This window comes from Rutidosis leptorrhynchoides, chromosome 1, assembly GCF_046630445.1.
Source record: "Rutidosis leptorrhynchoides isolate AG116_Rl617_1_P2 chromosome 1, CSIRO_AGI_Rlap_v1, whole genome shotgun sequence".
Classification (NCBI taxonomy): Eukaryota; Viridiplantae; Streptophyta; class Magnoliopsida; order Asterales; family Asteraceae; genus Rutidosis; species Rutidosis leptorrhynchoides.
The window spans coordinates 70,195,643-70,339,821 of NC_092333.1; the positions used below are offsets into that span (position 1 = coordinate 70,195,643).

The 144,179-nt window shown below is 34.0% G+C and overlaps 2 protein-coding genes and 1 pseudogene across 2 annotated transcripts; all 3 read right to left on the reverse strand.

Annotated features, from left to right (window-relative positions):
- Positions 1–24,201: 24,201 nt before the first annotated feature.
- On the reverse strand, positions 24,202–27,781 carry LOC139882041 (wall-associated receptor kinase 5-like). Its single transcript, XM_071866445.1, has 3 exons — positions 26,962–27,781; positions 26,278–26,454; positions 24,202–25,596 (listed from the first exon to the last, which is right to left on the reverse strand). Exons 1-3 carry the CDS (start codon positions 27,779–27,781, stop codon positions 24,386–24,388), a joined length of 2,208 nt encoding a protein of 735 aa, XP_071722546.1. The 3' UTR covers positions 24,202–24,385.
- Positions 27,782–33,309: 5,528 nt separating this feature from the next.
- LOC139882134 (putative wall-associated receptor kinase-like 16) lies at positions 33,310–95,858 on the reverse strand (annotated as a pseudogene).
- A 73-nt stretch (positions 95,859–95,931) lies between these two features.
- Positions 95,932–98,898, reverse strand: LOC139882229 (wall-associated receptor kinase 5-like). Its single transcript, XM_071866623.1, is given in 7 exon segments — positions 95,932–95,994; positions 96,432–96,818; positions 97,038–97,357; positions 97,360–97,741; positions 97,744–97,844; positions 98,274–98,450; positions 98,880–98,898. Coding segments are annotated over 7 exon segments (1,449 nt in total).
- Positions 98,899–144,179: the final 45,281 nt, after the last annotated feature.

The following is a 144,179-nucleotide window of genomic DNA, read 5'->3' on the forward strand; positions in this document are numbered from 1 at the left end:
TGTCTCGTATATTCATTGTCATCCACAGTTAATGCTCTCTCTTATTTGCTGCGATTTATACCCCCTTTCTTTTTCGAAGCTTCTTGCTTTTGTTTTCTTTTCGCAAGTAATTGTCCAGAATTCGTAGGTATGGAGTTTCGAATTAACATAATATACAAGATAGAAAGGAAAGGTAGTAACACGATTTGATTTGTCAAATTACCTGAATCCCTGAGAATAGAACTATCAAGAGTATATTTTCTTGATATGTTCAGAAGTTAAGCAGAATGAAAGAGTTATGTAACATGGCACATGATGACATTATGATCTGTGAATCATCACATCCCATTAGAAACTCAGCATAACCTACTGTAATATAATCACATTGATCAAGTGTCATTAGATTATACTAACTCATGCTTCAGCTCCCAACACTACTTCAAAAACATTCATAATTTAAGTTCAGATTTTCAGAATTTAGAAACTATAATAGTTTCTTTTTATGATATAACACAGATAGCGCGGAGAGATAATTAATATCGGACGAGAATATTTATGAGGATATCTTCAGAAATATTGAGGATATTAATAAAGAAAGATACGATGATATCTTAGAATTTTTAATATCGATGGATGATGAAGAAAATTTGTCCGCAAGAGTTTAACATGACTTCGGAGCAAGATATTCTCTAAAGATTTTAACGGATCCAGAATTATCTGGATTCTTTGAATATAGGGTATGGTCCTTGTATTTGTTCTTGGTCTCCTTCGTGGTTAGTTCAATCCGTTTTCCAGTTCCAACTTTTCTGAGCTTTTCCAACATACTATTCTTTATCATTAAACTTCTGACGATTAAGGTCGTTTACGGTTGTCTACAGTTTCTGCTGCTTCATTCAACTTTTTCAACATTCAGAGTATTGATTTGTAGACTGAGCGCTGTTCAGAATTTCAGAATGAAAGACCATAATTCTAAGAGATAAATGTTATACATATAACTATTGATGTAGATATGCTGTGAGTTTTCAAAGTACTGATTGCTGATTCCCGGTAATTGGTATGGCAGTTCTCATTACAAGATGCGGATGAGTATATGATAGGGTTTCAATAAATAAATATAATGATTTATCAGAGAAATTTAAACCAAGAAGCAACGAGGTTGCTGGTACGTCTGCTGGTAATATGGTAAAATATGAAAGATTCCCCGGTAACAATAAAAGAGCACACATATATATCAAGATTATAATAAGGTTGTTTCGAACGAAAAGTCGAAGTTGACTTGTTGGAGCTGTGACAAAACTGACTACTTGGAAAGGGATTGCAAAGTTATTTTCGGTAATAACAACGCCTAAGGAGTTACCACATATATGTGTTAAACGTTTACTCAATTTTCGAGAGTTTTCAGATGCATAACTATATGCATCAATCTTTTCTTCCGTAGATGAAGTGCGGTTGGTTCATCCTCTCAATTGAGGTGTTTTCAAGAATCGTGAAAGGTTTTGAACGCAGATTGTAATCGTCAAGATACAAATGAGGTTTAAGATGAAATCAAGTGGCAAACTTGAAGAATTTTTTAGTTTCATATGTTATAATCAATATTTTAATTCATTTTAATTGTCCAATGTTATTAGTCCACAGTCGATAGTCCACAATTAACAGTCCAATAATTTATATATAGTTTAATATATAATATTCGAATTAATTAATACGTATCGTGACCCGTGTACATGTCTCAGACTCGATCACAACTCAAACTATATATATTATTGTAGAATCAACCTCAACCCTGTATAGCTAACTCCAGCATTACTGCATATAGAGTGTCTATGGTTATTCCAAATAATATATATAGATGCGTCGATATGATATGTCAAAACCTTGTATACATGTCCCGATATTTAAATGCGTAAATAACAGTATTTGAATGACAATAAATAAAGTGCGTAAAATAAATAACAGAATTTAAATGACGATAAATAAAATTGCGAGAATTAAAATTGTGATAAAATAAATTGCGATAGTTAAATTGCGATAAATAAATTGCGATAAGGAATTAACAGTTAGCTAGGAACAGTTAGCTAGGATTTCGTTAGCGTGAATTCTTAACAAAATTTCTCATAGTTAATTTATTTGTTTCTAACAAATTTTATTTGTCCAATGTTTTCTTCATTATGCTACTTGTTGGATTCTGATAAATCAAAATCCAAATATGAAATTGGATGAATATGGTTATTCTGTGGTGAACGGATACGTATATCAGTGGTTGTAAATAGGATAGTAAATGATTGTTGAATTAGATTTGAAAGAATGTACAGTGTACTTTATTAATGTGAAATCTAAATATTTCTCGGGTATTACCTACCCGTTAAAATATTTTCACCATTATCAGTTTGTACAAAAGAATTTTTAATTACAATCTTTATGAAAACATATATACATATATATTTTCTTCAGATGTAATCATGAATTTAATGAGTCAACATGATATTAAACTCATTTGATTTACCGTTAGAATGAGAATATATAATCTCTAAAATATTAAGGATTATATAATCGCCATGTTGAACGAAGATAAATAATGTAGAATGATACGTAGAACGATGATTATACTCAAGGTACATAATGAGATGTTGAGGCATGAATTGTTGATGGTACTGGTGTTGTTATTGATGGTACTGTAGATACTGGTGATGTTGCTGAAGCTGGTACATTTTGCACCATACTCTCCAAATTGATTACTCGAGCACGAAGTTCGTTGACTTCTTCCATTATTCCGGAGTGATTGTCGGTCGGAACGAGCAGATGAATAAGATCTAGAATTGTGGATAGAATATAATCGTTGTGGGATATCCTGGCAATGAGGGTGAATATGGTGTTTCGAATAGATTCGCCGGTAAGTACTTCCGGTTCTTCACTAAGAGGTGAATTCGATTGATGAAAAGGATCACCTTCTTCTTGTCTCCAATGATTAAGTAGACTACGAACCCATCAGATGAATTGATGATGGCCGATTGGTTGATCCATTCCGGTTATACTGCTTTCGGAGCTCAAATGTGTTTCCATATCGGAATAACTATCGGAATAGTTATCGGAATCTGAAGGACTTGAACTGGTTGAGGGATTCATCTCGTACAATCAGATGAATGATTTTTGATAAGAAATAGATTATAGGATGTAGATTAGTGTAGTGACCCGAACTTTTCCATGTTTATATATATTAATTGAGATTGATATTTACATGATTAAATGTTTCCAACATGTTAAGCAATCAAACTTGTTAAGACTTGATTAATTGAAATATGTTTCATATAGACAATTGACCACCCAAGTTGACCGGTGATTCACGAACGTTAAAACTTGTAAAAACTATATGATGAAATATATATGGATATATATATAGTTAACATGATACTATGATAAGTAAACATATCATTAAGTATATTAACAATGAACTACATATGTAAAAACAAGACTACTAACTTAATGATTTTTAAACGAGACATATATGTAACGATTATCGTTGTAAAGACATTTAATGTATATATATCATATTAAGAGATATTCATACATGATAATATCATGATAATATAATAATTTAAAATCTCATTTGATATTATAAACATTGGGTTAACAACATTTAACAAGACCGTTAACCTAACGGTTTAAAAACAACACTTACATGTAACGACTAACGATGACTTAACGACTCAGTTAAAATGTATATACATGTAGTGTTTTAATATGTATTTATACACTTTTGAAAGACTTCAATACACTTATCAAAATACTTCTACTTAACAAAAATGCTTACAATTACATCCTCGTTCAGTTTCATCAACAATTCTACTCGTATGCACCCGTATTCGTACTCGTACAATACACAGCTTTTAGATGTATGTACTATTGGTATATACACTCCAATGATCAGCTCTTAGTAGCCCATGTGAGTCACCTAACACATGTGGGAACCATCATTTGGCAACTAGCATGAAATATCTCATAAAATTACAAAAATATGAGTAATCATTCATGACTTATTTACATGAAAATAAAATTACATATCCTTTATATCTAATCCATACACCAACGACCAAAAACACCTACAAACACTTTCATTCTTCAATTTTATTCATCTAATTGATCTCTCTCAAGTTCTATCTTCAAGTTCTAAGTGTTCTTCATAAATTCCAAAAGTTCTAGTTTCATAAAATCAAGAATACTTTCAAGTTTGCTAGCTCACTTCCAATCTTGTAAGGTGATCATCCAACCTCAAGAAATCTTTGTTTCTTACAGTAGGTTATCATTCTAATACAAGGTAATAATCATATTCAAACTTTGGTTCAATTTCTATAACTATAACAATCTTATTTCAAGTGATGATCTTACTTGAACTTGTTTTCGTGTCATGATTCTGCTTCAAGAACTTCGAGCCATCCAAGGATCCATTGAAGCTAGATCCATTTTTCTCTTTTCTCGTAGGTTCATCCAAGGAACTTAAGGTAGTAATGATGTTCATAACATCATTCGATTCATACATATAAAGCTATCTTATTCGAAGGTTTAAACTTGTAATCACTAGAACATAGTTTAGTTACTTCTAAACTTGTTCGCAAACAAAAGTTAATCCTTCTAACTTGACTTTTAAAATCAACTAAACACATGTTCTATATCTATATGATATGCTAACTTAATGATTTAAAACCTGGAAACACGAAAAACACCGTAAAACCGGATTTACGCCGTCGTAGTAACACCGCGGGCTGTTTTGGGTTAGTTAATTAAAAACTATGATAAACTTTGATTTAAAAGTTGTTATTCTGAGAAAATGATTTTTATTATGAACATGAAACTATATCCAAAAATTATGGTTAAACTCAAAGTGGAAGTATGTTTTCTAAAATGGTCATCTAGACGTCGTTCTTTCGACTGAAATGACTACCTTTACAAAAACGACTTGTAACTTATTTTCCGACTAGAAACCTATACTTTTTTTGTTTAGATTCATAAAATAGAGTTCAATTTGAAACCATAGCAATTTGATTCACTCAAAACGGATTTAAAATGAAGAAGTTATGGGTAAAACAAGATTGGATAATTTTTCTCATTTTAGCTACGTGAAAATTGGTAACAAATCTATTCCAACCATAACTTAATCAACTTGTATTATATATTATGTAATCTTGAGATACCATAGACACGTATACAATGTTTCGACCTATCATGTCGACACTTCTATATATATTTCGGAACAACCATAGACACTCTATATGTGAATGTTGGAGTTAGCTATACAGGGTTGAGGTTGATTCCAAAATATATATAGTTTGAGTTGTGATCAATACTGAGATACGTATACACTGGGTCGTGGATTGATTCAAGATAATATTTATCGATTTATTTCTGTACATCTAACTGTGGACAACTAGTTGTAGGTTACTAACGAGGACAGCTGACTTAATAAACTTAAAACATCAAAATATATTAAAAGTGTTGTAAATATATTTTGAACATACTTTGATATATATGTATATATTGTTATAGGTTCGTGAATCAACCAGTGGCCAAGTCTTACTTCCCGAAGAAGTAAAAATCTGTGAAAGTGAGTTATAGTCCCACTTTTAAAATCTAATATTTTTGGGATGAGAATACATGCAGGTTTTATAAATGATTTACAAAATAGACACAAGTACGTGAAACTACATTCTATGGTTGAATTATCGAAATCGAATATGCCCCTTTTTATTAAGTCTGGTAATCTAAGAATTAGGGAACAGACACCCTAATTGACGCGAATCCTAAAGATAGATCTATTGGGCCTAACAAACCCCATCCAAAGTACCGGATGCTTTAGTACTTCGAAATTTATATCATATCCGAAGGGTGTCCCGGAATGATGGGGATATTCTTATATATATGCATCTTGTTATTGTCGGTTACCAGGTGTTCACCATATGAATGATTTTTATCTCTATGTATGGGATGTGTATTGAAATATGAAATCTTGTGGTCTATTGTTACGATTTGATATATATAGGTTAAACCTATAACTCACCAACATTTTTGTTGACGTTTAAAGCATGTTTATTCTCAGGTGAATATTAAGAGCTTCCGCTGTTGCATACTAAAATAAGGACAAGATTTGGAGTCCATGTTTGTATGATATTGTGTAAAAACTGCATTCAAGAAACTGATTTCGATGTAACATATTCGTATTGTAAACCATTATGTAATGGTCGTGTGTAAACAGGATATTTTAGATTATCATTATTTGATAATCTACGTAAAGCTTTTTAAACCTTTATTTATGAAATAAAGGTTATGGTTTGTTTTAAAAATGAATGCAGTCTTTGAAAAACGTCTCATATAGAGGTCAAAACCTCGCAACGAAATCAATTAATATGGAACGTTTTTAATCAATAAGAACGGGACATTTCAGTTGGTATCCGAGCGTTGGTCTTAGAGAACCAGAATTTTGCATTAGTGTGTCTTATCTAGTTTGTTAGGATGCATTAGTGAGTCTGGACTTCGACCGTGTTTACTTGAAAAATGATTGCTTAACAAATTTTTGTTGGAAACTATATATTTTTAACATATGAATATTATGTGATATATTAATCTCTTAACGTGTTTGATATTATGTGATAGATGTCTACCTCTGGAACAAGTCCCATTGACTCACCTAATAATAATGAAGAGTCAAATGTAAATTGGAATGATTTGTGGACTGATTCACAAGTTCCCGAAGAAGAACCGGAAGAAGAGTCGGAACCGGAAGAAGAATCGGAACCGGAAGAAGAATCGGAACCGGATGAAGAAATAGAACCGGTGGGGGAAATAATAAAACGGTTAAGTAAAAGAAAATCCTCAACCAACCGACCAAAGTTAATTATGGTCAATGGTGTTTCCGCCAAGGAAGCAAAATATTGGGAGGATTACCAATTCTCCGATGAATCGGATTCCGACTAGAATTCCGATGATGTTATAGAAATTACCCCAACTGAATTTAAAAAGGCAAAAGAAAATAATAAGGGAAAGGGCATAAAATAGAGAAATCTAATTCCAACCCCGATGAACTTTATATGTATCATCAACCCCCGAAGTCCTTAAGTTGTAACAATGACCCGGGAACCTCTAAACCACCAGGTTTTTCTAAACCAATGTGGACAACGACGGCTCGTATTAGGGGAACATCATATATCCCTAGAAACTTGGCAAAACGAACCAAAACCGAAGAAGAAGAAACGAGCGAGTCGGAATAAGATAGTTGTATTCGTGTGGTGTAATATATGGAATATAGTGTTCTTATGCTTTATGATATATGTAAAAATTGCTTGTATTAATAAGTATTTTTTTATGAATCTAACTCTTGTCTATTTTACAGTTTAAAAACACAAAATGGATAGACAACCTAATATTTTAAGAGACCTACCCGGAGACATGATTGATGAAATCTTGTCTAGAGTCGGCCAGAATTCCTCGGCACAACTATTTAAGGCGAGATCAGTTTGTAAGACATTCGAAGAACGTTCCAAGAATGTCTTGGTTTATAAGAGACTTTCGTTTGAAAGATGGGGGATATCACATTGGGAAACCCATAAGTTACGATGTGTTTACTTTGATGCATATATTGCGGGGAACCCAAATGCTATTTTACGCAACGGGTTAAGAAATTATTTTGACTCAATATATCCGAATATTGGACTTCGTGATTTAGAAAAAGCGGCTAACATGCAACATAAAGAAGCATGTTATGCTTACGGATTAGTAATGTTCGCTTCTCACCAAAGTGAGAACAAGAACATCGGGCTACAACTATTAAACAAAACGTTTCCACAAGTGACGGAGTCGGTAATTGGGGTAAGAAATGAGGTTTTTAGATTATTACGGGACTGTTGGACATTACGTAACCCTCGTCCCTTTGACGACGTTACAACACGCTGTCTTATCAACGGCCATAACGGTTATGTTGCACAAGACCAAGGATGGGAAGTAGTCCTAGTAAAACCAGAATGCATGACTTGTTTCTGGACGTATGAATTACGTGTCTTTATTGCCTTTGCTGAACGACTTGTGTACTAGCTAGAATTATCTTCACAACTATCTTGTATCAAAGCTATTGTGTGCTATATTTCATGCTTTATGTAAAATAAGCGGTATTGTAAGTTTGTAAAATATTGTATAAAAGTTTGAACGCGAAATATTATTATAATCAGTTTTTCATATAGAATTGTAGTAGTTGAATTGTATATTAGCTACTCAGTATGAACTTAACGGGTAGGTACTACCCGAATTTAAACTTATAAAACGCTAATATGAAGAAAAAGCTTTTATAAATGAGTTCATATTATGCTACGAAATACTATTAACTACTCTTAATATTCTGTATGATTAACTTGTTCCATTTAACTATTTTGAAGGAAATGGCACCGACTACTCGACACACCGTGAATATGAATGAAGAGGAATTCCGTACTTTTCTAGCTTCAAACATAGCTGCAGTACAGGCTGCGCTACATACCAACAATAACCTTGGATCTAGCAGTACAGGAAATCGTGTAGGATGCACCTACAAAGAATTCACTGCCTGCAAACCTTTGGAATTTGATGGAACCGAAGGACCGATCGGATTGAAACGGTGGACCGAGAAGGTCGAATCGGTGTTTGCCATAAGTAAGTGTACTGAAGAGGACAAAGTAAAGTACGCTACGCATACCTTCACAGGTTCTGCGTTAACATGGTGGAATACCTATCTAGAGCAGGCGGGACAAGACGATGCGTACGCACTACCGTGGTCAGCATTCAAGCACTTGATGAACGAGAAGTACCGTCCCAGAACCGAGGTCAATAAGCTCAAGACAGAACTTAGAGGGTTACGAACCCAAGGATTTGATATTACCACGTACGAAAGACGATTCACAGAATTGTGCCTATTGTGTCCGGGAGCATTCGAAGATGAGGAAGAGAAGATCGACGCGTTTGTGAAAGGATTACCGGAAAGAATCCAAGAAGATATAAGTTCACACGAGCCCGCCTCCATACAACAGGCATGTAGAATGGCTCACAAACTCGTGAACCAAATTGAAGAAAGAATTAAAGAACAGACTGCTGAAGAGGCCAATGTGAAGCAAGTCAAAAGAAAGTGGGAGGAAAACGGTGATAAGAATCACCAATACAACAACAACAGCAATTACAACAATAATCGCAATAATTATCCCAACAATCGCAACATCAATCGCAACTACAATAAACGGCCCAACAACAACAACAACAGCAACTACAACAATCATCCCAACAACAATAATAACCGCAACAACAACAACAATCAGAAGCAGCTATGCCAAAGGTGTGAAAAGAATCACTCGGGGTTCTGCACCAAATTTTGCAACAAGTGTAAAAGAAATGGTCATAGCGCGGCGAAGTGTGAGGTCTACGGACCAGGGGTTAATAGAATGAAAGGAACAAATGGTGTCGGAACGAGTAATGGCGGAGCAAGTAGTGTCGGAGCAAGTTATGCCAATGTAGTTTGTTATAAATGTGGAAAACCAGGCCACATTATTAGAAATTGCCCGAACCAGGAGAACACGAATGGACAAGGCCGTGGAAGAGTTTTCAATATTAATGCGGCAGAGGCACAGGAAGACCCGGAGCTTGTTACGGGTACGTTTCTTATTGACAATAAATCTGCTTACGTTTTATTTGATTCGGGTGCGGATAGAAGCTATATGAGTAGAGATTTTTGTGCTAAATTAAGTTGTCCATTGACGCCTTTGGATAGTAAATTTTTACTCGAATTAGCAAATGGTAAATTAATTTCAGCAGATAATATATGTCGGAATCGAGAAATTAAACTGGTTAGCGAAACATTTAAGATTGATTTGATACCAGTAGAGTTAGGGAGTTTTGATGTGATAATCGGTATGGACTGGTTGAAAGAAGTGAAAGCTGAGATCGTTTGTTACAAAAATGCAATTCGCATTATACGAGAAAAAGGAAAACCCTTAATGGTGTACGGAGAAAAGGGCAACACGAAGCTACATCTTATTAGTAATTTGAAGGCACAAAAACTAATAAGAAAAGGTTGCTATGCTGTTCTAGCACACGTCGAGAAAGTACAAACTGAAGAAAAGAGCATCAATGATGTTCCCGTCGCAAAAGAATTTCCTGATGTATTTCCGAAAGAATTACCGGGATTACCCCCACATCGATCCGTTGAATTTCAAATAGATCTTGTACCAGGAGCTGCACCAATAGCTCGTGCTCCTTACAGACTCGCACCCAGCGAGATGAAAGAACTACAAAGCCAATTACAAGAACTTTTAGAGCGTGGTTTCATTCGACCAAGCACATCACCGTGGGGAGCTCCTGTTTTGTTTGTCAAGAAGAAAGATGGTACATTCAGGTTGTGTATCGACTACCGAGAGTTGAACAAACTTACCATCAAGAACCGCTACCCACTACCGAGAATCGATGACTTATTTGATCAACTACAAGGCTCGTCTGTTTATTCAAAGATTGACTTACGTTCCGGGTATCATCAAATGCGGGTGAAAGAAGATGATATTCCAAAGACTGCTTTCAGAACACGTTACGGTCATTACGAGTTTATGGTCATGCCGTTTGGTTTAACTAATGCACCAGCTGTGTTCATGGACCTTATGAACCGAGTGTGTGGACCATACCTTGACAAGTTTGTCATTGTTTTCATTGATGACATACTTATTTACTCAAAGAATGACCAAGAACACGGTGAACATTTGAGAAAGGTGTTAGAAGTATTGAGGAAGGAAGAATTGTACGCTAAGTTTTCAAAGTGTGCATTTTGGTTGGAAGAAGTTCAATTCCTCTGTCACATAGTGAACAAAGAAGGTATTAAGGTGGATCCGGCAAAGATAGAAACTGTTGAAAAGTGGGAAACCCCGAAAACTCCGAAACACATACGACAGTTTTTAGGACTAGCTGGTTACTACAGAAGGTTCATCCAAGACTTTTCCAGAATAGCAAAACCCTTGACTGCATTAACGCATAAAGGGAAGAAATTTGAATGGAATGATGAACAAGAGAAAGCGTTTCAGTTATTGAAGAAAAAGCTAACTACGGCACCTATATTGTCATTTCCTGAAGGGAATGATGATTTTGTGATTTATTGTGACGCATCAAAGCAAGGTCTCGGTTGTGTATTAATGCAACGAACGAAGGTGATTGCTTATGCGTCTAGACAATTGAAGATTCACGAACAAAATTATACGACGCATGATTTGGAATTAGGCGCGGTTGTTTTTGCATTAAAAACTTGGAGGCACTACTTATATGGGGTCAAAAGTATTATATATACCGACCACAAAAGTCTTCAACACATATTTAATCAGAAACAACTGAATATGAGGCAGCGTAGGTGGATTGAATTATTGAATGATTACGATTTTGAGATTCGTTACCACCCGGGGAAGGCAAATGTGGTAGCCGATGCCTTGAGCAGGAAGAATAGAGAACCCATTCGAGTAAAATCTACGAATATAATGATTCATAATAACATTACTACTCAAATAAAGGAGGCGCAACAAGGAGTTTTAAAAGAGGGAAATTTAAAGGATGAAATACCCAAAGGATCGGAGAAACATCTTAATATTTGGGAAGACGGAACCCGGTATAGGGCTGAAAGGATTTGGGTACCAAAATTTGGAGATATGAGAGAAATGGTACTTAGAGAAGCTCATAAAACCAGATACTCAATACATCCTGGAACGGGGAAGATGTACAAGGATCTCAAGAAACATTTTTGGTGGCCGGGTATGAAAGCCGATGTTGCTAAATACGTAGGAGAATGTTTGACGTGTTCTAAGGTCAAAACTGAGCATCAGAAACTATCAGGTCTACTTCAACAACCCAAAATCCCGGAATGGAAATGGGAAAACATTACCATGGATTTCATCACTAAATTGCCAAGGACTGCAAGTGGTTTTGATACTATTTGGGTAATAGTTGATCGTCTCACCAAATCCGCACACTTCCTACCAATAAGAGAAGATGACAAGATGGAGAAGTTAGCACGACTGTATTTGAAGGAAGTCGTCTCCAGACATGGAATACCAATCTCTATTATCTCTGATAGGGATGGCAGATTTATTTCAAGATTCTGGCAGACATTACAGCAAGCATTAGGAACTCGTCTAGACATGAGTACTGCCTATCATCCACAAACTGATGGGCAGAGCGAAAGGACGATACAAATGCTTGAAGACATGCTACGAGCATGTGTTATTGATTTCGGAAACAGTTGGGATCGACATCTACCGTTAGCAGAATTTTCCTACAACAACAGCTACCATTCAAGCATTGAGATGGCGCCATTTGAAGCACTTTATGGTAGAAAGTGCAGGTCTCCGATTTGTTGGAGTGAAGTGGGGGATAGACAGATTACGGGTCTGGAGATTATACAAGAAACTACCGAGAAGATCATCCAAATTCAACAACGGTTGAAAACCGCCCAAAGTCGACAAAAGAGCTACGCTGACATTAAAAGAAAAGATATAGAATTTGAAATTGGAGAGATGGTCATGCTTAAAGTTGCACCTTGGAAAGGCGTTGTTCGATTTGGTAAACGAGGGAAATTAAATCCAAGGTATATTGGACCATTCAAGATTATTGATCGTGTCGGACCAGTAGCTTACCGACTTGAGTTACCTCAACAACTCGTGGCTGTACATAACACTTTCCACGTCTCGAATTTAAAGAAATGTTTTGCTAAAGAAGATCTCACTATTCCGTTAGATGAAATCCAAATCAACGAAAAACTTCAATTCATCGAAGAACCCGTCGAAATAATGGATCGTGAGGTTAAAAGACTTAAGCAAAACAAGATACCAATTGTTAAGGTTCGATGGAATGCTCATAGAGGACCCGAGTTCACCTGGGAGCATGAAGATCAGATGAAGAAGAAATACCCACATCTATTTCCAGAAGATTCGTCAACACCTTCAACAGCTTAAAATTTCGGGACGAAATTTATTTAACGGGTAGGTACTGTAGTGACCCGAACTTTTCCATGTTTATATATATTAATTGAGATTGATATTTACATGATTAAATGTTTCCAACATGTTAAGCAATCAAACTTGTTAAGACTTGATTAATTGAAATATGTTTCATATAGACAATTGACCACCCAAGTTGACCGGTGATTCACGAACATTAAAACTTGTAAAAACTATATGATGACATATATATGGATATATATATAGTTAACATGATACTATGATAAGTAAACATATCATTAAGTATATTAACAATGAACTACATATGTAAAAACAAGACTACTAACTTAATGATTTTTAAACGAGACATATATGTAACGATTATCGTTGTAAAGACATTTAATGTATATATATCATATTAAGAGATATTCATACATGATAATATCATGATAATATAATAATTTAAAATCTCATTTGATATTATAAACATTGGGTTAACAACATTTAACAAGACCGTTAACCTAACGGTTTAAAAACAACACTTACATGTAACGACTAACGATGACTTAACGACTCAGTTAAAATGTATATACATGTAGTGTTTTAATATGTATTTATACACTTTTGAAAGACTTCAATACACTTATCAAAATACTTCTACTTAACAAAAATGCTTACAATTACATCCTCGTTCAGTTTCATCAACAATTCTACTCGTATGCACCCGTATTCGTACTCGTACAATACACAGCTTTTAGATGTATGTACTATTGGTATATACACTCCAATGATCAGCTCTTAGCAGCCCATGTGAGTCACCTAACACATGTGGGAACCATCATTTGGCAACTAGCATGAAATATCTCATAAAATTACAAAAATATGAGTAATCATTCATGACTTATTTACATGAAAACAAAATTACATATCCTTTATATCTAATCCATACACCAACGACCAAAAACACCTACAAACACTTTCATTCTTCAATTTTCTTCATCTAATTGATCTCTCTCAAGTTCTATCTTCAAGTTCTAAGTGTTCTTCATAAATTCCAAAAGTTCTAGTTTCATAAAATCAAGAATACTTTCAAGTTTGCTAGCTCACTTCCAATCTTGTAAGGTGATCATCCAACCTCAAGAAATCTTTGTTTCTTACAGTAGGTTATCATTCTAATACAAGGTAATAATCATATTCAAACTTTGGTTCAATTTCTATAACTATAACAATCTTATTTCAAGTGATGATCTTACTTGAACTTGTTTTCGTGTCATGATTCTGCTTCAAGAACTTCGAGCCATCCAAGGATCCATTGAAGCTAGATCCATTTTTCTCTTTTCTCGTAGGTTCATCCAAGGAACTTAAGGTAGTAATGATGTTCATAACATCATTCGATTCATACATATAAAGCTATCTTATTCGAAGGTTTAAACTTGTAATCACTAGAACATAGTTTAGTTAATTCTAAACTTGTTCGCAAACAAAAGTTAATCCTTCTAACTTGACTTTTAAAATCAACTAAACACATGTTCTATATCTATATGATATGCTAACTTAATGATTTAAAACCTGGAAACACGAAAAACACCGTAAAACCGGATTTACGCCGTCGTAGTAACACCGCGGGCTGTTTTGGGTTAGTTAATTAAAAACTATGATAAACTTTGATTTAAAAGTTGTTATTCTGAGAAAATGATTTTTATTATGAACATGAAACTATATCCAAAAATTATGGTTAAACTCAAAGTGGAAGTATGTTTTCTAAAATGGTCATCTAGACGTCGTTCTTTCGACTGAAATGACTACCTTTACAAAAACGACTTGTAACTTATTTTCCGACTAGAAACCTATACTTTTTTTGTTTAGATTCATAAAATAGAGTTCAATTTGAAACCATAGCAATTTGATTCACTCAAAACGGATTTAAAATGAAGAAGTTATGGGTAAAACAAGATTGGATAATTTTTCTCATTTTAGCTACGTGAAAATTGGTAACAAATCTATTCCAACCATAACTTAATCAACTTGTATTATATATTATGTAATCTTGAGATACCATAGACACGTATACAATGTTTCGACCTATCATGTCGACACTTCTATATATATTTCGGAACAACCATAGACACTCTATATGTGAATGTTGGAGTTAGCTATACAGGGTTGAGGTTGATTCCAAAATATATATAGTTTGAGTTGTGATCAATACTGAGATACGTATACACTGGGTCGTGGATTGATTCAAGATAATATTTATCGATTTATTTCTGTACATCTAACTGTGGACAACTAGTTGTAGGTTACTAACGAGGACAGCTGACTTAATAAACTTAAAACATCAAAATATATTAAAAGTGTTGTAAATATATTTTGAACATACTTTGATATATATGTATATATTGTTATAGGTTCGTGAATCAACCAGTGGCCAAGTCTTACTTCCCGAAGAAGTAAAAATCTGTGAAAGTGAGTTATAGTCCCACTTTTAAAATCTAATATTTTTGGGATGAGAATACATGCAGGTTTTATAAATGATTTACAAAATAGACACAAGTACGTGAAACTACATTCTATGGTTGAATTATCGAAATCGAATATGCCCCTTTTTATTAAGTCTGGTAATCTAAGAATTAGGGAACAGACACCCTAATTGACGCGAATCCTAAAGATAGATCTATTGGGCCTAACAAACCCCATCCAAAGTACCGGATGCTTTAGTACTTCGAAATTTATATCATATCCGAAGGGTGTCCCGGAATGATGGGGATATTCTTATATATATGCATCTTGTTATTGTCGGTTACCAGGTGTTCACCATATGAATGATTTTTATCTCTATGTATGGGATGTGTATTGAAATATGAAATCTTGTGGTCTATTGTTACGATTTGATATATATATAGGTTAAACCTATAACTCACCAACATTTTTGTTGACGTTTAAAGCATGTTTATTCTCAGGTGAATATTAAGAGCTTCCGCTGTTGCATACTAAAATAAGGACAAGATTTGGAGTCCATGTTTGTATGATATTGTGTAAAAACTGCATTCAAGAAACTGATTTCGATGTAACATATTCGTATTGTAAACCATTATGTAATGGTCGTGTGTAAACAGGATATTTTAGATTATCATTATTTGATAATCTACGTAAAGCTTTTTAAACCTTTATTTATGAAATAAAGGTTATGGTTTGTTTTAAAAATGAATGCAGTCTTTGAAAAACGTCTCATATAGAGGTCAAAACCTCGCAACGAAATCAATTAATATGGAACGTTTTTAATCAATAAGAACGGGACATTTCAATTAGTACCCTGCAATACATAATTTACATATGCATATATAATACTAAAATCCCATAAGTTACGGAGGAATCTACGGAATATGTCAGGCAAAGTTACAGTAACAGATATGCTAAGATATGAAGTAGCAGATACGCTAAGATATGAATTTTTGTCTATACACTATTCATGCAATCCAGGCAGTAAGATATGTCTAGATTAAGAATGATAAGCAAGTGATTCCCTAAGAATGATAAGCATGTAACTTTCGACATGAAATGATAAGCAAAACTTTTGACATGCAGACACGGTCGAAGTCCAGACTCACTAATGCATCCTAACGACTTATCAGTTAGGCACACTATTGCAAGACCTGGTTTGCTAAGACCACCGCTCTGATACCAACTTTCACAACCCGTTCTAATCCATCCGGATGAAGTCCATATTGATTATAGACGATTCGTAATAGTTGATTACATCCCGAGGTACTTGACCTCTATATGATACATTTTACAAACATTGCATTCGTTTTTAAAAGACAAACTTGCTTTACATCAAAAGTTGACGGCATGCATATCATTTCATAATATATCCAACTATAATTGACTTAATAATAATCTTGATGAACTCAATGACTCGAATGCAACGTCTTTTGAAATATGTCATGAATGATTCCAAGTAATATCTCTAAAATGAGCAAATGCACAGCGGAAGATTTCTTTCATACCTGAGAATAAACATGCTTTAAAGTGTCAACCAAAAGGTTAGTGAGTTCATTAGTTTAACATAAATAATCATTTCCATCATTTTAATAGACCACAAGATTTTCATATTTCATAAACATCATTCTCATATCAGGCATTTCGCAAACTGCATAGAGATAAAAATCATTCATATGGATTGAACACCTGGTAACCGACGTTAATTTAATGCATAGAATATCCCCAAAACAGAACCTCTCGTCTGTATAATAATCTCTAAGTACTAAAGCATTCGTACCCCGAATGGGACTTGTCAAGGTCCATAGATCTATCTTTAGAATTCGCGTCAATCAGGGGCCATTTCCCTAAATTCTTAGGTTACCAGACTTGAAAGGCGATATTCGGTTTAATAATCCAACCATAGAATGTAGTTTTAAGTACTTGTGTCTATTTCATAAAACATTTATAAAAACAGCTCATGTATTCTCAGTCCCAAAAATATATATTGCAAAAGCATTTAAAAAGGGAGCAAATGAAACTCACCTAATGTATTTTGTAGTAAAAATATATATGACTATATTGAACAACTGAACAATGCAGAGTTGGCCTCGGATTCACGAACCTATATCATTTGTATATATATATTAACACACATATTTGTAATTGAACAATATATATATATATATATATATATATATATATATATATATATATATATATATATATATATATATATATATATATAAAATCTGTTATTAATAATATACTTGTTATATTATGTTATTTAGATATATTTGATATATTTAATTTATATGTTATATTTATTTATTTTGTATATATATTTAAAATGATAAATATTTATATATTTATTTGTATCAATATATCTATATATATTATATGATCAGTATTATATTTAAAATCATTAGTTGGTTATATGTAAGTATTTATATAAATACTATTAATATGTTTGATATATTATATATGAAATATTAATGTACCTTTAGTATATGTAAAGAGTATATTTTATGTACAAAATATTTATTTGTTAAAAATGATAGTTCTGATAACAATGATTTACTCATCATAATAATAATAATTTTATTGATAATGATAATACTAATAATAGTAATGATATTGTTTAAAATGCTACTTGGATTAATAATAACAATAATACTAACAATTACAAAAATGATAAATTAGTAATCCTAATAATAATATTATTATTCATATTGGTGACTATAATCGTAATACTAATAATAATTGGTAACTAATACTTTTATTAGTAATAATAATAATAACTATCATGTTAGTCCTAATAACAATTTCTAATAATAACAATGATAATTCTATAATTTTAATCATACTACTTTTAAATAATATTGATGAGGATAATAATAATAATAATAACAATGATAATTATAATACATTAACAATAACAATAATTTTAATCATAGTAATAATAGTAATATTTATAATACTAATTATAATGATAATTCCAATAATTATAATGAAAATACTAATAGTACTAGTAATACTTTTAACAATAATAATACTAGTAACATCATTATTGACAATAATAATAATAATAATAATAATAATAATAATAATAATAATAATAATAATAATAATAATAATAATAATAATAATAATAATAATAATAATAATATGAAACTACCCTTAAAGGTTCAAAAAGAAATGGTAGACTGCCCAAGACGGGACTCGAACCCGCGACCTCTCGATCACAAACACAACCCTTAACCACTCGACTGACCATACTTTTCTGAAATAAAACCCAATTCATATTTACTTAAACCATAACCTGTTATCTTGTTCCTCCTCACAACACAAATCGATCCAGGGTAGCAAGATAACAAACACCACCCACCATATAAAGTTTGAATTAATCTTTAAAACATAAAGACCACTTTCTGTAAATGATACCTTGTTCAAAAAAATAAAAAAATAAATGAAAACTGAAAAAAAAGAAACCTGCTGTTCGTCGCAGGTAGTAACAAAAAAAAAATTGATTGAAATAAAGAGAGGTTTTTAGATTAAACTTATAACATAAAATAGATTGTAATTCACTCCTTGAAACTATTAAAATCGTTAATTGAGCTTTAAACACAACCACAAAATCGAATTTGATTGAAGAACACAGTTTGACTTTTTAAAATCCAAACTTTGACTTGAAAATTGGAACACGATAGTTAAAATTGAACCTTGAAAGTTTCCAGATAGTTTTAGTAAAAGATTTAGAACGTAATTGCATTAACACATTTTGTATTTAATTTCGAAATCGAGATTTTGGAATTTTTAACTCAAGAATAGGGTATCGAGCAGTGGTTATGGGTTTTCTGTGTAATTCATCATTGAATAGCTGTTAAAGATGATTGTAACTGATATGGAGAGTGTAGGGTGTAATGAGGTTGTCAATAACACAAAATAATTCACTTGTTTTATGCAGAAAAATGGTTCGTCAGACAGAATATAGCAGAAGGAGAAAAACAACAAAATAAATAAAGCAGATGTTAATGTACAACAGATTTTGTTTGTGTTAGGCCTTAAGATTCGCTCAGTACAAATTACAGACTGGATTACCAATCTAGCACAGTGTGAAATTGATGGGAAACAGAATATGAAATCTACCTATATTTTATTATGTGCAAACCGTATTATATACATATACTGTGTCTGTATTTTCATATATATCTGCATCTGGTGCACGTATAATTAGGGGTATATATATCTGTATTTGTATCAAATCTATATTTATATATAATGGATCACAATAATATTAAGTATACACATTTTAGTATCTAGTATTAATGAAACAAATAATAATAACAATAGAAATAATAATGATAATAATACTAATATTAATAATAATACTATTAATAATAATATTAATCAAAGTAGATAATAATGATAACAATAATAAGATTCTTAATGAAATTGGTAATACTAATATCAATTTATATATATCAACTTATTCATACCCAATTATATATATATATATATATATATATATATATATATATATATATATATATATATATATATATATATATATATATATATATATATATTGTATTAGAAATAATAATATTAATGATACAAATATTAATATTAACATTAACATTACCAATAATAATGAAAGTAATAATAGTAATATTAATATAACAATCATATTTTTAATATATAATTATATTTAACATATTATACATTATGATTGTACCACATATAACATATGTTGACTATTATTTATTTATTTAATATAAATATATATTATACAATATGCGTTCGCATCTTAAATATAATTGTCTTATATAATTATAAGTATCATATATATATTTACTTGATATGTTATTTTATTTTATTAAAATAAATTTCGACATAAAATATCTATAACTTTTATATATATATTCCAATATACATATGATAATAATTATTATAGAAATCGTTTATATCTATACATAGATTTATTTTAGTAACAACTTATTTTGTATCAATTTACATATTTAATTTTACTGAGTTAATAACATTTTATAAGTTCCAACACTTACATTTATAACTATATATATATTTATATATACATATTTATTTGTTTACAAACAATTGTTCGTGAATTGTCGGGAGTAATCAATGGTCAAATGATTTCATGAAATAGTTAAAAAAATATATTTTGAGACTCAACATTACAGACTTTGCTTATCGTGTCAGAAACATATAAAGATTAAGTTTAATTTTGGTCGGAAATTCCCGGGTCATCACAACAGCAATAACATCAACAATACAAAGTTACCATATTTGGGTAACTTTGACTTTTGGGATCAGAAGTCAACTTTATCCTTTCCCTTTTAAGAAGATCACAAGACAGCAAATGGATACAGGTTTTAACGGATACAAACAGCCTTTTTCCCTTTAGAGAAAAGTGGTTCCAAAAGTAACAATAAAGTCCTTCTTCATTAGGAAATAGCTGTTAGAAGTTTTATGTATAAAACCACACTTTGCAAATGTAAAAAATTCAATTCAATTTGTATCAATTCTGAAGTCAACACAAAGATCAATTATTTTACATACCAAATATCAAATTAACACTCCTCACGTTTTTTATTTTTCATTCACGATTTGAATGAATGAAATCAGTTAAAGGAGCAGCCAAGGACGAAATCTTTGATTACGTTCTGCTATGGTTGGCTTTTTTCCTTGCCTAAAACAACTATCTTCTCTTCGCGAACGGTTAAGAATGCTCTTTGTATGTGCGTTATCTGTTGTTTATTCTTCTAGTTTTTGTGTGGTGCATACCACACAGGGCGGATCTACTAACAAGGGACTGGTAGCACATGCTACCACATGCTACCAGTGAAATAAGTTCATATGGTGTAAAACAATCTCGGTATTTAGTTAAGTGACACTATTGAATTCCTAGATCCGCCACTGATACCGCATGAACTTTTGTCCAGTTAGGGTTTTGTGAAGACATTGAGTGGGGTTTTCAATTGGATGAATATAAAGAGGTGATTGTGTAATTGTTGTTGCAGAAGAAGAATATAAGAAAGATCCACTGCATTCTCAAGAATTTTTTTGAATAGAAACGAGAGGAGAGTGGTGGATTTAAAGTACAATCCGATTAATCCCCCATTAATTCTCGAATTTCCGATTACTCATTCAAAGTCTCGACCGATTAATCCATGAATAACAAATTTTTCATCCTTGTTCCTAAGTGAGAGAGCTAGGATCCTTATGTCATGTCAGATTTGTTCAAATAATTTTACTAGATGTTCATGTACTAGTAAACTTATATAAGACAAATGACATATCCACATATTTTCTACAAAAACTTCTTTAAAAATGATATTGGTACCAGGTCTCGCGCTTGAGGGGCTTGATTACTCGAGATTTTACCTTCTATGGGAAGCCAGTGTGCTCGTTTATACGAGGATTTCTCGCTTAAAAAAAAAAGAATCATGACAGAAAAACGATAATTGAATTTGATTGATTAATACAACATATAACTTTCATTTTGTGAAACCCTTTTTGTGATTTTTACGTGGGTGTAATAAACGAATCGTGAAAGAAGTAACCAAGACTAAATGAAGAAGAAGTGGTTGGTTGATGGGGGTTTTTCTTTGTGGAACGAAGATGAAGAGTTAGAGGTGGAGGCGGATAAGGTGGGTTTCTTTTTATGTGGATGTAATAAACAAATTGTGAAAGAAGTAACCAAAATAAAAAGAAGAAGAAAAAGTTGGCTGATTAGGGTCTTTCTTTGTTGAATGAAGATGAAGAGTTAAATGTGGAGGAGAATAGGGTAGTTTCTTTGACAGGCTAGTAAAACGCGGCTTGTTGCCTCTTTAGTCGGCAAAACTTATTAGTAGCGGGTCGTTTGCCGTCATATTCGATTAATTCAAGCTCGGGTAAGGAGCTCCATCGATATACAGTTAATGGTTTCGTTGTAGTTTGTTTGTTTGCGGTTTGTAGTTTGACACTCGTCTTGATCGGTTAGGTTCGATTGTGGATAACAGTTGCTTGTTTCGTGGTTGGTAGTAGCTTTCAAGCCTTTCCGTCGTAGTTATAATATTTCGGTTTTTGGTTGCTTTCGTTGAATTTAGTTCTAGGTTTTTTTTAATGGCTATTAATTTCTAGTGAAAATGGATTGAAACCCGTGAAATTATACTTCTCGCCCATTTTAGTTTCAAAAACCGTACCAAATCTTCATCTTCCCTACTTCCAAATCCTAAATTTGATTTACATACATACAATACAATATATCAAATCAATGAAGCGCAAAAAGTGGTCAGAGGCTGAAGAAGTATAGTAACACTTCTCACCAAATACTCCGACCTCCAAACATCTGGAACCCTAGCCAAGCTTAAAACCATAGAAAAAAAATTCAAACCAATCGCCGAACATGTCAATTCCGTTCATCATCTCCGTGATCCGGTCAATTTCCCGTTCAAGTGGTCTTGGCGTGACGTGTCAATTAAAGTTCAAAACATGCGTCATCAGTATTTAGGAGTTAAGCAAAAAATTAGGGTTCCTGATACTACTGATGAGTTTAATTGGGAGGATGGAGATGATCATTGGGAGAATTTCATGAAGTATAAACAAGTTTTCGGTGATATTGAACTTGAAAGTAATTTTAATAATAGTAATCATAAGAGGTGTATTGATGATGTGTTTGATGATTCTGAATTTTTAGGGTTTGATGAATCAGGGGATAATAATAATAATAATGATGATGATAAAAAGGAGAGTAATGATGATGATTCGGATGCGAAGAAACTGCGAAAGGGAATTGGTGGGAGGATGTTAGGGTTAATTAGTGCACAAGTTTTGGAACTGAGAGATGGTGTGATTAGGAGAGAAGATAAAAGAAGGGAGAGGGAATGGGGTAGAGATGAATGTAGTTTAAAGAAAATGGCGGACGAAAATGGTGTTAGAGAATTGGAGTTGTTGGAAGAAAGGCGGGAATTTGATGACGAGAGGCTGAGGTGGCGGATGGAGGTAGAAGAAAGGTGGGAAGAAGAGGAGATGAAGTGGAGGGAGAAGATGTTGAGTATGCAAATGGAGCATGAGAAACAAATGATGGAGTTACATGCTAATGTTTGCCATAATCAGATGCAGATTCTTGGTGTTATGGGTCGGTTTTTTGGTCAGTTTTTTGGGTCGGGTGCAGGTGCGAATGATGGGTTATTGGGAACTTTGGGTTCGCAGCATCATTCGGTTTCAGGGGGATTGGATGATAATGGGAAGCCCGATGCTACTTCGCCTTCTGAATTTTTCTGATAACTTTGTAGGTATGTATAATTTTGTTAAAGCTCATGTTATTACAAATGTCTGTTGTTGTAAGTTTGCTTTCTGATAATTGGAAAATATTTGGTTTTATTAACTGTTTATAGTGCCTTTTTTTTATAATTCTTGATGATAAATTGGTTCTTCAATTTGGTTTCCTGTTGCTACCTTTACTTTTGAATCTTGATACTGATTTGACTTATGATCCTAAAATGCAAGAAAAAATCTAAGATTTATGTATTCAGTTACTTGGATTAATATTTGTATGTTACAATCTAAATTTCTGGCCGTGATATAATGTGTTCATCAAATCTTTTTTAAAGTAGTATTACTAAGATAATAGTGAAAAAGATTTTAGCAACATTACAAGATCATGTTCCTTTGTTTTACCCAGAAACTTGTCAACAAGAAATGATCATTCCAAATCTTTCAGAAAACTATAAGTAAAAGCTTATCATCCACTTAATTGCTATGACCAATATTTAAGTTTATTCAGTGATCAAAATATATATTTCATTTCGCACAATCCAACTAATGTGAAATTTGAAAACATATATTATACAACCATTAGAATGTATAGTTACATAATGTAAAGTCGTATCAGACATTATTATTCGTTGCTGTTATAAAACATTTGAAACTACAACAGTAAGATCCTTAAAAACTTAGCGTGGCTTGTTGTCTGGTAATCCCATAAAATTAGAACTACCTGAGTGAGACTCCCATTCACTGGAAGCATATGGGATTAAAGGGACTTCATAAAGATCAGATCGCTCAATTTCAAGGATTAAGCTTTTAGATTCTTCATTTGTTTGTTGTTGAACCCATGGATGAGTTTTAGACTTCTTCAAGTTTTCTAACTCCATTGCCACCTCTTTCATTGTAGGCCTATCAATCCCCTGTAAGTTAACACATCTCTTGGCCAGATCAGCAACTTGTTGTATCTGTTCAAAAGTACCCTCACGCAGAATGCGTGGTTCAACAATTTCAAATAAGCAGTTCTCTTTCATCGCCCTAACAAAGTATGTTGCTAAATTCTTTTCTTCATTGGTTCTATTTGCGCAAAGAGGTTTTTGCCCCGTTATGAGTTCTGCAAGTACCACTCCAAAGCTATATACATCACTTTTTTCTGTTAGCTGGCTTGTGTGGAAGTATTCAGGATCAAGATAACCTAATGTCCCTTGAACGAGAGTAGTCACTTGATCGTGATCTAATGGGACTAATCTAGAGGCACCAAAATCTGAAATCTTTGTGGTGTAGTTTTCATCTAACAATATATTAGTAGACTTAACATCTCTGTGTATGATAGGCATAGTGGCTTGCGAATGAAGGTATCCAAGCGCATCGGCTGATTCAGTAGCAACTCTTAACCGATTATCCCATGATAACCAACTCATTCCACCCAATTCATAATGAAGGTGATAATAAAGAGTGTTATTAGCAATAAATTCGTAAACTAGTACCGGGACTTCCTCTTCTAAACAGAAGCCTAATAACTTTACCACATTTCGATGAATGATTTGTGTAAGGATCAATACTTCATTGATAAATTGCTCTGTTTGGGTCCCGTCAATGAGTTTAGACTTCTTTACTGCAACAACACTCTTATCAGCCAAGATCCCTTTAAAGACTACGCCATAACCACCTTGCCCAATAACTCGCTCCTCAGAATAGTTGTCGGTTGCTTTCCAAAGTTGTTCAGCACTGAACATAATCACTGCATCCCTAATCCCTGGTGCATCGATTTTTTGTTTCAAAAATGTGCCCCCGTTTTTCTCAAAGAACTTTTCGCGTAGCTTCATTATATTTTTCTTTCTTATTCCAAAGAGAATCGCAGTTACTCCACATACTATTACTACCAAACTGAACACTAGAGCTACATGTCAAAAGTAAAGGAGATCAGTATTCTTCAATTAACATAAGTCCATGCCAAAGGGCCATTGGTGATTGGCCTAGCGGTATCGATGACCCCTTCCAATCAAGAGGTTGAGAGTTCGATTTCATGGTGGACATTTGTAAATATTCGTGAATAAATCGTGTAAGGTGTGTGAGTTTGCCTTAAAAAAAAAAAAAACATAAGGTTCATCCCATAGTTCCTTTTACAAGATATAACAACACCCATTATGAGGTGTCATTCTCGAATTTCTAGGGTCGTTGGACATGTGTATGACGAGCAAAAAGAAGTAGCACCCAGTCAGATTTTGACACATCACTACTATATTACTCCGTATTATTTTTCACCCACCATCAATTATATTTTGCCATATCACCCAAAACCTACACTTACCACAACATTACCCATTACACCCCTCCTAATATCTTGGTCTGATAAGGAAGTATAGAAGCACATCGAATTCTTTTAAGAATTATAGAACCATCTTCTTCCCAGTGGATCTGCTTATGGACGAATTGAACATTTGAATAAGAAAAGATAACAGCTAAATATTCTTGAAGAATCAGATTAGTACGAGCCTTCATGTTCAATTTCATCTAAAAATGGTAGAAAATATTTAAAGTAATTAATTAATAATTGATTGTTGCTTATATGAAGAATTACCTAAAATGAATGTCAGAACAGAGAAGTTTGAACCTTTTGAAGGCTTAGCAACAGGTTGGCAGCCATCTAGGATTGTTGCATTGCCCTCATATCCTTGTGGACATGTGCATATGTATCTCCCTACTGTATTGTTACATCGCCCATAACATTTTCCTTTAACTTCGCACTCATTGATGTCTAGTAACAAAAATTTCAACAAATTAAAACAAAGTGTCAAGTGGGTCTTCAAGTACAATAGATACCGAGTTAAGTGTTTGAAAATGTATCCAACTTTACTCAAAGTGCTATTGTATGTACGCTATGTTCTAGCGACTTGTTCATCACAATTTTGCTGATGTGCACGACAATCGTATAACAACCCGTTCCACATCAAGTTGAAATAAGAAGTTTTAAGTCTCATATAAGTCTAAATTGTGGCAATATAACCTATGAGATGTGTTACAATATAAGTTAACAAATCATCACATCAGTGACACTTCGGTACTCATTAGACTAAAATCTATAAGAGGTTGGATACACTTTGATGACCGAAATTTTTTCAATCACTTAAGCATACGTATGATACAAAACAAATATCCTTTAGCCCTTGTGGGGCGTCATATTCACAATAACTCGATAAGCCTCATGCATGACACAATTCAATCTAGGTGGCATATATAGCGCTATTAAATGAAATTAGCTAACCTTGGCAGCCTGGATCGAGATAGGGATTGCCCTCGTAACCCTCTTTGCATCCACAACGATACCCACCAATATCTGGATGGATGCATGTAGTATCTCCTTTGCACTCGCTGCAATCCTCGCTGTCTCTGATCACCCACTCGAGCACAGTTGGGACATTAGAGGTTATCCTCTCAAATAATTCGGTAGCATTCTTTAAATCTTGCGCACCATGAAACTTAAAACTTTGATCCTCTCCAAGAATTGTAAGGCCACAATTATTGTCATAGCCATGAACACTTGTATGGTTATTAAAGGAGGAAAGCGTAGATGTAATATATTTAAGTCCCTTTGGTATAGATGTCTCACAACACCCGAGTCCCGAGCAATTACCATCATCAGGCACATCATTTGGATTATTACAGAATCCGAAACAGCCACTAGCTACGGCGGCTCCCTCATTATCTGTCCCGTTGATAATGGCAAAATCATCACACCCGATGACTGTGAACTTATTCTTCTGCGAAAAACTGTAGGTCAGGCTGCCTAAATTACGCCGTAAACTGGTTTCATCTTGAGTTACATTTCCATATTCGTCGTAGCATTTGTAAGCAACAAATGGATTGATACGCAATTCATCATCTGTAATATTCCATACTTCAAGGTTTCCTAATCCGATGAACAACTTAGGGGGGTCATAATGAGTCGAGTTGCAGGTCAGATCAAAATGTCTGCCTATTGAGCACTTTAAATCTACTCCGATACCGAAAGGGTAACCAACTGTCAGGTTCCCGCATTGTGTATTGCAACCTGGCTTTGCTAGGGGGAACGAAGTGAAAGCCATAGTAAATATTAATAACTGTGAAGATAATAGAACAACAAACTTGAAAAGAAGAAGCATTTTGCTATTGTTATTTTTTCTATCACTTTACTTGTTTATGTAATACCATATCCTGCATTTAATTCTTCCGCAGTATCGGCCTCTTAAAAAGTTATTGACTTTAAGATATGGTAAACGATTCTTGTCATTAGCTATGAGACAATTCTATCTTAGCAAATGGTGGAGCTAAGCATTGCATAATATTTATGGACCAGGTTTTTTTTAAATGTTCAATATGAGTGAACAATTATTGTGACAACCGTTGGTTTTATATACATCAATAAGTCCAAGATTCTTTGTTGGAGCTTAGTGTAGATTTTTAAGCCTTTCCTTCGACTAACATTGAGAATTGAGATGGTGAAGTCTTTATTTCTTTTGTGTCTTTTTTTCTAGCCGTTTGAACATATTTTTGGTCAATACATTATGTTTTATCAAAAGAGTAATATAAATATTAGGTTGTTCTATACGCAATAGAGTATAGAATCAATATATTATTGGACTCTTACGATTATAAAAAGTATGAAACATTTGAAAATGAACTTTGATATGTTTTTTGACCAAAGATGTATTGATTTTATACCCCACTTGAATGTATAATAGCCACATATTCTTCATTCTCTTTTAAAATTTAACTCTTACAATGTAGTAACAATTTAAAAATTTAAGAAATACTTGTTAAATACTTATTTATCTCATTCACTTATTCGTTTGACAACAATGAGATTAATTGGGAGGACGGCGATGAGTTTAATTGGGAGAATTTCATGATGAACCGCACTTTGATTATCACAATACAAGACGCAATAGTCTTGTCTTTTGCCCAACTCACCTAAGAAGTTCTTCAACCACACTAGCTCTTTAGAAGCTTCCGCAATAGCTATGTATTCGGCTTCGGTGGTTGACAAAGCAACACTCTTTTGCAATCGAGATAACCAACTAATCGCCGTCTTCCCCATTGTGAAAACATAACCCGTAGTGCTTTTCCCCGAATCATCACATCCACCCAAATTAGCATCCGTATAACCTCTAAGTATGAGATTGTTTTTGGAGAAACACAATCCCATATTAGAAGTACCTTTCAAATAACGAAGCAAGCATTTGACCGCTTTCCAATGCTCTTTTCCCGGATTAGACATATAACGACTTACAACTCCCACTGCTTGAGCAATATCGGGTCTTGTACAAACCATGGCATACATAATACTACCCACGGCCGATGCATATGGAACCTTTTCCATATCCTTCTTGTCTCTTTCCGTCTTTGGTGATTGACTTTTCGATAACTTTAAGGTGCTTCCCAAAGGCATAGAACGGGCCTTTGAATCTTCCATGTTGAACCTCTCTACTACTTTCTCAATATATTTGGATTGAGACAAGTATAGAGTACCCTTCAAACGATCACGCACAATACTCATGCCAAGTATTTTCCTAGCACCGCCAAGATCTTTCATCTCGAATTCTCGGGAAAGTAATCCCTTCAACTTGTTAATTCCGGACATGTTTGAACCTGCAAGTAACATGTCATCAACATACAACAATAAGATTATGTAAGAAGACTTGAATTTCTTCAAGTAGCAACAGTGATCCGCTTCACATCTTAAGAAACCAATCTTCTTCATAAACTCGTCAAACTTCAAGTACCATTGCCGAGGTGCTTGCTTCAACCCATACAAACTTTTCTTTAGCTTACAAACCCACTTCTCTTTACCCTTTACCTCAAAGCCCTCGGGTTGCCTCATGTAGATCTCCTCAACAAGATCACCATGTAAGAATGCAGTTTTTACATCTAGTTGCTCAAGATGTAAGTCTTCGGATGCAACCATAGAAAGTACCAAACGGATAGTAGTCATTTTAACTACCGGTAAAAATATCTCTTTGTAGTCAACCCCTTCCTTTTGTTGAAAGCCTTTGACTACCAAACGAGCCTTGTACCTTTTCTTGCTATCCATCTCATTCTTGATTCTATATACCCATTTGCTTTGCAATGCCCTTTTATCATGAGGTAACTTCACTAGTGACCAAGTCTTGTTCTTCTCAAGTGATCCCATCTCTTCTTTCATGGCAAGTTCCCATTGTATGGATTCTTTTGTTTTTCTTGCCTCAAAGTAACTTTCGGGTTCACCATTCTCGGTATAGAGCAAGTAGTTTGCTGATGGAGAATACCTAGGATTAGGTTTGGGCACTCTAGTCGAGCGTCTTGGTGTAGGAGTAACCGGAATGGTTGGACCGGTTTCATTTGTGTCCTCCTCATCACTAGAACTCGCACTATGTTCGGAATCATCACTGCTTTCCGAATCATCCCCATCATTAGCATTTTCCGACGCCTCACCGTTATTTGGCAATTCATTGTTCCCCGTACTCCCACTAGAACCTTTCGAGTGGAGTCGTCAATGAAGGTGACATAATAGCGAGAACCTTCATGTGATTCTACATTGGTTGGACCAAACACATCCGTATGAACGAGCTCTAATTTCTCCAACTTAGGTGCATTCCCTGATTTCCCAAAGGTCACCTTCTTTTGCTTCCCATATACACATGGTTCGCAAAACCCAAGTTCTACCTTTTTCAAATCCGGAATTCTCCCACTCAAAACAAGCATCTTCATACCCTTCTCACTCATATGCCCGAGTCTTCGGTGCCATAGAGTTGATTCGGACACAACATTAATCGTAGCAACCACCGTGTCTTCATCAAACACTTCAACCATATAAAGAGTTCCCCTTTTATGTCCACGAGCCACAATACTACTACCCTTAACCACCTTCCATTGGCGGTTTTCAAAAGTAAATGCGTTACCTTCATCATCTAATTGACCAACTGAAATAAGTTTCCTTTTCAATTTAGGAATGTACCTTACGTTCTTCAAAGTCCAATTAGAACCAAGAGTAGTCTTCAAAACAACATCTCCAATGCCCTCTATGTTGAGTTGCTTGTTGTCCGCCAATCTCACCTTGCCTTGATATGAACGAAAATTCTTCATCATGCTTTTGATATGAGTAGCATGAAACGAAGCTCCCGAATCCAAAATCCAAGACTCCATAGAATTTTCAACACTACACAAAAGTGCATCATCACTTTCCCCTTCGGCTAAGTTTACACCTTTCGCGGAACCATTTTTGCAATTCCTTTGAAAGTGCCCCTTTTGATTGCAACCCCAACAAGTAACTTCACTTCTATCCTTCGATGAATTCCTCTTCTTTGACTTCTTCCTACCCTTCTTCTCACCGCGTTCAAATTTTCTACCACGGTTGTCGGTACTTAACAAAGAATCGATGTCGATTCTCCCGAGTTTCTCCTACGAGTATCTTCACCAAGAATCAAATCCCTTATAGCTTCAAACGCTAGCTTAGTAGTTCCCGTAGAGCTACTAACCGCGGTAACCGTACCCGACCAACTTTCCGGTAATGATGAAAGCAAGATAAGTGCTTTTAGTTCATCATCAAACTTAATCTCTACCGATTCAAGTCTTGAAACGATATTATTAAATTCATTGATATGATCCGTTGCACTCATACCTTCCTTCATCTTAGTATTAAACAACTGACGCATGAGAAATACCTTATTTGCAGCTGTAGGTTTCTCATACATGTTAGAGAGTGCTTTTAAGCAAGCAAACGTCGTCTTCTCATTCACAACGTTGTATGCAACGTTCTTAGCAAGTGAAAGACGAATAGCACCCAAAGCTTGATGATCCAAAAGCGTCTAATCGGCATCGTCCATACTTTTGGGCTTGGTTTCTAACAAGGGTTGGTGTAGCTTCTTTTGATACAAGTAATCTTCAATTTGCATCTTCCAAAAGCCAAAGTCTCTCCCATCGAATCGGTCAATTCTAAACTTCCCATCTTCCGCCATCGTTCCCTTAACGAAACCTTGTGCTCTAGATACCAGTTGTTAGGATATTAGGACCCAAACAACGCTAGTAATTCTACAAGACTACTAGCCGAGTAGTGATTCTATCAAGATCACTCAAACCCACTTAATGAACGAAAGATAATAAATGCGTAAATGTAAGAACGACACAAGATATAACGTGGTTATATGCAATCGGTGTGATTGCTTTAGTCCACGGACCAACTAGAGAGTGTTTATTACTAAGAATCTGTATTTGGTATGTTACAATTGCATACAATGAGTTCTATATATAGGAGAAAACAAGAACACCATGACAACTAGCTAGGAATCTTCATCATGACAAGTAATCATCTTGTTTACCAACTAGCCATGCTTTCCACCTTGTAATGGCATGATCACAGCCCTAATTTTAGGTGTAAAGTGATTAACTTTGCACCTAAAGTGAAAGTGTAAAGTGTTGGAATAGTTTTTTTTTCTTCTCGTTTTGTATAAATGTCTCCATAATCTAACAAAGGAGAGTAATGATGATGATTTGGATACGAAGAAATTGAGAAAGGGGATTGGTGGGAGGATGTTAGGGTTAGTTAGTGTACAAGTTTTGGAACTGAGAGATGTTGCGATTAGAAGAGAAGATAAAAGAAGGGAGAGGGAATGGAGTAGAGATGAATGTGGTTTAAAGAAAATGGCAGACGAAAATGGTGTTAGAGAATTGGAGTTGTTGGAAGAATGGCGGGAATTTGATGACGAGAGGCTGAGATGGCGGATGGAGGTGGAAGAAAGGTGGGAAGAAGAGGAGATGAAGTGGAGGGAGAAGATGGTGAGTATGCAAATGGAGCATGAGAAACAAATGATGGAGTTACATGCTAATGCTTGCCATAATCAGATGCAGATTCTTGGTGTTATGGGTCGGTTTTTTGGGCAGTTTTTTGGGTCGGCTGCAGGTGCGAATGATGGGTTGTTGGGAACTTTGGGTTCGCAGCATCATTCGGTTTCAGGGGGATTGGATGATAATGGGAAGCCAGATGCTTACAAATGTCTGTTGTTGTAAGATTGCTTTCTGATGATTGGGCAAAAATTGATTTTATAAACTGTTTATAGTGCCTTTTTGGAATAATGGTTGATAATAATTTGATCTTTTGATTTGGTTTGCTGTTGCTGCCTTTACATTTGAATCTTGATACTGATTTGACTATGATCTTAAAATGCAAGAAAAAGCCTAAGATTTATGTATTTAGTTACTTGGATTAATATTTGTATGTTACAAGTATATTTCTGGCCTTGCTATAATGTGTTCATCAAAGCTTTCTAAAAGTAGTATACTAAAATAATAGTGAAAAAGGTTTTAGCAGCATAAGAAGATCATGTTCCTTTGTTATACCCAGAAACTTGTCAACGAGAAATGATCATTTCTAGATCTTTCAGTAAAACTAAAGCTATGATGAATATGTAAGTTTATACATATTCAGTTCAATGATCAAAACATATACTTCCATTAGCACAATCCAACTAACGTGGAATTCAAAAACATATATTATACAACTATTAGAATGTAAAGTTACATAAAGTAAAGTAATATCAGACATTATTATTCGTTGTCGTTATAAAACATATGAAACTACAACAGTAAGATCCTTAAAAACTTAGCCTGGCTTGTTGTCTGCTAATCCCATAAAGTTAGAACTACCTGAGTGAGACTCCCATTCACTGGAAGCATAAGGGATTAATGGGACTTCATAAAGATCAGATTGGTCAACTTCAAGCATTAAGCTTTTAGATTCTTCATTTGTTTGTTGTTGAACCCAAGGATGAGTTTTAGACTTTTTCAAGCTTTCTAACTCCATTGCCACCTCTTTCATTGTAGGCCTATCAATCCCCTGTAAGTTAACACATCTCTTCGCCAGATCAGCAACTTGTTGTATCTGTTCAAAAGTACCCTCACGCAGAACGCGTGGTTCAACAATTTCAAACAAGCGGTTCTCTTTCATCGCCTTAACAAAGTATGTTACCAAATTCTTTTCTTCATTGCTTCTATTCACGCAAAGAGGTTTTTGCCCCGTTATGAGTTCTGCAAGTTGTTGGTGATTTTAGTGTTATCAACAAATATTTTAGTTAATTGAGATTTACTTGAAAGCAAGGGTAATCAAGTTATACTTAGTAACGGGTTTGGAGTGTGTGAAGTACACGCCCGTAAGAGTTAACTTGATACTGGCATGGAAATTGTGATATTGAAAAGGTTCAGAATTCCACTATTTTCCATTAGGTGTTAACGAAAAGTTGCGTCTTTTCGTTGAAAGGTTGCCTCGTTTTGTTGAAAGGTTGCTACCTTTCATCGCACCCTTTCATTTCTTATATATATGAGATATGAGTTTTGCTTTCATAAAAATATATATACAGAAACATTCACATTCTCACTAATACTATAATTTGATCTCTTCTTGCCTAGAGTCAAATTGCGTTCTTGTCTTATTCCAATTAAGATTTCGTGTAACCCGAGGCAAGTAGGATCGAAATACTTAATTAGGAAAGTGTTTCACGATTCAAGAATCAATCCAGGATTATCATTTACAACCCTATTTTCTAGCAAACTAATTAAGTATTTTCGTGATAATCATGGATGATGAATCTGAGAAGAACGTGACATAAATATGAATCGTTGAAGACATGGGATTTTAGTCAGAATTAGGGATAATCCTATTGGGTTGAGTCGATCATTTGTACGGCTTGATGATTCTGGGAAGATATATTTCTATCACTTTGTAAAAAGTAACAAAAGGAATATGATGAAATTACGAGAACAAAGTCTGCGTTTTCTGAAAAGACTCAATCCAAATGGTGGAACAACCAACTGTATGATCTGTATTTGTGGCACAATGAAGAAAATTCAAGGATGAATTATTTCATATTGCTTTCGATTTCAAAGGAAGAAAGCACGGTACACGTTTCTAATTTATCTTTTATAAATAATTGCGTCATGTGATTATTGAAATAAGTATGATTTGCTTGATATACTTATACATATTATGATATTGAGGGGTCTCCTGGTCATTTGCGTGATATACTTCGTATTTCTATCATGATGCAACTATATGATTCATTCTGTATGCATGGTTTTTGTTATATGCAATTCACTTGAATCAATAGACATGATAAAGGATTTGGATTAATGAATCTGACTTGCATGAAATTCTTAAAATAGAATGGTAGTTAAATGTCCGTTAATGATTCCATTGCATGTTGTTATCAATAAATTGAACCATAGAATGACCCAAAGTCAAACGTTGTTATCATTTATGTGGTGTCGGTTATAACATGGCATTGTTTTATGTCACCACTAATTAACAGTATGATTTAAATGGGCTTTATTTTGGTTATAACTGTATGAATTCATGTTATTACATAATAGTTTGAATTCATGTTAATTTAATTTAATTCAACCATAATTTACATGGTGCCTGATATGGCATGTAAATTAATAACCACATGATTGTATGAACGAATTGGATTAATTTATTTGATTATAATATTTGTATGTACAAGATTAAATAATCGTTCATTTGATTATTTAGTTAGAGTGGATTGCAAATTTGTAATGGATTAATTTTGAAATCATGAGTTATATCATTAACTGATACAAATTGAATCATTATTCAAGATAATGATCGACATCCACAAGTTGTGGTTATGGGTTGTGAAAAATTATAATTGTTGGTAAGACAATGGCCTAATTGGTGACAAATGTTATGATACTTAACGGGTGGTAATAATCCGTTGAATAAGTCACAAGATAAAAAAAAAAAAATATAGTTGTGAATTGAATGATTTGTTGTCAAATAATCCTAAGTCTTTATTCATTAGTGAGATATGTCCATAAACCATTTAATAATCTATCAAGATGATACAAATTAGTGAAACTAATATGATTTAATATGAAATAAGGATTAGATATTGCTTATTTGTTTCAAATACCGGTTTGCTTTGAAAATTGGTGGTATGATGTATGTGATTACATCAAGTGACCAATATAGCATAGTGTTGGAAAGATCAATCATGGTCTAAGAAAATATATTGGGATGTGATTTAAGTATTTTATACTTATAGAAGCCAACCATGGATTATGGTTTAATTCACAATGTGAATCCTTTAAGCATATTAAGAATGTATTGAGATTACTTTTGATCAAGAAGATGATACATCTACTAGTTGTTGTATTTTACAATTGGTATAGATGAGGTATCTTGGATCAAAAAGGTTGATGTTGAGATTATAGATACTATAAACTTGTTGTTATTACTTCTTGGTTTTAGAAGTGAATGACTAAGGTATGTTTATAATTATAATCTCATCATCTAATGTAATGATAATAATTGTGTACATAAGGATAATGTGGATACATTATCAAGAGTGTACAAATTATAGGTTTACATTCGTGACTTGTGAAAAGTGGACATGTGCAATGACTGATCAATCAATAACCTTGAGTGCGCGCGTGGTTCTTATGCTAGGATAACAATACATTAAATCTTTTGATAAAAGGTTTACTATTCAAGTAAAATTGATTGAAGTCGAAAGAAATGTTCATTTAGATTTTAAATTATGGGATACACAATGGCTAAGGCATATAGTCAAATATATATGGAAAAGTCTAGACACTATTGCCTTAAACGAACTATGTTTCGTGAGTTGATCACGAATGAAGTGATATCTATGGATTTGTTGGGTTACAACAAAATTTTGCGAATCACTTGACAAAATGGTTAGCATGAGACTTAGTGCACAAGTCGGCTATTAGAGTGGGATTGAAGTCCACCGAAATCTTTCAAAGTGAGACACCCAATTCCCTTCTAGTAAAACGCTAGAAGCTGAATTTCAATGTGGAAGGCTTACTTTCTGAAGATTGAAACACGTAAATATTCTGATCCCAAAGTATGTGTTTAGACCCGTAAGTTGAGGTAGGTTGAAGTTTAACTTCTTAATAGTTCTTTTGAAAAATTGCATATGCGGGTGCAAGATGTAAAAGAACTACCTATGTGAGCATGAAGTTTTGCCGCTTCAAAGGAGCTTTGGACTTAGCTGCCGATATGTTCACTGAAGGATTGGGACACATGGCTTATAATAGTGTCAAGTTAGTATTAGACGAATGTAAGAAACTGATGTGTGTATTACTCTCTCGTTTTCATATGGGTTGAAGGGTTTAATTTCTGAAACACCCCGATTCTCGAATTCTGGATGATATAATATACTAAGATGAAAATTTAATTTCTGAAACATTTTCATTTATGCGTTGGTTTGTCTGTTTATTGATGTCATTTAGTAAATCAAGGATTACACTAAAATGGGGAGGAATTGTTGGTGATTTTAGTGTTATCAACAAACATTTTAGTTAATTGAGATTTACTTGAAAGCAAGGGTAATCAAGTTATACTTAGTAATGGGTTTGGAGTGTGTGGAGTATGAAATGTCCCGTTCTTATTGATTAAAAACGTTCCATATTAATTGATTTCGTTGCGAGGTTTTGACCTCTATATGAGACGTTTTTCAAAGACTGCATTCATTTTTAAAACAAACCATAACCTTTATTTCATAAATAAAGGTTTAAAAAGCTTTACGTAGATTATCAAATAATGATAATCTAAAATATCCTGTTTACACACGACCATTACATAATGGTTTACAATACAAATATGTTACATCGAAATCAGTTTCTTGAATGCAGTTTTTACACAATATCATACAAACATGGACTCCAAATCTTGTCCTTATTTTAGTATGCAACAGCGGAAGCTCTTAATATTCACCTGAGAATAAACATGCTTTAAACGTCAACAAAAATGTTGGTGAGTTATAGGTTTAACCTATATATATCAAATCATAACAATAGACCACAAGATTTCATATTTCAATACACATCCCATACATAGAGATAAAAATCATTCATATGGTGAACACCTGGTAACCGACAATAACAAGATGCATATGTAAGAATATCCCCATCATTCCGGGACACCCTTCGGATATGATATAAATTTCGAAGTACTAAAGCATCCGGTACTTTGGATGGGGTTTGTTAGGCCCAATAGATCTATCTTTAGGATTCGCGTCAATTAGGGTGTCTGTTCCCTAATTCTTAGATTACCAGACTTAATAAAAAGGGGCATATTCGATTTCGATAATTCAACCATAGAATGTAGTTTCACGTACTTGTGTCTATTTTGTAAATCATTTATAAAACCTGCATGTATTCTCATCCCAAAAATATTAGATTTTAAAAGTGGGACTATAACTCACTTTCACAGATTTTTACTTCGTCGGGAAGTAAGACTTGGCCACTGTTGATTCACGAACCTATAACAATATATACATATATATTAAAGTATGTTCAAAATATATTTACAACACTTTTAATATATTTTGATGTTTTAAGTTTATTAAGTCAGCTGTCCTCGTTAGTAACCTATAACTAGTTGTCCACAGTTAGATGTACAGAAATAAATCGATAAATATTATCTTGAATCAATCCACGACCCAGTGTATACGTATCTCAGTATTGATCACAACTCAAACTATATATATTTTGGAATCAACCTCAACCCTGTATAGCTAACTCCAACATTCACATATAGAGTGTCTATGGTTGTTCCGAAATATATGTAGATGTGTCGACATGATAGGTCGAAACATTGTATACGTGTCTATGGTATCTCAAGATTACATAATATACAATACAAGTTGATTAAGTTATGGTTGGAATAGATTTGTTACCAATTTTCACGTAGCTAAAATGAGAAAAATTATCCAATCTTGTTTTACCCATAACTTCTTCATTTTAAATCCGTTTTGAGTGAATCAAATTGCTATGATTTCATATTGAACTCTATTTTATGAATCTAAACAGAAAAAGTATAGGTTTATAGTCGGAAAAATAAGTTACAAGTCGTTTTTGTAAAGGTAGTCATTTCAGTCGAAAGAACGACGTCTAGTTGACCATTTTAGAAAACATACTTCCACTTTGAGTTTAACCATAATTTTTGGATATAGTTTCATGTTCATAATAAAAATCATTTTCTCAGAATAACAACTTTTAAATCAAAGTTTATCATAGTTTTTAATTAACTAACCCAAAACAGCCCGCGGTGTTACTACGACGGCGTAAATCCGGTTTTACGGTGTTTTTCGTGTTTTCAGGTTTTAAATCATTAAGTTAGCATATCATATAGATATAGAACATGTGTTTAGTTGATTTTAAAAGTCAAGTTAGAAGGATTAACTTTTGTTTGCGAACAAGTTTAGAATTAACTAAACTATGTTCTAGTGATTACAAGTTTAAACCTTCGAATAAGATAGCTTTATATGTATGAATCGAATGACGTTATGAACATCATTACTACCTTAAGTTCCTTGGATGAACCTACTGGAAAAGAGAAAAATGGATCTAGCTTCAATGGATCCTTGGATGGCTCAAAGTTCTTGAAGCAAAATCATGACACGAAAACAAGTTCAAGTAAGATCATCACTTGAAATAAGATTGTTATAGTTATAGAAATTGAACCAAAGTTTGAATATGATTATTACCTTGTATTAGAATGATAACCTACTGTAAGAAACAAAGATTTCTTGAGGTTGGATGATCACCTTACAAGATTGGAAGTGAGCTAGCAAACTTGAAAGTATTCTTGATTTTATGAAACTAGAACTTTTGGAATTTATGAAGAACACTTAGAACTTGAAGATAGAACTTGAGAGAGTTCAATTAGATGAAGAAAATTGAAGAATGAAAGTGTTTGTAGGTGTTTTTGGTCGTTGGTGTATGGATTAGATATAAAGGATATGTAATTTTGTTTTCATGTAAATAAGTCATGAATGATTACTCATATTTTTGTAATCTTATGAGATATTTCATGCTAGTTGCCAAATGATGGTTCCCACATGTGTTAGGTGACTCACATGGGCTGCTAAGAGCTGATCATTGGAGTGTATATACCAATAGTACATACATCTAAAAGCTGTGTATTGTACGAGTACGAATACGGGTGCATACGAGTAGAATTGTTGATGAAACTGAACGAGAATGTAATTGTAAGCATTTTTGTTAAGTAGAAGTATTTTGATAAGTGTATTGAAGTCTTTCAAAAGTGTATAAATACATATTAAAACACTACATGTATATACATTTTAACTGAGTCGTTAAGTCATCGTTAGTCGTTACATGTAAGTGTTGTTTTGAAACCTTTAGGTTAACGATCTTGTTAAATGTTGTTAACCCAATGTTTATAATATCAAAAGAGATTTTAAATTATTATATTATCATGATATTATGATGTACGAATATCTCTTAATATGATATATATACATTAAATGTCGTTACAGCGATAAACGTTACATATATGTCTCGTTTCAAAATCATTAAGTTAGTAGTCTTGTTTTTACATATGTAGTTCATTGTTAATATAATTAATGATATGTTTACTTATCATAATATCATGTTAACTATATATATAACCATATATATGTCATCATATAGTTTTTTACAAGTTTTAACGTTCGTGAATCACCGATCAACTTGGGTGGTCAATTGTCTATATGAAACATATTTCAATTAATCAAGTCTTAACAAGTTTGATTGCTTAACATGTTGGAAACATTTAATCATGTAAATATCAATCTCAATTAATATATATAAACATGGAAAAGTTCGGGTCACTACAGTACCTACCCGTTAAATAAATTTCGTCCCGAAATTTTAAGCTGTTGAAGGTGTTGACGAATCTTCTGGAAATAGATGCGGGTATTTCTTCTTCATCTGATCTTCACGCTCCCAGGTGAACTCGGGTCCTCTACGAGCATTCCATCGAACCTTAACAATTGGTATCTTGTTTTGCTTAAGTCTTTTAACCTCACGATCCATTATTTGGACGGGTTCTTCGATGAATTGAAGTTTTTCGTTGATTTGGATTTCATCTAACGGAATAGTGAGATCTTCTTTAGCAAAACATTTCTTTAAATTCGAGACGTGGAAAGTGTTATGTACAGCCGCGAGTTGTTGAGGTAACTCTAGTCGGTAAGCTACTGGTCCGACACGATCAATAATCTTGAATGGTCCAATATACCTTGGATTTAATTTCCCTCGTTTACCAAATCGAACAACGCCTTTCCAAGGTGCAACTTTAAGCATGACCATCTCTCCAATTTCAAATTCTATATCTTTTCTTTTAATGTCAGCGTAGCTCTTTTGTCGACTTTGGGCGGTTTTCAACCGTTGTTGAATTTGGATGATCTTCTCGGTAGTTTCTTGTATAATCTCCGGACCCGTAATCTGTCTATCCCCCACTTCACTCCAACAAATCGGAGACCTGCACTTTCTACCATAAAGTGCTTCAAACGGCGCCATCTCAATGCTTGAATGGTAGCTGTTGTTGTAGGAAAATTCTGCTAACGGTAGATGTCGATCCCAACTGTTTCCGAAATCAATAACACATGCTCGTAGCATGTCTTCAAGCGTTTGTATCGTCCTTTCGCTCTGCCCATCAGTTTGTGGATGATAGGCAGTACTCATGTCTAGACGAGTTCCTAATGCTTGCTGTAATGTCTGCCAGAATCTTGAAATAAATCTGCCATCCCTATCAGAGATAATAGAGATTGGTATTCCATGTCTGGAGACGACTTCCTTCAAATACAGTCGTGCTAACTTCTCCATCTTGTCATCTTCTCTTATTGGTAGGAAGTGTGCTGATTTGGTGAGACGATCAACTATTACCCAAATAGTATCAAAACCACTTGCAGTCCTTGGCAATTTAGTGATGAAATCCATGGTAATGTTTTCCCATTTCCATTCTGGGATTTCGGGTTGTTGAAGTAGACCTGATGGTTTCTGATGCTCAGCTTTGACCTTAGAACACGTCAAACATTCTCCTACGTATTTAGCAACATCGGCTTTCATACCCGGCCACCAAAAATGTTTCTTGAGATCCTTGTACATCTTCCCCGTTCCAGGATGTATTGAGTATCTGGTTTTATGAGCTTCTCTAAGTACCATTTCTCTCATATCTCCAAATTTTGGTACCCAAATCCTTTCAGCCCTATACCGGGTTCCGTCTTCCCGAATATTAAGATGCTTCTCCGATCCTTTGGGTATTTCATCCTTTAAATTTCCCTCTTTTAAAACTCCTTGTTGCGCCTCCTTTATTTGAGTAGTAATGTTATTATGAATCATTATATTCATAGATTTTACTCGAATGGGTTCTCTATCCTTCCTGCTCAAGGCATCGGCTACCACATTTGCCTTCCCCGGGTGGTAACGAATCTCAAAATCGTAATCATTCAATAATTCAATCCACCTACGCTGCCTCATATTCAGTTGTTTCTGATTAAATATGTGTTGAAGACTTTTGTGGTCGGTATATATAATACTTTTGACCCCATATAAGTAGTGCCTCCAAGTCTTTAATGCAAAAACAACCGCGCCTAATTCCAAATCATGCGTCGTATAATTTTGTTCGTGAATCTTCAATTGTCTAGACGCATAAGCAATCACCTTCGTTCGTTGCATTAATACACAACCGAGACCTTGCTTTGATGCGTCACAATAAATCACAAAATCATCATTCCCTTCAGGCAATGACAATATAGGTGCCGTAGTTAGCTTTTTCTTCAATAACTGAAACGCTTTCTCTTGTTCATCATTCCATTCAAATTTCTTCCCTTTATGCGTTAATGCAGTCAAGGGTTTTGCTATTCTGGAAAAGTCTTGGATGAACCTTCTGTAGTAACCAGCTAGTCCTAAAAACTGGCGTATGTGTTTCGGAGTTTTCGGGGTTTCCCACTTTTCAACAGTTTCTATCTTTGCCGGATCCACCTTAATACCTTCTTTGTTCACTATGTGACCGAGGAATTGAACTTCTTCCAACCAAAATGCACACTTTGAAAACTTAGCGTACAATTCTTCCTTCCTCAATACTTCTAACACCTTTCTCAAATGTTCACCGTGTTCTTGGTCATTCTTTGAGTAAATAAGTATGTCATCAATGAAAACAATGACAAACTTGTCAAGGTATGGTCCACACACTCGGTTCATAAGGTCCATGAACACAGCTGGTGCATTAGTTAAACCAAACGGCATGACCATAAACTCGTAATGACCGTAACGTGTTCTGAAAGCAGTCTTTGGAATATCATCTTCTTTCACCCGCATTTGATGATACCCGGAACGTAAGTCAATCTTTGAATAAACAGACGAGCCTTGTAGTTGATCAAATAAGTCGTCGATTCTCGGTAGTGGGTAGCGGTTCTTGATGGTAAGTTTGTTCAACTCTCGGTAGTCGATACACAACCTGAATGTACCATCTTTCTTCTTGACAAACAAAACAGGAGCTCCCCACGGTGATGTGCTTGGTCGAATGAAACCACGCTCTAAAAGTTCTTGTAATTGGCTTTGCAGTTCTTTCATCTCGCTGGGTGCGAGTCTGTAAGGAGTACTAGCTATTGGTGCAGCTCCTGGTACAAGATCTATTTGAAATTCAACGGATCGATGTGGGGGTAATCCCGGTAATTCTTTCGGAAATACATCGGGAAATTCTTTTGCAATGGGAACATCATTGATGCTCTTTTCTTCAGTTTGTACTTTCTCGACGTGTGCTAGAACAGCATAGCAACCTTTTCTTATTAGTTTTTGTGCCTTCAAATTACTAATAAGATGTAGCTTCGTGTTACCCTTTTCTCCGTACACCATTAAGGGTTTTCCTTTTTCTCGTATAATGCGAATTGCATTTTTGTAACAAACGATCTCCGCTTTCACTTCTTTCAACCAGTCCATACCGATTATCACATCAAAACTCCCTAACTCTACTGGTATCAAATCAATCTTAAATGTTTCGCTAACCAGTTTAATTTCTCGATTCCGACATATATTATCTGCTGAAATTAATTTACCATTTGCTAATTCGAGTAAAAATTTACTATCCAAAGGCGTCAATGGACAACTTAATTTAGCACAAAAATCTCTACTCATATAGCTTCTATCCGCACCCGAATCAAATAAAACGTAAGCAGATTTATTGTCAATAAGAAACGTACCCGTAACAAGCTCCGGGTCTTCCTGTGCCTCTATCGCATTAATATTGAAAACTCTTCCACGGCCTTGTCCATTCGTGTTCTCCTGGTTCGGGCAATTTCTAATAATGTGGCCTGGTTTTCCACATTTATAACAAACTACATTGGCATAACTTGCTCCGACACTACTTGCTCCGCCATTACTCGTTCCGACACCATTTGTTCCTTTCGTTCTATTAGCCCCTGGTCCGTAGACCTCACACTTCGCCGCGCTATGACCATTTCTTTTACACTTGTTGCAAAATTTGGTGCAGAACCCCGAGTGATTCTTTTCACACCTTTGGCATAGCTGCTTCTGATTGTTGTTGTTGTTGTTGCGGTTATTATTGTTGTTGGGATGATTGTTGTAGTTGCTGTTGTTGTTGTTGTTGTTGTTGTTGGGCCGTTTGTTGTAGTTGCGATTGATGTTGCGATTGTTGGGATAATTGTTGCGATTATTGTTGTAATTACTGTTGTTGTTGTATTGGTGATTCTTATCACCGTTTTCCTCCCACTTTCTTTTGACTTGCTTCACATTGGCCTCTTCAGCAGTCTGTTCTTTAATTCTTTCTTCAATCTGGTTCACTAGTTTGTGAGCCATTCTACATGCCTGTTGTATGGAGGCGGGCTCGTGTGAACTTATATCTTCTTGGATTCTTTCCGGTAATCCTTTCACAAACGCGTCGATCTTCTCTTCCTCATCTTCGAATGCTCCCGGACACAATAGGCACAATTCTGTGAATCGTCTTTCGTACGTGGTAATATCAAATCCTTGGGTTCGTAACCCTCTAAGTTCTGTCTTGAGCTTATTGACCTCGGTTCTGGGACGGTACTTCTCGTTCATCAAGTGCTTGAATGCTGACCACGGTAGTGCGTACGCATCATCTTGTCCCACTTGCTCTAGATAGGTATTCCACCATGTTAACGCAGAACCTGTGAAGGTATGCGTAGCGTACTTCACTTTGTCCTCTTCAGTACACTTACTTATGGCAAACACCGATTCAACCTTCTCGGTCCACCGTTTCAATCCGATCGGTCCTTCGGTTCCATCAAATTCTAAAGGTTTGCAGGCAGTGAATTCTTTGTAGGTGCATCCTACACGATTTCCTGTACTGCTAGATCCAAGGTTATTGTTGGTATGTAGCGCAGCCTGTACTGCGGCTATGTTTGAAGCTAGAAAAGTACGGAATTCCTCTTCATTCATATTCACGGTGTGTCGAGTAGTCGGTGCCATTTCCTTCAAAATAGTTAAATGGAACAAGTTAATCATACAGAATATTAAGAGTAGTTAATAGTATTTCGTAGCATAATATGAACTCATTTATAAAAGCTTTTTCTTCATATTAGCGTTTTATAAGTTTAAATTCGGGTAGTACCTACCCGTTAAGTTCATACTTAGTAGCTAATATACAATTCAACTACTACAATTCTATATGAAAAACTGATTATAATAATATTTCGCGTTCAAACTTTTATACAATATTTTACAAACTTACAATACCGCTTATTTTACATAAAGCATGAAATATAGCACACAATAACTTTGATACAAGATAGTTGTGAAGACAATTCTAGCTAGTACACAAGTCGTTCAGCAAAGGCAATAAAGACACGTAATTCATACGTCCAGAAACAAGTCATGCATTCTGGTTTTACTAGGACTACTTCCCATCCTTGGTCTTGTGCAACATAACCGTTATGGCCGTTGATAAGACAGCGTGTTGTAACGTCATCAAAGGGACGAGGGTTACGTAATGTCCAACAGTCCCGTAATAATCTAAAAACCTCATTTCTTACCCCAATTACCGACTCCGTCACTTGTGGAAACGTTTTGTTTAATAGTTGTAGCCCGATGTTCTTGTTCTCACTTTGGTGAGAAGCGAACATTACTAATCCGTAAGCATAACATGCTTCTTTATGTTGCATGTTAGCCGCTTTTTCTAAATCACGAAGTCCAATATTCGGATATATTGAGTCAAAATAATTTCTTAACCCGTTGCGTAAAATAGCATTTGGGTTCCCCGCAATATATGCGTCAAAGTAAACACATCGTAACTTATGGGTTTCCCAATGTGATATCCCCCATCTTTCAAACGAAAGTCTCTTATAAACCAAGACATTCTTGGAACGTTCTTCGAATGTCTTACAAACTGATCTCGCCTTAAATAGTTGTGGCGAAGAATTCTGGCCGACTCTAGACAAGATTTCATCAATCATGTCTCCGGGTAGGTCTCTTAAAATATTGGGTTGTCTATCCATTTTGTGTTTTTAAACTGTAAAATAGACAAGAGTTAGATTCATAAAAAAATACTTATTAATACAAGCAATTTTTACATATATCATAAAGCATAAGCACACTATATTACATATATTACACCACACGAATACAACTATCTTATTCCGACTCGCTCGTTTCTTCTTCTTCGGTTTTGGTTCGTTTTGCCAAGTTTCTAGGGATATATGATGTTCCCCTAATACGAGCCGTCGTGATCCACATTGGTTTAGAAAAACCTGGTGGTTTAGAGGTTCCCGGGTCATTGTTACAACTTAAGGACTTCGGGGGTTGACGATACATATAAAGTTCATCGGGGTTGGAATTAGATTTCTCTATTTTTATGCCCTTTCCCTTATTATTTTCTTTTGCCTTTTTAAATTCAGTTGGGGTAATTTCTATAACATCATCGGAATTCTCGTCGGAATCCGATTCATCGGAGAATTGGTAATCCTCCCAATATTTTGCTTCCTTGGCGGAAACACCATTGACCATAATTAACTTTGGTCGGTTGGTTGAGGATTTTCTTTTACTTAACCGTTTTATTATTTCCCCCACCGGTTCTATTTCTTCATCCGGTTCCGATTCTTCTTCCGATTCCGATTCTTCTTCCGGTTCCTCTTCGGGAACTTGTGAATCAGTCCACGAATCATTCCAATTTATATTTGACTCTTCATTATTATTAGGTGAGTCAATGGGACTTGTTCTAGAGGTAGACATCTATCACATAATATCAAACGCGTTAAGAGATTAATATATCACATAATATTCACATGTTAAAAATATATAGTTTCCAACAAAATTTGTTAAGCAATCATTTTTCAAGTAAACACGGTCGAAGTCCAGACTCACTAATGCATCCTAACAAACTCGATAAGACACACTAATGCAAAATTCTGGTTCTCTAAGACCAACGCTCGGATACCAACTGAAATGTCCCGTTCTTATTGATTAAAAACGTTCCATATTAATTGATTTCGTTGCGAGGTTTTGACCTCTATATGAGACGTTTTTCAAAGACTGCATTCATTTTTAAAACAAACCATAACCTTTATTTCATAAATAAAGGTTTAAAAAGCTTTACGTAGATTATCAAATAATGATAATCTAAAATATCCTGTTTACACACGACCATTACATAATGGTTTACAATACAAATATGTTACATCGAAATCAGTTTCTTGAATGCAGTTTTTACACAATATCATACAAACATGGACTCCAAATCTTGTCCTTATTTTAGTATGCAACAGCGGAAGCTCTTAATATTCACCTGAGAATAAACATGCTTTAAACGTCAACAAAAATGTTGGTGAGTTATAGGTTTAACCTATATATATCAAATCATAACAATAGACCACAAGATTTCATATTTCAATACACATCCCATACATAGAGATAAAAATCATTCATATGGTGAACACCTGGTAACCGACAATAACAAGATGCATATGTAAGAATATCCCCATCATTCCGGGACACCCTTCGGATATGATATAAATTTCGAAGTACTAAAGCATCCGGTACTTTGGATGGGGTTTGTTAGGCCCAATAGATCTATCTTTAGGATTCGCGTCAATTAGGGTGTCTGTTCCCTAATTCTTAGATTACCAGACTTAATAAAAAGGGGCATATTCGATTTCGATAATTCAACCATAGAATGTAGTTTCACGTACTTGTGTCTATTTTGTAAATCATTTATAAAACCTGCATGTATTCTCATCCCAAAAATATTAGATTTTAAAAGTGGGACTATAACTCACTTTCACAGATTTTTACTTCGTCGGGAAGTAAGACTTGGCCACTGTTGATTCACGAACCTATAACAATATATACATATATATTAAAGTATGTTCAAAATATATTTACAACACTTTTAATATATTTTGATGTTTTAAGTTTATTAAGTCAGCTGTCCTCGTTAGTAACCTATAACTAGTTGTCCACAGTTAGATGTACAGAAATAAATCGATAAATATTATCTTGAATCAATCCACGACCCAGTGTATACGTATCTCAGTATTGATCACAACTCAAACTATATATATTTTGGAATCAACCTCAACCCTGTATAGCTAACTCCAACATTCACATATAGAGTGTCTATGGTTGTTCCGAAATATATGTAGATGTGTCGACATGATAGGTCGAAACATTGTATACGTGTCTATGGTATCTCAAGATTACATAATATACAATACAAGTTGATTAAGTTATGGTTGGAATAGATTTGTTACCAATTTTCACGTAGCTAAAATGAGAAAAATTATCCAATCTTGTTTTACCCATAACTTCTTCATTTTAAATCCGTTTTGAGTGAATCAAATTGCTATGATTTCATATTGAACTCTATTTTATGAATCTAAACAGAAAAAGTATAGGTTTATAGTCGGAAAAATAAGTTACAAGTCATTTTTGTAAAGGTAGTCATTTCAGTCGAAAGAACGACGTCTAGTTGACCATTTTAGAAAACATACTTCCACTTTGAGTTTAACCATAATTTTTGGATATAGTTTCATGTTCATAATAAAAATCATTTTCTCAGAATAACAACTTTTAAATCAAAGTTTATCATAGTTTTTAATTAACTAACCCAAAACAGCCCGCGGTGTTACTACGACGGCGTAAATCCGGTTTTACGGTGTTTTTCGTGTTTTCAGGTTTTAAATCATTAAGTTAGCATATCATATAGATATAGAACATGTGTTTAGTTGATTTTAAAAGTCAAGTTAGAAGGATTAACTTTTGTTTGCGAACAAGTTTAGAATTAACTAAACTATGTTCTAGTGATTACAAGTTTAAACCTTCGAATAAGATAGCTTTATATGTATGAATCGAATGACGTTATGAACATCATTACTACCTTAAGTTCCTTGGATGAACCTACTGGAAAAGAGAAAAATGGATCTAGCTTCAATGGATCCTTGGATGGCTCAAAGTTCTTGAAGCAAAATCATGACACGAAAACAAGTTCAAGTAAGATCATCACTTGAAATAAGATTGTTATAGTTATAGAAATTGAACCAAAGTTTGAATATGATTATTACCTTGTATTAGAATGATAACCTACTGTAAGAAACAAAGATTTCTTGAGGTTGGATGATCACCTTACAAGATTGGAAGTGAGCTAGCAAACTTGAAAGTATTCTTGATTTTATGAAACTAGAACTTTTGGAATTTATGAAGAACACTTAGAACTTGAAGATAGAACTTGAGAGAGTTCAATTAGATGAAGAAAATTGAAGAATGAAAGTGTTTGTAGGTGTTTTTGGTCGTTGGTGTATGGATTAGATATAAAGGATATGTAATTTTGTTTTCATGTAAATAAGTCATGAATGATTACTCATATTTTTGTAATCTTATGAGATATTTCATGCTAGTTGCCAAATGATGGTTCCCACATGTGTTAGGTGACTCACATGGGCTGCTAAGAGCTGATCATTGGAGTGTATATACCAATAGTACATACATCTAAAAGCTGTGTATTGTACGAGTACGAATACGGGTGCATACGAGTAGAATTGTTGATGAAACTGAACGAGAATGTAATTGTAAGCATTTTTGTTAAGTAGAAGTATTTTGATAAGTGTATTGAAGTCTTTCAAAAGTGTATAAATACATATTAAAACACTACATGTATATACATTTTAACTGAGTCGTTAAGTCATCGTTAGTCGTTACATGTAAGTGTTGTTTTGAAACCTTTAGGTTAACGATCTTGTTAAATGTTGTTAACCCAATGTTTATAATATCAAAAGAGATTTTAAATTATTATATTATCATGATATTATGATGTACGAATATCTCTTAATATGATATATATACATTAAATGTCGTTACAGCGATAAACGTTACATATATGTCTCGTTTCAAAATCATTAAGTTAGTAGTCTTGTTTTTACATATGTAGTTCATTGTTAATATAATTAATGATATGTTTACTTATCATAATATCATGTTAACTATATATATAACCATATATATGTCATCATATAGTTTTTTACAAGTTTTAACGTTCGTGAATCACCGATCAACTTGGGTGGTCAATTGTCTATATGAAACATATTTCAATTAATCAAGTCTTAACAAGTTTGATTGCTTAACATGTTGGAAACATTTAATCATGTAAATATCAATCTCAATTAATATATATAAACATGGAAAAGTTCGGGTCACTACAGAGTACACGCCCGTAAGAGTTAACTTGATACTGGCATGGAAATTGTGGTATTCAAAAGGTTCAAAATTCCACTATTTTCCATTAGGTGTTAACGAAAAGTTGCGTCTTTTCATTGAAAGGTTGCCTCTTTTTGTTGAAAGGTTGCTACCTTTCATCGCACCCTTTCATTTCTTATATATATGAGATATGAGTTTTGCTTTCATAAAAATATATATATACAGAAACATTCACATTCTCACTAATACTATAATTTGATCTCTTCTTGCCTAGAGTCAAATTGCGTTCTTGTCTTATCCCAATTAAGATTTCGTGTAACCCGAGGTAAGTAGGGTCGAAATACTTAATTAGGAAAGTGTTTCACGATTCAAGAATCAATCCAGGATTATCATTTACAACCCTATTTTCTAACACAAGTACCACTCCAAAGCTATATATATCACTTTTTTTCTGTTAATTGGCTTGTGTGGAAGTATTCAGGATCAAGATATCCTAATGTTCCTTGAACGAGTGTAGTCACTTGATCGTGATCTAATGGGACTAATCTTGAGCCTCCAAAATCTGAAATTTTGGTAGTGTAGTTTTCATCTAACAATATATTAGTAGACTTGACATCTCGATGGATGATAGGCATAGTGGCTTGTGAATGAAGGTATCCAAGTGCATCCGCTGATTCAGTAGCAACTCTTAACCGATTATCCCATGATAACCAACTCATTCCACCCAATTCATGATGAAGGTGATAATAAAGAGTGTTATTAGCAATAAATTCATAAACTAGTACCGGGACTTCTTCTTCTAACCAGAAGCCTAATAACTTTACCACATTTCGATGAATGACTTGCGTAAGGATCAATACTTCATTGATGAATTGCTCTGTTTGGGTCCCGTCAATGAGTTTAGACTTCTTTACTGCAACAACACTCTTATCAGCCAAGATCCATTTATACACTACGCCAAACCACCTCGTCCAATAACTCGTTCCTCAGAATAGTTATCAGTTGCTTTCAAAAGCTGTTCAGCACTGAACATAATTACTGCATCCCTATTCCCTGGTGCATCGATTTTTTGTTTCAAAAATGCGCCACCATTTTTCTCAAAGAACTTTTCGCGTAGCTTCATTAGATTTTTCTTTCTTATTCCAAAGAAAATCGCAGTTACACCACATACTTGTTGGAAACTAAACTTGATTGTGGGCTATTTGTTTTGGATTTGGGCTTGCAAGTATACAACTATTTTGGATCAAGATTATAGCCCATTATGTAGAAACTTCTTGTAATATGTAGTAGTGAAAGTGTGTAGAATGTGTGTAGAATAATCTTGTAAAATATCTAGGTCTAGAAATACTAGGAAATATCTAGATAGTAGTAGATGATGGAGTGATCTAGACTACTCCATTGAGTAGTATAAATAGAGGGCTTCACCCCTCATTTGTAATCAAGCAACAAAGCAAAAGCAAAGCAACAAGCAATAAAACAAAGCCTTCAAGATCAATCAAACTTCTAAATCATCAATCCTCTCTTCCACAAATAATATACATAACCTCCTATTTCTAACAAATTGGTATCAGAGCTTGGTTCGACAAGATGATGGCCAACAATGTCATCACATTTCCTCGCCTCACAAAGGATAATTATGATCGATGGAGCATCCAAGTGAAGACCTTCCTAGGTGGACAAGACTTATGGGAGATTGTGGAGGAAGGTTATGAGGAACCTGCAGAAAAAGGTCCTCTCGGCAAGGAGAAAAAATTAATGAAGACGAACGATCAAAAGGCTCTTTCCATCATCCAACAAAGTGTAGATGATGGAGCTTTTGAGAAAATTGCAAGTGCAACCACCGCCAAGAAAGCATGGGAGATCTTGGAGAATTCTCACAAGGGAGTTGAAAAGGTGAAAAAGGTTCGACTACAAACACTACGAGGTGAGTTCGAATCCTTAAATAAGAAAGACTCAGAATCAATTTCCGATTATTTTACAAGAGTCTTGGCGATTGTCAATCAATTAAAGAGGAATGGTGAAACTCTAAGTGATGTAAGAGTCATTGAGAAAATTCTTAGATCATTAGATTCAAAATTCTACTATATAGTCGTAGCCATTGAAGAATCTAAAGATCTAGAATCAATGACTATCGATGAACTCATGGGTTCACTACAAGCCCATGAAGAGAGGTTCAATAAGAAAAATAAGGAGCCTTTGGAGCAAGCTTTACAAGCAAAACTCTCTTTCAAGGAAGAGAACAGTGAAAAGACTCATCAAACGAGTCAACGAGGCCGTGGTCAAGTACGTGGCCGAGGACGAGGGCAAGGATATATCAAACGTGGAGGTTATAGTTCTGACAAAAATGAAGAAAGAAGTCAAGATTTTTACCCGACAAGAGGTCGCGGGAGAGGCTACACAAGTAGAAAGCCAAGGTATGACAATTCTCAAACCAAATGCTATAATTGTCATAAATTTGGCCACTATGCTTCGAAATGCGAGAAGTCAAACAATTACGTGCAAGAAAGAGCAAATTTTGCACAAGAAGATACTGAAGCCGTGGAAAACACTTTGTTACTAGCATGCAAAGGTGAAGATAACGGAGAATCAAATTTGTGGTATCTCGACACGGGTGCAAGCAACCATATGTGCGGTGAGAAAAACATGTTTGTGGAGTTAGACGAGGTAATTAGTGGAAATATCACCTTCGGAGATTCCTCTAAAGTCCCGGTTAAAGGCAAAGGTAAGATTCTCATCCGCTTGAAAAATGGAAGGCATCAATTTATCTCTAACGTGTATTATGTGCCCAATATGAAGACGAATATACTGAGTATTGGACAACTCTTGGAGAAAGGCTATGATATTCACATGATAAATCGTACCCTTTCTTTAAGAGACCAAAAAGGAGGTTTGATTGCTAAGGTGCCAATGTCAACGAATAGGATGTTCATGCTAAATATTCAACATGACATTCCAAGATGTTTAAAAGCATGTTTCAAAGATAATTCTTGGCTTTGGCACATGAGATACGGGCACTTAAATTTTGGAGGCTTAAAATTATTATCAAGTAAAGGAATGGTGAAGGGTTTGCCTCCAATTAATCATCCGGATCAAATATGTGAGGGATTTCTTCTAGGAAAGTACTTCCGAAACAGTTTTCCAACAGAAGCTTCTAGTAGAGCGAAGAAACCTCTAAAACTTATTCACACGGATGTGTGTGGACCCATCAGCTGAAAGGACCCGTTCATATACATTATAAACGATTCACAATAGTTGATTACATCGCGAGGTATTTGACCTCTATATGATACATTTTACAAACATTGCATTCGTTTTTAAAAGACAAACTTTCTTTACAACGAAAGTTGACGGCATTCACACCATTTCATAATACATCCAACTATAATTGGCTTAATAATAATCTTGATGAACTCAATGACTCGAATGCAACGTCTTTCAAAATATGCCATGAATGACTCCAAGTAATATCCTTAAAATGAGCTAATGCACAGCGGAAGATTTCTTTAATACCTGAGAATAAACATGCTTTAAAGTGTCAACCAAAAGGTTGGTGAGTTCATAGGTTTATCATAACAATCATTTCAATATATTAATAGACCACAAGATTTCCGTTTATAAATTTATGTACACTCGTAAGTGTATAAAAGTATTCTATAAGTTGTAGGCACCCGGTAACAATCCTTAACGTTCATGTTTTACCCTCTGAAGTACACCAGATCAGGTGTGTTTAAAATAACCTCGAAGTACTAAAGCATCCCATAGTCAGGATGGGGTTTGTCAGGCCCAATAGATCTATCTTTAGGATTCGCGCCTACCGTACATAGACAAGTAGTTTAATGTTACCAAGCTAAGGGTATATTTCTGGTTTAAACCCACGTAGAATTAGTTTTAGTACTTGTTCCTATTTCGTAAAACATTTATAAAAACAGCGCATGTATTCTCAGTCCCAAAAATATATATAAAAGGGAGCAAATGAAACTCACAATACTGTATTTCGTAGTAAAAATACATATAACGTCATTTAACAAGTGCAAGGTTGGCCTCGGATTCACGAACGTATCAATATTTAGATTCAATATTGCAGGAAAGTACGTAGACGCAACGGAGATGATAAACACTAGATTGACCTCACGAGCATACCCATGAACCATACTCATCACCTTCATAGCTATAACCCATAATTTCCTTAGCTTCGACTCATTCAAAAAAACCATTTTGAAATCACTCGGATACCACTCCGTCGTAATATTTTATGTATACTAATAATATCTTGAAATAATACAAAGAAAATATATATATGTAATTCGATTGAGAGAGTTTAGAGAAATATATTTTCAAGTTTCTATGAAATAATGAAACCTATTGAATTCTATTTATAACAGATTTTTGAATTATTAAAGTGAATTATTAAAATATGAATTATTAAAGTGAATTATTAAAGTATGAATTATTAAAGTATGAATTATTAAAGTGAATTATTAAAGTATGAATTATTAAAGTGAATTATTAAAGTGAATTATTAAAGCATGAATTATTAAAGTGAATTATAAAAGTGAATTATTAAAGTATGAATTATTAAAGTTAAAGTAAAATAAAAGTAAAGTAAAGGTAAAGTTAAAGTATAGTAAAAGTATAAAACTATATACGTATAATACGCGTATAAGTATATATAATATTAATTTAAATCGTTATATATATTTAATAAAATAAAATATAAATATCGTTATCTTTATCATACTGGTTAAGTAATGAGTTGTCAAAAGTGGTTCTAGATATTTATAAAAGATATATACGTTTTAATAATAAAGTTCTTTTTAAACTGAAAACGTTTTTTGTACTTTTGAAACTAAATTAATAGAATATTATGGAAACCAATTCTCCACAAACTTTTGTCTAACTTTCGTAAATGACACTTTTTGTTTTTATTTATAAATAGCTTTACAAATTATTCTGAATATCGTTAAGAGGAATAGATTTTCTCAAATCATAGTGGACCTCTCAACAGAGACTTGTAATCATAATTCAATGTTTCTGATAATTCAATCATTTAATATATTTTTTAATTTCATCTAAAATTATATTGAAACAAATACGTTCGTGTAAGGTATTATACGTTTAATACTTTATTAATATTCTCAAGTTATAATATATATATATATATATACATATACATATCTATTTATATATAACGGTTCGTGAATCGTCGAAATTTGGTCGAGGTTATAATGAATGTATGAACACAGTTTAAAATTCTTGAGATTTAACTTAACAAACTTTGCTTATCGTGTCGGAATAATATAAAGATTAAAGTTTAAATTTGGTCGGAAATTTCCGGGTCGTCACAGTACCTACCCGTTAAAGAAATTTCGTCCCTGAAATTTGATAGAGGTCGTCATGACTAACAATGAGAATGTTATTATAACGATTATAGAGTTTTATCATGTTCAAGAAGAATGGATAAAATAATTCGATTACTCGAAGCGTGTGAGTGAAGTTATCGTAAATGAATGAAATAAGATAATAGTGATTCGTCGTATCTTTTGACGTCATCACGATTGATCTCAGAAAAGAAAATCTTTGTAATCTATATTGGATTTGATTATTCGGCGATTAAGGAAATTATGATCCTCTTCGAATTAATGCGATAATCCATTTTGATTTCTCTGTCGGATATTTCACTATAAATCCACCTCATTTGTTTTCTTACAACTCACACCTTCTCAACTCATATTTTAAAGTATTTGTCAATATGCTTCATCCAATGCTGATTCTTGATATACTTCTCACTTTCATATCTGCCGCTCTTCTTTTTCATCTGCCTCCAGAAGAATCTATTTACTTCTACTATACTCTTGGTTTTATAGTGTTTTTAGTTCTTCAGTGTCTTTATATTGCTATATGCATTGATATATACGGTTTGTGATTTCTAGGTTGTTGTTGGGTTTTATATCTTCCCTTATATTTCAAAGTCCTTGCTTCTTCTATAATCATTGTCATCCACAGTTAATGCTCTCTTCTATTTGCTATGATTTATACTCCCATTTCTAGTTCGGAGCTTTGTCCTTTCGTTTCTTCTTCTTGCGATTAAGCACCGCTTGTAATGGTCCAGAATTCGCAGATATAAATTTCGGAATGAACATTGTTAATGTTCTAGGAAGGAAATTGTAATGACACGATCTTGACTTGTCAAATTACCAGAATACCTCGGAAAAGGCCGAATCATCAAGAAATATTTTCTTGATATTTAGAGATCAAAGAGAATACAAGAGTCGTGTAACATAGCACATGATGACGTTATGATCTGTGAATCATCATGTTCCATTTAGAAACTCAGCATGAATTACTGTAATATAATCACGTTGATCAAGTGTCATTATATTATACTAACTCATGCTTCAGCTCCCAACGCTTCTTCAAGAATATTCCTATTTTAAACTCGAATGTTTCAGAATTTAGAAATTAAAAAAGTTTCTTTTATGATATAATACAGATAGCGCGAAGAGGTAAATGATTTCAGATAAGAATAATTATAAAAATATCTTCAGAAGTATGGATGATATTTATAATGAAAGATACGATGATATCTTAGAATGTCTAATATCAGAGGATGATGAAGGATATTGTCTGCAGGGGTTTAGAGTCAGGAGCAAGGTATTCGTTAATGACTTCAGCAAGTACTGAATCATTTGGATTCTTTGAAGGCAGGTTCAGCCTTTGTGATTTGTCCACAGCCTCCTTCATACTTTGCTCAATCCGTTTTTCAGTTCTAAAGCTTCTCTTTTTCTGAGCTTTACCAATATACTATCCTTTATCATCCAACTTTTTACTGTTAAGGTCGTTTACAGTTTTTGCTGCTTCATTAGCATTTTTCAAAATTTCGAGAACTGGTTCGCAGTTTAGGGTGTTTTTCAGAAATTTCTCATTCAAAGAATGTAAGTCTTGGAGGTAGACGTTGTGTGTATATGTAATTGTTGATGTAGACATGCTGCGAGGTTTCAAAATACTGATTGCTAATTCTCAATAATTGGTATGGCAATTCTTGTTATAAGGTACGAATGAGTATATGATAGGGTTTCGATAATTATAATGATTTTTTTTTTTTTGGAAAGTCAAAGATCAATGAAGTTGTTGGTAAGTATATTGCTAATGTGGTAAATATAAACGATTCCCCGGTAACGTTGGTGAAAGGGCAACGTATCTATCGAGGTTATAATAAGACTGTTTTGATTGAGAAGTCGAAGATGACTTTCTAGAGCTGTGACAAAACTGTCTATTTTGAAACGGAATTGAAAAGTTATTTTAGCTAGTAAATGCCAAAGGGTCTAACACGGATACGTGTCGAACTATGACTTGGGTTTTGAGAGTTTTTCAGGTGTATAACTGTGGGTAACATGTGGTTGGATTATCATCTCGATTGTTCCTTAGTTGAAGTGTCTTCAGGAATTTCGAAGGGTTTGAGCACATATTGTAATCGTTAATACATATGATGTTCTAACACAATTTTGAAGTCAAAGTATAGCTTTGAAAGATATAGGAATCTAAGAGTGATGATACTGGTTATATTTCGAATTGAATTATGCGATTTCAAAATCAGAATATGTAATTGAATTTGAATGAGTATGATTGTTTTGATTTATATGAAAGAATGGATATTGTTGTGAAAGTAGGGAGTATAGTTGATGATTGCTGAATCAGTTTCGAAAAATGTAATATATTAATTGTGAATTTATATATCTCTCGGGTATTACCTACCCGTTAAATTTTTTTTTCACAATTAATATTTTGTATAAAAGAAGTTTATTACAGTCTTTACGAAAATATATGTGTATATTTTCTTTAGATGTAATATAGATTTAATGAGTTAATATTAAATTAAACTCATTTGTTTTATGGTTGGAACTAGAATTGAGTAATCCCTAAAACTTTATAAATTGCATAAGTATTTCTTCAATAATATTGAAATTATGAATCATTACTTTGTTATTTGTTGGTTTTCGTGAAATTCTTGTGAACTTCGCAAGGTACGAATGATGTTATTTGAAAAGTTTCGAGTACATCGATGATGAAAGTGTAAAATCAAACATATATTCGAATAATACACTTGATTTATTATGAATTGGATTTTTTATTGAATTGAGATAGAGATTGTAATTAACGATGGTTAAGTTGCGGACGAAGGACGTACATCATTGCATATTTGTAATATGAATTAACTGAGTAGTTAAGATTCACACATAATAGCTTAGTACGGGAAGATTTATTATTGTTTAAAAATTTATACATATAAAATATACATATAAATCTTTCGATTGGAAATGAGTTAATACTTCATAACTCGTTGATACAATATATTTGTTGTTGATTCGCAATGATGTCCACAATGATTCTTGAACTGACAGAGTTTGTGATGTTACAGGTGCTGTTGATTCTGACGATACTGACGGCACTGACTGTGTTGATGATGCTACGGTCCTGTTGATGCTGTTGGTAAAATAATTCTAGCTTGTAAATCGTACACCATTTTCGATCAAAGTTTCTACTCTACCATCTCCGTTCACTCATCCGATTTACGGTCAGAATTAAATAATCTCTTAGATTTTGGAGATTACATAACTACCGCAGAGATATCTCTTCAATGAAGTTTATGAATTAATAAGTTTATGAATTAATACTTCATCGTTTGTTGTTGTTGATATTCCTGGATATTTACAGGGCGTATGACGTTGATGTTTGAGATACATATTGTGATGTTGCGGTGTGGGATGTGGATGTTGTTGTTGGTGGTGGTGATGGTACTGTTGGTGTTGCTGATGGTGGTACTGTTTATGCTGCTGGTGCTGCTGCTGGTGTTTGTAACCTTTGCACCATATTCTCCAAAGCCACTACCCGAGCGCGAAGCTCGTTGACTTCTTCTATTACACTGGGGTGATTGTCGGTTCGGACGAGCGGATAAATAAAATCTAGAATTTGGTGTAGTATGTAATCGTGAAGAGATACTCTAGAAATAAGAGAGAAAAAGGTGTTTCGGATAGGTTCGCCGGTAAGTGCTTCAGGTTCTTCGCCAAGAGGGCAATGTGGTGGATGGAAGGGATCACCTTCTTCTTGTCTCCAATGATTAAGGAGGCTATGAACCCATCCCCAATTCATCCAGAATAAATGATGACTAATTGGTTGATCCATTCCTGTCACACTGCTTTCGGAACTTGAGTGGGATTCCATTTCGGAATCCGAGGGACTTGAACTAATGGCGAATTCCATTTCGTACGATTGAATAAAGAATTTTTCGATATAAAATGATTTTCCGGCTATCGGGTGGTATTCTAATTATATAGAGCAAAAGGTTTTGTAGATTACGGAGGAATTTACGGAATATGTCAGGCAAAGTTTACAGTAACAGATACGCTAAGATATGAATTAGCAGATACGCTAAGATATGAATTTTGTCTATACACTATTCATGCAATCAATGCAATAAGATGTGTCTAGACTAAGAATGATAAGCAGATAATTTCCGACAAAAATGATGAGCAAAACTTTTGACATGCAGACACGGTCGAAGTCCAGACTCACTAATGCATCCTAACGACTATCAGTTAGACACACTAATGCAGACCTGGTTCGCTAAGACCACCGCTCTGATACATTATAAACGATTCATAATAGTTGATTACATCGCGAGGTATTTGACCTCTATATGATACATTTTACAAACATTGCATTCGTTTTTAAAAGACAAACTTTCTTTACAACGAAAGTTGACGGCATTCACACCATTTCATAATACATCCAACTATAATTGGCTTAATAATAATCTTGATGAACTCAATGACTCGAATGCAACGTCTTTCAAAATATGCCATGAATGACTCCAAGTAATATTCTTAAAATGAGCTAATGCACAGCGGAAGATTTCTTTAATACCTGAGAATAAACATGCTTTAAAGTGTCAACCAAAAGGTTGGTGAGTTCATAGGTTTATCATAACAATCATTTCAATATATTAATAGACCACAAGATTTCCGTTTATAAATTTATGTACACTCGTAAGTGTATAAAAGTATTCTATAAGTTGTAGGCACCCGGTAACAATCCTTAACGTTCATGTTTTACCCTCTGAAGTACACCAGATCAGGTGTGTTTAAAATAACCTCGAAGTACTAAAGCATCCCATAGTCAGGATGGGGTTTGTCAGGCCCAATAGATCTATCTTTAGGATTCGCGCCTACCGTACATAGACAAGTAGTTTAATGTTACCAAGCTAAGGGTATATTTCTGGTTTAAACCCACGTAGAATTAGTTTTAGTACTTGTGCCTATTTCGTAAAACATTTATAAAAACAGCGCATGTATTCTCAGTCCCAAAAATATATATAAAAGGGAGTAAATGAAACTCACAATACTGTATTTCGTAGTAAAAATACATATAACGTCATTTAACAAGTGCAAGGTTGGCCTCGGATTCACGAACGTATCAATATTTAGATTCAATATTGCAGGAAAGTACGTAGACGCAACGGAGATGATAAACACTAGATTGACCTCACGAGCATACCCATGAACCATACTCATCACCTTCATAGCTATAACCCATAATTTCCTTAGCTTCGACTCATTCAAAAAAACTATTTTGAAATCACTCGGATACCACTCCGTCATAATATTTTATGAATACTAATAATATCTTGAAATAATACAAAGAAAATATATATATATGTAATTCGATTGTGAGAGTTTAGAGAAATATATTTTCAAGTTTCTATGAAATAATGAAACCTATTGAATTCTATTTATAACATATTTTTGAATTATTAAAGTGAATTATTAAAATATGAATTATTAAAGTGAATTATTAAAGTATGAATTATTAAAGTGAATTATTAAAGTATGAATTATTAAAGTGAATTATTAAAGTGAATTATTAAAGCATGAATTATTAAAGTGAATTATTAAAGTGAATTATTAAAGTATGAATTATTAAAGTTAAAGTAAAATAAAAGTAAAGTAAAGGTAAAGTTAAAGTATAGTAAAAGTATAAAACTATATACGTATAATACGCGTATAAGTATATATAATATTAATTTAAATCGTTATATATATTTAATAAAATAAAATATAAATATCGTTATCTTTATCATACTGGTTAAGTAATGAGTTGTCAAAAGTGGTTCTAGATATTTATAAAAGATATATACGTTTTAATAATAAAGTTCTTTTTAAACTGAAAACGTTTTTTGTACTTTTGAAACTAAATTAATAGAATATTATGAAAACCAATTCTCCACTAACTTTTGTCTAACTTTCGTAAATGAAACTTTTTGTTTTTATTTATAAATAGCTTTACAAATTATTCTGAATATCGTTAAGAGGAATAGATTTTCTCAAATCATAGTGGACCTCTCAACAGAGACTTGTAATCATAATTCAATGTTTCTGATAATTCAATCATTTAATATATTTTTTAATTTCATCGAAAATCATATTGAAACAAATACGTTCGTGTAAGGTATTATACGTTTAATACTTTATTAATATTCTCAAGTTATAATATATATATATATATATATATATATATATATATATATATACACATATACATATCTATTTATATATAACGGTTCGTGAATCGTCGAAATTTGGTCGAGGTTATAATGAATGTATGAACACAGTTTAAAATTCTTGAGATTTAACTTAACAAACTTTGCTTATCGTGTCGGAATAATATAAAGATTAAAGTTTAAATTTGGTCGGAAATTTCCGGGTCGTCACATCAGCCCACCGTCTTTTGGTAAAAATAGATATTTTCTTCTATTCATTGACGATTTTAGTCTAAAGACATGGGTCTATTTTCTAAAAGAGAAGTCGGAAGCTTTTGGAATGTTCAAGAAGTTTAAAGCATTTGTAGAGAATCAAAGTGGTCTCACCATAAAGGCGATGAGATCCGATCGTGGAGGAGAGTTCACATCCAAGGAATTCAAGGAATTTTGCGACAACAATGGGTTACGACGTCCTCTAACCCTTCCGTATTCACCTCAGCAAAATGGTGTTGCGGAAAGAAAAAATAGGACCATTCTTGATATGGCCCGGAGTATGTTAAAGAGCAAAAGAATGCCTAAGGAGTTTTGGGCTGAGGCAGTGGACTGTGCGATCTATCTAGCAAATCGCTCGCCCACTAGAAGCGTCAAGAACAAAACGCCCATTGAAGCTTGGAGTGGAAGGAAGCCCAGCATCTTACACCTTCGAGTGTTCGGAAGTGTGGCATATGCTCATGTGCCAGATCAGAAGAGGACGAAGCTCGATGATAAAAGCGAGAAACTCATATTCGTGGGCTATGACTCAAGTTCGAAGGGTTACAAGTTATACAATCCCAAGACCGGTAAAGTAATCTCAAGTCGAGATGTGGTGTTCGATGAAGAAGAAACATGGGATTGGAATGTTCCCAAAGAGGAGAACTACGACTTTCTCCCTTATCCATTCGAAAGTACTGCAAGGAATGAAGAATATCTAGAAGTTCAAGAACCTTCTAGTACACCATCTCCGCACTCTCCACGTACTCCAACAACTACACCTAATGAAGTGACACCAACATCAGGAGGAGAATCAAGTAGGCTACAACATCACACAAGGAGCATTAGGGAGTTGTACGAGGTAACCCAGCCTATGGAGGATCTATCATTGTTCTGCCTTCTTGCCGATTGTGAGCCAATAAGTTACGAAGACGCAGCAAAAAGCCAAAAGTGGAAACGTGCCATGGACGAGGAGATTCAAGCAATCGAGAAGAATGATACGTGGGATCTTGCTACACTACCAAAAGGGCATAAGGCTATTGGTGTAAAATGGGTGTACAAGGCCAAGAAGAATTTCAAAGGTGAAGTTGAAAGATATAAGGCAAGGTTGGTGGCAAAGGGATATAGTCAGCGAGCCGGCATAGACTATGACGAGGTATTTGCTCCCGTCGCTCGTTTAGAAACTATAAGATTGATAATCTCACTTGCGGCTCAACATAATTGGAAGATTTATCAAATGGATGTCAAATCCGCGTTCCTTAATGGCCACTTAGAAGAAGAAGTCTATATAGAACAACCTTTGGGATACATCGTGAAAGGCCAAGAGAATAAGGTGCTAAAATTGAAAAAGGCCTTATACGGGTTGAAGCAAGCTCCTCGGGCATGGAATAGCAGGATAGACAAGTATTTCCAGCAGAATGACTTTACAAAATGCCCCCATGAGCATGCCCTCTACACCAAAGTTAGCAATGATGGAGATGTTATGATTGTGTGCCTATACGTGGATGACTTGATATTAACCGGTAGTAATCCCAAAATGTTTGAGGAGTTCAAGAAAGCAATGGTTCGGGAGTTCGAGATGACCGACATTGGACTTATTGCTTACTATCTTGGGATCGAGGTAAAACAAAAGAAAGAAGGAATATTCATATCCCAAGAAGGTTATGCGAATGAGGTGCTCAAGAAGTTTAAGATGAATGACTGCAAGTCAATGAATACACCGGTGGATTGCAATCTCAAATTATCAAAAGATGATGAAGGATACTTGGTGGACCCAACACAATACAAGAGTTTGGTTGGAAGTCTGAGGTACCTAACCTGCACAAGGCCAGATATTCTCTACGGAGTTGGACTAGTAAGTCGATACATGGAAGTACCTACAATAAATCACTTGAAGGCGGCCAAGAGGATACTTCGCTACATCAAAGGTACGATTGACTATGGCCTGTTTTATTCACCTTCTGATCACTTCAAGCTAGTTAGATACAGTGATAGTGATTGGGCTGGAGACATAGATGATCGTAAGAGTACGAGTGGTTTCGTGTTCTATATGGGAGATACGGCGTTCACATGGAGCTCGAAAAAGCAACCCATTGTGACTCTGTCAACGTGTGAAGCCGAGTTTGTAGCAGCAACATCGTGCACCTGTCATGCAATATGGCTCAGGAAGTTACTAAATGAGCTTAAGTTTTTTCAAAAGGAAGCTACGGAGATATATGTGGATAACAAGTCTGCGATTGCTCTAGCAAAGAATCCAGTCTTCCATGATCGAAGCAAGCACATCGATACGAAATACCATTTCATCAGGGAGTGTGTTACAAATAAAGAGGTGCAGATAAAGTACACGAAGTCATTCGACCAAGTTGCTGATATTTTCACAAAGCCTCTAAAACACGAGACTTTTCAGAGATTACGGAATATGCTCGGAGTGACGAAATCAAGTTTAAGGGGGGCTGTTGGAAACTAAACTTGATTGTGGGCTATTTGTTTTGGATTTGGGCTTGCAAGTATATAACTATTTTGGATCAAGATTATAGCCCATTATGTAGAAACTTCTTGTAATATGTAGTAGTGAAAGTGTGTAGAATGTGTGTAGAATAATCTTGTAAAATATCTAGGTCTAGAAATACTAGGAAATATCTAGATAGTAGTAGATGATGGAGTGATCTAGACTACTCCATTGAGTAGTATAAATAGAGGGCTTCACCCCTCATTTGTAATCAAGCAACAAAGCAAAAGCAAAGCAACAAGCAATAAAACAAAGCCTTCAAGATCAATCAAACTTCTAAATCATCAATCCTCTCTTCCACAAATAATATACATAACCTCCTATTTCTAACAATACTGATACCACCAAGCTGAACACTAGAGCTACATGTTAAAAGAGAAGGAGATCAGATTCCTTCAATAAATAAGACCATCCCTAAATTTCTTATGGGATGTAACGCCCATTATGAGGTGTTGTTCTTGAATTTCTAGGGGCGTTGTGCATGTGTATGACGGGCAAAAAGAAGAAGCAACACCCAATCAGATTTTGACACATCACTGCTATATTAATATCTTATTTCTTTTTCAGCCAAGCCTCAATCATATTTTACCACATCATCAAATACCTTCCAACAACATTACCCATTACCCCCTTCAAAAATTGACATTGACACGTCACATTTATCCCTCCTAAAATGCCTCCATGTCAGTGTCGCCATAATTAGTGGTCTAAATGTGAAATATTTTGGTCTGATAAGGAAGGATATCACATCAAATCTTCTACTTTAATGCAAGGTTGTAAAAATTCAGAAAAAAATGGGGAGTTCTCGGTGATAACTCGAGTTCAACAGGCTGTCGAGTTCTTGGTCTACTTCTAGGTCAACAGCCGATATCTCGGTCGAAGGCCGACTTCTCGGTCAACTTGTGATGACCCATCCAAATCCATATGGACGAACACGTCATTCATTGATTTCATTGCGAGGTATTTGACCTCTATATGATACGTTTTGTAAACATTGCATTCTTTTCAAAAGGTACACAATAAATGAATATATATATATAAATCCAAGGTTTTCGACGTCTGATGATTTCTACGTATAGACAATCACTGTATATAATAGTTTACAATACTACATCCGTTGATAATGCAGTCAAAATAAGATACACGGTGATGATTTTGTGAATGTAAAGTTTTCTTGAATAAATCATGTATGACTCCATGCACATAGCTTGTATAACGTATAAGCAAACAACGGAAGACTTCTAGAAACCTGAGAATAAACATGCTTAAAAGTGTCAACACAAAGGTTGGTGAGTTCATAGTTTTAATATTGCGCATAATCTGTATATAAAAGTGAATCACAAGTTTTCAGTTGTTTCATCCAGAAACGTTTATCAAAAGATTCTACGAAATTGAGCACCCTGGTAACTAAACTTAACGTATATATATTTTATACCCTTTGTATCATCATCTTAATAATACACGCAAACCAACGTGTACGTTTCTCATTCTCAAATAGCATACGTCCGTTAAAAGGCTAGTGCTCTAGCTCGGACAGGGATATCAAGCCCTATGGATCCATATATTACTACTCGCGCCCACAAGTTCTTATAACCGGCAGTTACTAGTTACCAAAGCTAAGGGATTTTCGGTTCAAACTCAGTGTAGAATTTAGCATGTACTTGTATCCATTGTTTAAAATAAAGTGCATGTATTCTCAGCCCAAAAATATATATTGCAAAAACATTTAAAAAGGGAGCAAATGAAACTCACGTATCAATATTGTGGTTCAATATTGTAGGAAAAGTATACAGACGCAACGGAGATGACAAATAAATGGTTAGCCTTTGATTCATGAGCAATACCCCCGAACAATACCCATAATCTCCTTAGATAGTACCCATAAATTCCTTAGCTTTAACCAGTTTAAAAATTCATTTCGAAACCACCCGAACATAACCTTGTTGTAGTATATTTTATTGGTATCTTAATATTAATAATAAAAATAATTCAAAGTTAAATTGATATGTGATGCGTATGTAAGTTTAGAAGGAAATGTAACAAAAATAATAATATAAGGATAAGAAGTGAGTTAATTTCGGTAGCCACAAAATAATTATATAGTGTGGTGTTGTGTATAAAATCTAACAAGAACAGAGTTGATATGTGTGTCCCTTAATTCCAAAAACCTCATTATATATATATAGAAAAAATATCCCACGTGTTTATCAAATAAAATGGCCAACACTTCTTGTTTTCTACTACCGTGACATTTAATTATATTGTTGTGTGTCGACATATTTTTAAATTTATTAAATCACGGATTGTTATTTGATGTCTCGTTAACAATAATAAATGTCAAAAGGTCTCATAAAAATTCCGAAATTCAGGATGACGTTGAAATCTTTATCCTTTTCATGACAACAGAGAAACAAGTCGTAAAAAAAAATGGGTCTTTATATAGAATATTATATACATTTTTAGGAAAATCTAACCACACAAAATGTAATATATGAAATTTATAGTTTATATAACTAAAAATATATTTATATTTTTAACAAAATTTAAGTTCTAAAATATGTTTAAATACTCCAACCTCATGAACATGTATGCAAGGTAAAACATTTTACCCATTTGGCCATTCTTGTTTATTAAACTCGTGACCCAACGCCTATGACTTAATCATCTAAACCTTTAACAAAGCTAAAAAAAATTGGAAAGTGATTATGAGAAAGAAAAAAAAATACATGCGTTTGAAAAGGGTTAAGTGAAAGGATCGGAGTAAGTTAGTCAATAGTCTTAATAGTGTTGGTCAACGTGGAAGTATTAAAAAAATTTCATGCATGATGGTGCAAACTTAAAATTTTAGTATAAACAAGCATATTGTTTGAAACTTATTTGATATATTAAGTGTTTTAAATATATTATGTGTTTAACTATTAACATTTTTCTTTTTCATATTAAGTTTTTTTTAACTAATTATATTCAAATTACTTTATATATAATTTAAAAACATTTTAATAATGTAAATTATTATATCATATAACGTTTTCATTTTAGAAATTAACTTACATACTATATAAATATTATCGGGTTTCGAGTTTTAAATTACAGTTTGTTCATGAATCATAGGGTAAAGTCCAATGGATAACTAATCATTTTAATGCAACACGTCAATTTGCTTATCTTGTTGGAATTATCAGAGTTTAAATTTGGTCAAAAATTTCCGGGTCATCACAGTACCTACCCGTTAAAGAAATTTCGTCCCGAAATTTGAGTGAGGTCGTCATGACTAACAATAAAAATGTTTTCATGACGTTTATGAGTTGATAAATAGAGTTTTATCACCGTTGGATAATATGGATAAAACAATCCGATTATTCGAAGCGTGTGAGAGAAGTTATCGTAATAGAGTGAAATGAAGAATAAAGATTCGTCTTAACTTTTGACGTAGTAACGATTAATTTCCGGAATTTAAGGAATAAAAAATCTTCATAATTTAAATAGGATTTGATTCTTCGAGAATTAAGGAAATTATGATTTCCTTTGATTAAATGCGTAATCTGCCTCGATTGGTATGTCTGATATTTCGCTATAAATTGACCTCTTTCGTTTCATTTATTTTCACCACTCCTATAAACTTCTTCCTTATTTCATACTTTCAAAAGATTGTGAAAATGCTTCATCCAGTTTTGATTCTTGATATACTCCTAACTTTCATATATGTCATTCTTCTTTTTCATCTACCACCAGATGAAGTTATTTTCTTCTACCATTACCTTGGGGTTATAGTGTTTTTCATTCTCCCGTGTCTTTATATTGCTATACTTATTGATATACACGGTTTGTAATTTATGTGTTGTCGTAGGGCTTTATATCTTTCCTTATTTTTCAGAGTTCTTGCTTCTGTCTTTCTATAATCATTGACATCCACAGTTAATGCTCTCTCCTATTTGCTGCGATTTATACCCCCATTTCTATTTCAGAGCTTCATGCTATGTTTTCTCTTCTATCCATTAAGCACCGCATAGAATGGTCCATAATTCGCAGATATGAATTTCGAAATGAACATAGTTAATGTTCTAAGAAGGAAATTGTAATGGTACGGTCTTGATTTGTCAAATTACCAGAATTCAAGGGGAAAGATAGGACTATCAAGAAATTATGTTCTTGATATGTTTGGAGATGAGGTAGAATGTAAGAGTCGTGTAACATGGCACATGATGACGTTATGATCTGTGAATCATCACGTTCCATTTAGAAACTCAACATGACTTACTGTAATATAATCATGTTGATCAAGTGTCATTATATTATACTAACTCATGCTTCAGCTCCCAACACCACTTCAAAAATATTCATATTTTAAACTCGAAGGTTTCAAAATTTAGAAACTAAAATAGTTTCTTTTATGATGTAACACAGATATCGCAAGGAGAAAATTGATTTTCGATAAGAATGATTATGGAATTATCTCCAAAATATGAAAGATACGATGATATCCTAGAATTTCTAATATCAGAGGATGATGAAGAATATTGTCCGCAAGGGTTTAGATTCAGAAGCAAGGTATTCGTTAATGGCTTCAGCAGATATTGAATCATTTGGATTCTTTGAAGGTAGGTTTAGTCTTTGTGATTTATCCACAGCCTCCTTCATACTTTGCTCAATCCGTTTTCCAGTTCTAAACCTTCTCTTTTTCTGAGCTTTGCCAACACACTATTCTTTATCATCAAACTTTTGGCTATTAAGGTCGTTTACAGTTTTTGCTGCTTCATCAGCATTCAAAGTTATCATAACCGAATCGTCAGTTATCAATCCGAGGTGTTTTCAAAAGTTAGAAGGGTTTGCATGAAGATTGTAATTGTCAAGATACATATGATGTTCTAGAATTTTGAACGATACAAATATTTTTTTTCTTCTGGGTTTATGAATAAAAGTGATGTTCTAGCACAGTTTTGAAGTCAAAGTATAGCATTTGAAAGATGTAAGAATCTAAGAGTGATGTTTTCTGTTAAATCTTGGCTTGGATTCTGATTTTTCAAAATCAGAATATGTAATTGAATTTGTATGGAAACGATTGTATATCGCCGTGAGCATAGTTAATAATTTTTGAATCAAAGTTGAAGAATGTACAATATAACATATTAATTGTGAACTTATATATTTCCCGAGTATTACCTACCCGTTAAAGATTTCACAATTAATACTTTGTACAAAAGAATTTTTATTACCGTCTTTATGAAAATATATGTATGTATATTTTCTTCAGATGTAATACAGATTTGATGAGTTAATATCATATTAAGCTCATTTGATTTTTGACTTGAATGAATAATCTCTAAAACATTAAGGATTACATAATCTTCGCGGAGTATTTCACTAATGAAATCAATACTTCGTTATTCAGTTTTATTGATATTTCCTCAGTGAATCATGTTGGTGCTTATGGAACTCTTGCTAACTTCGCAAGGTACGAATGATGTTTTCTGGAAAGTTTCAAGTACATTGAAAATGAAAGTGTAGAATCAAACATGTATTTGAATAATACACTTGATTTGGAATCTATTAAGTCGAAGCAGAGATTATAGTTAACGATTGTTAAGTCATTAACGAAGGATGTACATCATAGCATATTAATAACATGAACTAACCGAGTAGTACCTACTAGTTAAGATTCACACATAATAGCTTAGTACGAAAAGATTTATTTTCATCTCAAAATTCATATATATTAAATATACATATAATTTCTTCAGGGGAAATGAGTTAATACTTTGTAACTCATTGATACAATATACATTTGTGATGATGTTGGTGATTATGAAATTGGCGGAACTTGTAGTGCTACAGGTTTTGCCGGTATTGGTGATACTGACGGTACTGTTGATGCTGCTGGTAAAACAGATCTAGCTTGTAAATCGTGCACTATTCCGATCAGGGTTTTATTTCACTATTTCTATTCGCTCACTCATCTGGTTTATAATTAGAACTAGAATAAGTAATCTCTAAAACTTTTAGAAACTACATATTCTCTGCAGAATATTTCTTCGATGAAGCTATGAATCAATACTTCATCATTTGTTGTTGTTGGTAGTCCTTGGTATCTATAGTGCGTATGATGTTGATGTTCGAGGTACAGATTGTGATGTTGAGGTGTGGGATGTGGATGTTATTGTTGGTGGTGGTAATGATACTGTTGGTGTTGATGATGGTGGTATCGGTTATGCTGCTGGTGCTGATGCTGGTGTTCGTAACCCTTGTACCATATTCTCCAAAGCCACTACCCGAGCACGAAGCTCGTTGACTTCTTCTATTATACCGGGATGATCGGTGGTTCGGACGATCGGATAAATAAGATTTATAATATGGGATAGTATATAATCATGATGAGATACTCTGGAAATGAGAGAGAAAATAGTATTACGAATAGGTTCTCCGGTAAGTGCTTCAGGTTCTTCGCCAAGAGGTGAATGTGGTGGATGGAAGGGATCGCCTTCTTCTTGTCTCCAATGATTAAGTAAGCTACGAACCCATCCCCAATTAATCCAGAATAGGTGATGGCTGATTGGTTGATCCATTACGGTTACACTATCTTCGGAGTTCAGATGAATATCCATATCGGAATAGCTGTCGGAGTTTAAGGAATTTGAACTAGATACGGGATCCATCTTGTATAATTAGAGAGATGATTTTTGATATGAAATAGATTATAGAATTCAGATTGGTACTTTTCAATACATAATTTACATATGTATATATAATACCAAAAGCCCGTAAATTACGGAGAAATTTTCGGAATATGTCAGGTAAAGTTTACAGTAACAGATATGCTAAGATATGAATTTTGTCGGTACACTATCTATGCAGTAAATGCAATAAGATGTGTCTAGACTTAGGAATGATAAGCAGGTAATTTCCGACAAGAAATGATAAGTAAAACTTGGTAAAAACAGATACGGCCATAGTCCAGACTCACTAATGCATCCTAACAATTGCCAGTTAAACACACTAATCCAAATTCTGGTTCCCTATGACCTCAAGCTCTGATACCAACTGTGACGACCCATCCAAATCCATATGGACGAACACGTCATTCATTGATTTCATTGCGAGGTATTTGACCTCTATCTGATACGTTTTATAAACATTGCATTCTTTTCAAAAGGTACACAATAAATGAATATATATAAATCCAAGGTTTTCGACGTCTGATGATTTCTACGTATAGACAATCACTGTATATAATAGTTTACAATACTACATCCGTTGATAATGCAGTCAAAATAAGATACACGGTGATGATTTTGTGAATGCAAAGTTTTCTTGAATAAAGCATGTATGACTCCATGCACATAGCTTGTATAACGTATAAGCAAACAGCGGAAGACTTCTAGAAACCTGAGAATAAACATGCTTAAAAGTGTCAACACAAAGGTTGGTGAGTTCATAGTTTTAATTTTGCGCATAATCTGTATATAAAAGTGAATCACAAGTTTTCAGTTGTTTCATCCAGAAACGTTTATCAAAAGATTCTACGAAATTGAGCACCCTGGTAACTAAACTTAACGTATATATATTTTATACCCTTTGTATAATCATCTTAATAATACACGCAAACCAACGTGTACGTTTCTCATTCTCAAATAGCATACGTCCGTTAAAAGGCTAGTGCTCTAGCTCGGACGGGGATATCAAGCCCTATGGATCCATATACTACTACTCGCGCCCACCAGTTCTTATAACTGGCAGTTACTAGTTACCAAAGCTAAGGAATTTTCGGTTCAAACTCAGTGTAGAATTTAGTATGTACTTGTATCCATTGTTTAAAATAAAGTGCATGTATTCTCAGCTCAAAAATATATATTGCAAAAGCATTTAAAAAGGGAGCAAATGAAACTCACGTATCAATATTGTGGTTCAATATTGTAGGAAAAGTATACAGAAGCAACGGAGATGACAAATAAATGGTTAGCCTTTGATTCATGAGCAACCCCGAACAATACCCATAATCTCCTTAGATAGTACCCATAAATTCCTTAGCTTTAACCCGTTTAAAAATTCATTTCGAAACCACCCGAACATAACCTTGTTGTAGTATATTTTATTGGTATCTTAATTTTAATAATAAAAATAATTCAAAGTTAAATTGATATGTGATGCGTATGTAAGTTTAGAAGGAAATGTAACAAAAAAAATAATATAAGGATAAGAAGTGAGTTAATTTCGGTAGCCACAAAATAATTATATAGTGTGGTGTTGTGTATAAAATCTAACAAGAACAGAGTTGATATGTGTCCCTTAATTCCAAAAACCTCATTATATATATATAGAAAAAATATCCCACATGTTTATCAAATAAAATGGCCAACACTTCTTGTTCCGTGACATTTAATTGTATTGTTGTGTGTCGACATATTTTTAAATTTATTAAATCACGGATTGTTATTTAATGTCTCGTTAACAATAATAAATGTCAAAAGGTCTCATAAAAATTCCAAAATTTAGGATGACGTTAAAATCTTTATCCTTTTCATGACAGCAGAGAAACAAGTCGTAAAAAAATTGGTCTTTATATAAAATATTATATACATTTTTAGGAAAATCTAACCATACAAAATGTAATATATGAAATTTATAGTTTATATAACTAAAAATATATTTATATTTTTAACAAAATTTAAGTTCTAAAATATGTTTAAATACTCCAACCTCATGAACACGTATGCAAGGTAAAACATGTTACCCATTTGGCCATTATTGTTTATTAAACTCGTGACCCAACGCCTGTGACTTAATCATCTAAACCTTTAACAAAGCTAAAAAAAATTGGAAAGTGATTATGAGAAAGAAAAAAAATACATGCGTTTGAAAAGGGTTAAGTGAAAGGATCGGAGTAAGTGAAATGTCCCGTTCTTATTGATTAAAAACGTTCCATATTAATTGATTTCGTTGCGAGGTTTTGACCTCTATATGAGACGTTTTTCAAAGACTGCATTCATTTTAAAACAAACCATAACCTTTATTTCATCAATAAAGGTTTAAAAAGCTTTACGTAGATTATCAAATAATGATAATCTAAAATATCCTGTTTACACACGACCATTACATAATGGTTTACAATACAAATATGTTACAACAAAATAAGTTTCTTGAATGCAGTTTTTACACAATATCATACAAGCATGGACTCCAAATCTCGTCCTTATTTAAGTATGCGACAGCGGAAGCTCTTAATAATCACCTGAGAATAAACATGCTTAAAACGTCAACAAAAATGTTGGTGAGTTATAGGTTTAACCTATATATATCAAATCATAATAATAGACCACAAGATTTCATATTTCAATACACATCCCATACATAGAGATAAAAATCATTCATATGGTGAACACCTGGTAACCGACATTAACAAGATGCATATATAAGAATATCCCCATCATTCCGGGACACCCTTCGGATATGATATAAATTTCGAAGTACTAAAGCATCCGGTACTTTGGATGGGGTTTGTTAAGCCCAATAGATCTATCTTTAGGATTCGCGTCAATTAGGGTGTCTGTTCCCTAATTCTTAGATTACCAGACTTAATAAAAAGGGGCATATTCGATTTCGATAATTCAACCATAGAATGTAGTTTCACGTACTTGTGTCTATTTTGTAAATCATTTATAAAACCTGCATGTATTCTCATCCCAAAAATATTAGATTTTAAAAGTGGGACTATAACTCACTTTCACAGATTTTTACTTCGTCGGGAAGTAAGACTTGGCCACTGGTTGATTCACGAACCTATAACAATATATACATATATATCAAAGTATGTTCAAAATATATTTACAACACTTTTAATATATTTTGATGTTTTAAGTTTATTAAGTCAGCTGTCCTCGTTAGTAACCTACAACTAGTTGTCCACAGTTAGATGTACAGAAATAAATCGATAAATATTATCTTGAATCAATCCACGACCCAGTGTATACGTATCTCAGTATTGATCACAACTCAAACTATATATATTTTGGAATCAACCTTAACCCTGTATAGCTAACTCCAACATTCACATATAGAGTGTCTATGGTTGTTCCGAAATATATATAGATGTGTCAACATGATAGGTCGAAACATTGTATACGTGTCTATGGTATCTCAAGATTACATAATATACAATACAAGTTGATTAAGTTATGGTTGGAATAGATTTGTTACCAATTTTCACGTAGCTAAAATGAGAAAAATTATCCAATCTTGTTTTACCCATAACTTCTTCATTTTAAATCCATTTTGAGTGAATCAAATTGCTATGGTTTCATATTGAACTCTATTTTATGAATCTAAATAGAAAAAGTATAGGTTTATAGTCGGAAAAATAAGTTACAAGTCGTTTTTGTAAAGGTAGTCATTTCAGTCGAAAGAACGACGTCTAGATGACCATTTTAGAAAACATACTTCCACTTTGAGTTTAACCATAATTTTTGGATATAGTTTCATGTTCATAATAAAAATAATTTTCTCAGAATAACAACTTTTAAATCAAAGTTTATCATAGTTTTTAATTAACTAACCCAAAACAGCCCGCGGTGTTACTACGACGGCGTAAATCCGGTTTTACGGTGTTTTTCGTGTTTCTAGGTTTTAAATCATTAAGTTAGCATATCATATAGATATAGAACATGTGTTTAGTTGATTTTAAAAGTCAAGTTAGAAGGATTAACTTTTGTTTGCGAACAAGTTTAGAATTAACTAAACTATGTTCTAGTGATTACAAGTTTAAACCTTCGAATAAGATAGCTTTATATGTATGAATCGAATGATGTTATGAACATCATTACTACCTTAAGTTCCTTGAATAAACCTACTGGAAAAGAGAAAAATGGATCTAGCTTCAATGGATCCTTGGATGGCTCGAAGTTCTTGAAGCAGAATCATGACACGAAAACAAGTTCAAGTAAGATCATCACTTCAAATAAGATTGTTATAGTTATAGAAATTGAACCAAAGTTTGAATATGATTATTACCTTGTATTAGAATGATAACCTACTGTAAGAAACAAAGATTTCTTGAGGTTGGATGATCACCTTACAAGATTGGAAGTGAGCTAGCAAACTTGAAAGTATTCTTGATTTTATGAAACTAGAACTTTTGGAATTTATGAAGAACACTTAGAACTTGAAGATAGAACTTGAGAGAGATCAATTAGATGAAGAAAATTGAAGAATGAAAGTGTTTGTAGGTGTTTTTGGTCGTTGGTGTATGGATTAGATATAAAGGATATGTTATTTTGTTTTCATGTAAATAAGTCATGAATGATTACTCATATTTTTGTAATTTTATGAGATATTTCATGCTAGTTGCCAAATAATGGTTCCCACATGTGTTAGGTGACTCACATGGGCTGCTAAGAGCTGATCATTGGAGTGTATATACCAATAGTACATACATCTAAAAGCTGTGTATTGTACGAGTACGAATACGGGTACATACGAGTAGAATTGTTGATGAAACTGAACTAGGATGTAATTGTAAGCATTTTTGTTAAGTAGAAGTATTTTGATAAGTGTATTAAAGTCTTTCAAAAGTGTATAAATACATATTAAAACACTACATGTATATACATTTTAACTGAGTCGTTAAGTCATCGTTAGTCGTTACATGTAAGTGTTGTTTTGAAACCTTTAGGTTAACGATCTTGTTAAATGTTGTTAACCCAATGTTTATAATATCAAAAGAGATTTTAAATTATTATATTATCATGATATTATGATGTACGAATATCTCTTAATATGATATATATACATTAAATGTCGTTACAACGATAATCGTTACATATATGTCTCGTTTCAAAATCATTAAGTTAGTAGTCTTGTTTTTACATATGTAGTTCATTGTTAATATAATTAATGATATGTTTACTTATCATAATATCATGTTAACTATATATATAACCATATATATGTCATCATATAGTTTTTACAAGTTTTAACGTTCGTGAATCACCGGTCAACTTGGGTGGTCAATTGTCTATATGAAACCTATTTCAATTAATCAAGTCTTAACAAGTTTGATTGCTTAACATGTTGGAAACATTTAATCACGTAAATATCAATCTCAATTAATATATATAAACATGGAAAAGTTCGGGTCACTACAGTACCTACCCGTTAAATAAATTTCGTCCCGAAATTTTAAGCTGTTGAAGGTGTTGACGAATCTTCTGGAAATAGATGCGGGTATTTCTTCTTCATCTGATCTTCACGCTCCCAGGTAAACTCGGGTCCTCTACGAGCATTCCATCGAACCTTAACAATTGGTATCTTGTTTTGCTTAAGTCTTTTAACCTCACGATCCATTATTTCGACGGGTTCTTCGATGAATTGAAGTTTTTCGTTGATTTGGATTTCATCTAACGGAATAGTGAGATCTTCTTTAGCAAAACATTTCTTCAAATTCGAGACATGGAAAGTGTTATGTACAGCCGCGAGTTGTTGAGGTAACTCAAGTCGGTAAGCTACTGGTCCAACACGATCAATAATCTTGAATGGTCCAATATACCTTGGATTTAATTTCCCTCGTTTACCAAATCGAACAACGCCTTTCCAAGGTGCAACTTTAAGCATGACCATCTCTCCAATTTCAAATTCTATATCTTTTCTTTTAATGTCAGCGTAGCTCTTTTGTCGACTTTGGGCGGTTTTCAACCGTTGTTGAATTTGGATGATCTTCTCAGTAGTTTCTTGTATAATCTCCGGACCCGTAATCTGTCTATCCCCCACTTCACTCCAACAAATCGGAGACCTGCACTTTCTACCATAAAGTGCTTCAAACGGCGCCATCTCAATGCTTGAATGGTAGCTGTTGTTGTAGGAAAATTCTACTAACGGTAGATGTCGATCCCAACTGTTTCCGAAATCAATAACACATGCTCGTAGCATGTCTTCAAGCGTTTGTATCATCCTTTCGCTCTGCCCATCAGTTTGTGGATGATAGGCAGTACTCATGTCTAGACGAGTTCCTAATGCTTGCTGTAATGTCTGCCAGAATCTTGAAATAAATCTGCCATCCCTATCAGAGATAATAGAGATTGGTATTCCATGTCTGGAGATAACTTCCTTCAAATACAGTCGTGCTAACTTCTCCATCTTGTCATCTTCTCTTATTGGCAGGAAGTGTGCTGATTTGGTGAGACGATCAACTATTACCCAAATAGTATCAAAACCACTTGCAGTCCTTGGCAATTTAGTGATGAAATCCATGGTAATGTTTTCCCATTTCCATTCCGGGATTTCGGGTTGTTGAAGTAGACCTGATGGTTTCTGATGCTCAGCTTTGACCTTAGAACACGTCAAACATTCTCCTACGTATTTAGCAACATCGGCTTTCATACCCGGCCACCAAAAATGTTTCTTGAGATCCTTGTACATCTTTCCCGTTCCAGGATGTATTGAGTATCTGGTTTTATGAGCTTCTCTAAGTACCATTTCTCTCATATCTCCAAATTTTGGTACCCAAATCCTTTCAGCCCTATACCGGGTTCCGTCTTCCCGAATATTAAGATGCTTCTCCGATCCTTTGGGTATTTCATCCTTTAAATTTCCCTCTTTTAAAACTCCTTGTTGCGCCTCCTTTATTTGAGTAGTAAGGTTATTATGAATCATTATATTCATAGATTTTACTCGAATGGGTTCTCTGTCCTTCCTGCTCAAGGCATCGGCTACCACATTTGCCTTCCCCGGGTGGTAACGAATCTCAAAGTCGTAATCATTCAATAATTCAATCCACCTACGCTGCCTCATATTCAGTTGTTTTTGATTAAATATGTGTTGAAGACTTTTGTGGTCGGTATATATAATACTTTTGACCCCATATAAGTAGTGCCTCCAAGTCTTTAATGCAAAAACAACCGCGCCTAATTCCAAATCATGCGTCGTATAATTTTGTTTGTGAATCTTCAATTGTCTAGACGCATAAGCAATCACCTTCGTTCGTTGCATTAATACACAACCGAGACCTTGCTTTGATGCGTCACAATAAATCACAAAATCATCATTCCCTTCAGGCAATGACAATATAGGTGCCGTAGTTAGCTTTTTCTTCAATAACTGAAACGCTTTCTCTTGTTCATCATTCCATTCAAATTTCTTCCCTTTATGCGTTAATGCAGTTAAGGGTTTTGCTATTCTAGAAAGGTCTTGGATGAACCTTCTGTAGTAACCAGCTAGTCCTAAAAACTGGCGTATGTGTTTCGGAGTTTTCGGGGTTTCCCACTTTTCAACAGTTTCTATCTTTGCCGGATCCACCTTAATACCTTCTTTGTTCACTATGTGACCGAGGAATTGAACTTCTTCCAACCAAAATGCACACTTTGAAAACTTAGCGTACAATTCTTCCTTCCTCAATACTTCTAACACCTTTCTCAAATGTTCACCGTGTTCTTGGTCATTCTTTGAGTAAATAAGTATGTCATCAATGAAAACAATGACAAACTTGTCAAGGTATGGTCCACACACTCGGTTCATAAGGTCCATGAACACAGCTGGTGCATTAGTTAAACCAAATGGCATGACCATAAACTCGTAATGACCGTAACGTGTTCTGAAAGCAGTCTTTGGAATATCATCTTCTTTCACCCGCATTTGATGATACCCGGAACGTAAGTCAATCTTTGAATAAACAGACGAGCCTTGTAGTTGATCAAATAAGTCGGCGATTCTCAGTAATGGGTAGCGGTTCTTGATGGTAAGTTTGTTCAACTCTCGGTAGTCGATACACAACCTGAATGTACCATCTTTCTTCTTGACAAACAAAACAGGAGCTCCCCACGGTGATGTGCTTGGTCTAATGAAACCACGCTCTAAAAGTTCTTGTAATTGGCTTTGCAGTTCTTTCATCTCGCTGGGTGCGAGTCTGTAAGGAGCACGAGCTATTGGTGCAGCTCCTGGTACAAGATCTATTTGAAATTCAACGGATCGATGTGGGGGTAATCCCGGTAATTCTTTCGAAAATACATCGGGAAATTCTTTTGCAATGGGAACATCATTGATGCTCTTTTCTTCAGTTTGTACTTTCTCTACGTGTGCTAGAACAGCATAGCAACCTTTTCTTATTAGTTTTTGTGCCTTCAAATTACTAATAAGATGTAGCTTCGTTTTGCCCTTTTCTCCGTACACCATTAAGGGTTTTCCTTTTTCTCGTATAATGCGAATTGCATTTTTGTAACAAACGATCTCTGCTTTCACTTCTTTCAACCAGTCCATACCGATTATCACATCAAAACTCCCTAACTCTACTGGTATCAAATCAATCTTAAATGTTTCGCTAACCAGTTTAATTTCTCGATTCCGACATATATTATCTGCTGAAATTAATTTACCATTTGCTAATTCGAGTAAAAATTTACTATCCAAAGGCGTCAATGGACAACTTAATTTAGCACAAAAATCTCTACTCATATAGCTTCTATCCGCACCCGAATCAAATAAAACGTAAGCAGATTTATTGTCAATAAGAAACGTACCCGTAACAAGCTCCGGGTCTTCCTGTGCCTCTGCCGCATTAATATTAAAAACTCTTCCACGGCCTTGTCCATTCGTGTTCTCCTGGTTCGGGCAATTTCTAATAATGTGGCCCGGTTTTCCAAATTTATAACAAACTACATTGGCATAACTTGCTCCGACACTACTTGCTCCGCCATTACTCGTTCCGACACAATTTGTTCCTTTCGTTCTATTAACCCCTGGTCCGTAGACCTCACACTTTGCCGCGCTATGACCATTTCTTTTACACTTGTTGCAAAATTTGGTGCAGAACCCCGAGTGATTCTTTTCACACCTTTGGCATAGCTGCTTCTGATTGTTGTTGTTGTTGTTGCGGTTATTATTGTTGTTGGGATAATTGTTGTAGTTGCTGTTGTTGTTGTATTGGTGATTCTTATCACCGTTTTCCTCCCACTTTCTTTTGACTTGCTTCACATTGGCCTCTTCAGCAGTCTGTTCTTTAATTCTTTCTTCAATCTGGTTCACTAGTTTGTGAGCCATTCTACATGCCTGTTGTATGGAGGCGGGCTCGTGTGAACTTATATCTTCTTGGATTCTTTCCGGTAATCCTTTCACAAACGCGTCGATCTTCTCTTCCTCATCTTCGAATGCTCCCGGACACAATAGGCACAATTCTGTGAATCGTCTTTCGTACGTGGTAATATCAAATCCTTGGGTTCGTAACCCTCTAAGTTCTGTCTTGAGCTTATTGACCTCAGTTCTGGGACGGTACTTCTCGTTCATCAAGTGCTTGAATGCTGACCACGGTAGTGCGTACGCATCGCCTTGTCCCACTTGCTCTAGATAGGTATTCCACCATGTTAACGCAGAACCTGTGAAGGTATACGTAGCGTACTTCACTTTGTCCTCTTCAGTACACTTACTTATGGCAAACACCGATTCGACCTTCTCGGTCCACCGTTTCAATCCGATCGGTCCTTCGGTTCCATCAAATTCCAAAGGTTTGCAGGCAGTGAATTCTTTGTAGGTGCATCCTACACGATTTCCTGTACTGCTAGATCCAAGGTTATTGTTGGTATGTAGCGCAGCCTGTACTGCGGCTATGTTTGAAGCTAGAAAAGTACGGAATTCCTCTTCATTCATATTCACGGTGTGTCGAGTAGTCGGTGCCATTTCCTTCAAAATAGTTAAATGGAACAAGTTAATCATACAGAATATTAAGAGTAGTTAATAGTATTTCGTAGCATAATATGAACTCATTTATAAAAGCTTTTTCTTCATATTAGCGTTTTATAAGTATAAATTCGGGTAGTACCTACCCGTTAAGTTCATACTTAGTAGCTAATATACAATTCAACTACTACAATTCTATATGAAAAACTGATTATAATAATATTTCGCGTTCAAACTTTTACACAATATTTTACAAACTTACAATACCGCATATTTTACATATAGCATGAAATATAGCACACAATAAATTTGATACAAGATGGTTGTGAAGATAATTCTAGCTAGTACACAAGTCGTTCAGCAAAGGCAATAAAGACACGTAATTCATACGTCCAGAAACAAGTCATGCATTCTGGTTTTACTAGGACTACTTCCCATCCTTGGTCTTGTGGAACATAACCGTTATGGCCGTTGATAAGACAGCGTGTTGTAACGTCGTCAAAGGGACGAGGGTTACGTAATGTCCAACAGTCCCGTAACAATCTAAAAACCTCATTTCTTACCCCAATTACCGACTCCGTCACTTGTGGGAACGTTTTGTTTAATAGTTGTAGCCCGATGTTCTTGTTCTCACTTTGGTGAGAAGCGAACATTACTAATCCGTAAGCATAACATGCTTCTTTATGTTGCATGTTAGTCGCTTTTTCTAAATCACGAAGTCCAATATTCGGATATATTGAGTCAAAATAATTTCTTAACCCATTGCGTAAAATAGCATTTGGGTTCCCCGCAATATATGCGTCAAAGTAAACACATCGTAACTTATTGGTTTCCCAATGTGATATCCCCCATCTTTCTAACGAAAGTCTCTTATAAACCAAGACATTCTTGGAACGTTCTTCGAATGTCTTACAAACTGATCTCGCCTTAAATAGTTGTGCCGAAGAATTCTGACCGACTCTAGACAAGATTTCATCAATCATGTCTCCGGGTAGGTCTCTTAAAATATTGGGTTGTCTATCCATTTTGTGTTTTTATACTGTAAAATAGACAAGAGTTAGATTCATAAAAAAAAATACTTATTAATACAAGCAATTTTTACATATATCATAAAGCATAAGCACACTATATTACATATATTACACCACACGAATACAACTATCTTATTCCGACTCGCTTGTTTCTTCTTCTTCGGTTTTGGTTCGTTTTGCCAAGTTTCTAGGGATATATGATGTTCCCCTAATACGAGCCGTCGTGATCCACATTGGTTTAGAAAAACCTGGTGGTTTAGAGGTTCCCGGGTCATTGTTACAACTTAAGGACTTCGGGGGTTGACGATACATATAAAGTTCATCGGGGTTGGAATTAGATTTCTCTATTTTTATGCCCTTTCCCTTATTATTTTCTTTTGCCTTTTTAAATTCAGTTGGGGTAATTTCTATAACATCATCGGAATTCTCGTCGAAATCCGATTCATCGGAGAATTGGTAATCCTCCCAATATTTTGCTTCCTTGGCGGAAACACCATTGACCATAATTAACCTTGGCCGGTTGGTTGAGGATTTTCTTTTACTTAACCGTTTTATTATTTCCCCCACCGGTTCTATTTCTTCATCCGGTTCCGATTCTTCTTCCGGTTCCGATTCTTCTTCCGGTTCCGACTCTTCTTCCGGTTCCTCTTCGGGAACTTGTGAATCAGTCCACGAATCATTCCAATTTACATTTGACTCTTCATTATTATTAGGTGAGTCAATGGGACTTGTTCTAGAGGTAGACATCTATCACATAATATCAAACGCGTTAAGAGATTAATATATCACATAATATTCACATGTTAAAAATATATAGTTTCCAACAAAATTTGTTAAGCAATAATTTTTCAAGTAAACACGGTCGAAGTCCAGACTCACTAATGCATCCTAACAAACTCGATAAGACACACTAATGCAAAATTCTGGTTCTCTAAGACCAACGCTCAGATACCAACTGAAATGTCCCGTTCTTATTGATTAAAAACGTTCCATATTAATTGATTTCGTTGCGAGGTTTTAACCTCTATATGAGACGTTTTTCAAAGACTGCATTCATTTTAAAACAAACCATAACCTTTATTTCATCAATAAAGGTTTAAAAAGCTTTACGTAGATTATCAAATAATGATAATCTAAAATATCCTGTTTACACACGACCATTACATAATGGTTTACAATACAAATATGTTACAACAAAATAAGTTTCTTGAATGCGGTTTTTACACAATATCATACAAGCATGGACTCCAAATCTCGTCCTTATTTAAGTATGCGACAGCGGAAGCTCTTAATAATCACCTGAGAATAAACATGCTTAAAACGTCAACAAAAATGTTGGTGAGTTATAGGTTTAACCTATATATATCAAATCATAATAATAGACCACAAGATTTCATATTTCAATACACATCCCATACATAGAGATAAAAATCATTCATATGGTGAACACCTGGTAACCGACATTAACAAGATGCATATATAAGAATATCCCCATCATTCCGGGACACCCTTCGGATATGATATAAATTTCGAAGTACTAAAGCATCCGGTACTTTGGATGGGGTTTGTTAAGCCCAATAGATCTATCTTTAGGATTCGCGTCAATTAGGGTGTCTGTTCCCTAATTCTTAGATTACCAGACTTAATAAAAAGGGGCATATTCGATTTCGATAATTCAACCATAGAATGTAGTTTCACGTACTTGTGTCTATTTTGTAAATCATTTATAAAACCTGCATGTATTCTCATCCCAAAAATATTAGATTTTAAAAGTGGGACTATAACTCACTTTCACAGATTTTTACTTCGTCGGGAAGTAAGACTTGGCCACTGGTTGATTCACGAACCTATAACAATATATACATATATATCAAAGTATGTTCAAAATATATTTACAACACTTTTAATATATTTTGATGTTTTAAGTTTATTAAGTCAGCTGTCCTCGTTAGTAACCTACAACTAGTTGTCCACAGTTGGATATACAGAAATAAATCGATAAATATTATCTTGAATCAATCCACGACCCAGTGTATACGTATCTCAGTATTGATCACAACTCAAACTATATATATATTTTGGAATCAACCTTAACCCTGTATAGCTAACTCCAACATTCACATATAGAGTGTCTATGGTTGTTCCGAAATATATATAGATGTGTCGACATGATAGGTCGAAACATTGTATACGTGTCTATGGTATCTCAAGATTACATAATATACAATACAAGTTGATTAAGTTATGGTTGGAATAGATTTGTTACCAATTTTCACGTAGCTAAAATGAGAAAAATTATCCAATCTTGTTTTACCCATAACTTCTTCATTTTAAATCCATTTTGAGTGAATCAAATTGCTATGGTTTCATATTGAACTCTATTTTATGAATCTAAATAGAAAAATTATAGGTTTATAATCGGAAAAATAAGTTACAAGTCGTTTTTGTAAAGGTAGTCATTTCAGTCGAAAGAACGACGTCTAGATGACCATTTTAGAAAACATACTTCCACTTTGAGTTTAACCATAATTTTTGGATATAGTTTCATGTTCATAATAAAAATCATTTTCTCAGAATAACAACTTTTAAATCAAAGTTTATCATAGTTTTTAATTAACTAACCCAAAACAGCCCGCGGTGTTACTACGACGGCGTAAATCCGGTTTTACGGTGTTTTTCGTGTTTCCAGGTTTTAAATCATTAAGTTAGCATATCATATAGATATAGAACATGTGTTTAGTTGATTTTAAAAGTCAAGTTAGAAGGATTAACTTTTGTTTGCGAACAAGTTTAGAATTAACTAAACTATGTTCTAGTGATTACAAGTTTAAACCTTCGAATAAGATAGCTTTATATGTATGAATCGAATGATGTTATGAACATCATTACTACCTTAAGTTCCTTGGATAAACCTACTGGAAAATAGAAAAATGGATCTAGCTTCAATGGATCCTTGGATGGCTCGAAGTTCTTGAAGCAGAATCATGACACGAAAACAAGTTCAAGTAAGATCATCACTTAAAATAAGATTGTTATAGTTATAGAAATTGAACCAAAGTTTGAATATGATTATTACCTTGTATTAGAATGATAACCTACTGTAAGAAACAAAGATTTCTTGAGGTTGGATGATCACCTTACAAGATTGGAAGTGAGCTAGCAAACTTGAAAGTATTCTTGATTTTATGAAACTAGAACTTTTAGAATTTATGAAGAACACTTAGAACTTGAAGATAGAACTTGAGAGAGATCAATTAGATGAAGAAAATTGAAGAATGAAAGTGTTTGTAGGTGTTTTTGGTCGTTGGTGTATGGATTAGATATAAAGGATATGTTATTTTGTTTTCATGTAAATAAGTCATGAATGATTACTCATATTTTTGTAATTTTATGAGATATTTCATGCTAGTTGCCAAATAATGGTTCCCACATGTGTTAGGTGACTCACATGGGCTGCTAAGAGCTGATCATTGGAGTGTATATACTAATAGTACATATATCTAAAAGCTGTGTATTGTACGAGTACGAATACGGGTACATACGAGTAGAATTGTTGATGAAACTGAACGAGGATGTAATTGTAAGCATTTTTGTTAAGTAGAAGTATTTTGATAAGTGTATTAAAGTCTTTCAAAAGTGTATAAATACATATTAAAACACTACATGTATATACATTTTAACTGAGTCGTTAAGTCATCGTTAGTCGTTACATGTAAGTGTTGTTTTGAAACCTTTAGGTTAACGATCTTGTTAAATGTTGTTAACCCAATGTTTATAATATCAAAAGAGATTTTAAATTATTATATTATCATGATATTATGATGTACGAATATCTCTTAATATGATATATATACATTAAATGTCGTTACAACGATAATCGTTACATATATGTCTCGTTTCAAAATCATTAAGTTAGTAGTCTTGTTTTTACATATGTAGTTCATTGTTAATATAATTAATGATATGTTTACTTATCATAATATCATGTTAACTATATATATAACCATATATATGTCATCATATAGTTTTTACAAGTTTTAACGTTCGTGAATCACCGGTCAACTTGGGTGGTCAATTGTCTATATGAAACCTATTTCAATTAATCAAGTCTTAACAAGTTTGATTGCTTAACATGTTGGAAACATTTAATCATGTAAATATCAATCTTAATTAATATATATAAACTTGGAAAAGTTCGGGTCACTACAGTAAGTTAGTCAATAGTCTTAATAGTGTTGGTCAACGTGGAAGTATTAAAAAAATTTCAAAGTTATTAGTATGCATGATGGTGCAAACTTAAAATTTTAGTATAAACATGCATATTGTTTGAAACTTATTTGATATATTAAGTGTTTTAAATATATTATGTGTTTAACTATTAACATTTTTCTTTTTCATATTAAGTTTTTTTTTAACTAATTATATTCAAATTACTTTATATATAATTTAAAAACATTTTAATAATATAAATTATTATATCATAACGTTTTCATTTTAGAAATTAACTTACATACTATATAAATATTATCGGGTTTCGAGTTTTAAATTACAGTTTGTTCGTGAATTATAGGGTAAAGTCCAATGGATAACTAATCATTTTAATGCAACACGTCAATTTGCTTATCTTGTTGGAATTATCAGAGTTTAAATTTGGTCAAAAATTTCCGGGTCATCACACAACTTCTCAGTCAATATCCGATTTATTGAATTTCTCGGTCAACATATATTTTTAGCTATATATTATATTATGTATTATAAAATATTATATAAATGGTTGTTTGTTGCTATATATATATATATATATATATATATATATATATATATATATATATATATATATATATATATATATATATATATATATATATATATATATATATATATATATATATATATATATATATATAAGTGGTAGGATCAAGGAGGAAGTAACCAATCGGGGGGAAGCAAATTTTTTTTTCGTTTTTTGAAAAAACTTTGTTCACGAACATTATATATTGGATGAAAATATGAACATTTAATAAAGACACTTTGTGATAAATATTTTTATTTTGACGGAAAAACGCTCGAAGAATTAATATATAACAATTATCGTGTTTTTCGAGCGTATGTTGAGGTTTTAGATATTAGGGTTTATAGGGTTTAGATATTAGGGTTTAGAAATTTAGAGTTTAGGGTTTAGATTTAGGATTTAAATTGAGTTTTTAACACAAACGGTTTAGAGTTTAGGGTTTAGGGTTTAGGTACTAAACCTAAAACACTAAACCCTAAACTCTAAATCGGGCTAAATTTTACTTCACAAAACATGAAGAAAAAAAAACGTTAACATTCTTCACGATCAATATTATCTTGAATGCTATTTTTGTCGATCGTTTTTCCGCCTAAATAATAACATTCATCACGAAGTGTCTTTTTTAAATGTTCATATTTTCGTGTGATCTTGATACCTGAAAAACAAAATCCAAAAAAAGGAAAAATAAAAATAAATTTTGCTTCCCCCCGCTTCCCCCGATTGGTTACTTCCCCATTGATCCTGCCCCTATATATATATATATATATATATATATATATATATATATATATATATATATATATATATATATATATATATATAGTGGCAGGATAAATGGAAAAGTAAACAATAAGGGGGAAGCAAAAAAAAAATCATTTTTTTTTTCAGGCATCAAGATCACACAAAAATATGAACATTTAGAAAAGACACTTCGTGGTGAATGTTATTATTTAGGCGGGAAAACGATCGACAAAAATAACATTCAAGATAATATTGATCGTGAAGAATGTTAACGTTTTTTTCCCATGTTTTGTGAAGTAAAATTTAGCCCGATTTAGAGTTTAGGGTTTAGGGTTTAGGATTTGGTGTTTTGGGTTTAGTCTCTAAACCCAAAACCCCAAACCCTAAACTCTAAACCGTTCATGTTAAAAACTCAATCTAAATCCTAAATCTAAACCATAAATCTATACCCTAAAACCTAAATTTCTAAACCCTAATATCTAAACCATAATATCTAAAACCTCAACATACGCTCGAAAAACACGACAATTGTTATATATTACTTTTTTTGAGCGTTTTCCCGCAAAAATAAAAACATTTATCACAATGCGTCTTTATTAAATGTTCATATTTTCATCCAATCTATAATGTTCGTGAACAAAGTTTTTTCAAAAAACGAAAGAAAAAAAAACATTTTGCTTCCCCCTGTTTCCCCCCGATTGGTTACTTCCCCCTTGATCCTACCACTATTTATATATATATATATATATATATATATATATATATATATATATATATATATATATATATATATATATATATATATATATACATACATACATACATACATATACATATATATTCGAAAATGTATATTTATATTAAAAAGCCAACGTTAATCAACAACCGATTTCTCCCCGAACTCCCAAAAATTTGTTCTGCCCGAGTTCCGATTTTTGCAACCTTGCTTACAATGGAGAAACTTGAATCTGACAACAGACGGGGCGGATGCAAAAACTTATTAAATTTTTCATTAACAGCTGGGGCAAACACTAAAAAACCTTATTTTGTACTAATTTTATTTTTTAGTATAAGTTTTTTTTTCCCTCTAAATTCCAGCTGGGGCGGATACCCCGCTCTGTCCTACATATATTCCGCCACTGCTTGCTTATATGGAGGAACTGAACATGTGAATAAGAACAGGTAAATGCTAAAGATTCTTGAAGAATCAGATTAGTATGAGCCTTCTTGTTCAATTTATATAATATAGAAGTTTGAAATATACAAAGTAAGTAATTAGTAATTGAGTGTTGCTTATATGAAGAATTACCTAGAATGAATGTCATAACAGAGAAGTTTGAACCTTTAGAAGTCTCTGTAGCTACTTCAGCTTTAGCTTTAGCAACAGGTTGGCAGCCATGTAGTAATGTTGCATTGCCCTCATATCCTTGTGAACATGTGCACCCATGTAGTATTGTTGCATTGCCCTCAGATCCTTGTGGACATGTGCATATGTATCTTCCTACTGTATTGTTACATTGCCCATGACATTTTCCTTCAACCTCGCACTCGTTGATGTCTAGTAATAAAAATTTCACATATTAAGTCAGAGTGGCAAGTGGGTCTTTGACACAATATTTTGTGTACGGATACCGAGTTAAGTGTTTGTATCCAACTTTACTCAAAGTGCCATTGTACGTACGCTTTCAGTTGACACAGTTTTGTATGTTTTGGCGACTTGTTCATCACAGTTGTGCTGATGTGCATGGCAACCATGTATGTAAGTCAGGGGCGGACCTATGAAGGGTCAACCCGACCCGATGATCCAAATTTTTTCAAGTGTATTTATATGTCAAAGTTACACTAGTGCAAAATGTTAAAAATTTGAAAAAAAACAAAAGAAAAGGGGGAACGAAGTGAAAGCCATAGTAAATATAAATAATGGTGAAGATAATAGAACAACAAACTTGAAAAGAAGAAGCATTTTGCTATTGTTATTTTTTTCTATCACGTTACTTGTTTATGTAATACTACCAAATTCTGCATTTAATTCTTCCGAACTATCCACTTCCTAAAAAGTTTATCATTGTTGACTTCAAAATATGGTAAACGATTTTTGTCATTAGCTATGAGACAATTCTCAATGCAAATGTTAAGACGGTATTCAGATTTAGGTGGTCGCATTTTCAACTCATAAGTCTACTAATTTGATGGAAGATAAGGATGCTAATAGTTTTTGCCAAATTAGTGGAAACTTTTTCACATGTAAGTGTAAATTGCCAAGTCAGAGGAAGAATAGTGTGGCTGTTTTTGTGGGGTTGTCTTTATAAGTTGATTACACATGTCAGAAAAAATAAATAAAATATATATACATAGTCTGGATAGTTATACTAAGTCGATAGAAATTAAGTTAAAGTTACGTTACAATAAATGCAATGTTTAGATCAATTATAGACTCATGGTGGAGCTAGCATTGCATAATATTTATGGAAGTTTTTTTGGACTGTTCAATATGAGTGAACAATTATTGTCACAACTTAATGATACCCATGCTTGATTATCCTTTGCATGCGTATCACACATGACTGACACCTGCTTATTTAACGGTCAGCCACCAAGTTTCCTTGAAAAAATAATGCAAATATACTGCTTATGAAAGTTTCCAGCCTACAATCTAGAAGCTCACCTTCTAGATGTTTAAAGTAGCCTTCTTTGAACACCATGTAGAAGAAGCAAAGATGAACACGATGACGGCCGCCCACCATCTCCGTTCACAGCCTTCCACCGCCATAGAATTTTTATTATAAATAGAGGTGCAAACCTCAATTGTAAATCATCCCAAATCATTCAGAGAAGTGTAATCACAACCTAGAGAGTATGTGTGAGCTTGAGAGTTTTTTTTTGTAAGAGTTTTGTAATACTCTGTAAATCTATTCTTGTGAGTAATAGAGTTGTTTTTCTCTCAAATTTATATCTCCCAACGTCCAGGCGATCCCCTCTTCCTAACAAGTGGTATCAAGAGCTTGGTTAGAGACGTTGGTTGAGTTTTTGGGTTTTCGGAAGTTTTCTCAAAATTCAATTTTGAGTGTACCATTGGATTCGTCTCGTCGAACCGAGTCCAACGCAAAAAACGTCGACTTAAACGGAGTTATAACGAGCCCAGAAAACGCGGTCAAAGTTTGGTCAACTCGCCGGAATCTCGCCGGAGAAGACGACCGGTGCCGGAATTTTTGCCGGAGAAGACGATCACTGTAGCAATTCACTGTAGCAGCTGGCGGCACTGTAGCATGTCACTGTAGCAGTACTGTTGCGGTACTGTAGCAATTCTGAAATTTTACAATTTGGTCCCTGAAATTTTCAGAATTTCATTCTTGGTCCCTGAAGTTTATAAAAATTATAATTTTGCCCCGTAAGTGGAATTTAAGCCGCGAAGTGTCTATTCCACCATTTTCAACCGTTCCGGACGTAACGGTGATCTCTGTTTTCTACAATTCAACCCCGTTTGTGTTGAAAAATTATTTGTAAGGTGATAATGTCCACAGAAGAGTCAACATCATCTTTCGGAGCTATGATTATGCTCATAGCCACAAACTACACGCTGTGGAAACCTCGAATGGAAGATCTCCTCAGCTGTAAGGATTTGTTCGATCCTACTGAATTGAAGGGTATAAACCCTGATTCTGTCAAAGAGAAAGAGTGGAAGAAATCAAACCGAAAAACTATTGGTCAGATCCGTCAATGGATTGATCATAGTGTCTTCCACCATGTTGCACAAGAGATAGACGCATATGTCCTCTGGAAAAAGTTGGAGGACATGTACCAGGCCAAGACTGCTCGGAATAAAGCCCTGCTGATGAGGCGTTTAGTCAACATGAAGCTCAAAAGTGGAACTTCTGTTGCCGAGCATACCAGTGAGTTCCAGAACTTGGTCAACCAGTTATCGTCTGTAGAGATGCCGCTTGGCGATGAAGTTCAGGCGCTACTGCTACTTAGTTCCCTTCCCGATAGTTGGGAAACGCTGGTAATAACACTCAGCAACTCAGCACCGAATGGCAAACTTACCATGTCAATGGTCAAGGATGCCCTATTCAGTGAAGAGGCAAGGAGAAAGGACATGGGCACAGATCAGACCCATGCCTTTGTCACAGAGAATCGGAGGAGACAACGTATGAGTAGCAAAAATAAATGGAGAGGCAGAAGCAAGAGCAGGGGCAGGTCAGCTGATGGCAGAAAACCAACATATAAATGCCATCATTGTGGATTAGAGGGACATATGAAGAAGAACTGCTATAGATTAAAAGAGGAACAAGGTCAAAGCAGTTCACAGCCGAAGAATAAGGGTGGAGAAACATTAGTGACTATCTCTGGTGATGTAGCTTATTGTTCAACCCATGATGAGACATGCCTTCACGTCTCACGAGAAGAAACAGAATGGGTGGTTGATACTGCAGCTTCCTACCACGTGACTCCATACAAGGAATACTTCACAACATACAAAGCTGGTGACTTTGGAGTTGTGAAGATGGGAAATTCTAGTTCCGCTGAGATTGTCGGAATTGGAGATGTTAGGATAAAGACAAGTTCTGGGAGCACAATTACTCTGAAGGATGTCCGCCATGTGCCAGATCTTTGGCTGAATTTACTTTCCGGGATAGCTCTCGACAAACAGGGCTATGATAGTCATTTCAGTAAAGGCACATGGAAATTGTCAAGAGGCGCTATGATAGTCGCTCGAGGACACATTTGTGGCACACTGTACAAGACTCATGTGAAGATCTGCACAGACAGTATTAATGTTGCAGAAAAGGAGGCTTCACAAAATTTATGGCACCAGAGACTCGGTCACATGAGTGAGAAAGGGTTGTCTACCCTAATAAAGAAGGAGCTTATCAATGTAGACAAGGATGCTGCACTAGATCCTTGCAATCATTGTCTGTTTGGTAAGCAGCATAGAGTCTCATTTAATTCCTCTTCAACGAGAAAATCAGAGTTACTCAGTCTGGTATACTCTGATGTTTGCGGTCCCTTGGAGGTTGAATCAATTGGCTGCAACCGATACTTTCTAACGTTTATCGATGATGCTTCTCGAAAGGTGTGGGTATATTTCTTGCGGATGAAGGACCAGGTTTTCGATTACTTTAAATAGTTCCATGTCATGGTAGAACGTGAGACAGGAAAGAAGTTAAAGTGTCTTCGATCCGACAACGGTGGTGAATACTCTTCCAGGCAGTTCGATGCCTATTGCAGATCATATGGCATCCGACATGAGAAGACAGTTCCACGTACCCCTCAACACAATGGTATAGCAGAAAGAATGAACCGAACAATCATGGAACGTGTTCGGAGCATGCTCAGTATGGCTAAGCTACCAAAGCCATTCTGGGGAGAAGCAGTCAGAGCCGCATGTTACTTGATCAACCGATCTCCATCAGTACCACTAAATTTTGAAGTTCCGGAGAAACTTTGGTCTGGAAAGGATCCATCATACTCTCACTTAAGAGTATTTGGATGTTTGGCGTACGCACATGTACCCAAGGAGCTCAGGCAGAAGCTGGATGCAAGGACCACTCCATGCATATTCATAGGCTATGGAGATGAAGAATTTGGATACAGATTATGGGATCCAAAGGAGAAAAAGGTGATCAGAAGTAGGGACGTGGTGTTCCATGAAAGCCAGACAATAGAAGATATTGAAAAGCCCACAATATCTCAGAAGTCAAATGTTGCTGCTCAGGTGCCAGAGGCAACAACGGAATCATTCATGAGAAATGAATTTTCAGTGCAAGAAGAAATGCCAGAAGTAGAAGATAATGAGGAAAATGACGGTGCTCAGCAGGGGGAGCCACAACCCCATCTGCCAGACGTTCCAGCACCATCACAAGGTCAAGATGATGGTGGATCTCCTCAGAATGTTCCAGAAGTTCGTAGATCTGAACGAGGTCGGATTCCATCGAGTAGATATCCAGAATCCGAGTACCTTCTACTTACTGAAGATGGAGAACCGGAGAGTTTTCATGAAGCAGTAACTCATAAGGATAAAGAAAAATGGTTGCTCGCAATGCAGGATGAGATGGATTCTCTGCAGAAAAATCAAACTTATGAGATTGTAGAACTTCCACGCGGGAAGAAGGCACTGAAAAATAAATGGGTGTTCAAGCTGAAAAAGGATGGTAGTGGAAAAGTGGTGAAATACAAAGCACGACTTGTAGTCAAAGGATTCCAACAGAAGAAAGGGATTGATTTTGACGAGATATTTTCACCAGTAGTCAAGATGACTTCAATTAGAGTCATACTTGGATTGGTCGCAAGTATGAACTTGGAGCTTGAACAGATGGATGTAAAGACAGCTTTTCTTCATGGAGATTTACATGAAGAAATTTACATGGAGCAGCCAGAAGGTTTTGAGGTTTCAGGAGATAATCTCGTATGCAAGCTGAAGAAAAGTTTTTACGGTTTAAAGCAGGCACCTAGGCAGTGGTACAAGAAGTTTGACTCGTGCATGGTGAGTCACGGGTACAAGAAAACTGCAGCAGATGAGTGTGTCTACATTCAGAAGTTTTCTGAAGGAGATTTCGTTGCTCTTCTACTTTATGTAGACGATATTTTGATCGTAGGGAAAGACGTAACGAAGATCAACCAGCTGAAGAAGGAACTCTCTAAGTCTTTTGACATGAAAGACTTAGGACAGGCTCAATAGATTTTGGGAATGCAGATAACCCGAGATAGGAAGAATAAAAGGTTATGGCTATCTCAGTTGAAGTATATTGAACGAGTGCTTTCACGTTTCAATATGAACAATGCCAAACCTGTTAGCATTCCATTAGCTAACCATTTCAAGTTAAGCAAGAGTTCTTGTCCCTCATCCAAGGAAGAGATCGGGGAGATGTCGTCAGTACCATATTCCTCAGCAGTTGGAAGTTTGATGTATGCGATGGTGTGTACAAGGCCCGATATTGCTCATGTAGTGGGAACGGTGAGTCGTTTTCTCTCGAACCCCGGGAAAGAGCATTGGGATGCAGTAAAATGGATTCTCAGATATCTTAAAGGTACAAAGAATCTATGTCTTTGTTACGGGGGAGCTGATCCAATCTTGGAAGGCTATACAGATGCGGATATGGCCGGAGATACTGATAGTAGGAAATCTACTTCAGGATTCATTTACACTTTTGCAGGGGGAGCTGTTTCATGGCAGTCAAGACTACAGAGGTGTGTTGCATTATCCACAACTGAAGCAGAGTATATTGCTGCCGCAGAAGCTGGAAAAGAAATGTTGTGGTTAAAGCGTTATCTCCAAAAATTTGGAATCAAGCAAAAGGAGTACAAGGTACATTGTGACAGTCAGAGTGCTCTAGATTTAAGCAAGAACTCCATGTACCATTCCCATACAAAACATATTGATATTCGCTATCATTGGATACGCGAGGTAATTAATCGACAACTGTTGAGACTAGTGAAGATCCATACAAAGGAGAATCCTGCGGATATGTTAACAAAGGTGGTGACTCGAGAGAAGTTGGAGTTATGCAGAGACATAACTGGAATGTTCGTGGATTCGGCTGGAGGGGAGAATTGAAAGTTTCCAGCCTACAATCTAGAAGCTCACCTTCTAGATGTTCAAAGTAGCCTTCTTTGAACACCATGTAGAAGAAGCAAAGATGAACACGATGACGGCCGCCCACCATCTCCGTTCACACCCTTCCACCGCCATAGAATTTTTACTATAAATAGAGGTGCAAACCTCAATTGTAAATCATCCCAAATCATTCAGAGAAGTGTAATCACAACCTAGAGAGTGTGTGTGAGCTTGAGAGTTTTTTTTTGTAAGAGTTTTGTAATACTCTGTAAATCTATTCTTGTGAGTAATAGAGTTGTTTTTCTCTCAAATTTATATCTCCCAACGTCCAGGCGATCCCCTCTTCCTAACAGCTTACGCATACTGAACGTCTAACGCTTTCGTGCAAAGAATCTGAGCAATTACATTGCGCCACGGAATGACAGCTGGACATGGGAGGAGACACACGATCCCGTGACAATACAGCTTTATCAGCTTCTCTGACCAAATAGTACAACGAGACAAAAAGAATGTTTCTCTTGTCCCATTAAGTGGCACTAAAGGACAAAAGAGTTCAATTATAAATAGAGCACCAAACCGTAGGTAAAGGCATTCATTCACATACATACATCTACACACAAGATGTATCAAATGCTAGTCCAAATGATTTAATAACATTTGAAACTATGACAAAAAGAGCTCAGAAAACAGACGGAACATGGAGTTTAGTGTGGATTCTTAAGCTTTTCCTTCTAGTCACATCCTGACATATTGCAAGGTTCACTCATTCATATAAAATGATACAACGATTCATCACTTTTCTTTAATACTGGACTTACAATCTTTAATATGGTTAAAAACTAATAAAGCCAGTTGCGATATTGATTTTTACATTTTGATTTAATAAGGATATATCAAACAATTTCAATAAAAGCAAATAACATTTTCAATATCAAATCTTCAATATTTATAATATGTTACAAACATTTTCAAACACGAAATTAAACAAACATAACTGAAATTTACAAACACTAAGAACACAAATGTGGTTGATTTATATTTACATGTTTGTCAACTATCAAAATGTAAAGTTATCAAACGTAATGTACAAATTGTACGTATCAGATACTAGTCGATATGATTTCAAAACAATCGAAACTACGACAACAAGCACCCTGAAATTTAACGTGGTTTGTTTACTTGTAGTCCCATATAATAAGAACTACCCGAGTAAGAATCCCATTCACTGGAAGCATATGGGATTAATGGGACTTCATAAAGATCAGATCGCTCAACTTCAAGGATTAAGCTTCTCGATTCTTCGTTTGTTTGTTGTTGAACCCAAGGATGAGTTTTAACCTTCTTCAAACGCTCTAACTCCATGGCCACTTCTTTCATAGTAGGTCTATCAATCCCCAGTACGTAAACACATCTCTTCGCCAGATCAGCAACTTGTTGTATCTGTTCAAGACTACCCTCACGTAAAACTCGGGGTTCAACAATTTCAAATAAGCGATTCTCTTTCATTGCCTTAACAAAGTACGTTGCCAAATTCTTTTCTTCATTGGTTCTGTTCACGCATATTTTGAAAAACAGCCTAAATCTAAGGGGCATTTCCGCACTCATTTCAGAAGGCTGGAACCAGAAATCAACGGATAGAACCGATTCAACAGGGACTGAAGCTGACAAGCGAGAATCACTTCGTTCCACTCTCCCAACAGGCCAGCTGGATCGAATTCTTTGTAAATCGGTGGTTCCTGTTTGGAAAAGAATCAACAGAATAGCTAATAGCATAAAAACATATAGTTTTTGCCCCGTTATGAGTTCTGCAAGTACCACTCCAAAGCTATACACGTCACTCTTGTCAGTTAGTTGACTTGTGTGGAAGTATTCATGATCAAGATATCCTAATGTCCCTTGAACGAGAGTAGTCACTTGAGCGTGATCTGATGGGACTAATCTCGAGGCTCCAAAATATGAAATCTTTGTGGTGTAGTTTTCATCTAACAATATATTAGTAGACTTGACATCTCGATGGATGATGGGCATAGCTGCTTGCGAATGAAGGTACGCAAGTGCATCCGCTGCTTCGGTACCAATTATCAACCGATTGTCCCATGTAACGAACTCATTCCGCCCGATTTATGATGAATGCGATAATAAAGAGTGTTATTAGCAATGAATTCGTAAACTAGTACCGGGACATCCTCTTCTAAACAACATCCTAAAAGCTTTACCACATTTCGATGAATGACTTGCGTAAGGATCAATACTTCATTGATGAATTGCTCTGATTGGGTCCCATCAACAAGTTTAGACTTCTTTATTGCAACGACACTTTTATCCGCCAAAATTCCTTTATACACTACACCATAACCACCTCGTTCGATAGTATGGTCCTCTGCATAATTATCGGTCGCTTTCAAAAGTTGTTCGGTGCTAAACATAATCACTGCCTCACTAGTCCCTGGTGCGTTGAGCTTTTGTTGTAAAAACACACCCCCGTTTTTTTTTCAAAGAACTTCTCCTTTAGCTTGGTTAATTTTCTCTTCCTTATTTCAAAATAAACTCCAGTTAGTCCCGATATTATTGCCACCAAGACAAATACTATAGCTACAAGCGAAACAAAAGAAGATCAAAACTAGTTGATAGCGGTTAGCTGGTAGCTCGTAGCTTGTAGCTCGTAACATGTAGCCAGTAGCTATTAGTTTTCATATGTATTTAGGTGTTTAGCAGAGAGTAGCTAATACTGTTAAAATAAAGAGTAAAATGATTAAAAAAAGTATTAGCTTTTTCTCAAACGCTGGATCCCGTAGCTTTTAGCTTTTTCTCTCTGTATAAAAGTTTTAAACTCTTTTAACCAAATGAAGATTTTTATTAGATACGAGTTTTTTTCATAAAAGCTAGAAACACTTAAAAGCTCTAAAAAACTCACATCCAAACATACTTTATATATTTTTCACGCTCCATATTTTGTAACCTAATTCGAAATAATTAATTAGTATCCGACAGATTATTACTTAACGGATGATTATGAATTACCTAGAATGAATATCAGGACTGGGAACTTTGAAGGTTTAGCAACAGGTTGGCAGCCATATGGTGTGTTTGCATTGCCCTTGTATCCTGGCAAACATGTGTAGTTGTAACTCCCTAGTGTATTGATACAATGCCCGAAACAAACATAGTTGTTGCTTTTATCGTCACACTCGTTGATATCTAGCAGTAAAGTATACAAAAAATTAAACAAGGTGAGAATTGGAATATGGTTAATGGTTAGGATTGCGACTTCGGTGTCGTTACTATATCGCAAGCACGTCGCAAATTTATGCATTACATGATTAGTGATAAGGACTACTTTGACGCAAAAGTAGGCTAAGACGGCCGCCAAGTCGGTTTAGTGACGAGTTCGACCCGTTTCTTCCAAAAACGCTTAAGAATCCGTCAACGCTAAAAATCGGGTCAAAGTCGGTCTGAGTTGTGCTGAGTCAGACTGAGTCGGGCAAAGTCAGACTTAGTCAGGTCTATTTAAGTCGCTTATGTACGACGTTGTAGGTTGCTCAATGACTCTGAATTTACGACTTTATCATATAAGGTCTATATATTACTTTAAAAAACCACTTGTATTAACAGAGCAGTGGTACCTACCTGGGTTATCCGGGTTCATGGTATGTGAACGTCGTGGGTTCGAATTCAAGGAGAGTCATCTTCTGGGCAGTTAATTTGGGTTTCTCCTAGGGGATTTTCTCGAGATTGTGTCTTCTAAGCAGTTAATTAATCTGAGGTTTCTACCTAACACGTGGTCCATATATGATCGGGTGGTTTCTGTCCCCCGGCCCCAGTTAGTGACTCGCATGTTCAAAAGAAATATTACATTGGAAAGAGATTTTCAACACGAACTTATCGATCATATTTCTAATGTTAACATTAGTTAAACAAATTTATAAAGTAATAACAAATTAAATAACAACAATAATATATGGTTCAACTTGGATTAAACAGATGGTTCATATTAGATGAATTATAAACCATTTTTTCTGTCAAATATACACTAATTGGATAATTGGATTAAACTTGGATTGAACAGATGGTTCAATATCACGGAGACTTTCTTATTAATATGTCACGGACATATCCCTTAATAAATAATAGACTTAACTGCGTAATTCATCCCTAAAGTTATATACTTTTTTCATCCTCGTCCCTAAAGTAAATTTCTCTCATCCTCACCCTTAAAGTTATGTTTCAGTTTCATTTTGGTCCCCGCCGTTACCAGCCGTTAACTACAACCTAGAAAGGCATACTCACGTGACAAATACGTGAGGGTAATATTGTCATTTGCGTGTATTTATATTATGTATTTGAACAATAAATATTTTAGGGAATAGAATGATACCACAGCATAGTGCAAGGACCAAATTTGTAATTAAATTATATATTTATATCCCATCGTATCAATCTTCAGTTCAGTAAACCCTAACTCCCAAATTGAATTTTTTTGTCACGAACCCTAATTCTAAAATTACCAAGATGGTTAATTGTTGGTGTGGTAGAAAAGCCATTCTTCGCATATCAATTACAGCTGCCCAATTCCGGTATGTACAATATTTTTATCTTTTTAAAATTTGTGATTCATAGGTTATTATGAACTGTGATGTGGATTAATTTTTTTAATTTTTTTTGTATAGTGGTCCAATTGTTAGTTTGTACAGTGGTATGACTCACCCGTGATGGAGCGTGAAGCGTTATTGGATATGAATAACTTGCTTGCATTGAAACTCAAGAACGAAGAACGAAAAAGAAGACGTCTCCAGTTTCTCTTGATTTTGTTATGTTTAGCTATTATTTATTGCAAATTTTTATAGACATAGTTAATTTGTTGTAGGTTTTTTTGAGAATGTAGTATATTATTTTCGAAACGATGAATGTAATATGCAATTTGTGATTCAAATGGAACGAGTTTGTATTTCTTCATTTATTTGTGCAGTTTATTTGTGCATACTAATATGCGATTTTGCATACTGATGAGAATGTTAATAATTTACTGTATAAACAGCATATTGTGTTACCAATCTAAACAGCATATTGTGCATTTTAATTGTGCAGTTTAATTGAAACATGAAATTGTGCAGTTTGTTCAGTTTGATCGTAGCATATTATGTGCAAGTAATGTATACATGAAATTGTGCAGTTTGTGTTACTGTGCAGTAATGTATACTGCATACTGTGCAAGTAATGTATAATGTGCAGTTGTGCAGCTGTTAATTGTGTTTAGTTTAGATTAGTGCATACTGCAAAATAAGGTCATAAAAGGTTACCATTGAATCAGCATACTGATTATATAACAAAATTAGTGCATAGTGCAGTTCATCCAAGTACTACCAAAAAACATCAAAATAACAAAATTCCATTCCATGTTGCATAGTATTATCAAAGTACTACCAAAATACCATCAAAATAACAAAATAGCATCAAAATAACATCTTGACCCGAAGTGGCAATGCCTACTCAAAGTACATATAATAAAACATGAAATAACATTAAAATAAAAGTTCTTGATCCAAAGTTGCATAAAACACCAAAATAATAGTTGTCATAACATCAGATAAATAAAACGTCGTCTGTCATATAATTCATAGCTGACTTATTTTAATAGGGTTTATATTAAATAGCTAAAATACTAAAATGCCCTTGCCATATTCCCACGTTTCTAGTCATAAACTGCAAAAAGTTAATGGCAGTTACCATTAAGGACAAATACGAAACCATATAATAACATTGAGGGCTAGTATATAACTAGTATATAACATTGAGGCAGTTAAGTCTAAATAATACTCAGTAATAGGTGACAAAATAGTATATAACTAGTTGTGGAGCCCTCGCTTCGCGCCGGGGGCTCCGTTTTGAATGCGAGGTAAAAAAAAGTCTTAATCTATTTTGTAAAAAAGAATTTTTTTTCGACATCTAACATTGAAGGGTTGTTCCTTTTGTGAAAGTTGCTTCTTTTAGCGTTCGTTTTTTTTTTATTATTATTATTTTTAAAGTTAGATGATCTATTTTGTAAAAAAGAATATTTTTTGCCATCTTTTGGTAGCATTGAAGGGTTGTTCATTTTATGAAAGTTGCCTCTTTCATCGTTGAGGGAAAAAAAAGTTAGTTGAGTTTTTTTGTAAAAAAGAATTTTTTTCGACATCTTCATTTAAGGGTTGGTTCTTTTACGAAAGTTGCTTATTTTATCGTTGGAAAAAAAAGAAGATGATGAAATGACGAAAATACCCCTGATTACTATTAGTGAATACTGAAACGGTGTTTTGTGTATTAGTATATATATAAATATAAATAAAGCTCTAATTTGATGATGTTATAAAAAAATTAATTCTCAACCTTAAAAATAATTTCAAAAAAAAAAAAATCTAAAACATCCATAATAATGTCATTAAAGTAATTAATTATATTTAATAGAAATTAGAACTTGTTAAATAAATGTACAATATGGGAAGCATTATGGACAACGTTATGGTAAAACACCATCATGACCATATGTACAATATTTGAAGCATTATGTACAATCTTATGGTAAGACCTCAATGACCATCACTATATCACTATCACTATATGAAATGTCCCGTTCATATTGATTATAAACGTTCCATATTAATTGATTTCGTTGCGAGGTTTTGACCTCTATATGAGACGTTTTTCAAAGACTGCATTCATTTTTAAAACAACCATAACCTTTATTTCATCAATAAAGGTTTCAAAAGCATTACGTAGATTATCAAATAATGATAATCTAAAATATACTGTTTACACACGACCATTACATAATGATTTACAATAGAAATATATTACATCGACATATGTTTCTTGAATGCAGTTTTTACACAATATCATACAAACATGGACTCCAAATCTTGTCCTTATTTTAGTATGCAACAGCGGAAGCTCTTAGTATTCACCTGAGAATAAACATGCTTTAAACGTCAACAAAAATGTTGGTGAGTTATAGGTTTAACCTATATATATATCAAATCGTAACAATAGACCACAAGATTTCATATTTCAATATACATCCCATACATAGAGATAAAAATCATTCATATGGTGAACACCTGGTAACCGACATTAACAAAATGCATATATAAGAATATCCCCATCATTCCGGGACACCCTTCGGATATGATATAAATTTCGAAGTACTAAAGCATCCGGTACTTTGGATGGGGTTTGTTAGGCCCAATAGATCTATCTTTAGGATTCGCGTCAATTAGGGTGTCTGTTCCCTAATTCTTAGATTACCAGACTTAATAAAAAGGGCCATATTCGATTTCGATAATTCAACCATAGAATGTAGTTTCACGTACTTGTGTATATTTTGTAAATCATTTATAAAACCTGCATGTATTCTCATCCCAAAAATATTAGATTTTAAAAGTGGGACTATAACTCACTTTCACCAAATATCACTTCGTCGAGAATTTGACTTGGTCACGGGTTGATTCACGAACCTATAACAATATATACATATATCAAAATATGATCGAAATATATTCACAATATTTTCTTTATTACGTGTTGATGATTTTTAGTTGTCTAGTTAGCGGTCCGATGTTAGAAGTCCACAATTGATCGTACATGAATAATTTAATATATATATCTTGAATCAATCCATGACCCAATGCATACATATCTCAGTATTGATCACAACTCAAACTATATATATTTTGGAATCAACCTCAACCCTGTATAGCTAACTCCAACATTCACATATAGAGTGTCTATGGTTGTTCCGAAATATATATAGATGTGTCGACATGATAGGTCGAAACATTGTATACGTGTCTATGGTATCTCAAGATTATATAATATACAATACAAGTTGATTAAGTTATGGTTGGAATAGATTTGTTACCAATTTTCACGTAGCTAAAATGAGTAGTTTTTACCAATTTTGTTTTGCTCGCCATTTCTTCGTTTCTAATCCGTTTTGAGTGATTTAAGCGGCCACGGTTTCGTATTGAACTTGAATTTATGAAACTAAACAGAAAAGGTATAGGTTTATATTCAGAAATACAAGTTACAAGTCGTTTTTGAAAGAGGTAGTCATTTCCGTCGAAAGAACGACATCTTGATGACTGTTTTGAAAAACATACTTTCACTTTGAGTTTAACCATGATTTTTGGATATGGTTTCATGTTCATAAGAAAAATCATTTTCCCAGAAGTATAGCTTTTAAATCAAAATTTTTCATAGTTTTTAATTATCCAAACCAAAACAGCCCCCGGTTGTACCTACGACGGCGTAAATCCGGTTTTATGGTGTTTATCGTGTTTCCGGGTTTTAAATCATTAAGTTAGCATATCATAAAGATATAGAATATGTGTATAGTTGATTTTAAAAGTGTAGTTAGAAGGATTAACTTTATTTGCGAACAAGTTTAGAATTAACTAAACTATGTTCTAGTGATTACAAGTTTACCACTTCGAATATGATAGCTTTTCATGTATGAATCGAATGATGTTATGAACATCATTACTACCTTAAGTTCCTTGGATAAACCTACTGGAAAATAGAAAAATGGATCTAGCTTCAATGGATCCTTGGATGGCTCGAAGTTCTTGAAGCAGAATCATGACACGAAAACAAGTTCAAGTAAGATCATCACTCGAAATAAGATTGTTATAGTTATAGAAATTGAACCAAAGTTTGAATATGAGTATTACCTTATATTAGAAAGATATCTTACTGTAAATAAGAAAGATTTCTTGAGGTTGGATGATCACTCTACAAGATTGGAAGTAAGCTAGCAAACTTGGAAGTATTCTTGATTTTATGAAACTAGAACTTGTAGAATTTATGAAGAACACTTAGAACTTGAAGATAGAACTTGAGAGAGATCAATTAGATGAAGAAAAATGAAGAATGAAAGTGTTTGTAGGTGTTTTTGGTCGTTGGTGTATGGATTAGATATAAAGGATATGTAATTTTGTTTTCATGTAAATAAGTCATGAATGATTACTCATATTTTTGTAATTTTATGAGATATTTCATGCTAGTTGCCAAATGATGGTTCCCACATGTGTTAGGTGACTCACATGGGCTGCTAAGATCTAATCATTGGAGTGTATATACCAATAGTACATACATCTAAAAGCTGTGTATTGTACGAGTACGAATGCGGGTGCATACGAGTAGAATTGTTGATGAAACTGAACGAGGATGTAATTATAAGCATTTTTGTTAAGTAGAAGTATTTTGATAAGTGTCTTGAAGTCTTTCAAAAGTGTATGAATACATATTAAAACACTACATGTATATACATTTTAACTGAGTCGTTAAGTCATCGTTAGTCGTTACATGTAAGTGTTGTTTTGAAACCTTTAGGTTAACGATCTTGTTAAATGTTGTTAACCCAATGTTTATAATATCAAATGAGATTTTAAATTATTATATTATCATGATATTATGATGTATGAATATCTCTTAATATGATATATATACATTAAATGTCGTTACAACGATAATCGTTACATATATGTCTCGTTTCAAAATCATTAAGTTAGTAGTCTTGCTTTTACATATGTAGTTCATTGTTAATATACTTAATGATATGTTTACTTATCATAATATCATGTTAACTATATATATATCCATATATATGTCATCATATAGTTTTTACAAGTTTTAACGTTCGTGAATCACCGGTCAACTTGGGTGGTCAATTGTCTATATGAAACCTATTTCAATTAATCAAGTCTTAACAAGTTTGATTGCTTAACATGTTGGAAAAATTTAATCATGTAAATATCAATTTCATTTAATATATAAAAACATGGAAAAGTTCGGGTCACTACAGTACCTACCCGTTAAATAAATTTCGTCCCGAAATTTTAAGCTGTTGAAAGTGTAGACGAATCTTCTGGAAATAGATGCGGGTATTTCTTCTTCATCTGATCTTCACGCTCCCAGGTGAACTCGGGTCCTCTACGAGCATTCCATCGAACCTTAACAATCGGTATCTTGTTTTGTTTAAGTCTCTTAACCTCACGATCCATTATTTCGACGGGTTCTTCAATGAATTGAAGTTTTTCATTGATTTGGATTTCGTCCAACGGAATAGTGAGATCTTCTTTAGCAAAACATTTCTTCAAATTCGAGACGTGAAAAGTGTTATGTACATTCGCAAGTTGTTGAGGTAACTCAAGTCGGTAAGCTACTGGTCCGATACGATCAATAATCTTGAATGGTCCAATATACCTTGGATTTAATTTCCCTCGTTTACCAAATCGAACAACGCCTTTCCAAGGTGCAACTTTAAGCATGACCATCTCTCCAATTTCAAATTCTATATCTTTTCTTTTAATGTCAGCGTAGCTCTTTTGTCGACTTTGGACAGTTTTCAACCGTTGTTGAATTTGGATGATCTTCTCGGTAGTTTCTTGTATTATCTCCCGACCCGTAATCTGTCTATCCCCCACTTCACTCCAACAAATCGGAGACCTGCACTTTCTACCATAAAGTCCTTCAAACGGTGCCATCTCAATGCTTGAATGGTAGCTGTTGTTGTAGGAAAATTCTGCTAACGGAAGGTGTCGATCCCAACTGTTTACAAAATCAATAACACATGCTCGTAGCATGTCTTCAAGTGTTTGTATCGTCCTTTCGCTCTGCCCATCAGTTTGTGGATGATAAGCAGTACTCATATCTAGACGAGTTCCTAATGCTTGCTGTAATGTCTGCCAGAATCTTGAAATAAATCTGCCATCCCTATCAGAGATAATAGAGATTGGTATTCCATGTCTGGAGACTACTTCTTTCAAATACAGACGTGCTAACTTCTCCATCTTGTCATCTTCTCTTATTGGCAGGAAGTGTGCTGATTTGGTGAGACGATCAACTATTACCCAAATAGTATCAAAACCACTTGCAGTCCTTGGCAATTTAGTGATGAAATCCATGGTAATGTTTTCCCATTTCCATTCCGGGATTTCGGGTTGTTGAAGTAGACCTGATGGTTTTTGATGCTCAGCTTTGACCTTAGAACACGTCAAACATTCTCCTACGTATTTAGCAACATCGGCTTTCATACCCGGCCACCAAAATGTTTCTTGAGATCCTTGTACATCTTTCCCGTTCCAGGATGTATTGAGTATCTGGTTTTATGAGTTTCTCTAAGTACCATTTCTCTCATATCTCCAAATTTTGGTACCCAAATCCTTTCAGCCCTATACCGGGTTCCGTCTTCCTGAATATTAAGATGCTTCTCCGATCCTTTGGGTATTTCATCCTTTAAATTTCCCTCTTTTAAAACTCCTTGTTGCGCCTCCTTTATTTGAGTAGTAAGGTTACTGTGAATCATTATATTCATAGATTTTACTCGAATGGGTTCTCTGTCCTTTTTGCTTATGGCGTCGGCTACCACATTTGCCTTCTCCGGGTAGTAACGAATCTCAAAGTCGTAATCATTCAACAATTCAATCCACTACGCTGTCTCATATTCAGTTATTTCTGATTAAATATGTGTTGAAGACTTTTGTGGTCGGTATATATAATACTTTTGACCCCATATAAGTAGTGCCTCCAAGTCTTTAATGCAAAAACAACCGCGCCGAATTCCAAATCATGCGTCGTATAATTTTGTTCGTGAATCTTCAATTGTCTAGACGCATAAGCAATCACCTTCGTTCGTTGCATTAATACACAACCGAGACCTTGCTTTGATGCGTCACAATAAATCACAAAATCATCATTCCCTTCAGGCAATGACAATATAGGTGCCGTAGTTAGCTTTTTCTTCAATAACTGAAACGCTTTCTCTTGTTCATCCTTCCATTCAAATTTCTTCCCTTTATGCGTTAATGCAGTCAAGGGTTTTGCTATTCTGGAAAAGTCTTGGATGAACCTTCTGTAGTAACCAGCTAGTCCTAAAAACTGGCGTATGTGTTTCGGAGTTTCCCACTTTTCAACAGTTTCTATCTTTGCCGGATCCACCTTAATACCTTCTTTGTTCACTATGTGACCGAGGAATTGAACTTCTTCCAACCAAAATGCACACTTTGAAAACTTAACGTACAATTCTTCCTTCCTCAATACTTCTAACACCTTTCTCAAATGTTCACCGTGTTCTTGGTCATTCTTTGAGTAAATAAGTATGTCATCAATGAAAACAATGACAAACTTGTCAAGGTATGGTCCACACACTCGGTTCATAAGGTCCATGAACACAGCTGGTGCATTAGTTAAACCTAACGGCATGACCATAAACTCGTAATGACCGTAACGTGTTCTGAAAGCAGTCTTTGGAATATCATCTTCTTTCACCCGCATTTGATGATACCTGGAACGTAAGTCAATCTTTGAATAAACAGACGAGCCTTGTAGTTAATCAAATAAGTCGTCGATTCTCGGTAGTGGGTAGCGGTTCTTGATGGTAAGTTTGTTCAACTCTCGGTAGTCGATACACAACCTGAATGTACCATCTTTCTTCTTGACAAACAAAACTGGAGCTCCCCACGGTGATGTGCTTGGTCGAATGAAACCACGCTCTAAAAGTTCTTGTAATTGGCTTTGCAGTTCTTTCATCTCGCTGGGTGCGAGTCTGTAAAGAGCACGAGCTATTGGTGCAGCTCCTGGTACAAGAACTATTTGAAATTCAACGGATCGATGTGGGGGTAACCCCGGTAATTCTTTCGGAAATACATCGGGAAATTCTTTTGGGACGGGAACATCATTGATGCTCTTTTCTTCAGTTTGTACTTTCTCGACGTGTGCTAGAACAGCATAGCAACCTTTTCTTATTTGTTTTTGTGCCTTCAAATTACTAATAAGATGTAGCTTCGTGTTGCCCTTTTCTCCGTACACCATTAAGGGTTTTCCTTTTTCTCGTATAATGCGAATTGCATTTTTGTAACAAACGATCTCTGCTTTCACTTCTTTCAACCAGTCCATACCGATTATCACATCAAAACTCCCTAACTCTACTGGTATCAAGTCAATCTTAAATGTTTCGCTAACTAGTTTAATTTCTTGATTCCGACATATATTATCTGCTGAAATTAATTTACCATTTGCTAATTCGAGTAAAAATTTACTATCCAAAGGCGTCAATGGACAACTTAATTTAGCACAAAAATCTCTACTCATATAGCTTCTATCCGCACCCGAATCAAATAAAACGTAAGCAGATTTGTTGTCAATAAGAAATGTACCCGTAACAAGCTCCGGGTCTTCCTGTGCCTCTGCCGCATTAATATTGAAAACTCTTCCGCGGCCTTGTCCATTCGTGTTCTCCTGGTTCGGGAAATTTCTAATAATGTGGCCCGATTTTCCACATTTATAACAAACTACATTGGCATAACTTGCTCCGACACTACTTGCTCCGCCATTACTCGTTCCGACACCATTTGTTCCTTTTGTTCTGTTAACCCCTGGTCCATAGACCTCACACTTCGCCGCGCTATGACCATTTCTTTTACACTTGTTGCAAAATTTGGTGCAGAACCCCGAGTGATACTTTTCACACCTTTGGCATAGCTGCTTCTGATTGTTGTTGTTGCGGTTATTATTGTTGTTGGGATGATTATTGTAGTTGCTGTTGTTGTTGTTGTTGTTGTTGTTGTTGTTGTTGTTGTTGGGCCGTTTGTTGTAGTTGCGATTGATGTTGCGATTGTTGGGATAGTTGTTGCAATTATTGTTGTAATTGCTGTTGTTGTTGTATTGGTGATTCTTATCACCGTTTTCCTCCCACTTTCTTTTGACTTGCTTCACATTGGCCTCTTCAGCAGTCTGTTCTTTAATTTTTTCTTCAATCTGGTTTACTAGTTTGTGAGCCATTCTACATGCCTGCTGTATGAAGGCGGGCTCGTGTGAACTTATATCTTCTTGGATTCTTTCCGGTAATCCTTTCACAAACGCGTCAATCTTCTCTTCCTCATCTTCGAACGCTCCCGGACACAACAGGCATAATTCTGTGAATCGTCTTTCGTACGTGGTAATATCAAATCCTTGGGTTCGTAACCCTCTAAGTTCTGTCTTGAGCTTATTGACCTCGGTTCTGGGACGGTACTTCTCGTTCATCAAGTGCTTGAATGCTGACCACGGTAGTGCGTAAGCATCATCTTGTCCCACTTGCTCTAGATAGGTATTCCACCATGTTAACGTAGAACCTGTGAAGGTATGCGTAGCGTACTTCACCTTCTCGGTCCACCGTTTCAATCTGATCGTTCCTTCGGTTCCATTAAATTCCAAAGGTTTGCAGGCAGTGAATTCTTTGTAGGTGCATCCTACACGATTTCCTGTACTGCTAGATCCAAGGTTATTGTTGGTATGTAGCGCAGCCTGTACTGCGGCTATGTTTGAAGCAAGAAAGGCACGAAATTCCTCTTCCCTCATATTCAAGGTGTGTCGAGTAGTCGGTGCTATTTCCTTCAAAATAGTCAAATGAAACGAGTTAATCATATAGAATATCAAGAGTAGTCAATAGTATTTCGTAGCGTAATATGAACTTATTTATAAAAGCTCTTTCTTCATATTAGCGTTTTATACTCTTTAATTCGGGTAGTACCTACCCGTTAAGTTCATACTTAGTAGCTAACATACCATTTCAACTACTACAATTCTATATGAAAAACTAATCACAAAAACAAAACAAAAAACAAAAAAATATATCATATTCAAGCCTTTATACAATAACTTGCAAACTTACAATACCGCTATCTTACATATAGCATGAAATATAGCACATAAAACTTTGATACAAAGTAGTTGCGAAGATAATTCTAGTTAATAAATAAGCCGTTCAGCAAAGGCAATAAAGACACGTAATTCATACATCCAGAAACAAGTCATGCATTCTGGTTTTACTAATACCACTTCCCATCCTTGGTTTTGTGGAACATAACCGTTGTGATCGATAGTAAGACAATGTGTTGTAACGTCGTCAAAAGGATGAAGGTTACGTAATGACCAACAGTCTCGTAATAACCTAAAAACCTCATTTCTTACCCCAATTACCGACTCCGTCACTTGTGGGAACGTTTTGTTTAATAGTTGTAGCCCGATGTTCTTGTTCTCACTTTGGTGAGAAGCGAACATTACTAACCCGTAAGAATTACATGCTTCTTTATGTTGCATGTTAGCCGCTTTTTCTAAATCACGAAGTCCTATATTCGGATATATTGAGTCAAAATAATTTCTTAACCCGTTGCGTAAAATAGCATTTGGGTTCCCCGCAATATATGCGTCAAAGTAAACACATCGTAACTTATGGATTTCCCAATGTGATATCCCCCATCTTTTGAACGAAAGCCTTTTATAAACCAAGGCATTCTTGGAACGTTCTTCGAATGTCTTACAAACTGATCTCGCCTTAAATAGTTGTGCCGAGGAATTCTGACCGACTCTAGACAAGATTTCATCAATCATGTCTCCGGGTAGGTCTCTTAAAATATTGGGTTGTCTATCCATTTTGTGTTTTTATACTGTAAAATAGACAAGAGTTAGATTCATTAAAAAATACTTATTAATACAAGCAATTTTTACATATATCATAAAGCATAAGCACACTATATTACATATATTACACCACACGAATACAACTATCTTATTCCGACTCGCTCATTTCTTCTTCTTCGGTTTTGGTTCGTTTTGCCAAGTTTCTAGGGATATATGATGTTCCCCTAATACGAGCCATCGTTTTCCACATTGGTTTAGAAAAACCTGGTGGTTTAGAGGTTCCCGGGTTATTGTCACAACTTAAGAAATACGGGTGTTGACAATAAAGTTCATCGGGTTTGGAATCAAATTTCTCTATTTTTATGCCCTTTCCCTTATTGTTCTCTTTTGCCTTATTAAATTGTGTTGGGGTAATTTCTATAACATCATCGGAATCCTTGTCGGGATCCGATTCATCGGAGAATTGGTAATCCTCCCAATACTTTGCTTCCTTGGCGGAAACACCATTGACCATAATTAACTTTGGTCGGTTGGTTGAGGATTTTCTTCTACTTAACCGTTTTATTATTTCCCCCACTGGTTCTATTTCTTCTTCTGGTTCCGATTCTTCTTCCGGTTCCGATTCTTCTTCCGATTCCGACTCTTCTTCCGGTTCCTCTTCGGGAACTTGTGAATCAGTCCACGAATCATTCCAATTTACATTTGACTCTTCATTATTATTAGGTGAGTCAATGGGACTTGTTCTAGAGGTAGACATCTATCACATAATATCAAACACGTTAAGAGATTAATATATCACATAATATTCATATGTTAAAAATATATAGTTTCCAATAAAATTTGTTAAGTAATCATTTTTCAAGTAAACACGGTCGAAGTCCAGACTCACTAATGCATCCTAACAAACTCGATAAGACACACTAATGCAAAATTCTGGTTCTCTAAGACCAACGCTCGGATACCAACTGAAATGTCCCGTTCATATTGATTATAAACGTTCCATATTAATTGATTTCGTTGCGAGGTTTTGACCTCTATATGAGACGTTTTTCAAAGACTGCATTCATTTTTAAAACAACCATAACCTTTATTTTATCAATAAAGGTTTCAAAAGCATTACGTAGATTATCAAATAATGATAATCTAAAATATACTGTTTACACACGACCATTACATAATGGTTTACAATAGAAATATATTACATCGACATATGTTTCTTGAATGCAGTTTTTACACAATATCATACAAACATGGACTCCAAATCTTATCCTTATTTTAGTATGCAATAGCGGAAGCTCTTAGTATTCACCTGAGAATAAACATGCTTTAAACGTCAACAAAAATGTTGGTGAGTTATAGGTTTAACCTATATATATCAAATCGTAACAATAGACCACAAGATTTCATATTTCAATATACATCCCATACATAGAGATAAAAATCATTCATATGGTGAACACCTGGTAACCGACATTAACAAAATGCATATATAAGAATATCCTCATCATTCCGGGACACCCTTCGAATATGATATAAATTTCTAAGTACTAAAGCATCCGGTACTTTGGATGGGGTTTGTTAGGCCCAATAGATCTATCTTTAGGATTCGCGTCAATTAGGGTGTCTGTTCCCTAATTCTTAGATTACCAGAGTTAATAAAAAGGGGCATATTCGATTTCGATAATTCAACCATAGAATGTAGTTTCACGTACTTGTGTCTATTTTGTAAATCATTTATAAAACCTGCATGTATTCTCATCCCAAAAAATATTAGGTTTTAACAGTGGGACTATAACTCACTTTCACCAAATATCACTTCGTCGAGAATTTGACTTGGTCACGGGTTGATTCACGAACCTATAACAATATATACATATATCAAAATATGATCGAAATATATTCACAATATTTTCTTTATTACGTGTTGATGATTTTTAGTTGTCCAGTTAGCGGTCTGATGTTAGAAGTCCACAATTGATCGTACATGAATAATTTAATATATATATCTTGAATCAATCCACGACCCAGTGTATACATATCTCAGTATTGATCACAACTCAAACTATATATATTTTAGAATCAACCTAAACCCTGTATAGCTAACTCCAACATTCACATATAGAGTGTCTATGGTTGTTCCAAAATATATATAGATGTGTCGACATGATAGGTCGAAACATTGTATACGTGTCTATGGTATCTCAAGATTACATAATATACAATACAAGTTGATTAAGTTATGGTTGGAATAGATTTGTTACCAATTTTCACGTAGCTAAAATGAGTAGTTTTTACCAATTTAGTTTTGCTCGCCATTTCTTCGTTTCTAATCCGTTTTGAGTGATTTAAGCGGCCACGGTTTCGTATTAAACTTGACTTTATGAAACTAAACAGAAAAGGTATAGGTTTATATTCGGAAATACAAGTTACAAGTCAGTTTTGAAAGAGGTAGTCATTTCCGTCGAAAGAACGACATCATGATGACTGTTTTGAAAAACATACTTTCACTTTGAGTTTAACCATGATTTTTGGATTTGGTTTCATGTTCATAAGAAAAATTATTTTCCCAGAATTATAGCTTTTAAATCAAAGTTTTTCATAGTTTTTAATTATCCAAACCAAAACAGCCCCCGGTTGTAACTACGACGGCGTAAATCCGATTTTATGGTGTTTATCGTGTTTCAGGGTTTTAAATCATTAAGTTAGCATATCATAAAGATATATAATATGTGTATAGTTGATTTTAAAAGTGTAGTTAGAAGGATTAACTTTATTTGCGAACAAGTTTAGAATTAACTAAACTATGTTCTAGTGATTACAAGTTTACCACTTCGAATATGATAGCTTTTCATGTATGAATCGAATGATGTTATGAACATCATTACTACCTTAAGTTCCTTGGATAAACCTACTGGAAAAGAGAAAAATGGATATAGCTTCAATGGATCCTTGGATGGCTCGAAGTTCTTGAAGCAGAATCATGACACGAAAACAAGTTCAAGTAAGATCATCACTCGAAATAAGATTGTTATAGTTATAGAAATTGAACCAAAGTTTGAATATGAGTATTACCTTATATTAGAAAGATATCTTACTATAAATAAGAAAGATTTCTTAAGGTTAGATGATCACTCTACAAGATTGGAAGTAAGCTAGCAAACTTGGAAGTATTCTTGATTTTATGAAACTAGAACTTGTAAAATTTATGAAGAACACTTAGAACTTGAAGATAGAACTTGAGAGAGATCAATTAGATGAAGAAAATTGAAGAATGAAAGTGTTTGTAGGTGTTTTTGGTCGTTGGTGTATGGATTAGATATAAAGGATATGTAATTTTGTTTTCATGTAAATAAGTCATGAATGATTACTCATATTTTTTGTAATTTTATGAGATATTTCATGCTAGTTGCCAAATGATGGTTTCCACATGTGTTAGGTGACTCAAATGGGCTGCTAAGATCTGATCATTGGAGTGTATATACCAATAGTACATACATCTAAAAGCTGTGTATTGTACGAGTACGAATACGGGTGCATACGAGTAGAATTGTTGATGAAACTGAACGAGGATGTAATTGTAAGCATTTTTGTTAAGTAGAAGTATTTTGATAAGTGTCTTGAAGTCTTTCAAAAGTGTATGAATACATATTAAAACACTACATGTATATACATTTTAACTGAGTCGTTAAGTCATCGTTAGTCGTTACATGTAAGTGTTGTTTGAAACCTTTAGGTTAACGATCTTGTTAAATGTTGTTAACCCAATGTTTATAATATCAAATGAGATTGTAAATTATTATATTATCATGATATTATGATGTATGAATATCTCTTAATATGATATATATACATTAAATGTCGTTACAACGATAATCGTTACATATATGTCTCGTTTCAAAATCATTAAGTTAGTAGTCTTGCTTTTACATATGTAGTTCATTGTTAATATACTTAATGATATGTTTACTTATCATAATATAATGTTAACTATATATATATCCATATATATGTCATCATATAGTTTTTACAAGTTTTAACGTTCGTGAATCACCGGTCAACTTGGGTGGTCAATTGTCTATATGAAACCTATTTCAATTAATCAAGTCTTAACAAGTTTGATTGCTTAACATGTTGGAAACATTTAATCATGTAAATATCAATTTCATTTAATATATAAAAACATGGAAAAGTTCGGGTCACTACTCTATATACATTAGAAGAGAGTCTCGATTAGCTAATAAATGTTTTTAAAACCTCCTTAATTACCATTAGATTAGAAAATTACATTACAATACCCCTTGATCCAACAATCCTTAATCATCCACTAAAATATTAGATAATAAATGAATTTTACATACATTCCATCCCTAAAATACCCTTTTTAATTATAAAACACCATCATAAAAAACAAACCCTACTTCATTATCTAAACAAAAAACTCTAACTTCCTTCTATAATTCATCTGACACTTATCAAGATAATCATTAAGAAGCGAATTCATCTCATATTGAAGATAAACAATCAGGTATTTTGGATCTTCACGATACATACAGGTATTTTATTTTGTGTTTTCAATTAAATGTTTTTATTTAGTTGAATTAATTCCGAAATTCTGAAACTTTTTTATGTTCAAACCCTAATCAAATCGAGATATTAGAACTGCTATAGAAAATCTAACAAAAGTGGTAGAATTGATCTTGTGGTTTGAAAATTTGATAATGGTTTTCATATTAGTTGTTTGAAATTAGCTATCTGATGTGGGAATTATTCTTCGAAACCCTAATTTGAATTCATGATTGGAAAGCATATATTCGTCAGGTCCTTCCTCCTATCCCATTTATGTTTATTGTTAATTAGTTGTTGTACTCAAAAATATACGTATACACTCAAGGTATATTGTTAACTTGAAGTTATGTTTATTGGATGCACTCAAGGTACTCGATTTAAAGTCGATGATATACGTATACATCCATGGTACACTTGATACAATAGCACGTGGAAGGAAATTCAAACAAGCTATTTGTTCTATTTTGTAGTGGTGTAAAGATGGTTAACCAGCTTTTAGATGGGGCTAGTAGCTGAGCCCCGTACTTTTGGACTTCTTTTTTTTTTACTGATATTGCATAACAGTAATTGTAACTGGTCATATATTTCATTTTTTAGGTTGCATTTTGGAGTGAGATCTTCTCAACAGTGGTAGCATTTCCTTTGATGTCATGAAGGCGCAGTAGATCCAACCGTTAACAATCACCATGGTGTGCTCAATGACCATGGTGTTAACTTTTCTTTTAAATTCATTCTTGTCGAATTTCAGGTGGGTCATTGTCACTGTTATTGTGTGGGTTATTACCATTCTTGATACTTTTACTGCTTAGAGTTTTAGTTTTTAAATTTCTTTTTTTAATTTCATCATCTTCTCCGTACGTCATTGTTGCTCAACCCAAGCTTACATGCCACAATAATTTCTAATGTTTTAGTTTTGATTTTGTACTTCCTTTACTTCAATTCCCAGTTGGTAGTTACCTACAAAAGACGGTCCACCTGATGTTCTGTCATTGAATTGGGTGGTACCATAGGTTACTTATCGTTTATACAAGTATACATATCTATATGTATAATGTTATTTTTGTCTAAAAATATATTATTAATTTTTTGCATGAGACATTGAATATATGCCCTTTATAGAGGCTCTTGGACAATTCTCATATCTTGTTGGTAAATAATCTTCTTATGCTTAAAGTTTATTGTAAAAGGGAAAAAAAGATGATATATGCTAAATTTATGCAACACATGTCTTTTGGGTGTTGGAAAATTTTGCTTAATTCATGCTGGACGTGTGCCCGTTCTAAACGTTGTTGGTGCACAAGTGAGTTTAAAATTAAATAAATGTCAGTTTATATTGAACCGCACCACGAAGGAGCACTTTAAGCCCAAGGCCTTTCTGACCTGTTAACCAATTTGACTGACCTACTCACGTTGCCACTTCTAAGGTTTGATTCACTATTTATTTTGGAGTAGGGGATTACACCGAGTGCACCAATTTAATTAAGTATAAATGTTCATATTATGTAGATCGTAAGAAAGTAATGCATATTCAAACTGGAGAGTATCTCTTTTTGAAAGTAAGTCTTCATTTCAAGATTTTTAGTTTTCACTTCCTCTTTGTAACTTATGTTTCCTGAACAGTTATTCAATCATTTATTACACTGAGTAGCTTGAAATTAGCGTTCACGTTTTATGAATATTTTTGAAGTGTTGGTTGATAATTAAATTAGGGATTATGATACAGAATTCGAAATACTTATTATAAAATGTCGATTTCTGTAGTAATGGATTTTCTGACTTTGCATCTTATGTTAATTGTGACTCTTAGGTTAATAGAAAATCTCAAAGAGAGTTTCTAAATGTCAGTTGTTCTTTAGTAGAGAGATGGGTATATTGTGCTTATCGTGTTTGAGACGATGAAATATTTGTAACATCCCGCGTTTTTCCGTTAAATTTATTTTTAACACTATCTTTTTTTTAAATAATATCTTTCGTTATTTTATATTCATAGTTTCCGTCGACTAACGTTCATAATATTCTCGTTATTTAATTATAACATCACTCGTTTACTCGAGCGTTTTTAAAATATTCGTTTGGTTAATTCCCGCACCCGCTTTGAAACTTGAGGGACCGAGGTTGCCAAGTGGGCAAACTAGTTGACTAGGTCAACTAGTCAACCCACCTCATCCACCCATTCACTTCCACTCATCTCCTTCTCTCCTTTCTCATCTTCCATTTTTGAACTTAAACACCCAACTCACAAATTCATCATCTAAATCCGACTTGAGAAGCAAACATCAAAACAAATTACATTTTCGTGATCCTCTCTTCATCCTCTTCGATTTGGTACCAATTTCATAGCTTGGGGTAAAGTTTCTAAAAACTCTAGATTTCTCTAAATTCTTGTTTTTGACTTGAAATTGTGTTAGTTAGTGTCTATGGCTCGTGTATAACATGAATATATGTTTTGTTTGCTCGATTCGTTGTTTTGAGTAACTAGTTTGAACATTTGAAATGGGTGTGCTAAATCCTTAATTTTGGATGAGTTAATGTTGTTAAATTGTTAGAGTTTATGTTTTAAAAGTGTTACTAGCATCTTTAGCATCAATTTGATGTGTAGGTTGATTTGGAAAACATCATTAACATGATTATTGGTTTTGTGATTCTTGATTAGGGTTTGATGAACTCTAAAAGAAAATTTTGATGCTTTGAATGCCATGAAATGTTATTAGTTAGTGATTAGTTGTATTGTATGTTTCATTACCTTCAAAACAGCATATCATATGTGTGAATTGCATTCCCGAATCTTAAAATGCGTTTTATAATCTTGAAACGATGGTTTTGAACATTTAATGACCACTTGACGAGATTTCGGCTATTGTAAATGATGTTATTGCTTGATGAAAAGTGGTTAGTTGTATTCCTTGTCAAAATACCTTTCCAACGATATAAGATACTTGTTTTGGATGTTTACGGTTTAGGATTTATGGGTATTTGAAGTTGGATTCGTGCTTGAGTGTGAAAACTGTCAGAATTCTCTGCAAAGGTAATGGCGCGGCGCGCCATGTGCCCGCGCGGCGCGCCAAAGTGGTCTGTCCAACTTTGTCGATTTTTGAATAATGTTTGCTATGCTATGCACCTCCGATTCACATGTAACTTGTTCTAACATGCTCATATATGATTAAAAACCTCAGAAAAATAGTTCGGGACCCGACCCGAACGTGTTGACTTTTCATTGACTTTGACCGACCGAAGTTCGACTTTTTGTCAAACTTAACCAAATGATTGTGCAACCTTCCTAACTTGTTTCTATACTTGTATCTTGCATGAAACTTGACAAATTGATTCACATGCTACATAATCGAGTCGTAACGAGCCATAGGACTAATTGAACACATTTCACCCGACCTTGTGTCGTAACCGGTTAATTGATACAACTTATTTGTTTAGGTCAAGGCTAAGCAACTTTCATGCACACATTTACTTTGTGAAGTACTTTATACTCGTGCACTCGAGGTGAGATCATAGTCCCATCTTTCAAATAACTTTTATGCTTTAAACTATGGGATGAGAAACATATACGTATCATACTTTTATACATTGAACACAAGTATGAAAACGAACATTCCACGTACGGGTTTGAACAAAAAGCCTCAATTCAATTATCATTAGTTACACTTGCAGGGTGTAAACGTGAACTTATATTATGTGATCACATGGGCTTGACGAGCCTCATTCGGACGGTTCGCTACCGTTAGCGGATGAAATATATTTTCGGGTCTAGTGTATGTTCTAACACTACGCAAAGGGTGCAAAACAGTTAAGTTTGATAATTGGGTGCCCGCGAAACAAATAACAACTTTGGAATGCAAATGATTTTGATAATCATCTTATACTAAATCTTGTGGTTCAAATACAACGTTTACAAACACCTATGATTTCACCAACGTTTTTCGTTGACAGTTTTCTATATGTTTCTCAGGTTCATACTTGGCTATTTGATACATGCTTCTGCGTACACTCATACTTGCTTGGAGTCGAGCATACATGCATACACTCTGATTTCTTGCTTGGGGTTAAGCATACATACATACATACATACGCTAGTGATAGCACCTTTGGATTCAAACATATTGTTTACATACTTACGCTATTTATAGCAACCGCGATTTTAAACTAATTATGTCGCAAGTTATTTCATTTATACTTTATACTCTTGTAAACTTAAACTTGTCGTCGAACGGTTTTGTAAACTAAACTTTGCAAGCATGATACGTTTCAAGAATGCGACATAATTTTGGTCAAACAAGTCTCATATAGGGACTATGACCACGTAACGGGACCTAAGTAGTCGGCGCCGTCAATGACGATTTGGTCGGGTCACTACAGATGGTATCAGAGCGTTGGTTGTAGGGAACTAGGATGTGCATTAGTGTGTCTGACAGAGTCGTTGGGACGCATTAGTGAATCTAGACTACAACCGGATAGTTAGCCATTGCATTCTGACATACATTTGCTATAGATAGCACTTACTTGACTACTTGTGCATTATACTTGAATCATTCTTAGGCAAACTTTTTAATGGTACCCAACTTTCATCATACGAATCCGTATTCTGCCACTTTCTGGTAACACACGTAAATTCAAGATTCATACACGTATGGATGACGACGACTTCATTAGTCACACTTGTTCGGGAACTCTGTCTCCCGGATTGTTATTTGCCACCGTTTCAACTTACTATCGGTTTCCCACTGGTGTTTCTTACTATCTACTTTTTGGTGTTACTACCATCACTACTCTAGGTGAGTATCGTCATCAACATTTATAACTACGGTTGCGTGCTACTCGTTATCATGACTCGTTACTCTTTTCATACCTGAATACATTATTGTCTGACTCGAACCGCATTGACGTGAACAAACATTTATACACTTCCCTCGGGGAACGCTTCCTTAGAGTTGCAGAAATTCTTTCGATTTAATACGAGTCACGTTTGAGACATCGTTACATTTTGTTCATCCTAGATCTTCACAGTTACACGAACTTGATGTTATGGAGTGATGTGGGAATGGAGGTATGAGTTAGCGTAATATAACGATACTCGATCAACGTGGTTATATTACGGTAAGCCATACCAAAGTTCTAATGACTCGTGATGGTGATTGGACTCGATCAACCTAATCACCACCATGTGCCATGTACATGACTTCATCTATTCATGTTTGGACATCTGGAAACTCCGAAAGTACTGAAAACAGCCATACCGGGGACACACCTTCGAATATTGTCGAACCATATTTATGCTTCCGAATGAATGACGAATTCTTTCAACTTCAAACATACGTTATACATGAATACTATCTCGTCCTCGCACAGTTTTATCAACGAACTACAATATACCTGTTATGCTCACACCGAGGTGGAAACTTCTCTCGTATTACACTCGTACTTCCGTATAAGGAAATCTTTGATTCTAAATTTTCAATGGAGAGATAGACTCTTCACGTTATACTAGTACTCGCCTCGAGGGTGAATAGCCCCGACGAACGTTTTCAGAAACCGATGAGAACTTGCTCCGACAAACGTTTTTGGAAACAGATAAATCTTTCGCGACGCAAATTTCTTGAGAAATTTGTTCTAACTAACGTTTTCGAGTCCTGATGTAACCGTTCAAACATACCTTACAGAAATGTACCTCATTTCAGATCGAGGTTCTTGTTTCACTTCTAGATTTCGGAGTGCTTTTCGAAAAGCCTCGGGACCCCGTTTAAACATGAGTACAACACATCAACGCATCTCGAAGGGCCAAACAAACATATGATTCAAACCTTGGGAATCATAAAACGAATTCGTGTTATCGACTTCAAAATTTCTTGAAAAAAGTCATTGACTTTACTAAATTCTCTTACGCCGATGGTTATCATTCAAGTCTTAACGTCACACCTTTTGAAATCTTATGTGACCGGAAACGTCATTCTCCTTTTATAGAACCAAGTTAATGATAATCAAACCACCGAACCCGAGCTAATTCATGGAACAACCAAGAAACTTCTTTAACCTCATAAAGGCTCGAGACGACCGTAGTCGCCAAAGGAGCTATGCCACTGTTAGACGTAAACTTTTCAAATTCCATGTGGAAAACCTTGTAACGTAAAAAGTCGCATCTTGAGGAGGTGTAATTCATTTCGGGAAACGTAGAAAGCTAAATCCGCTATATTTTGATCCTTTTAAAAATCTTGGGGCGTTTTGGACCCGTTGCTAGCCATTTAGATTTTTCGATTCATTTGAGCTCCGTTCATCCTACATTCCATGCGCTAAACTTAAAGATGTGTCTCGCGAAACAAAAACTTATTATTCCTATCGATGAAACTATGAATCGTGAAACCAAACTTTAAACCAACGTAAAATCACGACTGTCGAAGTTCGTTGAAATACCCGAGGGAGTACCTTCACTTATTCGTAGAACCGACAACGCAAGATCTCGAGGAAGAAACAACGACTACTACTTCCAACTAAATTTCGGGACAAAATTTCTTTTAAGGTGTAGGTAATGTAACATCCCGCGTTTTTCCGTTAAATTTATTTTTAACACTATCTTTTTTTTAAATAATATCTTTCGTTATTTTATATTCATAGTTTCCGTCGACTAACGTTCATAATATTCTCGTTATTTAATTATAACATCACTCGTTTACTCGTGCGTTTTTAAAATATTCGTTTGGTTAATTCCCGCACCCGCTTTGAAACTTGAGGGACCGAGGTTGCCAAGTGGGCAAACTAGTTGACTAGGTCAACTAGTCAACCCACCTCATCCACCCATTCACTTCCACTCATCTCATTCTCTCCTTTCTCATCTTCCATTTTTGAACTTAAACACCCAACTCACAAATTCATCAACTAAATCCGACTGGAGAAGCAAACATCAAAACAAATTACATTTTCGTGATCCTCTCTTCATCCTCTTCGATTTGGTACCAATTTCATAGCTTGGGGTAAAGTTTCTAAAAACTCTAGATTTCTCTAAATTCGTGTTTTTGACTTGAAATTGTGTTAGTTAGTGTCTATGGCTCGTGTATAACATGAATATATGTTTTGTTTGCTCGATTCGTTGTTTTGAGTAACTAGTTTGAACATTTGAAATGGGTGTGCTAAATCCTTAATTTTGGATGAGTTAATGTTGTTAAATTGTTAGAGTTTATGTTTTAAAAGTGTTACTAGCATCTTTAGCATCAATTTGATGTGTAGGTTGATTTGGAAAACATCATTAACATGATTATTGGTTTTATGATTCTTGATTAGGGTTTGATGAAATCTAAAAGGAAATTTTGATGCTTTGAATGCCATGAAATGTTATTAGTTAGTGATTAGTTGTATTGTATGTTTCATTACCTTCAAAACGGCATATCATATGTGTGAATTGCATTCTCGAATCTTAAAATGCGTTTTATAAACTTGAAACGATGGTTTTGAACATTTAATGACCACTTGACGAGATTTCGGCTATTGTAAATGATGTTTTTGCTTGATGAAAAGTGGTTAGTTGTATTCCTTGTCAAAATACCTTTCCAACGATATAAGATACTTGTTTTGGATGTTTACGGTTTAGGATTTATGGGTATTTGAAGTTGGATTCGTGCTTGAGTGTGAAAACTGCCAGAATTCTCTGCACAGGTAATGGCGCGGCGCGCCATGTACCCGCGCGGCGCGCCAAAGTGGTCTGTCCAACTTTGTCGATTTTTGAATAATGTTTGCTATGCTACGCACCTCCGATTCACATGTAACTTGTTCTAACATGCTCATATATGATTAAAAACCTCAGAAAAATAGTTCGGGACCCGACCCGAACGTGTTGACTTTTCGTTGACTTTGACCGACCGAAGTTCGACTTTTTGTCAAACTTAACCAAATGATTGTGCAACCTTCCTAACTTGTTTCTATACTTGTATCTTGCATGAAACTTGACAAATTGATTCACATGCTACATAATCGAGTCGTAACGAGCCATAGGACTAATTGAACACATTTCACCCGACCTTGTGTCGTAACCGGTTAATTGATACAACTTATTTGTTTAGGTCAAGGCTAAGCAACTTTCATGCACACGTTTACTTTGTGAAGTACTTTATACTCGTGCACTCGAGGTGAGATCATAGTCCCATCTTTCAAATAACTTTTATGCTTTAAACTATGGGATGAGAAACATATTGTAACGTCCTCCCAATAGGGTCTGGAAGAAACGTTACTAATATCAAATAAACCAACATATTATAATACGAGAACAATACTAAATGAGAAAATTTAACTTTATTGAGTACGCAGCGGAAAATGAAATGTCGTTACAATAATGGAAATAACGATAAAGTAATTGTTCATATGCAGAAGTAATAAATGCGATATCTCTTGATCCTAAGTCCAAGTAGCATCACATAAGTAGTAGATAAGAAAGCTTGAATCAAACAGCACCTGAGACAAAACATGCTAAAGTGTCAACCAAAAAGGTTGAGTGAAGTTCATAGGTTTAACAAAAGTAGTTATCGTTGTTTTTAGACCACAAGATTTAGTTGTAAAGTTGATCTCCCGCAGGATCAAAAAGTAGATCTCGCAGATCCAAAAGTTATGCCAGTGCGTGATATTTAGACTAAACGTTCAAGTTTACCCCATGACAAGTTGTGTCTGTCCTTGTCGGTTTAAATTTCATTATCAAGTAATACAAAGACTGAGTCAAATGTATCGGGGACGTTACTCCCGATAGGCCTACCCCCAATAAATAAGCATGCCGCAGCACTTAAAAATATCACTGTAGGGACTTAGTCGGACATAGCCGGGTATAGCATAGTTTTAGCAGTTGGTACTTGTGTCTAGATTGTAAATAGTAAAAGCATGTGTCTCACCCCAATAAAAGTAAGTAAGTTTGCTAGCAATAAAGAGTGGGGCTATGAATTCACCTTAGTAAGTAGAGAGAGTTATTCCTCGGAATAGAGAGTTGAACGAGTGAGCAGGAAAGTCAACCTATTGACATTTAAGAGTAGTTAAGTGTTTTGCCCATGTTTAAGTATGTGTTTAAGTATAGTTTGTTTTACTAAGTTTCTATTCCTAGTAAGTTACTATTTTTATAAAGTTTCTATTTTTAGAAAGTTTCTTATTTTACTAAGTTTCTATGACTAGAGAGTTTCTACTTTTATGAGTGTTTCCATTTTAGGATACTTGCCGTATTAGATAAGCTTCCAATCACCCCTTTTCCTTCGAATGGCTAATTTAGATCTAGGGGCTTGAGCCATAGGATCCTTTAAATCGGAAATCCAAACCCTCTGCCTAGAATCTCGTAGAAATCATTCGTCAAGAAAGTTCGAAGATCTATACATCTCTAATACATATCCCAAAATGTTTTTGTGCTACAATATAATTAGTAGGTTATAGGTGCTAGTAATAGTAATAGTGTATACATGTTAAGTACTAGTATAAGTAGTATTAGGGTTTCATTAATTAGGGTTAGTTAATTAAAGTAGTAATTAATAACTAGGGTTTAGTAATTAATGTCCTAGGGTTTCATAAATGTTTAGAGTTTAATTAATTAGGGTTTAAGAATTATAGTTTAGGTGTAATTAGGGTTTAAGGTTTTAATATGTATATGTATATATAATTCGTATATATATGTATATATATATATATAAAAATATTTTTTTTACATGTATATATGTATATATAAATCTAGGTGTGTTTATGTATATACTTATGAATAACAAGTTTATAATATGAATATGAATTATCAAAGATCAAAGTTTATGTAAATAGTTTAGGGTTTATGTTATACCTTTGAAGATTCAAGATAATTAACAAAGAAAAGATGAACACGATGAAGATGGAAGATCAAAGCCTTGAAAATCTTGAAGAACTCCTTGAAGATTCTTGAAGAACACGAAGAACAAGCTTGAAGATCCGAATAAAGAGAGGGAGAGGGAGAGATTGTTTTTGAGAGAGGATTTTGGTGTGATTTGTGAATGAGAAACTAGGTGTTTATATAGTGCAAGTATTAGAGTGTTAGTCAACATAAGGATGTTCTAATTAATGATTTTATTTTGTTTTATAATTTTTAGTCAACAATAGGTGGTACTAGTTTATAATTAGTCAACATAAGGATGTACTAGTTTACACTTTATTTTTAGTCAACATAAGGATGTAAGATTTTTTTAGTCTCATTATTATTACTATTATTATTATTATTATTATTTTTACATTTACTACATGATAAGTATTATTTTCTTTTTACTAATTCATGACTTGTATATATTTAGTTCCCAATTGTTTTATTATTTATATAAATGTCACTTTTTATTTATTACTTATAGGTTATTAGTTATAATATTACATAAATGCATAAATTTTAATTAGCAGTGAGTGTCGACTAACAGTTTATTATTTCCATCTTTTATTAACTTGTCAATTTTTGTACAAAGTTAATTAATATGTTTTCTAACTCTTAACACTTAACAATTGTTGATTAAAGTTTAATCATTAAGTTTTAATTATATTGTTTGGGCTTTTAATATTGGAAAAATATAGAATGGAAAAAATGAGGGTCGTTATAGTACCTCCCCGTTATTGAAAACTTCATCCCGAAGTTTTTAGGTAGTTTCCTCGTTTGCATCGGCAGTTGAGAAGAGATGGGGATATTTCCGTTTCATATGGTCTTTGCGTTCCCAGGTATATTCGGGGCCTCTACGCGAATTCCAACGGACTTTAACGATAGGTATATTGCTTTTACGCGTTTGTTTGACCTCTCCTTCCATGATTTCTATAGGTTATTCAACGAAGTGCATTTTATCATTAATGCGAATATCATTCAAAATGATGATGTTATACAAGTCATTTCAGTAAATTGGATACATGAAATGTGTTATGAATAGTACTGAGCTCATTTAAAACCTTGAGCATTTTATGCCACAATATTAGGGCAGACAAACAAAGAGGAGTTCGTGAAAATCACAGTCATGAAATTTGATAGAGATCTTCATTGTTTACAACAAGAATATTTTAATGATGAATATAAGTTGAAAAATAAAGTTTTATCACTATTGAATAATATGGATAAAACGATTCGTTTATAGGAAGAGTATAAATGAAGCTATCATAAAAGAGTGAAATGAGAAAATTAAATGTTCGCCTTAACTTTTGACGTAGTCACGATTGATTTCCGGAATTCAAGGAATTAAAGGAAATCTTCGTAATCTATAAGATTTGATTCTCCGGTATTTACGAAATTTTGAGATTTGTTTGATTAAATGCGGTGATTTGCCTCGATTGATGTGTTTGGAATTTTGCTATAAATTAGCTTCTTTCGTTTCATTATCTTCACCACTTCTATACTTTCTTTCTCAATTCAAACTTCCAAAAGATTAAGAAAATGCTTAATCCAGTTCTGATCCTGGTTATTATATTGACCATCTATGCAGTCATTCTTCTTTTTCTTTTACCGCCAGAGGAATCTGTTTACTTCTACTATGCTCTTGGGGTTATAGTGTTTTTAATTATCCCGTGTCTTTATATTGCTATACGCATTGATATACACGGTTTGTAATTTCGGAGTCGTTATCGGGCTTTATATTTTCCCTTATATGTCGGAGCTTTATGCTTTTGTTTCTTCTTCCCGACTTCAAGTCAAGCGAGTAATGGTCCAGAATTCATAGGTATGAAGTTTCGAATGATCATAATATATAAAGTAGAAAGGAAATGTAATAGCACGATTTGATTTGTCATATTACCAGAATATCCGGAAAAGACCGAATCATCAAGAAAAATATGTTCTTGATATATTTAGAGGTTAAATAGAATGTAAGAGTCGTGTAACATGGAAAATGATGATTATAAAATCTATGAATCATCATCTTCCATTAAAAACTTAGCATGACTTACTGTAATATAATCACGTTGGCCTGACGTCATTATATTATACTAACTCATGCTTCAATTCCCAACACTTCTTCAAAGCATTTATAATTTAAACTCGAATTTTACAGAATATAGAAACTAAAACAGTTTCCTTTATAAAGATATCGCAAAGAGATACTTAATTGCGGACATGAATCGTTATGAAGATATCTTTCGAAATATAGAGGATATTTATGATGATATTTTGGAATTTCTAAGTTCGAAAGTTGATGAAGAAAAATTTTCCGCAAGCTTTTAACATGACTTCGGAGCAAGATATTCTCTAAAGATTTCACCGGATCCAAAATTACCTGGATTCTTTGAATATAGGGTTTGACCCTTGTGTTTGTCCTTGGTCTCCTCCATGGTTAGCTCAATCCGTTTTTCAGTTCCAAATTTTCTTTTGAGCTTTTCCAACGTACCATTCTTTATTATCAAACTGTTGGCCCTTAAGACCATCTACAATTTTTCTGTTTCCTCTGCATTTAATGCAGCCATATTTGAATCATCGGTTATCAATCCGAAATGGTTTCAAGAAATTTCATTTTTAGATGATTAAACGCTGATTGCGATCGTCAAGATTCAAAGGATGTTTTCAAGAATTTTAAATTTGAAGTGTTTAAGCGTAAGATGCATCCATCAATGGATCTAACGGTTGACGAAGAAATGTTGTGATTTTCAAAAGTAAGGAATGGTAAGTTCGGTGGTTTGATTTGATAATTCATCATAGAATACGAATGAATATAATTCATGAATGTAGTGATCTTTAGGAAGATAACACTTGCTAAAGCTTTACTTAAGTTTCGATATGTCAAAATCAGAGTATGTAACTGAATTTGTATGAAAATGGTTTTTCTTTGGTGAACATATACATATATCATGTGAATGTAAGTAGTATAGTTAACAACTGCTGAATCAGAATGGAAGAATGTACAATGTAACATATTTATATGAGATATGAATATCTCTCGGGTTTTACCTACCCGTTAAAATATTTTTTACAATTAACAGTTTGTACAAAAGAGAAGATATACGTTCATATATGTATTCTTCAGATGTAATCATGGTTTTAATGAGCTAATATAATATTAAACTCATTTGATTTGCTGTTGAAACGAGAATAAATAATCTCCAAAACCTTAGAGATTTCATAATTGTCGTGAAATATTTCGCTAATGAAGTTATGAATTAATACTTCATCGTTCATTGTTATTGATATACTTCGGTATATGATGTTGGTGCTCTTGGAATTCTTGTGAAATTCATAAGGCACTAATGATATTTTCTAGAAAGTTTCGAGTACATCGAAAATTAAAGTATACAATCAATCATATATTTGAGTAATACACTTGGTTTATTACGAAATGGAGTTTATTGTATTGAAGCAATGATTAACGATTGTTAAGTTATTAACAAAAGATGTACATCATAGCATATTGTGATATGAATTAACCATGTAGTACATACTAGTTAAGATTCACACGTAATAGCTTAGTACGAAAAGATTTATTATTGTTCCAATCCATATATATAAAGTATACATATGTAATTCTTCAGGAAGAATGAGTCAATACATCTTAACTCATTATTAATAATATTCCTTGGTATCTATGGGGCGTATGATGTTGATGTTTGAGGTACTGAGTGCGATGTTGAGGCGTGGAATGCGGATGTTGTCGTTGGTGAAGCTGGTGATGTTGGTGGTGATGTTGGTGGTGATGCTGATGGTACTGGTGGTACTGGTTATGCTTCTGGTGCTGCTGCTGGCGTTCGTAGGTTTCGCACCATATTCTCCAGAGCCACTACTCGAGCGCGAAGCTCGTTGACTTCTTCTATTATTCCGGGATGATTGGCGGTTCGGACAAGTGGATGAATAAGATCTAAAATTTTAGATATTATATATTCGTGACTGGATATCCTAGAAATGAGGGTGAAAATAGTGTTCCGAACGGGTTCGCCAGTAAGTGCTTCAGGTTCTTCACCAAGAGGTGAATTCGGTTGGTGGAAGGGATCACCTTCTTCTTATCTCCATTGATTAAGTTTACTACGAACCCATCCCCAATTCATCCAAAATAGATGATGGCTGATTGGTTGGTTCATTCCGGTTACGCTGCCATTGGAGCTCGAAGAGTTCGAGGAATCCATATTATGTGTTTGGAATTAGGGTTTTTGATATGAGATTAGTGTTGAATACTGGATGATATATTCGTCTCCTCGAATACGTGTATATAGCAAAAAGATTTCCGTAATTTACGGAGGGAATTTAGGAAAAGTGTTAGACAAAATCTATTGGGATAGATACGATAAGATATAATAAGATATGATGTGTCTATACTTTAATAATGGCAGTATGACGTGTCGAGATCATAAAGTGATAAGTATGTAATCTAATAATCTTTTGATTAAAGACTTTCAATTCGTATACTGTGATAACCCAATGACATTTTTCGATTCATAAACCGATGCATAAAGGCATAAGGCATATAGGTACGTGATATAACAGGGAGTTATATACGTTTGTGTGTGAGTAGTAACAATTATAAGAGTTTCAAAATCATGGATAATATTTCATGTAATACATATGTAATACACATAACCATGATAGTGACTTATGAATGTCAAGAATTTCTGAAATCATTGTGTCGCATTTAGATGCGGTGGTGTAATTGGATAGTACTCAGGAAAGTGAGCAGAGTTCTTAGATTAGCTCGTCATTCTAAGATAAGTAAAGTTTATAAAGTATAGTGTAACATTTAACAGTTAAAGGCAACAATTAAAGGCACTATGGTCAAGAAAAGTTGTAGTCCTACATTAGGAAAGAGACTTTGATTAGAATCTTTAAGTCAAGTTTGGTAAAGCATGATTGTTAAGATTATAAGGCAATCCTAAGTGCTTTAAGTGTAAGGCAGGAAAGGTTATAGTTTCCTAGATTGCTAAGGCACCCTAGCTAGCAAGTAAGGCACACATAAAATTGCAATCCTGGTTCTCTATAACAGCCTGGTTATGCTCTGATACCAATCTGTAACGTCCTCCCAATAGGGTCTGGAAGAAACGTTACTAATATCAAATAAACCAACATATTATAATACGAGAACAATACTAAATGAGAAAATTTAACTTTATTGAGTACGCAGCGGAAAATGAAATGTCGTTACAATAATGGAAATAACGATAAAGTAATTGTTCATATGCAGAAGTAATAAATGCGATATCTCTTGATCCTAAGTCCAAGTAGCATCACATAAGTAGTAGATAAGAAAGCTTGAATCAAACAGCACCTGAGACAAAACATGCTAAAGTGTCAACCAAAAAGGTTGAGTGAAGTTCATAGGTTTAACAAAAGTAGTTATCGTTGTTTTTAGACCACAAGATTTAGTTGTAAAGTTGATCTCCCGCAGGATCAAAAAGTAGATCTCGCAGATCCAAAAGTTATGCCAGTGCGTGATATTTAGACTAAACGTTCAAGTTTGCCCCATGACAAGTTGTGTCTGTCCTTGTCGGTTTAAATTTCATTATCAAGTAATACAAAGACTGAGTCAAATGTATCGGGGACGTTACTCCCGATAGGCCTACCCCCAATAAATAAGCATGCCGCAGCACTTAAAAATATCACTGTAGGGACTTAGTCGGACATAGCCGGGTATAGCATAGTTTTAGCAGTTGGTACTTGTGTCTAGATTGTAAATAGTAAAAGCATGTGTCTCACCCCAATAAAAGTAAGTAAGTTTGCTAGCAATAAAGAGTGGGGCTATGAATTCACCTTAGTAAGTAGAGAGAGTTATTCCTCGGAATAGAGAGTTGAACGAGTGAGCAGAAAAGTCAACCTATTGACATTTAAGAGTAGTTAAGTGTTTTGCCCATGTTTAAGTTTAAGTATGTGTTTAAGTATAGTTTGTTTTACTAAGTTTCTATTCCTAGTAAGTTACTATTTTTATAAAGTTTCTATTTTTAGAAAGTTTCTTATTTTACTAAGTTTCTATGACTAGAGAGTTTCTACTTTTATGAGTGTTTCCATTTTAGGATACTTGCCGTATTAGATAAGCTTCCAATCACCCCTTTCCCTTCGAATGGCTAATTTAGATCTAGGGGCTTGAGCCATAGGACCCTTTAAATCGGAAATCCAAACCCTCTGCCTAGAATCTCGTAGAAATCATTCGTCAAGAAAGTTCGAAGATCTATACATCTCTAATACATATCCCAAAATATTTTTGTGCTACAATATAATTAGTAGGTTATAGGTGCTAGTAATAGTAATAGTGTATACATGTTAAGTACTAGTATAAGTAGTATTAGGGTTTCATTAATTAGGGTTAGTTAATTAAAGTAGTAATTAATAACTAGGGTTTAGTAATTAATGTCCTAGGGTTTCATAAATGTTTAGAGTTTAATTAATTAGGGTTTAAGAATTATAGTTTAGGTGTAATTAGGGTTTAAGGTTTTAATATGTATATGTATATATAATTCGTATATATATGTATATATATATATATATATAAATATTTTTTTTACATGTATATATAAATCTAGGTGTGTTTATGTATATACTTATGAATAACAAGTTTATAATATGAATATGAATTATCAAAGATCAAAGTTTATGTAAATAGTTTAGGGTTTATGTTATACCTTTGAAGATTCAAGATAATTAACAAAGAAAAGATGAACACGATGAAGATGGAAGATCAAAGCCTTGAAAATCTTGAAGAACTCCTTGAAGATTCTTGAAGAACACGAAGAACAAGCTTGAAGATCCGAATAAAGAGAGGGAGAGGGAGAGATTGTTTTTGAGAGAGGATTTTGGTGTGATTTGTGAATGAGAAACTAGGTGTTTATATAGTGCAAGTATTAGAGTGTTAGTCAACATAAGGATGTTCTAATTAATGATTTTATTTTGTTTTATAATTTTTAGTCAACAATAGGTGGTACTAGTTTATAATTAGTCAACATAAGGATGTACTAGTTTACACTTTATTTTTAGTCAACATAAGGATGTAAGATTTTTTTAGTCTCATTATTATTACTATTATTATTATTATTATTTTTACATTTACTACATGATAAGTATTATTTTCTTTTTACTAATTCATGACTTGTATATATTTAGTTCCCAATTGTTTTATTATTTATATAAATGTCACTTTTTATTTATTACTTATAGGTTATTAGTTATAATATTACATAAATGCATAAATTTTAATTAGCAGTGAGTGTCGACTAACAGTTTATTATTTCCATCTTTTATTAACTTGTCAATTTTTGTACAAAGTTAATTAATATGTTTTCTAACTCTTAACACTTAACAATTGTTGATTAAAGTTTAATCATTAAGTTTTAATTATATTGTTTGGGCTTTTAATATTGGAAAAATATAGAATGGAAAAAATGAGGGTCGTTATACATATACGTATCATACTTTTATACATTGAACACAAGTACGAAAACGAACATTCCACGTACGGGTTTGAACAAAAAGCCTCAATTCAATTATCATTAGTTACACTTGCAGGGTGTAAATGTGAACTTATATTATGTGATCACATGGGCTTGACGAGCCTCATTCGGACGGTTCGCTACCGTTAGCGGATGAAATATATTTTCGGGTCTAGTGTATGTTCTAACACTACGCAAAGGGTGCAAAACAGTTAAGTTTGATAATTGGGTGCCCGCGAAACAAATAACAACTTTGGAATGCAAATGATTTTGATAATCATCTTATACTAAATCTTGTGGTTCAAATACAACGTTTACAAACACCTATGATTTCACCAACGTTTTTCGTTGACAGTTTTCTATATGTTTCTCAGGTTCATACTTGGCTATTTGATACATGCTTCCGCGTACACTCATACTTGCTTGGAGTCGAGCATACATGCATACACTCTGATTTCTTGCTTGGGGTTAAGCATACATACATACATACATACGCTAGTGATAGCACATTTGGATTCAAACATATTGTTTACATACTTACGCTATTTATAACAACCGCGATTTTAAACTAATTATGTCGCAAGTTATTTCATTTATACTTTATACTCTTGTAAACTTAAACTTATCGTCGAACGGTTTTGTAAACTAAACTTTGCAAGCATGATACGTTTCAAGAATGCGACATAATTTTGGTCAAACGAGTCTCATATAGGGACTATGACCACGTAACGGGACCTAAGTAGTCGGCGCCGTCAATGACGATTTGGTCGGGTCGCTACAATATTCAGGTAACATTTTGCTGGATTAATGCTAATGCATATTTAATATAATTACACACTTGGGTATAATATGTGTGACTAATCCAAGGTGTACATTAGTGATTCACGATTATAATAATTTATATTTTTTGGCACCAATGGACAAGCTTTATTTTGGTGTCGATTGCACATGTACCTTTTACTGAAGGTTCTCTTTGTAGATACCTGGATGGAGTGGCTTGTCAAATGCAAGGGTTACAATATTTAGTGTGGAGCAACCACCTTACAAAAGATAAGCAGGTGGTTCATTTTAACTTCTTGACTTTTTTTAGTTTAGTCCCTAAGCTTAAATTCCATGCCAAGGATGTTTTTTTTTTCTATTTATATATTTTTCTAAATATTTATGAATGGCCATAGCAAAACACCAACATGACCTTTCGATAAGTGGGATAAGTGAGAACTTTTACTACTTTAGAATATTAGATGCATAATATAAGGCTTGATAGACGCTTTTCAAAACCTTGTTTAGTAACATTATATATCTATGATTTAATTAATCATACTAATACTGATATATTCTTTTGGAGGTTTTAATACTTTTAAATAGGTCAATGTCAATTCTCAAGGAATACGAGTCCATTCAATATGATGTTGTTGATGGTGGTGGTGAGCAGAACCTGAAGGTAAGGGCATGTATAATTGTTAGTTTTACCGTTAAAATCTTGAGTTTTATTTCTCAAAAGTTATGAAATGGTGGCAAGAGCTAAATATTACATTTTTTAAGCCTCTAAAATATCTACTTTCATTAGAATGTTAGGTGGATGACGTTCTTTCATATCTATAGATAGTAAGGGGACTGACATTTGTGTTTTCTATGGTGAATTTTTAGTATAGATATATGGCTTTGAAGCAGTCAAAATAGTTGGGTCTGGTAACACGTTAAATTTATGCAACCAAATGGGTAATAATCTGTACAAATCAAAAATGTATGGGTCACGTTGTGTCTGATCATCCTTGGCACGGGTCACTATTCAAGTTTGACCCAAATTTTGTTGTTGAACACATGATTACCATGTTAAAACAAAAACACAATTGCTAAATTTTTATATACGCTTTAGTATAAAAAGATATGGGAAACAAAAAGGATATGGAAAAACATTTGCTCAAAAAATACACTTTACCATGGTGGTAATGGTTTGAACCTTTATATTAAGGTAACACAAATCGACCCATTTTTATTATAAGCGATTCATGATTATTTTTCTTTTTGCTGCAAGTGGAATGCTTTAAATTAATTTCTATATTAAACGTTTGCCATATATGATGAGTTATAAGTTTATATGTACATAGCGTCATCTGTTGTAAATCTTCTCAAAAGTCGGGATAAAATATTAAATAAAGGCATTAAATAAGATCTTGAGTAACAATTTTTCTATTATTGTGTTGAATAACAGGTTATATTGAATATTGATGTTCATGAGAAAGACGCTCATGAGAGCACGTTTCGACATTTACTGAAGAACATACTTATATTTAAGCAAATGGGAATGGGTATGATGTTCCCGTAAGATTGAATACGCCCAATGTTACATATGGGAAGTGCTTTTCAAGTTAAATTACTTTAGTATACACGATAATTCACAGGCTCAAGATCGGTGGAGATGGAACAACACTTGTTATGTAATGGAGTATCAGTTTTCACCAAAGCACACTGATGATTGGTATGATCGAAAGTGGAGCTAAGCAGGTGTTGAAGTAGAGTTTGAGCATTATGTGGTGTTACTTGGTCAAACATTCAATCATGTGAATGTAGTATATAAAAGCCATACGTTGGCAACGTTGAAAAAGAGCACCCTTCATCAGATGGATAATTAGCACATGATGGGTTATTTTTGTAACTTCACTGTAGTGTCCACCATTATGATGGTCCTTTATGTTGTTGTTCATATATTTATATGCAGGCTGACTATAATTCATGTTTAAAGTTGTAGGGCCTTGAATTTCTGGATATTTGTGGTGAGCTGATTATGTGTCATATAATTTTGTTCAACTTGGAGCGCGTTTATATCATGGTTTCACATTTCGTATAAGCTAGGCTGCTTAGGTAAGCTTGTAAGCTTTTTCTCATGTTCACAACAGTTCTTTATAACTACATACATATGTGTAAGCTGTGTGTGTATGCACATATAGATATACAAAATGAACACACATATACTTCTATGAATATAATGATCATGAAGATACATCAACAAATTATTGGCAGGGAACAATCTTGATATCGAAGCGCAATGAGAAGGATGGGTGCATGTTGTAGAAATCGTTTAGGGAACCAATTTAGCTCCATTGGATTCCTTTGGTTATTCAGATCTGCTTGTGGTCTTGACATGCAATGCAAAAACAAGAATGAGGTCAGTCAAGCTTCTGCTTGATCCTTAGTGGAATTGTGAGAGTTTGTTATTAATAAGATAAAGGGTGCGTGTTTCGCAGCTGAAAATTGCCAACGATTACTTTGTCGGTGATTCATTACAAACATAATCTACATAGTAAAGTGTTTAACGGTTACACACATATCAACAGTTTGAGTTGTAATTAAAAATTTAAAAACATGTCATTCCGTTTTTTTTTTTGCCAAACACTACTATTTGGGATTTCTTGTAATTAAAAACATAAAAACATGTCATTCCTTTTTTTTCTTTTTTGCCAAACACTACTATTGAGTTGTAATTAAAAACATAAAAACATGTCATTCAGTTTTTTATTTTTTTGGCCAAAAACTACTATTTGGGATTTCTTGTAATTAAAAACATAAAAACATGTCATTCCGTTGTTTTTTTTTTTCACCAAACACTACTATTTGGAATTTCTACTATGCTACAGTGGACTTCGATTTTGGGTTATGAATAGTTGTCAAAATGGGTTTCAACCAATGGGAGGGCTCCATTTAGTTGTGTCAATATAGAGTGAGGAATTTAAAAACATAAAAACATGTCATTCAGTTTTTTTTTTTGGCCAAACACTACTATTTGAGATTTCTTGTAATTAAAAACATAAAAACATGTCATTCCGTTGTTATTTTTTTTTGTGGCCAAACACTACTATTTGGAATTTCTACTATGCTACAGTGGACTTCGATTTTGAGTTGTGAATAGTTGTCAAAATGGGTTTCAACCAATGGGAGGGCTCCATTTAGTTGTGTCAATATAGAGCGGGGAATAACATATAAGTGAGTTGTTTTTGGTTGTATTCACTCTAAAACAACCTTAATAAAAGGTGGCTAAATAGTGAACGGGTCAAAATTTCAAAAGGTTAAATTTATTGCACATAACCTCTTTAATCATCTATCATAAGGTTTTTAACCACACCCAAACTTGCTACCCCGTTTTACTATATTTCAGGAAATAAAACTCAGTATGTAGTGGACATTATAAGGATTTACAGAAGTAATCTTAGATAGATTCAACTCATATCCTTTTGTCTTCTTTCTGAAACTATAGTTTAGCTTTTTGTTGATACAAAGGTAATAATGGTATGTTGGTTCCTTATCATTGTGTTGTAACATGTTTTGTCAAAGCATCTACATATGTCTCTCCAGAGTGGCTGGTTTAAAAAGCATAACTTCATATCACAGTGGACTTGAAATTAATACGCATGTCATTGATGAATTCGTAACGAAGGGTCTTGACGAAGTTCTGCTTAATGAGTCACATAATGCAATATTTTATCATTATGTGAAATAACTAAAAGGCTAGCAGGTAAAACAATTCAAATGGGGTGTAAGTCATCTAAACTATATTTAAATTCCTAAAACATTATGCATTATTTTATGATACGTGTGTGAGTTGGTGGATCCCATCCATCTGATGTACCGAAGGTAAGTGTAGTAAAATTTCAATATCAATAATTAGTTATCTTAATCTTGATATTTTTATATGCAGACCATGAGATCAGTTACGAATTGTATTAAGTTTAGAGAAATATCAATTGTTCTGAATTTGTTTTTTAATCTAACTTTTTACCCCACATTAACACATTCAACCTGGTGTTGTATTTCATATGACCAAATGCATTTTTCTCAATCTGAATTGTTCAAGCCAGAACATTTTCGTACAACATACATTCCATCATCCATTGTGATGACAACAACAACAAAAAAATAATGACAAATTACATTTGTCGTGTAGCATATACATCACATTACAAAAATTATTAATATGCATTTACTTCTTTCAATAAAATGAATAAACAATCATTGTAGACATGCATATTTGACTATAATAAACGGATTAAAACCAATCATATTGGATGACAATGGAAATGATTAAATACTACAAAGATTGTTGTTTATAAGAAAGCCTTGAAACGTATTTGACTGAGATGTAAATGTTCTATGGTTAAATATCCTTTGAATATTTTTGGTACAACTCTAATTATATATACTTATAGTACAAACTAAATTCATTTTGAAAACTAATATAAGCTTAATGGATAAAAAGGATTCACATTGAGAGTTAATGGTTTAAGGTTAAGTAATTGCTATTTAAGGTTTACGATATATGGTTTACAGTTTAGAATTTAGAGTTTAGGGTTAAGATTTTAGAATTTATACCTTACGGTTTAGGGTTTATGATTTAGTGTATAGAGTTTACAGTTTAGTGTTTAGGGTTTAGGGTTAAGGGTTTAGAGTTTAGACTATAGAGTTTAGGATTTAGTTTTTAGAATTTATGGTATAGAGTTTAGGGTTTAGGGTTTTATGATTTGTGATTTAGGATTTAGTGTTTAGGGTTTACATATAGAGTTTAGGGTTTAGTGTATAGAGTTTAGTTTATAGGGTATAGGTGTTAAAGTTTAGGGTTTAGGGTTTAGGGTTTAAATTTTAGAATTTATGATTTAGGGTTTAGAGTATAGTGTTAAAGGTTTAAGGTTTAGTGTGTAAGGTTAAGGGTTTAGATATAGGATTTAGGGTTTAGTGTATATGGTTTAGGCTTTAAGGTTTAGTGTTTAGGGTTTATGGTTTAGATTTTATAATTTATGGTTTAAGGTTTGGGATATATGGTTTAGGGCTTAAGGTTTTGTTTATACAATTTATGGTTTAGAGCATATATATAGTGTTTAGGGTTTAGTGTATAGGATTTAGGTTTATGGTTTATGGTTCAGTGTATAGGGTTTAGGATATATGGTTAGGGTTTGGGGTTTAAGGTTTAAAGTTTAGGTAAGAATGTATATGGTTCAATTTTTCTTTGGTTAGTTAAGCCACCTTTTTTCTAAAAGAGATTGGTGTTTAAGGTTTAGGGTTTAAGGTTTAGTGAGTAAGTTTAAGGGTTGATGGTTTAGGGTTTAGGGTTAATTTAGGGTTTATGGTTTAGAAATTGGGTTTAGGGTTTAGAATTTTGTGTATAGGGTTTAGGTTTAGTGTTTAGGGTTTATGGTTTAGACTTTAAGGTTTAGATTTTAGAATTTATGATTTAAGGTTTAGGATATAGGGTTTTGGGTTTCGGGTTTTGTTTTTACAATTTATGGTTTAGAGTATAAATATAGGGTTTAGGGTTTAATGTATAGGATTTAAGGTTTAAGGTTTAGTATATAAGGTTTAGAGTTTAAGGTTTAGGGTTTATAGTTTAGGGTTTATGGTTTAGGGTTTAGAGTTTAGGATTTTGAGGTTTAGAGTTTAGGGTTTAGTGTGTAGGGTATAGCGTTGGTGGTTTAGGGTTGATTTAGGTTTGATAGTTTAGGGTTTAGATATAGGGTTTTGCGTTTAGAGTTTAGTGTTTAGGGTTCATTGTTTACAGGTCTGGATTTTGGGTTTAGATTTTAGAATTTATGATTTGGGGTTTAGGATTTATTAATTAGCGTTTAAGGTTTAGGGTTTAGCATGTTTAAGGTTTGGATTTAGGGTTTAGGTTTAGGGTTTAGTGTTTAGGGAGCGAGATATGTTGATGAAGCTGAAAGTTAAAGTACAATTTGGGTTATCTTTTAACCCATTTGATTCCTGTCTTTTACCCGTATGTTTCAATTGACCCATTAAACTAATTTATGATTAAAACTTCTTTAATCAACCCATATTAGATAAAACATAACCCAATTGACCCAATCTCAATTAATTTGGCAATGTGGACTAAACTGTCACCCCTCTATTATGTTTAATTGTTCATATCGTTCACACAGAAAAAGAACAATTGATATTTCTCTAAACTTAATACAATTAGCACTTAATACATTTGTTTATAGTACTTCAACTTCAAAGTTTACATATTGATCAACGTTATTTTGTTAAATGATTAATCTACAACAACTTCCCAAACATTTTGTTCGTGAACAGTTTAAGAAAACAGTGAAAAAGAGGAATGCATGTATCAACTGTAGCGGCGCTGAATTAAAAGTTAAAATTACCTAAAAAGGTGAGATAGGATTCATAAGCAGTGGCTGGCCTTCAATAATGTAGCAATTAAATTTAAAACATGATAATTTCATTTGTTTCACTGTAATACAACAAGCTTATTGGTATTTAACGATTTATGATGAAGAAATGTGCTTGACCAAGTTTGAAGATGAAGTAACACATACCAATAATACATCAACCCACCTTAAACGACTAACAATGGCACCACACATGCGTTTTTCATCTAGCATTAAACACATTACGGATACTGATATGCATCACCTGATATTTTCCTTTGTCTACACACATCATATATAATTACAATGTTTCGTTCAATATTATGTTAATGTTAATATTACTATACCCATTTTTATTTCAGTTTTAGAAACTTGGGAAGTCCGAGTGATCACACTTGCCAAACCAACATTGATGTCCATTACACGTATCAGAATAATCCTATCGCTAATGATGAAAATAATGAAAATGACAGCAGCCCTAGTTTAATTTACTTGGGACATCAAAGTGATGAAGAATTTGATCCTGAATCTGATACAGAGTAAATGAATGAAGAAAACCGACTTGCACAGCCCAACAATGATCTCCACGACTGAAAAGTTGTCTTTCCTGTACCAGGCGAACATACTTGGGTACACAGCCTTTTCAATTTCAATGAAAAGTATTTTTCGTTATTTAATTCTAAGTTTAACGGGAATTCGTATTTATTAACTTTCGAAAGATCATCAAATAAACAAACTTTTTAATTATAATCAAAAAAGCATGAATGATATGGATGAACAATTGGAACATAAATACATAATCAATTGATCAAAAGCGTAGCAATTGCAAACAAAATATTAAACCGCAAATAACACTAATATAAAACTCTAAGATATAACTTATGGTAGCTTAGTAACCATTGAATAATTTGGAATGTAATTGAGTTTTATGATATGCCAATCGATGAATGATGGTAATTTTGATATGTTACAGATCTTATCATTAAACACGAGTTGCAACTAAACAACTAAAATGTATTAACATATGTTTGTATAATCTTATTCTTCTGTATATTAAAAAAATTGCGAATATAAATATATTACAAATAGTATTCTTATGGAAACATCAACTTCATATTGATCATCTTCTATTGTAAGATTGTTTAGATAACCAAAGTCAAAGCAAAATAACAAATACAATATAATATGGTATTAACAAATGATTTCACCCTTTAATAATACCGCGAAATCGCGAGTCTTTAGCTAGTATGTACAATATTTGAAACATTATGTAAAACCTTATGATAAAACACTCACCTGATTATATGTATAATTTTTAAAACAAATTGCACAATCTTTTATAAAACAATTCATGAATGCATATACGAACTTTAAAGCATATAATTATTATTATATTCAAATATAGGTTCTCTTTACGGAATTAACTATGTTACATATGTATGTTAAGTACATGTATCAATAAAAAGTTGTAATATAGATTTTTATAACAAAACATAGTAATTGTGATAACAACTGGAAGAAGGTGGTGGGAGAATGAAATTAGTTCATTTATTCTATCCAATTTAAGTATATCAATATGTTTGTAATTTATCTTTGATTATTTTCGATGCATATATTCCATACAAAAATATTTGTGGTATGCTTTCGTAGTAATTATTTACTTATATGAATTTTATAATCCTCTCAATGGCTCGGTAAGTATTCTTCATAATAGATGTTGATTTTACACGCCGTTTAATGTGTAATCGTAAATTTATGAGAAAAAAAATATATATGGATGTGAACATCTCATCCTAATTATAGATTAATGCTACTACTATCAACGAGGCAAGACAATCATATTTAGCCGCCGAAAAATTTCTTGGGAAATTGCGAGTTTCACTACAAACGAAAAGGAAATCCGTTGTGACGCTTGTGGGAATTGGAACTCGAGATTTCATCATGGATGAAGCAGAAAAGATATTGGGTCACCGACGAAACATCAGAAGCAGCAGCAATTGGACCTTCGATCGATAATACGGAGTAAGTAATACTTATACGACACGACAATGGGTTTAAAATCTAAATTGGAGAAAAGAGTATTTGTTTGAATTTCTTAAATAAACGCTTGCAGTTTCCTCCACTTTAATAGTACCTCCAATGGCTTCTTCCTCTTCTACTCGTTCTCAATTTCTCCCAACTGTAATTTATTTATTATATATTTTTTAAATTCTCCATATTCCAGTAATAATTATACTAATATTTGCAAAATTAACAAACAGGTAATATTGCATGATTGGTGGCTTACTGAGCCTGAATTGAAAACCGTAGGCGTTGCTGGCTTCAGTTATCAACAGTATGAATCCCATTTCTTATTTTATGATTTATTTTTTTAATTTAATTTAATTTTATATTTACTAGTATATCCTTATATCTAGCCCTATGGTGTTAATCTCAAAAGTTTGGACTAACTGTTTATGATTTCCATCTTGAACTGCAGTGAATGTGATTATAACCCTACTTGTCTGCTTTATTATCAACTATTTTTCTGTATATGAGTGTGTTTTGGTTATTGACAACAATTTCATATGTTATTTATCGATTGTTGATGGAACTCACAGGAATGTGGTTTATGGGGCTAAGCGACTCTTTAAATCCGCACCAATTATCAAGGCACACGGAATGGTCGTGTTGGATACGGTTGACTACACTATCATTTTGCAAGGGACAATCACTACAAGAAAATCTAACATGGGGGACGACGGTATTAGGGACGACACCAAGTTGTCCCCAAAAATACGCTAAAGGACAAAAAACTGGGCTGCTTTTTACCAAAAGTTTGACCATTTTGTTAGGGACGACATGTCGTTCCGAAATAAACTTTAAATTTTTTAATTATTTCTCGTGCCAGAAACTGCCTCCAAAAAGCAAAAAAAATCGCGCCAAATTTTTAGGGACGACATGTCGTCCCTATATGTCGTTCCCAAAACGAATTTTTTTTTTTTTTTTTTTTTTGTCGGTGGGGAAAAAATTTGCTCCAAAAGAACAAAAATTTTGGCGCCATATTTGGGAACGACATGTCGTCCCTAAAGCCTATTGGGGATGACATTTTTGACAGTTTTTTCATATTTATAGAGTCAATTATCAACAACATTGCACACGTCAAACACACATCAAACACACCGAAAATGTTGACCCTTCCGCCGTTGATTGTCTCATTAGAAGTGTATTACGAAAGTAAATTCAGTAATGAAATGAAACTTTACGATTATACGAGTAGTTCGAAATCTACGTTCGAAGAAATTGATGTTCGTGACGTAGGTTTAGAGGACCTTTTATACTTTTTGAAAGAAATGGTTCCATTCGAACACACGGACGTCTTGTATTACGAAGATGACTGTGTTCCGGAATTGTCCGCTACATATCTCCGAACAGATGATCAGTGGAACGGTATAAAAGAAACCCTGAGTTGACGTTCTAATCGCATTTCTCTTTATTTACTTTTGGAAGATGAATAAATCACACTAAGTTGACGTTCTAATCGCATTTCCCATTATTATTTTTTAGTTTAATTATATAGTTTTTTTTATATTTTAGTATGTTTTAGTTTAATTATGTAGTTTTTTTATATTTTTTTGTGTTTTAGTTTAATTATGTCGTTGTTTTAATATTTTATTGTACTTTCTATTAAATGAATGAAAAATCGCAGTTATTTTCGAAATCTAACCAAGTTACTGAAATTATAACATTTCAACTACAAGCAACATCATACAAAGTTACTGAATTAAATTACATTATAACGACGAACATTAAACGAAAACCATATAAAGTTACTGAAATTAAATCACACTGATGATGATGATGATGATTACGATGACGGTTTCTAGTAACTGATGTATTGTCTTTTGGAAGTAAATGATGTATTTTCTTTTGAGAATAATTTCTACTTAACAATTGTGTGTTATAAACACCGTTACATTACATCGACACATAAACACTGTTACATAACGGTGTAATGTAACGGTGCAATGTAACAGTGTAATGTCACGGTGTAACGATGATGACCATGGTGATGATGAACGATGACGACGACGATGACGATGATGATTACGATGATGATGACAGCGATGATGATGATTACGATAACGGTGTTATGTAATGTTGTTATGTAACTATGTGTTATCCACATCACATAACCTCTTAAACTAATTTAACACACACACACACACACACACACACACATATATATATATATATATATATATATATATATATATATATATATATATATATATATATATATATATATATATATATATATCTGCACTAGAAACTGAAACTAACACTTAACGATGATGATGATGATGACGATGATGATTGTGATGATGATGATGATCATGACAATGATGATGATAATTAACGACGTTTAATTAGGGTTTAGGGTATAAGTAATAGGGGTTAT

Coding starts and splice junctions, on each gene's coding strand:
- LOC139882041 (XM_071866445.1), bottom strand. CDS start 27,781: ATGGCTTTCACTTCGTTCCCCCTAGCAAAGCCAGGTTGCAATACACAA. Junction 26,455..26,961: donor TCTCGATCCAGGCTGCCAAG/GTTAGCTAATTT, acceptor TTTTGTTACTAG/ACATCAATGAGTGCGAAGTT. Junction 25,597..26,277: donor TGTTCTGACATTCATTTTAG/GTAATTCTTCAT, acceptor TTTGACATGTAG/CTCTAGTGTTCAGTTTGGTA.